Here is a 136,700-nt window from a genome sequence, read left to right as displayed (position 1 = left end):
AAATGGTTCAGGTCCTACCTGGCGAAAAGGAGTTATTTTGTAACCATTGGAAGTGTTTAATCTCATCGAATAGCAATGACCTATGGGGTCCCTCAAGGGTCAGTTCTTGGACCCCTCCTGTTCAGCCTGTATATGCTACCCTTGTGTCAAATTCTTCAGAACTTTCATTTTGGCTATCATACCTATGCACGTCTCCAGATGACTACAGTTCAATTGAGGTGTTGTGTCACTGTCTTAAACAGATCAAAAATGTTCTTCAATTAAACCACAACAAAACTGAGATAATTGTTTTTGGCAAAGAAAAAAAAAGATTGCTGTTAGTAAATACCTGGCATCACTCTCTTTAAAAACCAAAGAGCAAGTCTGAAACCTTGGTGTTCTGATAGATTCCGACATGACTTTCAACAGTCATCAAATCAATTACTAAAACTGCCTTCTACCATCTGAAGAACATATCCAGAGTGAAGGCTTGCATGTGCCAAGCAGACCAGGAGAAGCTCATCCATGCTTTATCTCAAGTAGACTTGACTATTGTGATGGTCTTCTGACTGGACTCCCTCAACAGAACATTAAACAGTTTCAGCTCATTCAGAAGTCTGCAGCTCGGGTTCTGACCAGAACACAGAGGTCAGAGCATATTACTCCAATTCTAAAGTATTTACAATGGCTCCCAGTCAGCTTTAGAATAGATTTTAAAGTTCTGCCACTGGTCTATAAATCATTAAATGGTTTAGGCCCTGAATACATGAAAGAAATGCTAATGGGGTATAAACCCAGTAGGGCTCTGAGATCGACAGACTCAGGTCAAATAGTGAAGCACAGAATCAGAATCCAAAGCAAACATGGTGAAGCAGCATTTAGCTGCTATGCTGCACAGAAATGGAATAAGTTGCCAACAGAAGTGACGTCAGCCCCAAGTGTTAAAACTCTTTTTATAAAGCATTTCCACTTTTAAATTAGATGTCTTGCACTGTATGCTGTTTTAATTGTACTTCAATTTTGTTTCTTTGTTTTTACATGCTTTTAATCATGTAAAGCACATTGAGTTACCTTGTGTATGAAATGTACTATATAAATAAATTTAGGATAGATTTTAAAGTTCTGCTAGTGGTTTATAAATCCCTAAATAGTTTCGATCCTGAATACATGCAAGAAATGCTAATGGTATATACAGTCCCCTCCAAAGGTATTGGAACGGCAAGGTCAATTCCTTTGTTTTTGTTTGACATTTGGGTTTCAGATCAAAAGATGAATAGAAGACAAAAGTTCCGAATTCCAGCTTTTTATTTAATGGTATTTACATCTAGATATGTTAAACAACTAAGGACAGAGCACCTTTTGTTTGAACCCACCCACTTTTCAAGTGAGCAAATGTATCGGAACATGTGACTCATGGGTGTTTTTAATTGCTCGGGTGTTGCCTTTTAGATTGATTGCTTAAACATTAGATAGTGCTTGTTTTTGGCTTTGGGTTTCAACTGTGAAAACTGTATTTGCTGTTAAGCAAACAAGAAGACCAGAGCGTTGTCTATGAGAGAAAAGCAAACCATTTTGAAGCTGAGAGAGAAGGGAAAATCGATCAGAGCTGTTGCACAAACATTGGGTGGGCATAGCCAGTACAACAATTTGGAATGTCCTGAAAAAGAAAAACTACTGGTGTACTGAGCAACATACATTAAACAGGTCGGTCAAGGGTATCAACAGCAGTTGATGACAAACATTCTGAGAGCTCTGAAGAAACACCCAAAGAACACAGTCAGTGACATCACTGGGCAGGGGTGAAGGGCTCACAATCCACCGTTCGAAGACGACTTTAAGAGAAGAAATATACAGACCATACCACAAGATCCACTCATTGTCAAAAAGATTCAGAAGGCCAGATTGTATTTTGCAAAAGAGTACAGAGATGAGCCACACAAGTTTTGGAAGATGATTTTATGGACTGAGGAGACAAAAATTAACCTCTACCAAAGTGATGGAAACACCCAAGTATGGAAAAAGAAAGCATCTGCTTATGATTAAAAACATTATTCCGGGCCTTAACTGCAGCCTCATCTGTGAAGCATGATGGAGGTCATGTCATGGCTTGGGCTTGGGCTTGAATGGCTGCTTCTGGAACGGGCTCACTAGTCTTTGTTGATGATGTAACTCATGATGGTAGCATCAGAATGAATTCTGAAGTCTACAACACTATTTTGTCTGGCAATTTACAGAAAAGTGCATCCAAACTAATCGGGAGAAGGTTCATCACGCAACAAGAAAATGACCCAAAACACACTCCTAACACAACAAAGGACTTAATCTTTTTGATCAAGTGGAAGGTCTTAGACTGGCCAAGTCAATCACCGGACCTTAACCCAACAAAGCATGCATTTTACCTCCTGAAGAGGAGACTGAAGGGAGAAACCCCCAGAAACAAACAAGAACTGAACGAGGCTGCAGTAATGGCCCGGAATAACATTTCAAATTAAGAATGCAACAGTCTGATGAAGTCAATGGGTCGCAGGCTTGATGCAGTTATTGCAAGTAAGGGTTATGCGACCAAATATTAAATGTGATTCACTTTAAGTTAATTTAATAATGTCTGTTCCAATACTTTTGCTCACTTGAAAAGTGGCTAGCTTCAAACAAAAGGTGCTCTGTCCTGAGATGTTTATGGATGTCCTGGATGTAAATACCATGAAATAAAAGCTGGAATTCTGAACCGTTGTCTCATATTCCTCTTTTGTTCTGAAACCAAAATGTCTCTAGTATACAACAAAAACAAAGGAATTGACGTTGCAGTTCCAGTACTTTTGGAGGGGACTGTAGTCCCAAAAAACATGATGAAGCAGCATTTAGCTGTTATGCTGCGCACAAAAGTTGTCAACAGAAGTGACATCAGCCCCAAGTGTGAATGTTTTTAAATCCAAGTTAAAAACACTTCTTTTTCTCATCCTTTTTCAATGTCCATGAAAACTGTCTTAACTTGTCCAACTGAATATTTTTTTAGCTGAACTTCCAATGGAAAGTTTCCAGAAAGTTGCTGCTCCAGCACCTTTTCAACTTCTTTTCAGAAGAAATTGATGTTTTTAAGCAAATGAAAAAACTGTGACAAAGTCCTGCCATATGCCAGGTCAGTTTCAAAGTTTTGAGTTTCAAAGAACAAAGCTCAAGAGGGAAAATTCCATGCACACTCACCATATTTCCTGAAGGAGAGAGGTCTCTGAAAGAGTAAACGGCAGTTTACAGTGAGAATCACATGATTAAATTCATTTATTCATAAAGTGCCCGAAATCTCACTGTTGGACTTGTTTATGGCCCTGCTGCCAAATAAATTCTTATAAAAACAAATCTTGGATGCAGTCAACAGTTGGGCAATCATCAAAGAGGTTACATTATGTATTAATTTAACTCGGGGATGAGTGGTCTAGAAAACAGATTGTTGGAAATGGACAAAAACGGTTTTTAGCGTGTGCTTCGTTTTTATTGTTAATATTAGGCCTGTCACGATAATGACTTTTTCAATTTGCCATTTGATAAATAAAATGATTGGTAAATTGATAAGAACAATTTAATTTATACGTCGGTTGCATACGAGCTCCGTCGGGAGCCGCCATATTTACACCCTGCGTAAACAATGGCGTCACCGTGCATTTACATCGAGATTAAGCATGAGCAGACAAAACTCTATACCCGATTATGGTATACATGGCGAAAATGTACTTCTGATCGGTTTGGCAAAACAAAAGTATTCGACCCCTGTGAAACCGATTGAAATTCCGCCTGTTTATTCGGACCGAGGAGTTTATATGGAGCATTTGCATTCGGTTTGGGCTTCTAAACTGATTATAATTGGAATAGAAGGCTCCATGCAAACCAGGCTAGTCTTGCAGCTCTTTATTCTTATTGTCAGACCCAGGAAGAGCCACATAACAGGGTAAAGAAAAACTATTTAATACATAAACAAGAAAGCCAGTTAGAATAAAAATAACAATACTGATTTTAAATCCAAATAATAAAATAAAGATTAAAAATTAGAGGACAGTTGGGCCTTATTTTTCATGATGTCAGAGGCATTAAAGTAAAACTATCGTTTATCGTGATATCGTCTTTAAAAAAAAAGTAGGTCTATTCAATATCAAAAACTTAAAAAAAACTTCCAATTGATGATCCATTCATCCATGTGTCTCGTTTTGACTTTGCATATCATTTTTAAACACACCAGCAAACAAAATTATGACAATTTTGTTTTAGAAAATCTACTGGATCTACTTTACTCATATTTTGGTTACCGTTTAGCTACCACATGAGTCATATTGGACACAGCATGTTGAATATTCGATTAGCGATGAGATTGTTTTATTTGGATTATTTATTTTATTTTTATTTATTTTTACAAAACCGTTTCATTTAACAACACGGTTTGAAAAAAAGCCAACAATGCCAAATATTGTCCAGCATAATTTCTACATTGGACTAATAATTCATTTTACCGATAACCAACTCCTGAGCAATCACACCGTGACTCTAAATACGTGATATGATTTGACTTACTTTGTACAAGAGCCGGAAACCCTCTTATGAACACACGCTGACTTTAAACAAAGAAGTTCCACGCGCACTCGTCTGTTGAACTTCGGAAGCGTATACAAGCACTAACGAAAAGATGCCATAAAAGAGACACACGTCAGAAAGGCTTTTTCGGCGAATGGCGTCATCATCGTGCGTTCTAACCGACAACACGTAAAACAATCGCAAAAAAAAAAAAAAAAAAAAAAAAGATTAAAAAAAAAAAAAAAAACACGTGTCGAAAGACATAAAGACTGACGGCGCTTGCGCTGTGACATTTATTATGTCAAATATTAAAAATCTATTAAATGTAATATTTATAAAATAATAATGCAATATTTTTAAGAAGGCCAATATTCCGACCTAATCTAAATTGTTGTCTAAGTGTTGATTTAAAAATATATATATAAAGTATTGAATACAAACATTTCTTGAGATCGTGAATTGGGGATATCTGTAAACTATAATCACAAAAATTAGAGTTAAAAAATTAAATGTCTCACTCTTTTTGTGGTGCATATATACGTGTTCATCATTATTGGGAACCCTTCATTTTTGCATAACCTGTATAACATCTTCAGAAATAATTGGAAATGTACCAAACTTATATCATAAGGATCTTTTAATTGGATGTCCAAAGTAATTTACCAAATAAAATTGTTTTTATTCAATTTACATATTGTAATTTCACAGAAAAAAAAAGAAAAAAAACAGCATACGCAGCAATATTGGCAGCCCTTCTTAATATTTGGTTTAAAATCAGTTTGCCCTCCAAACGTATCCATCGCTCAGCTTTTTTCACTTCTCAGGTGGTATTTTCTCCCACCCTTCCTTTGCAATTTGTTCAAGCTCTGGAAGATTTGCAGGGTTATTTTCCCCAGTGGCAGATTTCAGCCCCCCCCCCGCCCCAAAGATTGAAAATTGGATTGAGATCATGACTCATCGCTGGCCTTTTTAAGACTGTCTCTTTTTCGTTTTCAACCATTCCTGCACACTTTTGGATGTGTACGTTGGGTCTATGTCTTGCTGGAGGACCCAGGATCTTCACCTCAAACCAAGCTTTCTTACACTGGGTAAGACGTTTCTCTGTAAAACCTCTTGATCATTTTCTTAAAGTGCTCCATACAACACACTTTACTCAACACACTATGCATAAAATGGGGTTCTCTTCATCTAATATTTGCACACAATGCACTAAAAACCAGACACCTATTTTCATGCCATATGGGAATGCTCACCAATTCAATGCTTTTGGACTTTGGTTATGCAGAAACTCTTGTGTATTTTGAACTGCATGTGCCCAATTGCCCAAGATTGTGCATACTTAGTGACTTAGGCATAATCGAAATCCCAAATAAATATTCACAATCAATACTTTTTGCTTTAGCTGCCACTAAGAAAACAATTGCATTAAACTGTAAAAATAAACAAACTATTAATATTATTCACTGGTTAAATATATGGATAGCTGGTCACCCTTCTTCAACATGCTGAATCTAGATCTTTGATTCCTCTGCCTGGGTAGAATGCCATCTGACAATAACAATACTATATTGTAAATGGAAAAGTAAAATATTGTCTTCTGTATTCTTTGTTGTTGCTTTATTTTCATTTATGATTTTGTCTTATTTATTTATTTTCTTTTTCTTACACTTTAGACTGATTTGCATGATGAAAGGACAAATGCATGGATTGGGGATCTTCTCTTCTTGACCCTGCGCTTGTGGTCCCAGCGTCTGTGGGGCCGGGACTTTCTTTCTGACACCTAGAGCCCGCAGAGCAGCGGCCTTCTGCACCTGGACTGGCCTCTTTGAGTGGAACGTCATGCCGTTCGGACTCTGCAATGCTCCTTCAACGTTCCAATGGCTGATGGACCGCGTTCGGGCTGGCATGCAGTGGGAGACCTGCCTGGTCTACTTGGACGACATTGTGCTGGCCAGGGACGTGCCGGAGATGCTGCAGCGGTTGGGTCACATATTCGATCGACTCCAGCAAGCTAACTTGAAACTTAAACCTGCCAAATGCTGCCGATTTAAATACTTGGGACCACTGAATGAGACTGAGCACAGAAACCGATATGTGCTCGTGATACAGGATTATTTTACGAAGTGGACGGAGGCGTTTCTGATTCCCGCGCGAGCTGCGACTGTCGCTGAAGTTGTTGCATCTGAGTGGGTGTGCCGCTATGGGATACCTCAAGCTCTGCACAGTGATCAGGGTCGCAACTTCGAGTCTGAGGTATTCCAAGGGATGTGAAACCTGTTCGGCATCAACAAAACTCACACGCCATTCAGACCCCAGTCAGATGGCCAAGTTGAACGCTTCAACGAGTCCGAGTAGACCATGTTCCACGCCTCCATTGCTGAGGCGGCCGACTGGCGCTGTGGCCGTAAGGTGGTCGGTGCCTGTCGTGGGGGCAATCCTCGAACCCGTTGGTAGACACCAACGGTGAAGGATGCCGTCAAGCTGAAGAAGGAGTCCTATCGGGCTTTTTTGGCTGGTGGGACTCCTGAGGCAGCTGATGGGCCAAGCGGAATGCAGCTTTGGTGGTCGCTGAAGCAAAAACTCTGGTATGGGAGGAGTTTGGTGAGGCCATGGAGAAAGGCTTCCGGGCGGCTTCGAGGAAATTCTGGTCCACCGTCCGGCGTCTCAGGAGAGGAAAGCAGTGCACCACCAACACTGTACAGTGGGGATGGGGCGCTGCTGACCTCGACTCGGGACGTTGTGAGTTGGTGGGGAGAATACTTCGAAGGCCTCCTCAATTCCACGGACACGCCTTCCCATGAGGAAGCAGACTGTGGGTTCTCTGAGGCGGGCTCTCCTATCTCTGAGTTTGAGGTCACCGAGGTGGTTAAAAAGCTCCTCGGTGGCAAGGTCCCGGGGGTGGGTGAGATTCGCCCGGTGTTCCTCAAGGCTCTGGATGTTGTGGGGCTGTCCTGGTTGAAATGCCTCTGCAACATCGGGTGGACATCGGGGACAGTGCCTCTGGATTGGCAGACTGGGGTGGTGGTCCCCCTTCTTAAGAAGGCGGACCAGAGGGTGTGTTCCAACTACAGGGGGACCACACTCCTCAGCCTCCCTGGTAAGGTCTATTCTGGGGTGCTGGAGAGGAGGGTCCGTCGGGAAGTCGAATCTCAGATTCAGGAGGAGCAGTGTGGTTTTCGTCCTGGCCGTGGAACAGTGGACCAGCTCTACACCCTCGGCAGGGTCCTCGAGGCTGCATGGGAGTTTGCCCAACCAGTCTACATGTGTTTTGTGGACTTGGAGAAGGCATTCGACCGTGTCCTTCGGGGAGTCCTGTGGAGGGTGCTTCGGGAGTATGGGGTACCGAACCTCCTGATACGGGCTGTTCGGTCCCTGTACGACCGGAGTCAGAGTTTGGTCCGCATATCCGGCAGTTAGTCTGACTCGTTCCCGGTGAGGGTTGGACTCCGCCAAGGCTGCCCTTTGTCACCGATTCTGTTCATAACTTTTATGGACAGAATTTCAAGGCGCAGCCGAGCCGTAGAGGGGGTCCGGTTTGGTGGCCTCAGTATTGCATCTCTGCTTTTTGCAGATGGTGTGGTTCTGTTGGTTTCATCAAGCCGTGACCTTCAACTCTCACTGGAGCAGTTCGCAGCCGAGTGTGAAGCGGCTGGGATGAGAATCAGCACGTCCAAATCTGAGACCATGGTCCTCAGTCGGAAAAGGGTGGCGTGCCCTCTCTGGGTCGGGGATGAGATCCTTCCCCAAGTGGAGGAGTTCAAGTATCTTGGGGTCTTGTTCACGAGTGAGGGAAGAATGGAATGGGAGATCGGTGCAGCGTCTGCAGTGATACGGAGTTTGTATCGGTCGGTTGTGGTAAAGAAGGAGCTAAACTGAAAAGTGACTCTCTCAATTTACCGGTCCATCTACATTCCTACCCTCACCTATGGTCACGAGATGTGGGTCGTGACCGAAAGAACAAGATCCCGGATACAAGCGGCCGACATGAGTTTCCTCCGCAGAGTGTCCGGGCTCTCCCTTAGAGATAGAGTGAGAAGCTCGGCCATCCGGCAGGATCTCAGTAGAGTCGCTCCTCCTCCACATCGAGAGGAGCCAGATGAGGTGGCTGGGGCATCTGATTCGGATGCCTCCCAGACGCCTCCCTTGTGAGGTGTTCCAGGCACGTCCCACCGGGAGGAGACCCCGGGGACGCCCTCCGTTGTGTTGCCGCACGCAACCCTTCCTCCTGGAGTTTATTCCTCCCGTGGATTGAGTACGCCCACAACTCCCTCACCAGTTCCGCTACCAGTATGTCCCCATTCATGGCTTGCTATGGTTACCAACCACCATTGTTCAAGGAGCAGGAGCGGTCAGTGGCAGTCCCCGCAGTCAAGGATCATCTCCAGTGGATCCAGGCTGTATGGAATGACGTCCGTGCGGCATTGACAAGGTGGGCCAATCTGTATGGCTTTCTTACGACCTCCCACTTCAGACTGAATCCCGTAAACTCAATCCCCGTTTCATTGGTCCTTTCCCGATTACCAAAATCATCAATCCCACTTCTGTCCGGTTGAAGCTTCCACTGTCCTTGAAAATTCACCCAACCTTCCATGCCTCGTTGCTTAAGCCTGTCTCCACCTTCACCCTGAGCCCTCCGGCCGAACCCCATCCACCCCCCCGGATCATTGACGACCATCCGGCGTTCACTGTGTCGAGCATCCTCAACGTGAGGCCTAGGGGGAGGGGGTTCCAGTACCTAGTCGACTGGAACGGGTATGGGCCGGAGGAGCGGTCGTGGATTTCCTGGAAACTAATACTCGATCATCCCCTTTTAGACGACTTCTACGCGGCTCACCCGGGGAAGCCTGGCAGGACGCCTGGAGGCGTCCGTTGAGAGGGGGGTACTGTCATATACTGCCTGCAGTTCCATTATTGTAGCCGGGAGGGCGCTTTGCGTTCTCTCTCTCTCCCCTACCTTCTCTGTTTTCAGCACCTGTCTCGAATCAGCCTTATCACCACCAGTTACTTTCAGTGGTACCACGGTCCCTTTTACCTCACGTAAGTCACCCTATTCCTCGTTCCCTTTTTGACTCCTGTGTCTCCTTGTTCCAGTGTGTTTCCCCCCCATGTTCCTGATCCACATAATTCCTGCCGCCAAGCCAGCCGCCTGTCCTCACCACTGCCTGCCAACTGTCCACACCGCCGCCTGCCAACCCACCTAGGACCGCCGCCATTACCTTTCATCAATAAACTATTCATCCTTTCACATCTGCCACCAACTGCTGTTGGATCTCTCTATTTGTGTTATGAGGAATATGAATCACGGTCATCATTTAAGTCGTCATTGCCATCCAAGCAGTCAAATTGAGGGAAATGGTCAGTAAAACGTTCATTAGAGAGTGAATTGTGAAATTGTGAATACTGGCTATGACACCTGTATCACCAGCGTTGTCAGAAATGTATGTGCAACAGGTTTGGTTCAAGACAGTACAAACACCACCCTGAGAAGCCAATAGTAGATCAAGTGTCATGCGGTTTTGGAGGGCTACTACACGAATTGCATCAATTTACACACGTGAAGCCTCAATAATGGGCAGGGTAGTGTTAACAAAACTAGAAAAGTGATAACTTAGAGTTTCATATCGTAACATCAATTTGCCCACTCCAATTTGAGGAAATTGTGAATATAATATCTTGGTAACTGTTCTCCAAACCTAATGATCTGCCTCAGCATTTTTTGTCCAAAGTATGCCAATGACACAGTCAATTATCCATAATTACTGATCCACGACCTCCAATAATTTGTCATGCCCAAAACGTATCTGTTTCATTATTAGATTTTTCGTCTGAAGGTTGTGGGGTTTGAAATTTAGAAATGTAGTTTTTCAGACGACCGTTAAAATGTATCTTTGCTGACTGTATCCCCGTATCAGCTAAGAATTTCAGTCAGGCCCCTCGTTAAAATGTATCTTTGCTGACTGTATCCCCGTATCGACTAAGAATTTCAGTCAGGCCCCTTTGTTCCTTTTTCAACCTATAGTCTACATGTCTTATAATTTGTGTAATTTGTCATATGTATACCGCATGTGGAAAGCCACTATATCATACCATGTTGACCTAATGACAAATGTGCACAATTTAGTCTATATCGCTTGATATGTCAACCCAAATAGGTGAATGTTCCATATGAGTTCAAAATTATCGACATTAAATGTTTGTAGAATAATCATCATATGTATCATGATGATAATGCCAACATTGGTGCTGTTTGCAGCCTGCTGAATCAATTATGTGTCAAACATAATAATGCAAAGTGTGATGAGACTTGTGCTGCTCAGCACAAAAATAAAACATTCTACTGCCTTTGTACTCCAGAGCACAAAACAAGACAAAACTAAAAACGAAACCAACAAAACAAAAAGAAAATAAAAACAAACAACTCCAGACCAAGCCAAAACCAACAAAACAAAAAGAAGAGACCAAAACAAAAATGACGAGGGCCAAATGCTCCATCTAGCAGATCTCTCCTGTGGTTTACAGGGCAATATAGCCTCTGGGTAACAAGGACTGCCATTGTACTATCAAAGAGAACAATGGCATGTAATACTGGAAAGGCAACTTTGAGGCACCAAATGGAATTTGCAGGGCGTACAGTTGATTCAATGACAAGAGCTACCTGGTGGATGAAAGTGTCACAAACTATAGGTAAGAGGAAGTAGCCTTTTAATTCAAACCTCAGTGAACAAATCAGGCTTGAGGGCGGCACTCAAGAGTACGCCCACTGATGCGAGAATTGATAAGCTTGTGACTGAGCTTTTAGGGGGGGCTCATAGCAAATCTGACCATGAAAACAGCTGTTAAGACACAAAGGCTTGTTCGATAAACCTGATTTAGCCCAACCGCCTATGTCTCGGAGTATTCTTTGCTTCCACTCGACGTGACCGCTTTCTCTGACACGGAAATTCTCACGAGGTTTCGCAAGCCACGTCGCATCAAGCCATATAACTAGTATAGTATTTAAATCATCACATATTGTGTTTTATATCAATAGTTTTCTTGTATTTATAATGTAAAATGTATCTATGGATGAAAAAGCAAACGCACGTACACACTGGGTGTGTTCAAATAAATGGAACCAGCAAGCCTCCTTTCAAATATCCATACTCTTTGCTTTTATTCTTACCAACACCTTCTCTCTTTAGCGACCTGCTTCTTCCTTAACTATTAATCCATCTTTTTATGGTCTAAGGAATGTGATAAAATACAAGATGCCATGATACTAATCTTATCAGTTTAAGATTGGACCCAAAAGCAGAATGAAGCGGAGGGAGTAGGTTTCAATAAACCATTAGAATGGTTTATTGAAGGTTGGATATCCAAGGCGAGATAGTGGACCGTTGGGACAAGGAGTGAGCAGCAAGTGGGGACGTGAGCAGGTTGAATAGCTTGGCGGTGTGGCTGGAGCGGACAGCGAGGCGGGGGGCACAGAAGGAGCACTGGGGACTGCAGGAGACAACCCCCCTCAACGGACGGCTCCCGGCGTCGTCCCAGGCTTGTCAGGTTGCGTCTCATAAAAGTCTCTAATAAGAGAGTCATCCAAAATAAGCTTGCACGAGATCCAGGAATGTTATTCTGGGCCATACCCCTCCCAAGTAACCAAAAACTGGAAGCCCCTGCCCCGGATGGGCGACACCGTAAAGGCAGGGTGATCGTCGATGACATGGGGGAGTGGAGGGGGTACAGACGGAGGGCTAAGGGCACTGGTGGGGACAGGCTTAAGCAGGGAAACATGAAATGTCGGGTGGATCTTAAGAGATAGGGGAAGTTTTAACTGTCAGAGGTGGCGTTGATGATTTTGGTGATAGCGAAGGGACCAATGAAATGTGCAGTGAGCTTACGGGATTCAGTGTGAAGAGGGAGGTCACGGGAGGGGAGCCAAACCATCTGACCCACCTTGTATTCTGGCGGGGGAAAGCGATGGACATCCGCCAGCCGCTTGTTCCTCTCAGCAGAACGAGTATGAGCAGCTCTGACGTCCTTCCATACGGTTAGGACCCATAGTAGGTGTTCCCTCACCACGGGAACAGCCACCGTATGATCCTGTTCCTTAAATAATGGAGGTTGGAAACCGTAACGGGCCATAAATGGAGACATACCTGTGGAGGAGCTGTTGAGGGAGTTATGGGCATATTCCACCCATGGAAGGAAGGTGCTCCAGGAGGCAGGATTGCGAGCGGCACCCCGTAAAGAGCAGGCTCTGGTTCGTCCACTCCATCCGGCTGTTGGATTGGAGGTGGTAGCTGGAAGACAGACTGGCTGCTGCCCCCACCGCCTTGCAAAACTCCTTCCGGACCTGGGAGGAGAACTGAGGACCTCGGTCTGAGACGATGTCTATTGGAATGCCATGAAGTCTGAATACTTGGAGGACTAAGAGGTTAGCAGTTTCCAAAGCAGAGGGCAACTTGGGAAGGGGTACATAATGGACACACTTGGAGAAACAATCTATGATGATGAGATGACAGGGTTACCTTCAGAGGGGGGAAGGCCAGTCCAGGGAAATGTGGGACCAAGGGTGGCTCGGAATGGGGAAAGGGCGCAACAGACCAGCTGGGGGTTAATGTGAGGCTTTACCTCGGGCACAGACGGAGCAGGCTCGGACGAACTCACGGGTGTCTTTGACCAGGCTGGGCCACCAGAAGTGTTGTTGAATGAAGTTAATGGTTCGGGTGATTCTTTGGAGTTATGGACCCATTGAAGTATTTCTGAGCGGGCGGAGTCGGGCACGAGTCAGGGGGTCCGGTTTTGGGCTCAGGATGGGTTCTCTGAGCTTTCTTAACCGTTTGTTTGATCTTCCAAGAGGCAAAGAGGCAACCCGCAACGAAGCAAGAGGTCATGGTGGTCTCTGGTCATAGTGGGCCCGGTCTTTTTGGTTTGAGGGGGCAGGTGGGAATGAAGTGATCTGGCTGTCCACAATAAATAAAGTAACATGGCGCTGAAGTTCCAGGGGGTCTAAACGGGTCTTGCCTCGTTGCATGGGCTCCTCAGGTCTGGTGGATGGTGAAGAGGAGGCAACGGGGGGTTCAGGGTGCGGCGGAGTGGTTGGAGGCATTGTACCCGTGGACGGTGGTCTACTGCGCGTGCTAATTCCTCGCTCTCTCCCGTAACCGATTACCCAACTTAATGGCCAACGAGATCAATTCCGATAGTGAGGTGGGTTCATCCCTGGTTGCAAGCTCGTCTTTAAGTGGCTCTGATAATCATTTAAGAAAAATCCCACTTAACATGGTGTTGTCCCAACCACATTCCCTCGCGAGTATTCGAAAGTCTATGGAGTACGACGCCACTGAACTTGCGCCGAGTGGCTTCGCTACCTATCCATCCATCCATTTTCTGTACAGCTTATCCTCACAAGGGTCGCGGGCGTGCTGGAGCCTATCCTAGCAATCTTCGGGCGAAAGGCAAACAAACAACTATTCGTACTCACATGCACACCTACGGGCAATTTAGAGTCTTCAATTAACCTACCATGCATGTTTTTGGGATTTGGGAGGAAACTGGAGTGCCCGGAGAAAACCCACGCAGACACGGGGAGAACATGCAAACTCCACACAGATGGGCCTGCGATACGAACCCCAGTCCTCAGAACTGTGAGGCTAACCAGTCGCTCACCGTTCCACAGCGTCCATATATACAATCACTATTTGGGATGGACATCTTGTTACATCTGCGGAGCCAATCATGTTGAAGTGGGGCGGGGCTTGTCGAGAAAGGGCGTGGGACTTCCGGGTGTTTCGTCTTTTGTAATTTGTTTCGTCTTTTGTGAAAGTGTTTCTGCTTTTGTTTATGTTTTCTGCAATGTAAAAGCGTTTTGGTTTTTGTTAATTTGTTTTCTGAAAAATAATAGTGTTTCAGGTTTTGTTTATTTGTTTTTTGAAATGTAAAAGTGTTTTGGCTGTTATTAATTTGTTTTCTGAAATGTAAAAGTGTTTCGTTTTTTGTTAGTTTTCTGAAATGTAAAAGTGTTTTGGCTTTTGTTAATGTGTTTTCTCAAATGTAAAAGTGTTTCACAATGTGTTATATTGTTTTGCAGTTCCAGGCCACCGTACTTTAGGCTGCCTCAAGGTTGTCTTAGTTTTAATATGACATCCATGACACTTGAGATTTTCCAGGTGAATTTATCCAAATTTTCATCAACTGTGAGTTTGTGACACGAGCTGCTGGCTTGAGTGTGGGTTGGACTCTTCATATGTTGAGAGAGGTCAAATCTGGCCAGTAGAGCAGAGTTCTTTGGATTTTTTTCCCCCATGCGATTGTCAACATGAATGTTAAAGTCTCCCATTATGACAAAATAGTTGTCATCCGTACAGATCACTCACGCCAGTTCTGAAAATTCCGCCATAAAGTTTCCATTGTACCTTAGAGGTCTATAAATTACTAAAACAATAAGCTTTGGATCACTTTTTACTAAAAAAACTAAATCAACCAGCAAAATTTCTTTACTGTGAAATAATGATTCAGAAATTGCTCCGTCTTTTTTTCCCTGACACTTTTTCATAAAATCTAAATTTACTGGTGTTGCCTTATTTAGAATGGTATTACAGCTGCTTTCTGTTAATGTTTTATTTTAGTCGTAAAAAAGACTAGATCATTGGTCGTAATGATGGTATATAACGGTGTTTTATTGGAATTAAGGTATATTAAAAAAAAAAAAAAATGTTAAACTCTGGAACAAGTCAGGTATTTTACCAACCTGTGTGTTTGACGCCGTGTTGTCGTTAACCTTGGGTTTTAAAAATCGCAAGGTAAATTTTAAAGTGTAAGGAGTAGAAAGTACAGATATTTGTGTTAAAAAGTAAGCAGTTAAAGTGAAGAAAAATACTCAATATACCTGAGAAATCTACCTCAGTAACGCAGTTACTTGACACCTCTGGAACATTATTTCAACATATATTCCTTGACAAAGATTGAACGTACTTAGTAAGCACACCTCCAACTGATGAACCTTTTGGATGTTGTATGCAGTGGCAAAATAACAATATATTTAAGACCTTAGCAGTTGGTTTTCATTAAATTGTAATTTTATTATACCGATGGGAAAACACACAACCATCCAACATAGAAATCATGGGTTATGTAGGGTCATTAAGCTCAACGGCCTTCTTGGCTTTTACATATCTTTTCCAGAAACTAATGACTCATTGATTTAAGAATGTTGCCCATTAGCCATGCTAGTGAATGTGGGTGTGGTTAGGTTGGAGGACACATTGTATGTGCATAACACTCATGATGCTATCGCCATGTCAACTTTAACCAAATACTTCATGGGTAACGTGACCTCTACAAAAAGAAATGCAGATGACATATCCAGTCTAAATGGATAGCAAGTGCATGATGTGTGATCCTTGTACAGACTGGCAAGGCCTCTGGTGAGAGATGGACAATAAGGCAAATGCGGCAGTGCACATACAGTGTAAGACATGGACAATAAGGCAAATGCAGCAGTGCGCACACAGCGTAAAACACGCAACACACAGGGGCAGGATTTACATGTAAAATCAAGTTGCGTGGCCCTGTCCTTTGCTACACAGGAGATATTTGGTAAACCTTGAGTACTTTATTTGGAGATATATGAAGAGAATTGTCAAAAACCCAACTGCCGCCATCTACCACACTCCATTACTGTATAAAACATGCATTCAAATGATGAATGTATGATGTGAACTGCCACACTCACAATGTGGGTAACACAACAAAGCAGGGACTAGAGAACGCTTCCAAGTGTCCTGCAACCTTTTTGAAAACAATTACAGTAAAAGAAACCTCATCACACTAACAATCCTTTTACACAGGCCGGGCTGGGCAGTCTGACTTGTTTGACTGGTCTGAGATGAGACTAAGCGAGTCGGTGGCAAAGATTACAACATTACAGTATGTGCCAACAATGCCATGAACAGTTGGCAAACTCCAGGAAAACAATATTCAATTTTAACATATCATACCAATAAAATGGAAATGTTAAAATAGTGAACAAAAGCAAGATTAAGTCAAAATTTCTATATATATAGCTTCAGAATATCATATTTATAAAACCCTAGCCGACACTCTTCCTGTTTGAGGGGGAGGGGGAAAAAAACCACCAAGATTTCAAGTGTGAGTGAGCAATCCCAACCTCACTGATACCCATATTCAAACTATATGAGGTAAGAATAAATGTTTTCTTTTATATATGTATATAAATTCAGAGCCTAGAGGATGTTCTATTTTCTGTAGTCATCTGTACCCAGGCTACGATGCCAGCCTGTCTTTGTTCAAAGACTTAAGTCTTCTTCTTCAGCTCCTCAAAGCGACGTGTTAAGTCGTCAAAGTCGATGTCTTCTGAAGTGGTGGTATTCCTGCCGAAGGGGGTTGCCGGGAGTGTGTCTGGAACCGAAGGAAGTTCTGGGAGAGAGTTGTTGTCATATATTTGTGACGAGGGGCCTGCAGCAGAATTAGCAGAATAAAATGTTTCCATATTATTTTGAACAAACTGACAAAACATGTCACTATTGTGTTAAATCTGGGACACATGAAAAGTCAAATGTTGCAACATTGCCCATAGAATACAACACCTTTTCACTGGTCCAGCAAGTTTAACATTACTCATCCGTTCATTTTTTTATACTGTTTGTGTTGGGACTCGTGGGTGAGCTGGAGCCTATCCCCGCTGACATTGGACGAGGCGGGGCCCAGCTTGACTACATTGGGTATGGAAAGTATTCAGACCCCTTAGATTTTTCACTCTGTTATGTTGCAGCCATTTTTCTCCCCTCATTAATGTACACATAGCACCCCATATTGACAGAAAAAAACATAATTGTTGAAATTTTTGCAGATTTATTAAAAAAGAAAAACTGAAATGTCACACATCCATAAGTATTCAGACCCTTTGCTGTGACACTCATTTAACTCGGGTGCTGTCCATTTCTTCTGATCATCCTTGAGATGTTCTTCTTCATTGTTGTTCAGTTGTGTTTTGATTATACTGATTGGACTTGATTAGGAAAGCCACACACCTGTCTATATAAGACCTTACAGCTCACAGTGCATGTCAGAGCAAATGAGAATAATGAGGTCAAAGGAACTGCCTGAAGAGCTCAGAGACAGAATTGTGGCAAAGCACAGATCTGGCAAAGGTTACAAAAAAATGTCTGCTGCACTTAAGGTTCCTAAGTGCACAGTGGCCTCCATAATCCTTTAATAGAAGACATTCGGGACGACCAGAACCCTTCCTAAAGATGGCCGTCTGGCCAAACTGAGCAATCGGGGGAGAAGAGCATTGGTGAGAGAGGTAAAGAAGAACCCAAAGATCACTGTGGCTGAGCTCCAGAGATGCAGTCGGGAGATGAGAGAAAGCTCTAGAAAGTCACCCATCACCGCAACCCTCCACCAGTTGGTGCTTTATGGCAGAGTGACCCGACGGAAGCCTCTCCTCAGTGCAAGACATGAAAGCCAGCATGGAGTTTGCTAATAAAAAACACCTGAAGGACTCCAAGATGGTGAGAAATACGATACCCTGGTCTGATGAGACCAAGATAGAAATTGTTGGCCTTAATTCTAAGCGATGTGTGTGGAGAAAATCAGGCACTGCTCATCACCTGTCCAATACAGTCCCAACAGTGAAGCATGGTGGTGGCAGCATCATGCTGTGGGGGTGTTTTTCAGCTGCAGGGACAGGACAACTGTTTGCAATCGAAGGAAAGATGAATGCGGCCAAGTCCAGGGATATCCTGGACGAAAGCCTTCTCCAGAGTGTTCAGGACCTCAGACTGGGCCGAAGGTTCACCTTCCAACAAGACAATGACTAAGCACACACCTAAAATCACAAAGGAGTGGCTTCAGAACAACTCTGTGACTGTTCTTCAATGGCGTAGCCAGAACTCTGACTTAAACCCAATTGAGGAGGATCTGCAAGGAGGAATGGCAGAGGATCCCCGATTACAGTTGTGAAAACTTGTTGCATCATTCCCAAAAAGACTCATGGCTGTATTACCTCAAAAGGGTGCTTCTACTAAAGGGTCTGAATGCTTATGGGTGTATGATTTTAGCAAATGGCTGCAATATAATGAGTAAAAAATGAAGGGGGTCTGAATACTTTCCATACCCACTGTGAATACAAAATACAGATAGCCATGGTATTGCTGATTTTGGTCTGTAAAATTATTTCTATAGAAGTGTATAAAAGGACGCTAATACCTTTCAAGTTGTACTTTGTTCGACCTCAGAGGGCCGACTTCATATACAGGTACATCTTAATAAATTAGAATATCGTGGCAAACATATTTCAGTTTGGTAGTTCAACTCAAAAAGTAAAACCCATAAAACAGTGTGCAAGATTTCATTATTTGACTTGTTGATTTTGATTATTAGACTTTACGCACAACATTTTTTAATTGGCTTTTTATTCACAAATCTTTCAAAGCTGAGGTTATCCGTGTTGTTTGTGAATTTCTTACCACGCTTTTTTATTCCACTCAAGCTTGCATTAATGTGTTTGGATACAGAAGTCTAACTCTAGCCTGCTTGTTGAAGCTTTTGTGGCTTGTCTTCCTTGTGGAGAATGTCAATGACCATCTTCTGGGCAATATCAAGTCAGTAGTCTTTCTCATAATTGTGGAGGCTACTGAAGAGGACTTAGAGAACAAGTAAAAGGCTCAAGAAGTCCATCCATCCATTCTCAATCCCGCTTATCCTGTTCAGGGTCACGTATCCCAGCTGACTTTGGGCGAAAGGTGGACTACACCCTGAACTGGTCGGCAGTCAGTCACAGGGCACATATCGGACAACCACTCGCGCTCACATTCACACAGTCACTGAGTGGGAACTGAACCCACGCTGCCTGCACCCAAGTCAGGTGAATGCACCACTACACCATCAGTGACTAGCTCAAGAAGCCTTGGCGGGTATTTCTAGTAATCAGACAGAATGCGCCACCAGAAGTTTAAAATGTTGACATTTTTTTCCCAATATTCAAATTTTATGAGATACGGACTTTGGGTGTTGCGCTTTCCATTAAATTCAAATGAAAAGAGATGCACCTGTAGCATCAAAGCCCATACTTAAACTGTGTATAATAGTTGTTTGGACTTACCTGTGGCCTGGGAAGGAAGAGAATTTTTTATGTCATCAATCTGAAAGAGAAAAAGGGTGATTTTGACAGCATCTACTTATATTAGAGTACAGTATATGTTATGTTGTGTTAGTGCTTAAAGTAAGAAAAGAAAGGCAAAATGCTTGTGGGCCTCAATGAGAAAACCATCACCTTTAGTGTGCATCAGACTTGAGGCTTTCTTTCAATTTCCCATTCGTGGGACTAATAAAGGTTATCATTTCTTATCTTGACTCTGCACTGCCGCACTCTTCTCAGTCCAATCTAATCCCAGGTCTGTTAGTGGGACCACTGAGTTGTTAGTGCTCACAATATGTACAAGCCATGCGTGCTGCCTACTTTTGAGCACAGTGCACACAAAGAAAAAAACTTAGCCTACTCAGGCAAAAGGGCAGAAATGCAGAGGTAATAGCAGAAGCTAAGTGAACAACTCTTCCCTGAGTGATGCCCTGCCCTGTCCGTCTGTCCATCTGTGAGAACAGGGAGGGGTCATGGATGGGAGGAGTTTGCTCACTTACAGACTCGTATGTGGGGGGAGAAGTGGGCAGCTGAGGGGGCTGCCCTCCGCCTACGCTGTGCGGGAAGCTGTTGTAAGATCCAATAGCTGGATTGAACGGTTCCTGGAGGGAAACAACATGAACACGAGTGCACTGATCAAACATGCTTGCTCTCCAACCATGGCACACCAAAGTGGGGGTAGAAATCACAAAGTGGCCTGTAACCGGCAGATTTTGCCAAAATATAACGATATCATGACACATTTACAATATTTTTTTTTACCTTTTAGATTCGTAATGATTAAATATTGACAATTTAGTATCATTCGTGGAACTATATTTGTACAACCTTCACCATCTTGTATGTGTGCATTTAATGTATAACAATAGACAATAGCTTGCAAAGATTTTTTTTTTAACAAAACTGCATTGCCTATATTGTTTTACAGTCAAACTAAAATAATTCATAGATAAATGGCGCATTTACCGACCCGATTTTCACTTCATGAGCATTAATCAGCCTAAGTTTGGAAAAAAATAAGAAATTACACCTTTACAAAAACCTAATTACATTCATTATCCAAGCTTGTCAGCACTTGGTTCATGAAACTAACGCTGATCAGCTCAATTTGTTGAGGTGTCAGGACTCTTTCCGAGTAGTAGAGCAACCAAATGTTAAGTGTGACGTAGTAAAATATATTCTTACTGGTTGCTTAAATACACCATGTCGACAGTCCATGGCATACAGGGAGTTTTAAATCATAAAAAGTCAAAATGGTCGTTTAGTGCGGAACTGGCCATACTTGGATATTGGCCAGCAACAGTATCATTATTTGTTTATTATTATATAAACTAACAACTCTCATGCATATGACTTGCATCTAAAGAAAGTTTTGAAAATAATCAGCTTACTACTTTGGGAGCTGGATAGTTGAATGGTGTAGGCATATGCATCGGCATCGGCATCGGCATGGGCATGACAGGAGCAGTGAAACCTCCGCCTCCTCCACCTCCTCCTGACTTCTTGTCATTGTTTACGTCAATCAGGTCTGCTTCTCCGTGACTCACCTCAGGCTGTCAGTGGTAAATAAATAAATACATAAAAATTTCAAAAAGTTTTGACAGTAACTACACAACACGACAACATCCTGATTAGCACATTTTTCTCTGCTTACCCGGACCATTGCATCAGGTTCATACGGCACGTTATAGTTCTTGGCTATCTCAATCAAGTAGCGCTCCACCAAGATCTTGGGGGGAGCCTCCACACTCAGTTTGTGCATAAGCTGCAAAAATATCATACGTTTTAGATGAACTGCTGGAATATTTCTTGGTTGAACAGAGTCGAGGCAGTCACACAGAATAATGAAAAATGCAAACCCTTTCATTGACCGTTCCAATCTGGTTTGTCCTGCATAGTTTGCCATACTCCTTGCTATATTTTGCACACAGCTGGTCTGACACCTGTAAGAATTAGGAGGTAAAAATGTCATGAGTAGATAAAACTAGAGAACATTGATAAACAGCACAGTTGAAACCAGATGTTTACAAACATAAAAAGAAATGCTCTTTTTTTCCCCTCACATCATGACATGAAATCTTGACTACATTTTTCCTGTTTTAGGTAAATTAGGACAACCAAAATTATTTTTGTTAAATCCCAGCATAATGAGGACTTTTTTTCAGCCTATTTTCCATTACTTTCAAAGTCAGAAGTTTACATACAGTGAAATTACTATGCCTTTAAACAATTTAGGAAAATCCAGACGATGATGCCATGTCTTTACAAGTTTCTGATTGGTTTAATGACAACATTAAGTTAATTAGTGACGCATCTGTGGATGTATTTGAAGGCACACCTGAAATACACACTGCTTCTTTGTGTAACATCATGGGAAAGTAAAAAATAAAATCTTCCAAGATATCAAGAGGAGAAATGTCTTATATATATATATATATATATATATAGAGTGTATGTAAACTTCTGATTTCAACTGTATGTTCTTTTAAAAGTGTACTTACAAGTTTTAATTCCGTCACCTCTGACTGGAGACGAGGAGCTGCCCAGATAAGAGTGGAGACCGCCTCTTGTAATCCTGGATCCAACTCCCTGAAATCATGAAACAATAGATAGTCGTTTACCAGAAAAGTTCACCAACACAGTCACTGCCATTGACGGCTTTAGAAGTCAAATATCCAAATTAACTGGGAAGGCTGGCAGTGAATGAGTTAAAGCATTACTGATTTTGATGTGTAAGGCCAAAGTTGTGACATACTTCATCGACTGAATTAGGCCGAAGCGTGTCAGGAGCAAATCACAGTAAAGCTCCAAGATCTCCATGGCTTCAACCATGTAGTCCTCTCTGATGATATGCTCCACACGGATGCGCGCCCGCTCATCTTTTCCCGAGGACAGGTAATCTGAGATCTCCTTCCGAGCCTTTTGAGCAAGCTCGGCTTCATTTGAAATCGTTGAAGGAAATACAAGCATAACGTGACATAAGACTTAAGACCAAAATCAACGTTTGTGTTGATATCAGAACTCACTTTTCTTTTTCTCGAGGAGTTTGAGTCGGTTGATGACAAGCCGGAGGTTGACTCTTAACCTCTCTGCTTTGAAGCCTCCTCCCAGCATCTCTGATCTGTGGTTAAAAGGACAAGTGACCTCCTCTTCTTCCGGAACTGACCGTCCACCTTACCCACCTCCCTCCGCTTACGTGAGCCACGCAATCATGTGAGCGTGACCAAGGCATCGCAGCACGATCGCAACGCCAGATAAAACCGCAAAACACACACTCACCGAGAGGAAAAGCCGAGTCGGGTAGTACACAAAACAGTTAGCAGCACTACCATTAGCCCGACACGGTGTCTAAACGCCGTGCGTCTCCAAACCGATACCATAATGCTCACTTTTTGAAAGTACACCCTACTTTTATTAACACTTGTGGGTGCTACCAAAGCTGGCTACGAGCAAATATTGGTTTGTTAGCGGTCTTCCTTGTTGACATTTGGCTAGCCAAGCTGCCAAGCTCTCGCTCCGTGCTAAAGACGACCCAACAAACTGAGACACATTATAGTGGTTTAAACAACATGAATAAGTCCAAAAGATACACATAGACAATTTAGCCACGCAGAATTCAGTGTCAGTAACGTACCTGTCTGTAGCAGTCACGTACACGACAACTTAATGGTGTCTTGTGTTCCGTCGCCTCGTTCACTTCCGTGATGATCTTATGTGACGTCACGGGGGGTTTTCGATTTAGGGGGCGGACTCTGCGGTGTGGACCGTGGAACGCAAACTCAGGCGGTGGCATATACGACCCGCGGAACTATGCAAGTGATTAATGCAGGATGTTTACGATGACGCGACAGATTTGGAAAAGCAACACGTTCCCGACCCATGGCCTTATTTAAGACAATTGTCGGATGCTGTTGGCTCCAAGAAAGAAATAGTGGTGAATCTGTCTTGTGCCATCTTAAAAACCACCAGCTTCTGGTCTCAAGCAGGAGGGCAGAGTAACAAGCATGCCGTTGTTTCCTTTACACTACCCCCGTTTCTTCAACCGCGAACAAAAGATGACCTTCGATAATAACTGGTCTTTCTTCATTTTGGGGGGTTTCAAATAGCCCTTCAAGCATTTCAAGTACACTGCCAAATTTAGTTTCTGTACCTGACACTGAAATTTACAAATGAGGTCACATGCCATACTTTGTTAAGTCGCAATCCTCTTGGCGGTGCTACATGTACTTACTGTATTTCAAATTTAACAAAGATTAACTGACTCAATTGTACAGAGTTCAGATATCAAGCTTTGTGTTTTTGTATCCCTCCATAAATATAAGATGCAGACACTATATTATTTGCCAATGAAAAATAAAGCAATTGAATATCGTTTTATTTTCATAAAATCAAACATATCAATTCAAAGATATCAGTTATGGTAATAAAATGGACTGTACAATAAAATAATCCGCCACAACTTTGTATCAGTCGCTATAACTTGAGTTTGCTGGCAGAAACTTCTTTGTGCTTCTTTTTTGCAGGCTGCCCTTTGGCACTTTTGATCTGACTTTTCACTTGATCCTGCAGCTGAGAGAAGAAGGATTGAGAAGATCGCAGTGCTTTGTCCTTTCCGTCATTCTGAAACAAAGAAGCCAAAACATTAGTCATCCAGCCATCCCATCCATTTTCTACCGCTTATCCGAGGGCGGGTCACGGGGGCAGTAGCTTTAGCAGGGATGCCCAGACTTCCCTCTCCCCAGCCACTTCATCCAGCTCTTAGTCATGTTTGTCTCATATAGGACTGCAACTACTGAGTATTTTTTTTAATTGATGTATTATTAAAAATAAAACATAAAAAAACTAAATGTTTAGGTCAAATTGCTTTAAAATTGGCCATTGACCACCCGCAGAAAAACATACAAATGTATATTGCTTTAAAATCTTCAGTCAGCGACGGCGACCCCCAACCTAGGAAAAACTTATTGGATCTACATGATTCACGTAAATGGCCTATTTTTAGTTAAAAAAGGTGAATTTCACAGAAAGGCGACTGATTTGCATCTATAGCTAGATGAGCCAAAATTTTCTTCAATTAAACCACAAGAAAACTGAGATAATTGTTTTTGGCAATAAAGAAAAGAGGATTGCTGTTAGTAAATACCTGGAGTCACTCTCTAAAAAGCAAAGCCCAAGTCTGAAACCTTGGTGAACTGATAGATTCCAACCTGACTTTCAACAGTCATATCAAATCAATTACTAAAACCGCCGTCTACCATCTAAAGAACATATCCAGAGTGAAGGCTTGTATGTGCCAAAGAGACCAGGAGAAGCTCATCCATGCTTTTATCTCAAGTAGACTTGACTATTGTGATGGTCTTCTGACTGGACTCCCTCAAAGGAGCATGAAACAGCTTCAGCTCACTCAGAAGCCTGCAGTTCGGGTTCTGACCAGAACAAAGAGGTCAGAGCATATTACTCCAATTCTAAAGTCTTTACACTGTCTCCCAGTCAGCTTTAGAATAGATTTTAAAGTTGTGCCACTGGTCTATAAATCACTTAATGGTTTAGGTCCTGAATACATGAAATAAATGCTAATGGTATATACAACCAGTAGGGCTCTGAGATCGACAGACTCAGGTCAAATATTGGAGCACAGAATCCAAAGCAAACATGATGAGGCATCATTTAGATATTTTGCTGCACACAAATTGAATAAGTTGCCAACAGAAGTGACGTCAGCCCCAAGTGTGAATGTTTTTAAGTCCAGGTTCCATCCATCCATCCATTTTCTACTGCTTATCTGGGTCGGGTCGTGGGGGCAGTAGCTTTAGCAGGGACGCCCAGACTTCCTCTCCCCAGCCACTTCATCCAGCTCTTCCAGGGGGATCCCAAGGCGTTCCCAGGCCAGCCGAAGGACGTAGTCTCTCCAGCGTGTCCTGGGTCGTCCCCGGGGTCTCCTCCCGGTGGGACGTGCCCGGAACACCTCACCAGGGAGGCGTCCGGGAGGCATCTGAATCAGATCCCCCAGCCACCTCATCTGGCTCCTCTCAATGCGGAGGAGCAGCGGCTCTACTCTGAGATCCTCCCGGATGACCGAGCTTCTCACCCTATCTCTAAGGAAGAGCCCGGTCCAGACGGCGACGGCTCAAGGAGGGGTAAGTCCAGGTTAAAAAAAAAAAATTCCTCATGCTTTTTAGAGCATTTCCACTTTTAAATTATATTTTTTTCACTGTACGCTTTTTTAATTGTACTTTGATTTTTTTTCTCTTTGTTTTAAATGTTTACATGCAGTTTTTCTTTGTTTTTATATACTTTTAATCATGTAAAGCACATTGCGTTACCTTTTGTATGAAATGCGCTGTACAAATACATTTTCTTATCTTAGAAAGAGTTACTCGCTTCAATTGACACAAATTTATGCGCTGACCAACAGCCACATCGACGATGAGGTGGAAAGCCGGGAATGCTTGTGGCCTGGATACAATTTCTGTTGAAATGCTTAAAGCAGGAAGCAACAAACTTAAGATCCTTGTAAAACTATTTAAATGATGCTTGGACTTGCAAGAAGTACCGGCAACATGGAGAGAAGCAGAAATCCTTTTGCTATATAAATCAGGCGATAAAAGGACAAACTCCGACTGCAACGGACAATCAAAACTGCTGAAAGGATTGTCGGTACCCTCCTACCCACCCTTGAGGACTTGCACGCTGCCAGAACTAAGACATGAGTGTGCAAAATCCTCTCGGACCCTCCACATCCCGGTCACCAGCTTCCAGCTCCTTCAATCAGGTAGGCGCTACCGATCAATTCAAACTAGAACAAGCAGACATTCCAACAGCTTCTTCCGTCTTGCAATCAACTTCTTAAACACCTAACCTACAATTCCATTACAACATGCTGGCAATTTTTTGACTTGAGTTTGTTGTCACATTTCTGTGGGGCCAATTATACATTACTCGTGCACTCACTGTAGTAGTTTCGCCACGCTGCACTATTTGCATATCTGTTGTTGACCAATACTGGCCACTCATGGCAGAGTAGCATCTGCTCCATTTGCACACTGATTGAGGAGTATCTGCAACATTTGCACAATCAACATTGTCCCAGATTATCGCACTACTCGCTTGAAGTCTCGGCGCCCTTTGCACAATGGTCATTGCACCAGACGAATGCTCTATTAGTCTTTCAAACTGCTCTAAGTGCTAGAGGACTCTGCATCTTTTTGCACAATTGTAAAAATAAATAAATAAATAAAATTAAATTACAAAATGTACCGGCATTACCAGATAACTAGCAACCCTTTATTTCTCAGTGACTGTTTTTTGTCAATGTCTTTATGTCCCAAAAGTGTTCTCTGTCATTTGACTATCTGTTGTCGTACTAGAGAAGCTCCAACTACCGGAGACAAATTCCTTGTGTGTTCTTTGGAGATACTTGGCAAATAAAGATGATTCTGATTCTGATAAAATGGACTGAAGAAATGATCGCCCAATAAGCCTCCTCTCAACAATTTATGAAGTCTTTGCAAAGATATTGGACAAACAAATTGGAATCAAACTCAAGGAAGCACACCCGATAGAACAAACGGGTTTTTGTAGCGGTTTTAATACTTTGGACCACATACAGACATTTCAACAAATAATCGAATGACACGAGTACGAAATGCCTCTGTGTGTAGCCTTCATCAACGATGAAAAGGTGTTTGACCACTTCGATGCTACAAGTGTTGGTAAATCAAGAGCCGACCTATATCAACATTCTACACTCAATATACAACGATCCTTCTGGTTCAATATGACTTGATGATGAAAGAGTGCAAATAAGTCTAGGAAAAGGCATCAGGTAAGGCGACACACCGTCTCCAAAGCTATTTATAGCTTAACTTGAAAAAATATTTAAAAAGCTCAATTGGGAAAAAGGACTAAAAATTAATGGCGCTTATTTGAGCCATCTTCGTTTTGCAGACAACATAATTTTATTCTCCTATGATGCTGAACTACATCAGCGTAGTCAGGAATTAAGACTTCGAAAGCCGTCACTCAGGTTTCAAAATGAAAAAAAACAAAACGAACATCATGTTCAATTGTTCCTATCCACAAAAAGATGTCAAAGTGGACAACTATGTCCTAGACGCCGTCGACAACTACATCTATTTAGGCCAACTTAAAACAATGGATAGAAATTCAAGCACTGAAGTTGAACGCCGCATAAAGCTTGCCTGGCAGGCTTAGGGAAGGCTTAGTGTTATATTCAAGAACAATCTTCCCATTTCCTTGAAAAGAAAAACATTTTCAAATTTCAAAAATGTAAACATTTCTTCCATCCTCCCTCACGGTAGTGAAACTTGGAGTATGAATGCCAAAGTTATACAAATGTTGAAAATAAGCATTCGCGACAAGAAAAGATGCACCTGGATAAGACAGCAGACGCGAGTTACCAACGTCATTCAAAAAATAAAAAGCCTTAAATGGAAATGGGCTGGCCATCTTGCCCGAAGAGCTGACAAAAGGTAGACCACAGAAACTATCAACTGCATACCACTGGGCACAAAGCGGCCACAGCGCAGACCTAAAAGTAGATGCATAGATGAAATTATTAAACACACCGGAATACACTGGCAACAAATTTCAAACTGCCGTAGTAGTTGTGAAGAAGAGGCCTTCATCCTGCAGTGGATAGAAAATGGCTGATAATGATGATATTCATGTTGACGAAAGCCACATACTGAGTAAAAACATCCGAGTAAAAATCAACATTTCAAAATGTACCGCTTATGTCATCATGCTACTCATTTCTGAATTCAAAGAGTCAGTCAAGTTCAGATAACTCTTCATTTACCAAATATTCAAGGAAGTCTTCTCATTGTATGCACGACAAGAACATTCTGTAAAAAAATCTATAAATTAAAAATGTTACTCATGAATGAATAAATGGTGACATCATACTTTACCTATGAAACGTACAACCCCAATTCCAATGAAGTTGGGACGTTGTGTTAAACAAAAACAGAATACAATGATTTGCAAATCATGTTCAACCTATATTTAATTGAATACACTATAAAGACAAGATAGTTAATGTTCAAACTTATAAACTTTATTGTTTTTAGCAAATATTCATTAACTTAGAATTTTATGGCTGCAACACGTTCCAAAAAAGCTGGGACAGGGTCATGTTTACCACTGTGTTACATCACCTTTTCTTTTAACAACATTCAATAAACGTTTGGGAACTGAGGACACTAATTGTTGAAGCTTTGTAAGGTGGAATTCTTTCCCATTCTTGCTTGATGTTCAGCTTCAGCTGTTCAACAGTCCGGGGTCTCCGTTGTCATATTTTACGCTTCATAATGCGCCACACATTTTCAATGGGAGACAGGTCTGGACTGCAGGCAGGCCAGTCTAGTACCCGCACTCTTTTACTACGAAGCCATGCTGTTGTAACACGTGCAGAATGTGGTTTGGCATTGTGTTGCTGAAATAAGCAGGGGCGTCCATGAAAAAGACGTTGCTTGGATGGCAGCATATGTTTTTCCGAAACCTGTATGTACCTTTCATCATTAATGGTGCCTTCACAGATGTGTAAGTTACCCATGGCATTGTCACTAACACAGCCCCATACCATCACAGATGCTGGCTTTTGAACTTTGCGTCCATAACAGTTCGGATGGTTCTTTTCCTCTTTGGCCCGGAGGACACGACGTCCACAATTTCCAAAAAACAATTTTAAATGTGGACTCGTCAGACATCAGAACACTTTTCCACTTTGCATCAGTCAATCTTAGATGAGCTTGGGCCCAGAGAAGCCGGCGGCGTTTCTGGGTGTTGTTGATAAATGGCTTTTGCGTTGCATAGTAGAGTTTCAAGTTGCACTTACGGCTGTAGCGTCGAACTGTATTTCATTGGTATTTCTGAAGTGTTCCTGAGCCCATGTGGTGATATCCTTTACACATTGATGTCGGTTTTTGATGCACAAAGAGGTGAACCTTGCCCCATCTTTGCTTGTGAATGATTGAGCAATTCAGGGAAACTCATTTTATACCCAATCATGGCACCCACCTGTCAGTATCTGGTGTGACCACCATTTGCCTCGCACAGTGCAACAACATGTCCTTCGCATAGCATAGAGTTGATCAGGTTGTTGATTGTGGCCTGTGGAATGTTGGTCCACTCCTCTTCAATGGCTGTGCGAAGTTCCTGGATATTGGCAGGAACTGGAACATGCTGACGTATACACCGATCCAGAGCATCCCAAACATGCTCAATGGGTGACGTGTCCGGGGAGTATTCTGGCCATGCAAGAACTGGGATGTTTTCAGCTTCCAGGAATTGTGCACAGATCCTTGCAATGCCGAGCCGAGCATTATTATGCTGCAACATGAGGTGATCGTTGTGGATGAATGGCACAACAATGGGCATCAGGATCCCACCACGGTATCTCTGTGCATTCAAAATGCCATCAATAAAATGCACTTCTGTTCGTTGCCCATAACATACGCCTGCCCAAACCTTAACCCCACCGCCACCATGGGCCACTCGATCCATGTTGACATCAGCAAACCGCTCACCCACATGACGCCACACACGCTGTCTGGCATCTGGCCTGAACAGTGAAAACTGGGATTTATCGGTGAAGAGAACACCTCTCCAATGTGCCAGACGCCATCGAATGTGAGCATTCGCCCACTCAAGTCAGTTACGACGACGAACTGCAGTCAGGTCGAGACCCCAATGAGGACGACAAGCATGCAGATGAGCCTCTCTGAGACGGTTTCTGACAGTTTGTGCAGAATTTCTTTGGTTATGCAAACCGATTGTTGCAGCAGCTGTCCGGGTGGCTGGTCTCAGACGATCTTGGAGGTGAACATCCTGGACGTGGAGGTCCTGGGCTGGTGTGGTAACATGTGGTCTGCGGTTGTGAGGCCGGTTGGATTACTGCCAAACTGTTTGAAACGCCTTTGGAGACGGCTTATGGTAGAGAAATTAACATTCAATTCACGGGCAACAGCTCTGGTGGACATTCCTGCAGTCAGCATGCCAATTGCACGCTCCCTCAGAACTTGCGACATCTGTGGCATTGTGCTGTCTGATAAAACTGCACATTTCAGAGTGGCATTTGTGGCCGGGCTATAGCACACCTGTGCAATAATGGTCACTAACACAGATTTAGACAGATTTTTGAATAATATTTGAGGGAAAGGGCCTTTTGTGTATGTAGAAAAAGTTTTAGATCTTGGATTCCAGCTCACGAAAAATGGGAGCAAAAAAAAAAGTGTTGCGTTTATATTTTTGTTCATTGTACATTGGGGAAACCAAGCAACCACTGAGCAGACGGATGGCACGACACAGGCAGGCAGATTTTTCAGCTCAAGACTCACCTGTCTACCTGCGCCTTCAAGAGAAACAGCACTTTTTTGAAGACAAAAATATGTATATTCTGGACAGGGAAGAGAGATGGTTTAAAAGAGCGGTGAGGGAGGCCATATACACAAAGGTGGAAAAACCATCACTTGACAAAGGAGTGGGCTTACGACATCACCTACTTACAATGCCGTCCTTTCGTCCATTCCAAAGAAAGAATAATTCTGCCTCCAACAAACAGCATGGCCTCCTTGAACGTTAGGTAACTCCACGACCACTTTAAAACTGAATGGAATATCAGTGAGGGAGTTTTCACCCGACTCTGGTGGACTGACAATGGCCTCTTGGCCAGGCATCTTAATGGCTCTCCCCTATTTCGCATTCCAAAAGAACCATTCCATACGTGGTGTGGGGTATGCCGCAAAATTGGAGCATAAATAGTTGAGTCTTCCACACAAAGACTGGCTAGTGCAAGCCTTGTTGCATGAACTGATGAAGCCTGCTCGGATGAGAGGCCAAACGTCTTCTAAGACAAACAGAACAGTCCAGTAGCAATCGATTCAATGCCCTGAGAATTGTCATTTTTTGTATCAGATTATGTCCCTTTGTGGCACTTTTTAATTGCATTACTGTCAAGTAGTCCAACGGGCACTCACCTTGAGTATAGTAGTTTTGCCTCCTTTAGCGAGTTTCCTCAGGTCTTCTGTGGCTTGAGCCTTTGACGGCCTTTTGTTCTCTGCAGCTTTACTTGCTTCTCTGAGCTTCTGTTTCTTTTCTTTCTCCTTGATTTTGAAATGTTTCACCTTCTTCTTATGTCGTCGCTCACGCTTCTTGTCTGTTGATGTCTTTTCCTTGTCACCCACAATATCACCGGCTTTGGTTTTCTCCTTTGAATGGAAGGAAGAAATTTTAGACATTTTGTTCCATAGTTTACGCAAAAAATCTATTTCAAACCTTGATTTCCTCTGGAGCAAGCAGTGTAGCATCACTGGCAGTTACTGGAGCCACTTCTTCCATTGTGATAGACGGCAGGTTAGAAACCACCTGCACCTCAGGCGCAGACTAGAAACACAAAGGAACGATGAGCAAGTGGTCAAGCAGCAAAATCTAAGGGCCACCACACACTGAGCGACGTGACTGAAGCCGACTGAACTCTCGCGCAGTGTGTGGGATTCAGCAGCTAGTTTTCAAGAGTGGCCGACGGTCTGCCACTGGTTTTGCTGTGAATCAAAATTCCAATTGCTGGTTAACGGCCTCGCCCCGTCACAGATATAAAAGCCAATCAAAAATGCACGAGATTTCACCAAAAAAAAAAAAAGTTTCCAAGTTTTAAGTTTAAGTGAGAACAAGCCATCCTGCAGCCACTGCATCATCACTCAAAGAGAGTAAGTATACAGTGTATATATTGTATTTACAACAATACTTTATCATTTCATATGTAAAGGCACCTGTAGCTAGTAAGCAAAGCAGAGAAAGTATTTTCGCCAAAATGCACAAGCGTAGTCTGTGAATGGGGCGATCAATCATTTGCCAACAGCCTCTCAAAATATCTTTTCTCTCCTTTCAACTTGCCAGTTTCCAGTCTTTATGTCAATCCGCTTCTTCCCAGACAATCATGCCATGCTTTTGTGGTCCAATAAAAAAATAATACAGTATGGTATACTGTAGCCCAGTGAAGTAAAACGTACGGCCCGCAGACCAGAACCGGCCTGTCAGTGGGTCAAATCCGGCCCGCAGGCATTGTTCTGCCCGTCGGGCAAAATTTAGTTTATTTATACATATAGACTATTATTTTTAAACTCAGGATTTTATTTGTGATACAAGCACCGTAGAACTGGAAGTGATGTGACTCATGTGACGTGACATGCACGAAGCTGAGAGAGAGATACCGCTTGGGCCTAGTATTTCAAAGAAAAGTAATCTGGATCAAAATGATCTGGATTTCATAAAGGCTTTTTTTTGCACTCCCAGATCAAATTGATCTTGTAATGTTTGTCTTTCTTTTCCCCCTTTCTCCAAAGAATCTTTATGTAGGATCAATCTGATCCAGCTAAAACAAGGTAAGAATTACAGAATACATATTTAAAGTTTTCGGATGGGCCAACTATTTTTTTCCCTTCGCCTGTTTAATTTTAATTCTGCTATTCTTCAAAAAACCTTCAGCAAGAGATTATTTCTTAGTAACCTGTTTTAGACAAAATGCAGTTATGACTTTGTTGTAAAAGCAATTCAAAGTCATAAGTGTCAAGTCAAACTGAAGGTAAACAGATTCAACTTTCAAAGCACTACAAAAATGGCAGATGAACTACAATAAAACGGAAGGACAAATCACAGCGTACGTCGTAGGTGTAACTAATTAAAATCAAGCAGAAGACAGTGACGGGCAGAAAGAAGTCTGAATACTGAAACCCATGCAAAACAAATGCCAGAGAGGCAGCCGGTAAGAAACTGTGATCAGAGACTATCAGTTAAAATGTTACTTGTGTTAGCGCTACCGTAGCAACGAGATAGGCAACACCAAAGAGTTCCCATTGAGTTCCCATGTGTGCTAATTGTTTGTTAACGTTCCTGATTTATTGAAATGTGGTGAAATGATTATATGTAAAATATGTGATTAGATTGTCCTTGTATGTTGAGCACATCTGTGACGTTTTTAGTTTGCGTTTTGTCTTTTTAGAAATTATGAAATTAATATTTATTGTGTAATCACAGGGTAAATTAAGCAATGTAAAAATATATAACATAACATTTCATAACTCAATGCAAATGTAGTATTTTTGAATATTCACAAGTCATAATTTGTGTACACATTTCACTTCATTAAATTCTTACCAATAAAAAGGCTAATTAATGGCTTGTTGAGATGTCCTAAAACTGCACACAAATAAAAGGAAGAAAAGGAAAGCTGCCTGGTCATTGGAGTGAATTCCAAGGAGAACCTCTGGGTAGAAGATTCCATCCCTTTCAAGTCAGGATATTGCATGGTAAATTTTGAGGACCTTGACATTCGCTTCAATTAAAATTTCTGGTGAAAATGTTTACACTCTGACTGACTTGGGTTTATCCAAATATTAAAAGAAAATAATGACTTACATAGTCTATTGTCAAGGATGGGGATGTTTAAGTTTACCTTAACAATAATATTTTGTGAGATGATTTTGAGTTAAATATCCTTCCTTCTAGCCTGACGGTCACTGTTAGTGGACCGACCGTACAATGTATTAATGTGTCCCATCACCTCTCAATAGCCACCTTGAATCCTTGCTGAAACCACCTTTTCAGTAGGACAAAGTAATCCTGAACTTTAGGATCAAAACTATCCTAATCTCCAATTTGGAATTGTGAAATACCGAAGAACAGCATTTGATCGGGATTCTAGGTAGGGTCGGATTACCTAATCCACATCCCAATTTTACCATGGTCAAGTATGATCACGTACCCTCGTTTAGAATACTAAATTTTGAGATGAGGCTAAAGGTTTTGAAATACCGGGCCTTGGTGAGCAGCGAAGAATCACAAACTGTAATTTTTTTCGTGATGGCCCACTTGAGTCACGTTCTGCTGCGGCACTATGTGTGCAGCGGGCCTAAGAGCTATATGCCCATTTCTGTTGTTTTATGTTCTAAATTGAAACTACAATTGTGGATATTTGAATCCTTTTCAAAATCTTCCCATTTTAATATTTTTACATCGCTAACTGGTTTCGGACATCACATTCTAAAACCCATGCCAATTAGTTAAGGCCTCACAAAATGCCTTTAACTTTGTATATGGTCTTTAAAAAAAAAAACTTACTCGTTTAGGTGTAAAGTGGAAGTTGGAGAGGGCATCCAGCTTTAAGAAGAGTGCGTCCATCAGTTTTTGTATTTCTACATGGGCTGGGTTCTCCTCCTCTTCTGTCTTTTGCTGAAATTATTATGAAGACATCAAAAATATAAAAAATGACAAACATGTATTTACAAAAGTGAAAATGAGACAAAAATGTAACCTGTGTCTGCTTGACGTATTCCTGCTCATAAATTTCTGCTAGACTCTGCTTGCTCTTCTCGTGGTCTAACGTCAATCTCTTCTTGTACTCAAACACCTCCTCTTTGGGCTTCTCCTTGCGTACCACGTCATCAAATGCCTTGAGAGACCAAAGTCAAAAAGTACTGTTATATATAAGCAGGCAAGTAGTTTAAAATAGTAAAACAATTTATTGTGATGTGCACACAAACCTGGTCTTTAATTCTTTGTTTAATTATGTCCTCAAGATGTAGTGTGGTTTCCTCTGTGATAGCAGGAGCTGACAGAGAACAGATACATTTTATGATCAGAGGCATTAAAATTATTTCACCCTTTTTTTTTTTTTTTTGCATCAGGGTGTGTATGATCAGAGGCATTAAAATTATTTCACACTTTTTTTTTTTTGCATCAGGGTGCGAAGTACTTCATCAGAAGAGACTACATACCATACCACTGAGGTTTGAGTTTATTGTTAGCCAGTCAACAACAATAAACATTGCATACAATTACACAATAACAAACGAACAACGCGGAGCAAATGTCTTTGCAGAGCCGATCATTGACGTCATTGATCGGCGAATGACGACAAAGTCGATCAGCTTAAAATGAGAATTATCGGCCGATACCGATCAAATCGGTGTAAAGTCTAGTTTGATGACCAAAATAAACGCTAAAAACAATCAGGGCAAGAGTGCAACCCACCGTTCAACTTGTTAAGTGCCTCAATGTTGGGATAGACGTATTTTGTTTCACTCACACAATTCACTTGACTGAAGTTCCACGCGGTGTAGGCTGAGGCTCGGAGCGGGAGGGAGCGCGTCAGACTTCTACACATCCTGAAAGCCTCCTTTGCAAAATATAATCTTAATCCAAGTGCTGCACTGAGGTGACTGGTCATTTATTTTAACATAATTAAGACACACTTTTATTCGCCGCTACTGTTGGGCACAAGTACGCCTGTGCGCGTTCTTCTTCGTTGGTTTTCGCCACTTAAGCATCGAATTTGGTAACCGAAATTTTTTTATTTGAACGATTCCGGGAGAACCGTAATGTTTGCCCCGGTTCCAATCGATTCTTGATGCCCAACCCTAGTCACTACAGGAGATTCTTGCACTCTTTGTTGAACCTGTTGTTTGGAATATTCAGAGACTTTCTTGTAGTTCTTGGGCTGAGAAGTAGGAATCGTATGAAACGCTATCTCACTTTTGTAAAAAAAATCCCGACCAGAAACACCCACAAGTCCAAGGCAGGCTTTTTAATTTGTTCAGTGGGATATCCTCTATCGCCATCCAGTGTATTATTTTCAAGAGAGCTGTTATGGCCATATCTAATTTTCCCTGGACTGAACTATCACACTTCTTCAAAGTTTTGGTATTTGAAGAGCATGTTGGTGTGCAGGCAACTTAGCATGACGTTTGAGCGTGGTATGCTGGAAATTCCTATTATGCTAATTTCTGTTCATTCCAGTTTTCATATTGTTCGTTGTGTACGGTAAACAGTACATAAAATCGTCACCATTTCCTCAAGCTTCGTATCGTAACCACGTGCAGTTGCAGCCACTGCGTCTGAAATGTGCGTATTTTCCGTGGCAGCTTCTTTTCCGATGCAGTGTTACTTCCTATTTCCTCTTCATCATGACTTATCTCACTTTCTTACTATGCGTTCCCCAAAAAAGGTGTTCGACTGTATGTTGATTTCTATCACACTCTCTTTTTCAGAGGCATAATCAAAACGATTGCGTAAGTAGACGATGTTGTGATTTCAAAAGACAGAGACTTACAAAGCAAACAATGAGTTTCTGTGTTTGCTGTGTGCGTAGCAGCGACAGCAGAAAGCTCCTCTAATTGGAGTGGCTGGCGGAATGATTTCTGAGTCCTATTTTGGCGGACTTGTACTGTAAACGGCAAGGGGGAAAATGGAGGAAGGCAGAATTGCGGTGTCCAACTATCCCAAACTTTGGGCTAATAGAAAAATTACATAGAGGCGTCTCACATAGAAGCGCTCTTTTCACGATCAATCTCACGAACGAGCTTAAATTTAGAGATCCTGCCATGAAACTATTATGGGATAGACCGTTTCCCCTTTTTTTTGCTGCTACGTCACCTCCTTCTTAAAATAAGCAACGCCAGGGCTTTCTTTTGCAACGACAAATACATATTGCCGAGGTGCTCCACTCTGCAGGGAAAGCCTCTCGACTTCCTTGTAGGCTTACATCACAACTTCCAAATATGGGCATCGTCCGCCATTGTCTGCAAGCAAGTGCAGTGTGAAAAGGCATTCAAGGGTATTTTTCTCTGCGTCCATAGACGCAGATTGATGAATCTTTATGCATCCCTGCAAATGTTTGTGCGTCTCTGACGAGGGACGCACATCAAACGAGATCCCTGTATATAAATATAACACATAAAACACCCAGGTCTATATTAGACTTCACAAAACTCAAAATAGCCTCTAGTGACACGTTTTACTGGAGAAAGTGAACGGTAAATAAGAAAGGCCGACTGACTTTAATACGAAGTCCATGTTAGAGAGTCACTCTATGGAGGTCTAAATAGCTAAAATATGGGACCTTTAAGATGCCCATATGTTTACAGTGCCGTTTTCCTCTGCGTTATGTTGATATAATATCCCTATTAACATAGTTGATGCAGTTATCACTGTTCCACCTACACACCAATGTCCTGGGGAGCTACCTACCCTTCCTAGACGCCTGCTCAAAGTCCAAATCTTCTTCAAGCATGCTGTTTTCTGGGCGGGTTTGCGCTGTCACCTCTCCAGACAGCTGCCATGACTTTGAAGCAAGGGAGGCTTTCTCCAATTCCATGATCTTCTCTGACATCTGCACACAACAAGTGGAAAATTATATCAATTGATACAAACTAAAGGTAGCAATGTGATGAGTGGTTTGCGATATTGCCTGACTCGGTCTGTTGACCACTGTAAGGTGATGGATCTTGTGTAATAGATTAGTGATTCCCAACCATCGTGCCCAGAGAAATTACCCACTTTCACTTAAGTGGTCAAAACATTTTTATTTATTTACTACAAATAATGTATCGTTGCTCATCTATATATGCTGGAACATAGTGACAGGCAGAGCAATTAAATGCTATTCCACTAGATGGCAGAAGGTACAATTAACCTGTGTGTCCACCAGTTGCGCATCATACAACAGGTTAATAGTTGTGTTCAACTAAATGGGCCCAGATTTCACAATGAATAAATTGTAAATTAAGACAAGATCACTTTATTTCTGTTTAAATACTTTGTGTTGGGTGGTGTGCTTTTACATTTTTACACCCTGAACTGGTTGCCAGCCAATCGCAGGGCACATATAAACAAACAACCATTTGCACTCACATTCACACCTACGGGCAATTTAGAGCTGTCAATTAACCTACCATGCATGTTTTTGGGATGCGCGAGGTAACCGGAGTGCCCGGAGAAAACCCACGCAGCCGCGGGGAGAGCATGCAAACTCCACACAGGCGGGGCCGGGGATTGAACCCCGTTCCTCAGAACTGTGAGGCAGCCGCTCTAACCAGTCGTCCACCGTGCCGCCCTTATGTAATACCAATCACCAAATAAATATATTCTGTTCTGTTTATTCAAACACTTAATTCTTGACCTTGTGGGCAGCATTGTCTAAATGCAACTACGTTACAAGATAACCTTTATTAGTCCCACAATTGGGACACTTGCAGAGTGTTTTTAACTTTTTGCAGCACAAAATTAAGATAATTTTTTTAAACTACTTTACCTTTTCTTGATTTTTTTCATAAGATGACTTGGTTTGAGATTTTTTTGAGCTTGGGCTTTTTCCTCCAAAAATGTCCTCAAGGTCCTCCCCTTCACTGTCTTCATCTCCAGAAAGGTTAAATGTCACCTTTTTTTGAGAGGCTTTTGCCTGGCTCACATCTCTGCTCCTTGTATACGGAAAATAACAAATATATTGTGACTGTTTTGACACTTTAAATTTTAAATGTCCAGAAGAAAAAATAAACACATCAGTCTTACTCATTGTCAAAGTCCTCTCCAAAATCATCGTCATTATCTACTTCTTCCTCTCCATCTTCCTCCTCATGCACGCAGTCATCCTCACTATCCAACTGCTCGTCTGCATCAGCCCCTTCCACAGCACTAAAGTAGTCGTTGTACTTAAGATCTCTGGAGCTCTTCTCCTGTTAAGATAAATGATAATTTCAGAAAATAATATTTCATGAGACCCAAATCATAATGCACACATGCGACAACACCTACAGTGTTTTTCTTTGGCTTTTTCCTTGAAATCATTTCAAGGTCAAAATTGGCATCATCATCAGAGGGCAGGTCCTGAAAGTAATCGACATCAGATTCATCCTCATCCTCCTTCCTTTCTTGCTTGTCCATGTCATCAAGAAATGACTCCATTTCTGACAACTTAAAGAACTTATCATCAACCTCCGAGGGAAGGCCCTTCATTTTGGAAAGTTTCTCTGTGGGTTTCCTCTTCTGTTTCTCTCGCTTCTCCAGAGCATCCACATCAAAATCTAAATCAGAGTCCTCTTCTGTGTAATCTTCTGCTCCATGGTCAGCCATTTTCTTAAACCTACCTCGTGGCTTCTCTTCTGCATCTTCCTCTTTATTTTCATCGGGCTCTCCTTCTTCCTCATCCCCAGTACCTTCAACCATCTCTTCTTCCTCCTCCAGTACTGCTAACGTCTCATCGGACAAAGCCTCATCAACTGCATTTGCAAAGTGTTTTAGTACAGCAGAGTTCTGCAGCTCCAGCTCCTGCCAGATTTGCTCTTCATCAAAGTTTTCCACAATCAGCTGAACCAACGGGCTGCCATTATATTCTGTTGGCTCCTGGGCTTTGTGGAGGTCATAAAGGTTTTTGGTGAGAGATGTAAAATCTGTTGCCACGGCATCTTGAAGGCTGCAACAATAAAAACACAGAGCATGTTACTAGCGTTGGATGTTGTTTTGTTAATCGTCACACAAACTGAAATTCAAATTCACACAAATAACCAATTACTTTTGCACTGCACCAGAACACAAAAAGCCTTTTTTTTTTTTTTTTTTTTTGCTGTGGCTAAAGCTGGTGATTTTCACTCTACAGTTACAGGTTTTGAATTTCTTAAATAATTAACCTTATACTTCCAAGCAAAGTATCACGTTACCAAGTAGAGACCACGTCTTATTAGTGATCTAAGTGATTCAAGAACACACCTTATTAGCTTAGCAATACGTGAAAGGTATTTATTACGTTACATATCTGATTGGTATTGCATGATTACATTTATATTTTGTGACAATATAAATACACCTCCCAGTAAGCACCACCTCCTTAGCTACAATTACTTACTGTGTTGTATTATTTATTCGACAATATTAATGTATTGTTGAATCAATACAGCACAAGAGTCACTGTAAAGCTATTTGCATGATAGTTAGCTTAGTCGAACAGAGTTAGCCAGGTCGCTAGACCACAACCATGCAACGTTGATAAACGTTTTATAATGAAAGCACAACGCGTAAAAAAATAACACTTGCCTCAGAAAATTATCTGGATGCTGAGTGTTGACGGTAAGTTTGATTAAACATTCTTCCAATGTGATCCTTTCGTCTGTTTTATCCATCGTTTCTTACACATGGGAGAAGCTCAGAATCTCTGTGTTGCACATAAATAGGCTCTGTGAGAAACATTTTGGTTTATTTTCGTTCCGGCATTGGCGTTCAAACATGGCTTCCACTTTTCTCAAGGTTGCAGGTTGGTATTTACAGCTAACATTAAACCTATAAGCAATGTTTTCTTATATCACAATTGAACGGATGTCTGCGCTATATGGTATGCCTCAAATTGGTTTGAACAAAATCGAATAACCCAATTTGCGAGCTAAACACTGACGCAAATTGGGAATACTATAAATATTAAGTGTTTCACTGTCAGACACAAAAAAAAAATTAACATTTAACTAGTTTCCACCTTGCTGTTCAACGTTTTCAGCAAATCAATCATCAGTCAATCAATAATCGTAATTTGCTTGCTGCTAACTTGCTAACTAATGAAGCTGCTGCAAAGAGACGTCAACAAGGTTCCTGCAGTGAAGCTTTACCATGTCAAGTACGACAAAGGAATCCGCTCCATTTTTGTCATGTTCATTGTTTTCTTTAGGAAATATACTTTTAGTGGTATCAGGCATTAAAATGAAAAAACATGAAGAAACAATTGTTATATATATATTCCCCCCGCCCCCCCATGACTAAATGTTTACTGATATCAGAGTCCATATTTTAACTTCAATAGACAAACCAATATTGTATTAATCTCAGCCTTTCTATTCTGGTGTTCTTTAAGTTTCCGGTCTTTCAAGATGTTGTCGTCTCACACTCCTGAGAGCCCATTCGACAACAGCATCCCTTCATCGGGGCATCCCTGGGTCACTGTGGAACCTAGGCAAGCTGAACCATATTGCCATTGCTGTCCCAGACATGGACAAGGCCACAGCCCTGTATCGAGATGTCCTTGGGGCCACAGTGAGTGAAAAATTACCTCTACCAGAGCACGGTGTCTACACGGTGTTTGTGGAGCTGGCCAACACAAAGCTGGAGCTTCTCCATCCTCTTGGGGAGAAGAGCCCAATTTCTGGATTCTTGCAGAAGAACAAGGCTGGCGGAATGCACCATATTTGTATTGAGGTATGCACAAGAACGAGGGTATTTTGTCATACTTTCTTTGAGACTTAAAGCATGTTATCACAGCAGGACACTGTTGTATTTATTACTCAAGTTAGATGTGCTATGATGATGCTCACAATATACACTACTCAGAAAAAGTCAGGGATATTCGGCTTTTGGGTGAAATTTTAGGATGATCCTAAAATGCAGTATAACCTTTTATAGAGGAACTTAAATTGACCTAAATTTTTGAATGAACGTCCACTTATTCAATATTTCATTACTTTCAACTATTCTCTAACAAACAGATGTTTGACTCCTGAATCAACCAATACATTTCCAAGGACGTCCACTTCTATGCCTTTTTGTGACTCTTCCTGTCTCGCTGTATCGCTCAGTTGCAAACTGCTGATGACACTGACACTATAAGCTCAGTGGACTTCTCCCTCTGAGAACATCCTATTTGAAGCTTCACAGTGGTGAGGTACTGTAGAATTGCAAGGTGCCACTATGATCTTGTAATGTCAAAATGTGAACAGTGTGATGAAGAGGACTGTTTTAAAGAACAATTCTCACTGAGCCAGGAAAGGTATTGGTCAATTCATGGTTCAAACACCTGTTGTGAATTTTGCCATTGACCTCCTTGGTATAGAACAGCAAGTTGTTCAAAAAGTACTGAAAATGTAAACCGTTGTACAAATGTTTAGAAAAGGCCAAATTAAAGCCATGTCTGATTCTGTGAACATTGGCACTTATTCCATAGAATAATTTAGAAATGATATCTGCAGAAACCCCACGCCACCCTCCAAAATATAGACTCTGTATTAATTTTAGGCTTGTTTTCTGATTAAATGTTTTGATTTTCAGCCAGATTATGGCCTGCCCACTTCCTCCTTCTCATTGAGCTACCACATATTTTGCTGTGTAATGTTTGCCTATCATGAAAGTCTGGCTGTTTTTATTTTATTTTTTGTATTTAAATTAATTAATTAATTAATTTTTTTTTTTTAAGACAATCAGTGAAAATAGTGAAGGTGAAACATTTTAATAGGCTTGTTTTTTTGTCAACGTTGATCGTTGAAATGCCTCCTTGAGGAAAGAAGACAGCCATGTCATTCCACATGAGGTAAGTGCTTGCAGATTCATTTCTGTATCTATATCAGCTCAATTTTCTATTGAGTGCATCACACATGCGTCTAAGATGTCTGAAAAGTTCTGATGGCTGACCGGCGTTTTCTGTAGGTTGCATGATGGGATTGTATGACACAGGCAGATTTAGATGTGCACTGCTGGCTGTCACGGCGGGCAACTTCCATCACGGCACCATATTTGTACGTTCATCCGGCTTAAAAGTTTAATAAAATAGTTTTGGACGTTGACGTTAAACAGGCGTTTGATTTTGCCACATTAAAGGTTTTTTGTGTGGTCACAGGGCTCAGCTGACAGCGGACTTTGATCGGCACACGTGCCTGATGAGCTCCCAGCCAATAGCGCAACGTCGCTTAAATATGAGAAAACTATCGTCAATCATCACCAAAAGTTATGTGGACATCTCTATTTATGCCCACTTACACCTAATCAGAAGAATTGACCCGATATTTTTAATTTTTTGGACTTTGTTTTCCTCTCCATAGACTCATACGAGAGGAAAAAGGAACACTCTTTACGTCCATACAATCCATAATACTTGGGCTATTGTTCTGATATATTCAGAGGTGAAAGTGTGTAGAGAGAGCCACATAAATCTTTGGTGATAATTTTCTTACATTAAGCGATGAGCTTTTTTACGCTTCCATTAAGCGATTTAGACTGACCCTGCGGCCACAGTGTTTACCAGTTTAATTAGTGACACCCTAATAAAGTAGCGTTTTTTCAGCATATTAGCTATTGAACACCCAAAAATTATTTAGGGTGTTATAGCTGTTTTCATGTCAGAGTGGAAAGCAATGGTATATGATTGTTTGTGTTCTTGAGGCTTGCAAGGATGTGCGTCACTCACTGTTTATTTTTGCGCATTATAAAAGACTTTTTTACAGATATTAAATATTAGGAAAACCCTTATCAACCAGAGATTGTCACTTACACTAGTGGAATATTCTGTTGCAGGTCGATGACATCAACGCTGCGATCAAAGACCTGAAAGTAAAGAATATCAGAACTCTTTCAGCAGAGCCGCGAATAGGAGCGCATGGGAAACCAGTGATGTTTCTTCATCCCAAAGACTGTGATGGCGTACTAGTGGAGCTCGAGGAAGCGTGAAGCAGATCAAACACTTTATATGCCGATCCTTTAATTCCAGAGAGATTCAACTGAGTTGACCTTGCAATGGCCATGAAATTTCACTGTGGTTTGTTTTGACACTTTCTATAAAGTTGTGTTGAATTAACGTCCCTTTGCGTATAAATGATGACGGCCTTATATAGGAAGTAACTTGATATTCAGGATTGTGTGTGTGCCTGTCTCTGGTATTTATTTTGTGTGCATGTAAATATTGAGCTGTACTTATGGATGAACAAGGGTAAAAATACATTCCTGCATAAAATTATTTTATCATTGGAATACATATTAACTGGCCAAACCTTGTGGGTCTTTTATAATTTAGACTTGTGTAACTAAATGTCAACAAAACCTCAGGAATAATGAAGTAATGTGATGAAACACAATAGTAAACTTAAACTGATATTATTAACAGCCTGACCGTTAATCGAAACTGAGCATTATTATTATTGTAAAGACTATTTTTGAAGAAGTTCCTGTTTTATATCATGTAAAATGCTTAGGCTGTGTTGTGTATACTACTCACCACTAGAGGGAGGCACACAAACCTCAAAGCTACTGCTAGAAAAAAATTAAATAAAAATCGCTCGCAGTAAACATATCCCATAATGCTTTGTCCGATACTGGGAGGAGCTTAACTGTCAAAATAAGTAGTTTTTACTTATTTGAACGTTCCATGGCATGGCCCAATATGGATATTTTTGCTGTACTTTGGTGCTTTATGCTCTTCACAAATGAGTGGTTTTCCATAAATCAGATCAGACTGATGAATTTGATGCAGTCTTGACCAGAAAAGGTTGATTTCAATTACACTAAATGTGTAACAACATTCAACAAATATTCACCAGGATCTAGGTTCAGCATTCCCTTTACTTTCTTGAGCAGCATAGAGTATTTCATTATGCAAGGTGTATGATGACACCATTAAACAATCATTGCTGTAAATTCCCTGGGTTATTTAAAATGGCATATCAGAAAAAATTAAGATTGCTGACCCCAAGCTTATTTTGTGCAGTTGCAAAATGTTACCCCTTATTACAGCAGAATGCCAATGATAAAGAAACTTACTATTCTAAGACAATGTTAGATTTAAATTAGCTTTCTTTGATAAGGGAAAACTACTGTACAGCTAGCACTAAGTTGGGTTTCTGGCTAACTTTCTCTTTACAGACAACAAACAAGACAAATATTTCAGGTGGTTTGATTTATTTGGTCTCACCGACAGCGCATGGTGTTAAAGCAAACATGGTAATACCCAAAAGGGGAGGTGGGGTGCAGGATACAGTAAGCTTTGTCACAGCTCATCACTGAAAGCACAAGTTCACTTAAGTGTAATGTGGGAGGATGAGTAACCAAATTACTAACATACTGGCCTGTAGGCATAAAGATGGCTTCACATTTTCAAACACAAAGCAAGATTTAGATGAATCGGGAGATATTTAGCTGCTTTCCTTGCCAAGTGTATGTTTGTCAAACAAGTACTCTGCCATGCCATTCTGTGGGGCACCCATGCGGCGCAGGTTGGTCACCCAGTCTGCCAGCTCCTTGATGGACTTCACCTGTTCGTCCAGGTAATGGGTCTCGATGAAGTCACACAGCTGAAACAAAGCATGGTTAAAACAACTAAGAAACAGTATGTGTTTCTGCTATCCATCAAACAGCCCACATTCAACTGAAATGTTCACATCTTTAGGAACAGAAGTTTGCATTGTGTTAACCTAAGGAAAGAAACAGGACTTGTCCCAACATGTAGGGCCAAAGCATTTTTAAAGCACCTGCCTTGTTTGTCATTTTTAATATTACTCACATGTGGGTCATTGTGATCAGAGCACAGTGCGTGCAAGTCCAGAAGAGACTGGTTGACACTTTTTTCAAGCTGCAGTGCACATTCAAGAGCCTCGACACCACTGCCCCACTCATCCCGCTCAGGCTTCTGCAACAGAAAGCAGGAGAAAGAAACAAATGATGCACTTCTTAAGGAGAGGCCACTGACCAGACAGCAAGTACATGGTTTAGTCAAGTAGGTTAACTAAGTTTGCAGTTTTGAGTTTACTTCAGCCTTGGGGCTTGTTTGTGAGTATACAAGATAAGCGGCACAACACACACACACCCTCAGTATCTTCATTTGCACCGTGCTGCCCTCCCAACTTGGGTGTGATAAGTGTTGAATTAAGTGAAAACAACTTTTTTTTTTTTTTTTTTTAAATGAGTCAATACCCTGACATCCTGAAGGAAGATCCTCCCTCCACGCTGGTTCTGAACTTTCATGAGCTTCTCTGCATGCTCGTGCTCCTCGTGCGATTGGTTACGAAAGAACTTGGCAAAATTGTGTAAAGCCTGGTCATCTCGGTCAAAGTAGTAACTCTGTGAACAGAAAAATAATTTTGGTTTGAGTTATTTATTAACCAAAGGTGAAATGGTTGGCTGAAACAAACATGTACTTTGCTGTTAGTATTAAACCCAGGAAACAAAATAAGAAGTGAAAGACTTAGAGTCTCAGGAGTCAGTTTTGTTGCCAATTATTTTTAGATCTTGATAGTGACTTAAAGTGATGTTACTTATATGAAACACCACATTACTCTTGCAAATTGATAGCCTACAGGGCTTTGTGTTCTAAGGGCAGGCAACAAACCCTAACCTTATCTTACATGTACTTCAACCTTTGTTAACTTGCGTGACCACAAAAGAAATGCCTCAATTTGCACATGTTGCCTGACACAAAGAGTGTGTTAATGTTCAAGTATGTTATTGCTCCATCCAAACTCCTTCACCAAATCAAGCATCATTTGCTGATCTGAAAAGAGGTCATTTGAAGCTGGAGGGACAGACACAGACTCACCATGGACAGGTAGACGTAGGAGGCATACAGCTCCAGGTTGATCTGCCTGTTGATTGCAGCCTCACAGTCCTGATGGAAGTTTTGTCTCACCTGGGAAGTCATTGTTCTGAAACACCCCAGAAATTATTTTAATGAACACAAGCCATAAATGTGAACCAGGAATCGATCTACACTGTGTAAAGAAATATATTATACTAGCCCAACCAAAACTAAGGATTATTAGAGTTTGTAAAACCTGACTTTTAATCTCATATTGTGGAAGTGTATTGAAAGATGTGGCCATTGTGTATTTTGTGTCGTGTTTTCAACAGTAAACACACAGAAAATTTGTGTATTACATAACCCCAAAGCTAGATTTAATTACAGGCAGACATGTAAAGCGTCCAAATCGATGTAAACGAACATCATTGTTCCCTGTGAAAAAATATAGGTTCATATGCCATTTTGTTTTACATTGTGAGAGTTAATTTTTTTTTTTTTTTTTAAACCGTCGACAAGAGGCGGAAGCTGTTTAAACAACCAAGCTAGCAGCACGGCACAGACTGCGTAGTAGCTTACTGCACCAAGGCCACACTGACGACGAAAACAACCCACTTATCCAAGACGTTGGCCTGTCGGAAACACACTCATGCAAATTACGAAATGAAGTAAAAGTGTTCTTACCTTAATGCAGAAGCGGACTTTGTTTGCGAAAAGGCCGAAACTAAGAGGTAGCTGGCAAAACGAGCAGGTTAGCTTGCGACAGAAAGTGATTTGAATTATAAAGTTAACCACGACAGTTTTTTTCTCCCCTTTGGTCAACTGTTGTCCTTTAGGTCTGGGTAATGAATTTTAGACAGTTAAAAGGTTGCCGTTCAAGCACTGTTGAAGCAGGTAACCTTCACTGTCCGCTGCCGAGACGTGACTGAAGAACTGGCTTTTGTGCTCTCGCGAGCCAAGAGGGGCGCGCAGCATGACGTCACTGACCCGCCTCATTAAGGGTGTGACGCCGTTCCAAAGCTGGCGTCATGCCGCTCTTCTACTTTCGCGACCTGCGAGTGTGTTGACGTTTGTGCTTGCTGCTGGCTTTTAAGACACAATATTTGCAGCGGTGGTGAAAGTATTCACACTCGTCGGCACTTGCAGTTAGTACAAAACGCTGTAGAGTCTTTTGACAAGGACTAACCAGGAACCAGACTTGATCATATTCCAGTACTGGCCAACTTGCATTATTGGCTCCCGGTCCTCTTGAGATGCGATTTGAAGGTTTTGTTACTTACTGCTTACGCTCGCTGACTTGGTACCTACCGTATGTTCCTTCCCGAAGCCTACGTTTGTAATATGCCGGACTTTTGGTAACTCTTGAGTGCCATTAAGAAGTCTGCAGGCTCTAGAGCATTTTCTATTCGGGCGCCGGTATAAACGGGTATACCCATACTGTATATGCACAAGCAACTTACGCATTCGGAAAAACGGGTGTAAACATTTTGTTCCGGCACAGGTAAATGGCAGAACACTATAGCAGGAGACCGGCACATAACACCCGTAGGAACTTCTAATGTCTACAACAATTTTTTTTTTTAACATGAGATGTTACCACAGAAACAATATACGATGTTTAGGCTTTGTTCCTGTTTGCATAGTTAATGTAATATTTGTATATATAAATAATATACATGTATGTAACTTTTGTCCCAAAACACCAACCATTAAGATTTTTATTATTATTATTATTTTTTTATAATAGCAAATTCGGTTTCAAACCATTATGTCACCAATCCGTAATTATGCTTGTTAGCACAACACAGACAGCAAGTCCGCTAGACTGTTTTCTGGGGTTGGTCATGAGATGTAACAGGTTGTGGACAGTGTGAAAACTGTTTTTCACCATTTCAGTTTTCTTGATTATTTTTTCTTTGGAGCGTGGCTAAAACGGCGCCCAGTGACGCACTTGGGCGTCCAGCATGACTCAACACTCCCCACTATATAAGAACAGAATGATTTTGTTTGCATCAGTGGCTATCCTGCTCAATTGCTAGTTACTTACTTGGCCTATTTCTACTACTACAGTGTGCAGTTAGCGAGCTAGCTATGCCTACACCCTGAAAAATGCATCAAAAATGCACAGTTTACAGAGCAGCATCATTATTTAAATCCTCAAGTGCTATGAAGTTTATGTTAATCTGTCTACCGTAATATGTTGAGGCGTAAAACACTGGGTATATGACTAGAATATACATGTGCCGACGACGTGTTAAATAAATGAATAACTGTTCCTAAAGTGTCTGTTATGTGGACCTACACACCAACACAAAACAAAGCGAGGCGCAGGGGCGAAGCTAAGGGGTGCCTGCGGCCACCTTAGTGTGGAGGTCGGCCACCACAATGGCGGCTCCCCTTGTATATGTTTTTCTCGCAAATGTTTGTTTTGTTCCTAAAAAGCAACAAGTCAGCAAGGAATAACGTGAACAATTACGTTCACAATTCAAACAATTCCTCCACCCCGAGGGGCATCAACAAAACCTTGGGCACTTCGCTGAATATTTTTGGGTTGCACCACTGCCGAGGCGCTGATGTTTTGGACAAGCCTGCCGCCCGTCTGTGGTATCCAGAAGCCTGTTAGCCCGCAAGCTAGCTGGTGGTCTCTCATACCAGAGTGAAAAAGCCGCAGGAATGAGCCACCAGAAGCTTTGAGCAAATATATTTTTGTGGCTAAAACCTACAGTATATGGATGTGTAGGAATAAGGAAGATGCTAGATGTAAGAGGATGTTTGATTGACAGATGACAGTTGAGCGGGGGCATGGTTTCACCGCATTCAGCTGATACACAGCGTTTGAGAGCTGAGTGAATGGCTCGATTTTTTGTTTTGTTTTGCTGAGCCTCAGTTTATGTACTGGGTAAGTAAGAAGTTGTCAGAAAAATAAACACTTAAGTACAGACACTGAATCTACAGTTTAAACCAGAAATGTACATACTGTACACTTTATAAAAATACAAAAAATGTTCAGGTCATTGTTCATTTGGAAGACCCATTTCCCCATTTCCATCCAAGCTTTAATTCCTGGCTGATGTCTTGAAATGTTGCTGCAGTATTTCCACATAATGTTATTTCCTCATGATGCCATTAATTTTGTCAAGCGCACCAGTCCCTGCTTTAATAAACCACCCTACAACATGATGCTGCCACCCATGTATTTCACAGTTGGGATGGTGTTCTCAGGCAAGACAAGGCAAGGCAATTTTATTTATAAAGTGCATTTAATAACTAACTCATTTTGGTTTATCTGATTAAAAGCATTTTAAAACAGTGCAAAAAAACATTTAAAAAACAAAGTCCAGACGACTAAAAAACATTAAAAAAGAGACTAACATTACTAAAAACGTACAGGCTTGCAAGCTTCCGCTTTTTCCTTCAAACAATGCTCATTATAGCCACACAGTTCATCCAACAATCCATTTTCCGTACCGCTGATCCTCACTAGGATCGCGGGCGTGCTGGAGCCTATCCCAGCTATATTTGGGCAAGAGACGGGGTACACCCTGAACTGGTCACCAGCCAATAGCATGGCACAAATAAACAACCATTCACACTCACATTCACACTTACGGGCAATTTAGAGTCAACAATTACCCTACCATGCATGTTTTTGAGATATGGGAGGAAACCGGAGTACCCGTAGTAAATCCACGCAGGCACGGGGAGAACATCCAAACTCCACACAGAGGAGGCCGGATTTGAACCCGGTTCCTCAGAACTGTGAGGCAGACGCTCTAACCAGTCGTTCACCGTGCCAAACATTGCACAATCAAGTGAAGAAAAATGAAGGGTACGCCCCAACTTAACCATACTGTATTCGTCTTCTATGAACACCAAATCCTCATACTGAAGGGAGTCCAAATTAGCTGTCACGTTGTAAGGTCACAGAGGATAAAGTATACAGCATAATTGACAAGTAAAGGTTTTGTTGAAGAGCGTTTCACAACTTCTGTAAAGTCTACTGACTCAGCGCTGTGTGTTTTCCCAGTGATATCACAGTGCAGCATGAAGAAACAGTATTTATGACTCACCACCAGGACATGACTAGTTGTCATTCATATCTCTTGGAAAATACAGTGGGTACGGAAAGTTTTCTGACCCCCTTACATTTTTCACTCTTTGTTATATTGCAGCCATTTGTTAAAATCATTTAAGTTCATTTTTCCCCATTAACGTACACATAGCACCCAATATTGACAGAAAAAAACACAATTGTTGTAATTTTTGCTGATTTATTAAAAAAGAAAAACTCAAATATCACTCAGCCATAAGTTGTCATGGTCTGCGTTTTGGTTTGGGTTGTGTTTAGTTTTGTTCCATGTTTTCCTGTGTTCCATGTTTGTCGTGTGCTCATTGTGGTTGTTGTGTCCACCTGTTCTCGTCTACTTTGTGTCGACCAATCAGCTCTCTCCAACCACTCGTGTCTTGTCCAGGTGTTCCTCGTTGTCTCGTCAATTAGTTTGTATTTAGTTCCCTGGTTTCTTTCAGTTCCTGTCGGTTCATTGTCATTGTCACATGTCTTTGCCATGTCATAGTCGCCAGTTGTCTTTATCATTGTGGTATGTCATTGTCAGGTGTCATTTTCCCTATCTATTCCACGTCTTACTCACAGGTCATAGTTTGTTTCCAGTTTTAGATATTCAAGTGTTTCTTTGTTACTTTGGTTTGGTTATCTGTTGTGGGACTTCGTTCAGTTTTTCTTTACCCAATATCCTTGTTTTCCCTTTTTGAAGGATAAATATTATTTTGAAATTCCCGCACTCCTGCCTTGCCTCACTGCTTTCCTGCAATTGGGTCCACCATGTTCTTTCCTTGCGTTCCTCGCCTTCGCCCTAACCACGTACGTGACTGAATGAAACGACCAGAATAGGACCCAGCGGGAAGAACATGGCGTCACCCTGGACACCACCAAACTGCCTCCCACCGTCCTCAGCCTGCCATGCATACCTACCCTCCTCCAGTAAGCCCTATCGTTCAGTCTTTTCTGTCCTTTTCATCGGGTCCCCTCCACTTGTCCTAGTTATTCACCATGCCCTACTATTTTACATCCACATGTTTCTTTAGATTCAGATTTTTCTGATTGTGAAGGTGGCCCCGATTTAGTTAACCTCCTGTCTGATTCTGACTCTGACACAGACTTAGATTTTTCTGGTTCCTTCCCAAGTTTATCCCGTCCTTGTCAGTTTTTGTAATGTCTCCCCATTTTGCGTCCAAATCCTTTCCCTCGGATCTTTTGTTGGGCACCCGTTTGGCCATCTACCCGGGACCGCCGCGTGGTGGCCAACGGAGGCGCCCAAGTAAAGGTAAAATTTTGCCCCCTCGTTTTTTTTCCCCCTGTTCACAAGTCACTTAATTTTTCACCTGTTCCCACACGGTGTTCCACGGCTCCAATTAAGTCACGTCTAGTCAAACCTGCCACCATGTTCAGTACCAGCCATTTTTCCTACTTCACCTTCCCGAGACCTTGTGCACTCTGCAACTCCCGTACCCTCTACTCCCAAACCTTAATGGCGGCAGGCTGAGGAAGCGACTGCAGGCTCCCGTTCCTGCTCCGAGGCGGCTGCGGCAGGCTCCCCCCGTTCCTGCTGCGGCAGGCTCCCCCCGTTCCTGCTCCGAGGCGGCTGCGGCAGGCTCCCCCCGCTCCTGCTCTGAGGCGGCTGCGGCAGGCTCCCCCCGCTCCTGCTCCGAGGCGGCTGCGGCAGGCTCCCCCCGCTCCTGCTCCGAGGCGGCTGCGGCAGGCTCCCCCCGCTCCTGCTCCGAGGCGGCTGCGGCAGGCTCCCCCCGTTCCGGCTGCGGCAGGCTCCCCCCGAGGCGGCTCCGGCAGGCTCCCCCCATTCCGGCTCCGAGGCGGCTGCGGCGGCAGGCTCCCGACCCCGGCTCCGAGGCTGCGGCAGGCTCCGTGGCCGTCCGCCTGAATGGCCCTGTAAAGACCCTGGTGCTTGGTGTCCTGGACGACCTCCTGAACCGCTCAGCCAAGCACCTCACCTCGGGTGGCCTGGATGGCCACCAGACTGACCTGAGGGGTGGACTCTGTACCCTCCTCCAGGCCCCCTTCAGCCCACCCTGGGTTGGTGACTTTTTGGTTGTTGTTTGGGGAACGTCTGGGATCCGTTCCTTTAGAGGGGGGGGGGGTACTGTCATGGTCTGTGTTTTGGTTTGGGTTGTGTTTAGTTTTGTTCAATGTTTTCCTGTGTTCCATGTTTGTTGTGCTCATTAGGTTGTAGTGTCCACCTGTTCTCGTCTACTTTGTGTCGACCAATCAGCTCTCTCTAGCCACTCGTGTCTTGTCCATGTGTTCCTCGTTGTCTCGTCAATTAGTTTGTATTTAGTTCCCTGGTTTCTTTCAGTTCTTGTCGGTTCATTGTCACATGTCATAGTCGCCAGTTGTCTTTGTCATTGTCAGGTGTCATTTTCCCTATCTATTCCACGTCTTACTCACAGGTCATAGTTTGTTTCCAGTTTTAGATATTCAAGTGTTTCTTTGTTACTTTGGTTTGGTTATCTGTTGTGGGACTTCGTTCAATTTTGCTTTTCCCTTTTTGAAGAACAAATATTTTGAGATTCCCGCACTGCTTCCCTGCAATTGGGTCTACCATGTTCTTGCCTTGCGTTCCTCGCCTTCGCCCTAACCACGTACATGACACAGATATCCAGACCCTTTGCTGTGACACGCATATATTTAACTTGGGTGCTGTCCATTTCTTATGATCAGCCTTGAGATGGTTCTACAGCTATGCTAGATTGTACTGATTGGACTTAATTAGGAAAGCCACAACTGTGAGCTGTAAGGAAAGCCTTACAGCTCACAGTTCATGTCAGAGAAAATTAGAATCATGAGGTCAAAGGAACTGCCTGAAGAGCTCAGACAGAATTGTGGCCAGGCACAGATCTGGCCAAGGTTACAAAAAAATGTTCTGCTACACTTAAGGTTCCTAAAAGCACAGTGGCCCCCATAATCCTTAAATGGAAGATGTTTGGGACCATCAGAACCCTTCCTAGAGCTGGCTGTCCGGCCAAATTGAGCAATTGGGGGAGAAGAGCCTTGGTGAGAGAGGTAAAGAAGAACCCAAAGATCACAGTGGCTGAGCTCCAGAGATGCAGTTGGGAGAAGGGAGAAAGTTCTACAAAGTCAATCATCACTGCAGCCCTCCACCAGTCAGGGCTTTATGCCAGAGTGGCCTGACGGAAGCCTCTCCTCAGTGCAAGACACACGAAAGCCATGCATGGAGTTTGCTAAAAAAAAAAAAACCTGAAGGACTCCAAGACGGTGAGAAATAAGATTCTCTGGTCTGATGAGACCAGGAAATTGTTGGCCTTAATCCTAAGTGCTATGTGTGGAGAAAACCAGACACTTATTCATCTACAGTATTTGTTGTAAATATGCAATAATATGAGATGATTAACCATTTATATGGTTTCACAGTCATAATGGCCCTCTGAGGGAAATCGTAACCACGTGGCCCCCGACAAAAATGAGTTTGACAGGCCTGAGCTTGCGCCTTCACGCAACTTACATGTCGGTTATTCGTCTGTTGGGGAAAACTCAGAGAAATGGATAACTGCCGAGAGTCTCATAGTTGCTGTTTCCTGCCACGAAAGTGTTGGAGGTAAAAAGAAAGACCGCGGACCAGGTTTAGCCTGTCGACCGTTCGAACCTCTACTACCCGGTTCTTTTATTCCTGTTGAGGTGATTCTTCAATTATCAGGCCGGATGAAACGTTGAACAATTTATTATAAAATACAGAGTCAAACAATAAGGTCGGTGAATGTTCAGCGCTGAGGTCTTCTACATGCAGCTCAAACAGCTTCGGGCGGAAAAAGACCACGGAAGTTCTTTGTCATAGTCTCTTATAGTCGAAAGACTGCTTCCTGTCGTGACGTCATCCAGTCTTGGACTAATCCTAGCTTCTCCTCGGTGTCTGGGTACGTTTGGAAATTCACTCCGACGCTCTCACCGTGCCTCGAGATTGCGGCACTCAAAAGAGACAGAGCGTGCTCCATTTTCTATAAATGTACTAATAAATGTGTTGGCCATTGGCAGGGATACGTCAGTACGGCTGCCGTATTGAATGTGTCAGTTCTGCCTGTACCGAACGGCACACTCCAACGATGCCCCAAATATTCGAACGTTCAAAGAGCGCGCCTGCAGTGAACTTCCCAACGTACCCTCTGTTGATATATTGTGCGGGTGTTGGATTTGTGCGACTTAAGTGTAATGCAGCTATATGTTTAAGAGCTGGGTATGTATCTTTAATGGGATGTATGAAACAAAACGTGTATGGAGTGTTGCGTAAGCGTGCAGCCAGTAATTTCTATCAGAAGGCCACTTGGCTTGGCCTCCTCTTTGAATTTCCCCCCTGACAAAATGGGTAGGTTTTGGCCAGACTATGTTCGATCTGCACCCCCTCACCGTTGACACAATGGCGAGGATGTGACCTTAATAGTTGAAAGGAGGCGGTCCATCAACAAGCTCTTCAATATTATATTCATATATCCATTTATATTCATTGGTCACTCTCGGCAGTAATCAGAATGAAATAAGATAACGAATTTAGGTGTCTGCACTCTGGTCAACTGTCTCCCACACAGTCATGCCTCAAAGAACGCCAGAAATTATAGTACGCGTGTTTCACCGATTTGCTGAATTGATCATTTCCGTTCTTCAACTCGTCACTTCTCAAGTTTGAACTACAGTGGTCGACAAAATATAATTGACCCTGACGTGATTTGAACACGCAACCTTCTGATCTGGAGTCAGACGCGCTACCGTTGCGCCACAGAGTCATGTAGAAACCCATGGTCCAGTATAGATAAGTGTTTGTTTTTCGAAAATATTTTTTTTTTTAAAAATAACGTTTGTGACATTCGCGAAGTGTTGCGCAGTGTCGTAGAGGTGCGTTTAATGCAGTCTTCAGGAAATAAAGCGCAGCACTTCGAAATACAGTGACGCTGGTGCTCAAGTTAAGGCCGCTGGAATGACGTTTTCCAATTCAACTTAACCTACAGCTAGCTTTTAAAAGGACATTACAAAAAAATTATTATAAAAGTTCAAGCATGTTTTACCACCACCTTCTGGACAGAGGAATACGTGGTCCATGAGCACATCTGCCTCACAGCTCAGGGGTTGGTACTGAGGTCATTAAATCTCCAAGGATGTTTTACGCAATGGCAGATACCCTAATATTCTCAAATTATAAAATATGTGATCACACGTGAGCTCACGAAACCAAAGAACAAACAGTTACAGATGTGCTGATGTCTCCCGAACGCTGCCTTAGGTTTGTAAAATGGCGTTATCCTCAAAAACGACTTGTTTTGGAAAATACTTCTTGCCGCCTGGAGAACCCATTTTTATCCAAAAAATAACTAAGACATGCTTGTTGTTATTTATGGTCTTTTCCTTTTCTTGAGTCAAGGCGCTTCTTGATTGGCTATATTCTGTTTCATGTCACAATTCCCAGCATTGTGACTCTGGAGAAGTCAGCTCTCCCTCACAAACGAAGACTTTTGGTTGTAAATATTGAACATGTTAATTATTTAAGATTGTTGGCCTCAACCTGTTTTGGACCCTAAACTCGGGATGAATCCCCTCTTAAGACACCTCTGACCTAAAGACAATCTTGTGATTCAAGATTGTCTGGCATTTGATGTGCTTGGTCGGGAAGGGACAAAATCTGCCCGATTGCCTTTGTGTACCGGGCATATTTTTGGATTGTGGGATGAAGACGTAGTGCCCACAGAAAGCACCAGGAAAAACTTGAACCCCCACAAGAAAGGCCTGAGCAAAGGTTCAAATCCAGGACGTTTCGATTGTACACCAACAAACTGCTTCTTTACTGTTTTTTTTGGGTAGCAAACTAATTTATCCCACAATTTTGACAGCAGATGGTTTAAATGAGAGAACCATTGAACAGCCCTACCAAGCTAATAAATTATCCTTAACGATTGTTAACTATATTGCAGCAGTGGAGTTTGCACACTTAGTGCAGTACAATTTTAAGCAACACATTTTATGCAAGGATCTTTTTGAGATGCACTTCTACACTACTATAAGAAATTTTTTTAAACAAATGTTTTATTCCATACAAAGAGCTTAGTCAAAAAGACCGAAACCCATGTCATCATCAGATTCTTCAGACTCTTCCTTCTTCTCTTCCTTCTTTTCTTCAGCTGGAAAAGCAAAACAAGGAAATTGGTGAGTAATAGAATTTCAAATTAACATTGTGATTATGCGCGCCACCTAGGAACTAGTGAATAGATCGGGCAGATAGCAAACTTGCTCATAATAACCAAGGAGAAAGCAGAAACTGAGTGCCAAACAAGGTAGTAAATCTTTTGACGCTCACCTGCAGCAGGGGCAGCTGCTCTTCCTGAGCTAACAGCTGCAGAACTGGCAACTGCTACAGCACCGCCAGCCGGCATGCTGGCCAGTTTTCCCATACCTGAGGAGACATGATGGTGGACGTCAAGGACAGGCTGTTACAGTTGAGGTCACAAAGAGGATATCATTTACATATTGTGATACAGACATCTTAGTCGTGATGACAAAGCCCAATAATTACCTCATTTGTGGTCCTGAGTCTGCTTGTTTGCATCCACTACAGATATTTACAAAACCAGTTATGTAGGTGGAGACCCGGAATTTTGTTGTAATACATTATTATGGAAACTCCCCCTCTCCACAGAAGGCTTGCCTTTCACTTCATTTGAACGTCAGTTAAACAATTTCTTCCAGTTGTACATTACAGCCATCTACAGTTCAGGAGAGGAACTGCATTGTTTGCAATTAGGAAACGAATACATAACATTTTAAATTAAACCCTATAAAACGAATTAGCAATCTACCTCTATAGCACGATTTTTTAAAAGTGATCGTTTATAGGTTTTTATTGTACACATACAAGTCCGAATTTAAAGTTGCGTGCCTTCAGTGTAATAACCATCATGCATCGTGGCAGGCAGCACTGCTTTCTATTGGAAGAGATGCAGATGTAATTGACAGCAAGCCGACGCAGCGGTCTTCAACTACTGTTAACTCTTGTAATAATCATTTCCACAGATAATACATGCCCGTGAATATTGTTTTACGCGATGTTTGTATGTTTTGTTCCTGTGTGTGCTAATGTAGCAGTTTGAAGGTTTATAATTAATCCCTTTTTGCACTAAATTCTATCAGAGATTCGTTTGACAAAATCATGGTTTGGTTCAACATGGTTGGTATTTAAAATCAGTCACTTTCCTGAAATAATGGCCCAAGTAAAAAACAAAAATAATAATAAAAACAAAAATAGAAAAACAACTGAACTAAATGCTGACTCTATTATATATATATTTTATATCATTTCATTTCAGGGTAAAAATAGCATGATCTGTTAAACTGAGGAAATAGGCGATTTAAACAGTGGTTGGCAGCATCATGACATAAAAAAGAAATTGTCAAATAATGTCAAATGGCATTACTGTTGGAAGGTGACCATATACAATGTTTAAATGTATTTTGTTTAATTTGTCAGTTTAACTGTAAACAGAGGGTGACAAACAGACAGGTGCTAAGGAAGACTTACAAAAAAGCGTTTTCATCCGTTTAAGTAGACTTTACACAGATTCGATCAATTTGATCGGTATCGGCTGATAATTAGCATTTCATGCTGATCGGCTTTAATGTCATAATTCTCCGATCCGATCAATGCGCCGCAAGAAATTTACTCCACGTCACTGTCGTGTACAGTATATTCAAATCCCAAAGCTAATTTCTTTTTAGCCTTTTGACGTAGTACTGTAAATATCTGCCCACCAATAAAGTTATTTAAAAAATAATAATAATAATTGTCAGTGGTGTGGGACAGACAACACGTAACCGGATCAGACTACAAGACAAATTTGGTCTCTCTCGATTGCACTATGTCAGACTACTGCAATAAAATCTTGTATTCCGATACCACCGCGTAACGCAGCCCTATGGGAGGCACAAGCCAGTGCAAACTGTAGGTCGGTCCCAAGCCCGGATATATGCAGAGGGGTGCGTCAGCTAGGGCATCCGGCTTAAAACATTGCCAAACAAATATGAGCGTTCATCCAAAGAATTCCGTACCGGACCTGTCGTGGCTCGGGTTAACGACGTCCGCCACCGGCGCCGTCAACCTGCAGGCCACCGGTGGAAATTCAGCTACTGTGGGTCGAAGAAGAGGTGGAAAGCGGGTTCTTCGGCAGAAAGAGAAGAGAAAAGCACAGTCTAGAACTGAATGTGGGGACTTTGAATGTTGGGACGATGACAGGAAAATCTCGGGAGTTGGTTGACATGATGATTAGGAGAAAGGTTGGTAAATTGTGTGTCCAGGAGACCACGTGGAAAGGCAGTAAGACTAGAAGTTTAGGGGCAGGGTTTAAATTATTTTACCATGGTGTAAAGGGGAAGAGAAATTGAGTCAGGGTTATTTTAAAAAAAGAGTTGGCTAAGAATGTCTTGGAAGTGAAAAGAGTATCAGATCAAGTGATGAGGCTGAAACTTGAAATTAAGAGTGTTGTGTATAATGTGATTAGTGGCTATGCCCCACAGGTAGGATGTGACCTAGAGGTGAAAGAGAAATTCTGGAAGGAGTTAGACGAAGTAGTTCTGAGCATCCAAGACACAGAGAAAGTCTTGATTGGTGCAGATTGTAATGGACATGTTGGTGAAGGAAATAGGGATGATGAAGAAGTGATGGGTAAGTACAGCATCCAGGAAAGGAACTTGGAGGGACAGATGGTGGTAGACTTCGCAAAAAGGATGCAAATGGCAGTAGTGAACACTTTTTTTCCCAGAAGAGGCAGGAACATAGGGTGACCTAAAGAGCGGAGGTAAAAGCACGCAGGTGGATGACATCTTGTGCAGACGATGTAATCTGAAGGAGGTTACCGACTGTAAAATAGTGGTAGGGGAGAGTGTGGCTAGACAGCATAGGATGGTGGTATGTAAGATGACTCTGGTGGTGGGGAGGAAGATTAGGAAGACAAAGGCAGAGCAGAGAGCCATGTGGTGGAAGCTTAGACAGGACGAGTGTTGTGCATCTTTTCGGGAAGAGGTGAGACAGGCTCCCGTGGATGGGAGGAGCTTCCAGAAGACTGGACCACTACAGCCAAGGTGATCAGAGAGACAGGCAGGAGAGTACTTTGTATATCTTCTGGCAGGAAAGGAGAGAAGGAGACTTGGTGGTGGAACCTCACAGTACAGGAAATCATACAAGGAAAAAGGTTAGCTAAGAAGAAGTGGGACACTGAGAGGACAGAGGAGAGGCGAAAGGAATACATTGAGATGCGACATAGCGTAAAGGTAGAGGTGGCAAAGGCCAAACAAGAGGCATATGATGACATGTATGCCAGGTTGGACACTAAAGAAGGAGAAAAATATCTATACAGGTTGGCCAGACAAAGGGATAGAGATGGGAATGATGTGCAGCAGGTTAGGGTGATTAAGGATAGAGATGGAAATATGTTGACTGGTGCCAGTAGTGTGCTAGATAGATGGAAATAATACTCCGAGAAGTTGATGAATGAGGAAAATGAGAGAGAAGGGAGAGGAGAAGAGGCAAGTGTGGTGGACCAGGAAGTGGCAATGATTAGTAAGGGGGAAGTTAGAAAGGCATTAAAGAGGATGAAAAATGGAAAGGCAGTTGACATTCCTGTGGAGGAATGGAAGCATTTAGGAGAGGTGGCTGTGGAGTTTTTGACAAGCTTGTTCAATAGAATTCTAGCGTGTGAGAATATGCCTGAGGAATGGAGGAAAGGGTGCCCATTTTTAAGAACAAGGGTGATGTGCAGAGCTGTGGGAACTATAGAGGAATAAAGTTGATGAGCCACACAACGAAGTTATGGGAAAGAGTAGTGGAGGCTAGACTCAGGACAGAAGTAAGTATTTGCGAGCAACAGTATGGTTTCATGCATAGAAAGAGTACCACAGATGAATTATTTGCTTTGAGGATGTCGATGGAAAAGTAAAGAGAAGATCAGAAAGGAGCTACATTGTGTCTTTGTAGATCTAGAGAAAGCCTATGACAGAGTACCCAGAGAGGAACTGTGGTACTCCATGCGGAAGTCTGGAGTGGCAGAGAAGTATGTTAGAATAATACAGGACATGTACGAGGGCAGCAGACCAGTGGTGAGGTGTGCTGTAGGTGTGAAAGTCGAATTTAAGGTGGAGGTGGGACTGCATCAGGGATCAGCCCTGAGCCCAGTGGTGCAGTGGTGATGGATAGGCTGACAGATGAGGTAAGACTGGACACTGTGGACCATGATGTTTCCAGATGACATTGTGATCTGCAGTGAAAGCAGGGAGCAGGTAGAGGAACAGTTAGAAAGATGGAGGCATGCACTGGAAAGCAGAGGAATGAAGATTAGCTAAAGTAAGACAGAATATATGTGCATGAATGTGGGGGGTGGTGGGGGAAGATTGAGGCTACAGGGAGATGAGATAGCAAGGGTGGAGGACTTTAAATACAACCCCAATTCCAATGAAGTTGGGATATGGGGTTAAACATAAATAAAAACAGAATACAATGATTTGCAAATCATGTTCAACCTATATTTAATAGAATACACTACAAAGACAAGATATTTAATGTTCAAACTGATAAACTTTGTTTTTAGCAAACTAATCATTCTCTTTTAATTTTATGGCTGCAACACGTTCCAAAAAAAGCTGGGACAGGGTCATGTTTACCACTGTTACATTTACTTTTTCTTTAAACAACATTCAATAAACGTTTGGGAACTGAGGACACTAATTGTTGAAGCTTTGTAGGTGGAATTCTTTCCCATTCTTGCTTAATGTACAGGTTCAGCTGTTCAACAGTCCAGGGTCTCCGTTGTCGTATTTTATGTTTGATAATGTGCCACACATTTTCAACGGGAGACAGGTCTGGACTGCAGGCAGGCCAGTCTAGTACCCACTACTATGAAGCCACGCTGTTGTAACACATGCAGAATGTGGTTTGGCATTGTCTTGCTGAAATAAACACGGTCGTCTATGAAAAAGACGTTGCTTGGACGGCAGCATATGTTTCTCCAAAACCTGTATTTGCCTTTCAGCATTAATGGTGCCTTCACAGATGTGAAAGTTACCCATGACACAGCCCCATACCATCACAGATGCTGGGTTTTGAACTTTGCATCTATAACAGTCCGGATGGTTCTTTTCCTCTTTGACCCGGAGTACACGACATCCACAATTTCCAAAAGCAATTTAAAATGTGCACTTGTCAGACCACAGAACACTTTTCCACTTTGCATCAGTCCATCTTAGATTAGCTCGGGCAAAGAGAAGCTGGCGGCATTTCTGGGTGTTGTTGATAAATGGCTTTTGCCTTGCATTGTAGAGTTTCAAGTTGCACTTACGGATGTAGTGCCAAACTGTATTTACTGACATTGGTTTTCTGAAGTGTTCCTGAGCCCATGTGGTGATATCCTTTACACGTTGATGTTGGATTTTGATGCCGTGCCACCTGAGGGATCGAAGTTCACGGGTATTCAATGTTGGTTTTCGACCTTGCCGCTTACATGCAGTGATTTCTCCAGATTCTCTGAACCTTTTGATGATATTATGGGCCGTACGTTGTATTGTACGTTGAGGAACATTGTCCTTAAACTGTTTGACTATTTTCTCACGCACTTGTTCACAAAGAGGTGAACCTTGCCCCAGCTTTGCTTGTGAATGAATTCAGGGAAGCTCCTTTTATACCCAATCATGGCACCCACCTGTTCCCAATTAGCCTGTTCACCTATGGGATGTTCCAAACAGGTGTTTGATGAGCATTCCTCAACTTTCTCAGCCTTTTTTGCCACCTGTCCCAGCTTTTTTGGAATGTGTTGCAGCCATAAAATTCTAAGTTAATGATTATTTGCTAAAAAACAATAAAGTTAATCAGTTTGAACATTAAATACCTGGTCTTTGTATTCAATTAAATATAGATTGAACATGATTTGCAAATAATTGTATTCTGTTTTTATCTGTTTAACACAACATCCCAACTTCATTGGAATTGGAGTTGTACTTGGGGTCAACTGTCCAGAGCAATGGTGAGTGTGATCAGGAAGTGAAGAAATGTGTCAAAACAGGCTGGAATGGGAGGAGGAAGGTGTCGGTGTGTTATGTGACAGCAGAGTCTCTGCTAGGATGAAGGGCAGTTTATAAAACAGCGGTGAGGCCAGCCATGATGTACGGATTAGAGACAGTGGGACTGAAGAGACAACAGGAAGCAGAGGTGGAGGCGGCGGAAATGAAGATGTTGAGGTTCGCTCTCGGAGTGACCAGGTTGGATAAAATTAGAAATGAGCTCATCAGAGGAACAGCTAAGGTTCAATGTTTTGGAGACAAAGTTAGAGAGAGCAGACTTCGATAGTTTGGACACGCCCAGAGGAGAAATAGTCAGTATATTGGTAGAAGGATGAGGAGGATGGAGCTGCCAGGCAAGAGACCTAGAGGAAGACCAAAGAGAAGGTTGATGGATGTCGTGAGGGAAGACATAAGGGCAGTTGGTGTTCGAGAGGAGGATGCAGGAGATAGGCTTACATGGAAAAGGATGACGCGCTGTGGCGACAAGCCGAAAGGAAAAGAAGAACATTACGATACCACCGCGTCCAGTCTTTTACGATCACTAGTCTTCATCTTGTCAACTCAAAGACGACCGGATACACTTGTTACCATGGCAACGACAACAATAATGGATCGTGCTGTGTTTGTAAGAAAAAAATGGGGGAAAACGCGTGCGGTTGGTCATCGATGCTCGCTTGCTTGAGGTATATTCATGTAGCAAGATATGGCTTGCAAGCAGGCAACAAAACGTTAATTACAGAAAGTTAGCACCCATTCCTTCTGTCATGTTGGTTTGACCTGACTGATTAGAATACACAATATGACTACAGCAGTGATTTCCAACCTTTATGGAGCCAAGGGACATATTTTATAATTGAAAAATTTCACACCACACCAACAAACAAAAATGTCACAAAATATGTACTTTCTGCCATCTAATAGAAGACCATTAATTTGTTTTGTCCTACACTATGCCTCACTGGCATAAGATCAAGATACATTATTTATTGTAAATATATATTTTTTGAGCAATTAAGTACACAAGTATATACAGTAAATGAATAAGTCATTTAACTCGACACACTGCTCCATCTTGTGATCGGATATCGTTTTGTTTAAACTCTGTGATCGACCCAAAAATCCTGATTGTGTTAAGCCTAGTTTTAAGTGTGTTTTAATATGATTAAATGTGCTTAAGCGTGTGGGAGGGGTAAAAAAAAATTTTTTTTTTTTAATGGGTTTATTTGGTCTCACCATAACACAGATTTTCACTTATTGTGTGTGGGTCTGGAATTTATTCCCTGCGATAAGGGGAACCCCTTATTGCACAAAGGCTGCCTTCAACTCGAGAACTCTATCCCATTGCAATGTTTTCACAGCTATTGCTGCATGTAAAAGTTACGACATGGAACAGTGACACCCACCAGCAGCAATCACGTCATTCACTTTCTTGCCTTTGAGCTCAGACAGGACCTGTTGAATAAAATGACATTTGTGACTGCCACTCAAGTATAAGTGCAGTTTAAATATACTAAGGAAGTTGTACGATACAAGTACCTTCTCTAAACGAGTGTCGTCAGCCTCAATACCAACACTTTCCAGGATCTTCTTGATGTGTTTAGCATCTGGATTATCATTGCCACCAAGGGCAGATAGTAGGTAAGCAGCAACGTAACGCATTCTGTAACAAGTTGTTATGGAAACAAATATTAGGGCCACTGTTAACATGTAAAGCGACTCTGATAGTAAGTACACATTTGAGTGACAAGTTATAATCACACCCAAAAACGAATTTTAGAATATTTGTTGGCTGTCAAGCAGTTTCGGGTGAGTATTTGAAATGCTTTTCTAATTTTCCTCAACGTAGTAAAGCCACATCACCATTTATTTCACCTCATCAACAATGGCAACTACTACTACACACTGTGACGATGCACATTTCTAGCAGTAGGCTACCATGTGGCGATTCCCTTCGGTACAAGTTTCAAATCTTCATTTAACCAAAACACGTTCCACTTAACCAGACTCTTCTTAGTCGGGTATTTATGGAGCCGCTAGGTTCATTTGGCCACTTAAATAAAGCAATTAAAATGCCTTTAGAAGGCCACTCACTTGAGCAAGAAAGGCGAGCGCGTGTTCACTGGGAGTTTAGCGCAGACGGAAAGGAAATGACGCCACACAACCAAAACGGACGCGCACTCATTTTCTTCTTTGTTTTCAATAAATGTTGAGTTACACGTTATGCGCCACCTGGTGTACTATCCAACCATGTGTACAGCTTTGAGAGTATTTTTTTTTTATTGAATTAAAACTGTAAAGCCTACGCATCACAAAAACATTCTTGAAAAGGTTGCACAGGCAGTTTTTTCCCCCACTAAATATACTGCTCATATTCTATATATGTACACACATGGAATGCTGCAGGTGGTAATGTTTCTTTTCATCATTCTACTGTACAAAACTGTGTTACTCCTGATTTTTGCTTTACATGACCCGTCAACTACCAGGGATTGTGGGCAAATCTTTTGGAAACAGCTATGTCATTGTGTGTTGGAATCCTAGTACAAACGTGACACACAAGATTACATTTCTTTTATTTATTTAACTTTCACTTTTATTACTACATTTTACATTCCACATGAACAGCACACACAGTCAATAAGAAAAAGAAATAACACAAACAACACAATATACAGGTAAACAACCTTAATAAGCACAACTAAAGTATTTCAAAACATTATCAAATGCTTCACATATGCTGGAAATGTCTTAGAATTGAGAGAGCACAAAGACCAGTCGAGATCTCAGAAGGGTGCGTTGAAGTCGGCCAGTTTATCTACAGAGTCCTGACATCCAAATGCTGCCCGATAACAGCCCTGCTACACACTCAGCACAGACAGACTCACAATGTCCTTAGATTTTTTTAATTAGCAAAAACACTTACAAAAATTCAGAAAAATATCAAAAGAAAGCCATTATAAAAAATACTCTTTTGACCGTCCCAATAGGAAGATTGCATCAAATGGCTAGAGTTAAGTTGATTAACAACATCTTGCAACATCAGGTGATGGACAGTGACATTCAGTGTGTGTTAAAACTGCGTGTGAGCAGGAAATCTAACATGCTGCTGTAGGATAAACCAATAAAAACTAAACATATACTATAATATTCCACCAACTATGTACACGAGATGGTGTGTCACCGAAACAAAAGGAACTGTAGCTAACAACTGAATGGTAGAGGTTTGAAGCCCCTGACATTCTCCCAAAATTTTGTTACTCAAATGTATTTGTGCTCGTTGAATGTATGCTTCATATTCAACATTGCACAGTTCTTGGACACATTCTAGATTTACATTCTACATTAAAACACTATTTTGCAGCAATTGAGGATAATTATCCCCCATTTTGTAAATACTTTGCATAGATTGGTGTGCACATTCCGATTTCGTTTTTGTGAGCTAGCCTTTCATACTTACGATTTTTCCAAATAAGCGTCAGAATTATTTGTACTACATAGGAAAATCCAACGTAAAATCTTTCAACTTTTTAAAATAATTTTCTTTTATTGTAAAAAGAAGACAGTGTTTTGAAATAATTACTGTTTTACATTCCACTAGTAATTTAGAAAACAACTGTTTCGTTGAAACGGTACACTAGGTCATCGTGGTAGCGCTAAATCAATAGCTAATAACATGACAGGTCATGAAAGAATTATCTGAGAATGATATGAAACTACAGATTTTGCATTTGTACTCATGATAGTGTACTACAGACGTTGATTATTCACTAGATGGCTAAAATACTAAACGCCAAAATCATGACTCTGAGTGGGACTGTGTTATGATGCAAAGCGTTGGCCGATTGTTTAGATACGTTTTTCTTTTGCAAAGCTTCTTATAGTTATTCCTTTTCAAGAATGCTGTGTTATAAAATAAGTGTAAATAAATAAGCTAATATTCTGCAGACACTGCAGTGGCTGCATACAGTGTGTGATCATGAGCATATTTGTTGCTTGATTAAGGTCGTACAGTATCATTTTAGCTTATAAATTCAGATGAATAAGGAGACATTCATCACAACCTTTGATGAGTTTGTTGTAGCAGGCACACCAAACCTTAAAATCAATGCATGCTACAAAACCTTTTCTTAGTCTTCACTAATAAAGATCTGCTTCTTTCATTTTGCACATTTACATTTCTCTTTAAATAGGTTAACAGTTATTACCTCTAAACTGCAGAAAGCGCTGTAATGAACAATCAGTAGAAACAAAGGAGGAAAAAAAACACACAGTGAACTCTTATTCACTTGATAGCAGCTTCAGCATTGAAAAGCTTTCTTGTTAAAGCTGTTGTGAAAGTACCATTTAAACTGCCAATTGCAAAAGTAATGCACAAGGTGTTAGTGAGTTAAGCTGACAATCGTGAGCTGGAGCAGAAACCTTCCAAAATGAACACAGGAGACGTTCCAATTATGAGCCCAATAAGTTTTTCCACCACTTCTGCACCACGAGCAGGTAAACACACGGCAGCTGGAATACTGGACAACTCAGGTGGTGGAAACAAAGTGTTTCTGAAACTTTATTTTGGACAAAGTCAGACGTTTTGAATGGATGTGCATCCATAGAGGTTTTCTATTACACGACCAATGTAGTACAAAATACAAGCCTGAATCTATTGCCCAGTTACGGAGATGGCCTTGGCTGTGTGTCCAGGACAGTAACCATGGGTGAATATTTAAAATGCTGCAGAAAGTACACCATATATACTTTTGTGTCAATCAACTAAAACTGTGTGTATGTAGGTTAAAATGTTTTTGAGTTTAAATATAAGAAAGAGACCAGAACAGATGGCCTGAAGGCTGGAAGGGGAGAGCCATAAGAACTGGCGTCGACATGAAACAACCCTACTGGGGATAGTTGTTCTGTTGCCGACGTTTCGCCGACCTCATTTTCTCAAAACGTGACTCCATCTCTTCGAGGACTTTGGGAGTGTACCGCACTACCAGCTTCACTGTGCCCTGAGCTGCTTTGAGTAGTTCCACAGCTTTCTCGTGGTGCTCACCTTCCACGCTCTGGAAAAAGAACCGTTAAACTGTTAGGATGCACACTAAACTGGTGTTCTAGGCAGTCCTTGCCTCTTTGAAGCAGCCAATCGCATTGCAGCGAGACATGTCCTGCATAGAACGCAAGTGGGTTTTATAATAACGTGTTAACTACTCTGAGCTCATCAGTATGGCACTAGTGATGTTGTTTTACGCAAATGACAAAGAGTATATGACTGTGACAACTGTTATACTATGTATCTACATGTTGGTACTGAACCATTTGGTTTAGTAATGTGACAAGTGGCCACCATCTTGGTGGAATTAAAAAAAAATTACACCTTGAACTGATCGCCAGCCAATCGCCGGGCACATTAAAACAAACAACCATTCGCACTCACATTCAAAGTGAAAGTGTCCTTTTCAAATCTGCAGTAGAAGGTGTTCAAGCTGTCAGCAAGTCCTTTATTGTTCTCTGCTTGGGGGTGGTGGTGGGAGGGGGGGGTCGCTTGTAGTTGGTTAGCGATTGTAATCCACGGCAGACTGATTTAAAGTCATTAGCGGTAAACTGTTTTTCTACCTTTACTGCATAATTTTTCTTTGCGATGTTAATTTCTTTAGTCAGCTGCTTTCTAGCGCAACTATACAGGTCTCTATCCCCACTTTGATAGGAGTCCTCTTTAGCCTGGTGAAGTTGCTTCGGTTTGGCAGTGAACCACGGCTTGTTAGTTATTGAACGTGTTAAATGACTTTGTTGGTACACACACATATTTAGAGAAACTGATGTAAGATGTAACAGTGTCCATATATTCAACCAGGCTGCCAGTTGACGTTTCAAAGACACTCTAGTCTGTGCAGTCTAAACAGCTTTGAAGTTGTAGCTTTGCTTTATTGGTCCACCTCCTCACTGTTTTTAGCATAGGCTTCGCACATTTAAGTTTCTGCTTGTATGTTGTTATTAAGTGAATTAAGCAGTGATCCGACATGATATATTCTACTGCCCACACTGCTCATTTGACTAAGAATGTTCAATTTAGGCGCGATTTAGGTCGAGTAGTGACACAAAAACGTCACAGTAAATTTTAGGAGGTCAGTTTAGAGAACACTGGAATTTTGGCATGTATGAGCTTAATAGTAGGCTTTACACGATCAAGATTTTTGGGGCCGATCAGCGAGTTTAAAAAAAGATAACCAATCACCGATCTGATCACAAGATGGAGGAATGTGTCTATTTAAATGACCTGTTCATTTACTGTATATACTATTTACTGTATATAATATAAAGGGTGTTCCATCGGGTTGAGATCAGGACTCTGTGCAGGCCAGTCAAGTTCATCCATACCAAATTCTCTCATCCATGTCTTTATGGACCTTGCGCTGTACACCGGTGCACAGACGTTGGAACAGGAAGGGGTAATGTTAGACTGTCCAAAATCTCTTGGTATGCTGAAGCATTCAGAGTTCCATTCACCGGAGCTCAGGGGCTAAAATTTTTTAAATTTCTTACATTGTGGGAATAGTTTGGAGATGCCCCCTTCCTGTTCCAACATTTATGTGCACCATTGCACAAAGCAAAGTCCATAAAGACACGGATGAGAGAGTTTGGTGTGGATGAACTTGACTGGCCTGCACAGAGTCCTGATCTCAACCCGAATAGAACACCATTAATTAGAGTGCAGACTTAGAGCCATGCCTTCTCATCCAACATCAGTGTGTAACCTCACAAATGCGCTTCTGGAAGAATGGTCTTAAATTCCCATAAACACACTCCCAAAATTTGTGGAAAACCTTCCCAGAAGAGTTTGAGATGTTATAATTGCAGAGGGTGGACGGATGTCATATTAAACCCTATGGATTAAGAATGGGATGTCACTTAAATTCATATCTGATTCAAGGCAGGTGAGTGAATACTTTTGGTAATATACAGTTGTGCTCATACGTTTACATACCCTGGCAGAATTTATGATTTCTTGGGCATTTTTCAGAGAATATGAATAACACAAAAACTTCTCTTTCACTCATGGTTAGTGCTTGAGTGCAGCCATTTATTATCAAACAACTGTGTTGACTCTTTAAGTCATAATGAAATCAGAAACTTCACAAATGACCCTGATCAAGAGTTTACACCCCAGTTTTTAATACCGTGTATTGCCCCCTTTCAATTCTATGACAGCTTGGAGTCTTTTGTGTACTTGTGGATGAGGCTCTTTATTTTCTCTGATGGTAAAGCTGCCCATTCTTCTTGGCAAAAGGCCTCCAGTTTCTGTAAATTCTTAGGCTGTCTTGTATGAACTGCACGCTTGAGATCTCTCCAGAGTGGCTCAATGATATTGAGGTCAGGAGACTGAGATGGCCACTCCAGAACTGTCACTTTATTCTGCTGCAGCCAATGACAGGTCGACTTGGCTTTGTGTTTTGGATCATTATCATGTTGAAATATCCAAGGACGTCCCATGCGCAGCTTCCGGGCTGATGAGTGTAAATTTTAGTATTTAGTAGTATTTATTTAGTAGTATTGTAGTATTTATCTAGTATTTTGTGATAACATGCTGCATTCATCTTGCAATCAATTTTGACTAAGTTTCCCATCCCTTTGTAGCTCACACATCCCCAAAACATCAGTGATCCACCTCCATGTTTCATCAGAATCAGAATCAGAATCATCTTTATTTGCCAAGTATGTCCAAAACACACAAGGAATTTGTCTCCGGTAGTTGGAGCCGCTCTAGTACAACAAACAGTCAATTTACAGAACACTTTGGGGACATAAAGACATTGACAAAAACAATTGTGCAAAAAGATGCAGAGTCCTCTAGCACTTAGAGCAGTTCGAACGACTAATATTGCAATAGTCCGGTGCAATGACCATTGTGCAAAGGGCGCTGAGACTTCAAGGAGTGTATGCGGTTTAAAGTGACGAGTAGTGCGATCATCTGGGACAATGTTGGTTGTGCAAATGTTACAGATACTCCTCAATCAGTGTGCAAATGGAGCAGATGCTACTCTGGCATGAGTGGCCAGTATATGCAAATAGTGCAGCATGGCGAGACAACTATAGTGAGTGCACAAGTAATACATAATTGGCCCCACAGAAATGTGACAACGAACTCAAGTCAAAAAATTGCCAGCTTGTTGTAATGGAATTATAGGTTAGGTGTTTAAGAAGTTGATCGCAAGAGGGAAGAAGCTGTTGGAATGTCTACTAGTTCTAGTTTGCGTTGATCGGTAGCGCCTACCTGAGGGAAGGAGCTGGAAGAGCTGGTGACCGGGGTGCAGACGGTCCGAGAGGATTTTGCACGCCCTTGTCTTAGTTCTGGCAGCGTGCAAGTCCTCAATGGTGGGTAGGGGGGTACCGACAATCCTTTCAGCAGTTTTGATTGTCCGTTGCAGTCGGAGTTTGTCCTTTTTTGTAGCAGCACCAAACCAGACTGTGATGGAAGAACACAGGACCGATTCGATGACCGCTGTGTAGAACTGTCTCAGCAGCTCCGGTGGCAGGCCGTGCTTTCTCAGAAGCCGCAGGAAGTACATCCTCTGCTGGGCCTTTTTGAGGACGGAGTTGATGTTGTTCGCCCACTTCAGGTCCTGAGAGATTGTAATTCCCAGGAACTTGAAGGTCTCGACGGTTGACACAAGGCAGCTGGACAACGTGAGGGGCAGCTGTGGCGAAGGATGCCTCCTGAAGTCCACGATCATCTCTACCGTCTTGAGCGTGTTCAGCTCCAGGTTGTGTCGCCCGCACCACAGCTCCAGCCGCTCCGCCTTCCTGTCGATATGCAGACTCGTCACCGTCCTTGATGAGGCCGATGACAGTGGTGTCATCTGCAAACTTCAGGAGCTTGACAGTCGGGTTCGCTGAGGTGCAGTCGTTCGTGTAGAGAGAGAAGAGCAGCGGAGAGAGGACACAACCTTGGGGCGCCCCAGTGCTGATGCTGCGTGTGGATGAGGTGGCCTCCCCCAGCCTGACCTGCTGTGTCCTGCCCGTCAGAAAGCTGTAAATCCACTGGCAGATGGCAGGTGAGACGCTGAGCTGGAGAAAGCTTGGTTGAAAGGAGTTCAGGGATGATGGTGTTGAACGCTGAGCTGAAGTCCACGAACAGGATCCTCGCGTAGGTCCCTGCACTGTCGAGGTGTTCTAGGATGAAGTGCAGTCCCATGTTGACTGCATCATCCGCAGACCTGTTCGCTTGGTAGGCAAACTGCAGGGGGTCCAGCAGGGGACCTGTGACACTCTTGAGGTGGTCCAGCACGAGACGTTCAAAGGACTTCATGACCACAGATGTCAAAGCGACAGGCCTGTAGTCATTCAGACCAGAGATTGCAGGTTTCTTGGGGACTGGAATGATGGTGGAGCGTTTGAAGCAGGATGGAACTTCGCACATTTCCAAAGATCTGTTAAAGATCTGAGTGAAGACTGGAGCGAGCTGGTCCGCGCAGACTTTGAGGCAGGATGGGGACACATGGTCCGGTCCTGTTGCTTTGTTAATCTTCTGTTGTTTGAAGATGCGTCTCACATCCTGTTCATGGATGGTTAACGCAGAAGTCAGAGGTGTGGTTGTGGTCGCGGGTGCGGCCGGGTGGGTGTGTGGAGTGAAACTGTCCTTTTCAAATAGAAGGTATTCAAGTCGTTGGCTAGTGTGCTATTGTTCTCAGCTTGGGGGGATCGTCGCTTGTAATTAGTCAGCGATTGGAATGCACGCCAGACTGATTTCGAGTCGTTCGCGCTAAACTGTTTTTCCAACTTTGCTGCATAGATCCTCTTTGCAATGTTCATTTCTTTAGTAAGCTGGTTTCTAGCTCGATTATACAGGGCCCTGTCCCCGCTCTGATATGCATCTTCCTTAGCTTGGCGAAGCTGCTTAAGTTTAGCAGTGAACCACGGCTTGTTGTTGTTGAATGTCCGAAATGATTTTGTTGGTACACAAACCTCTTCACAGAAACTGATATAGGATGTGACAGTGTCCGTATATTCATCCAGGCTGCCAGCTGAATTTTCAAAGACACTCCAGTCTGTGCAGTCTGAACAGCTTTGAAGTTCCATCTTTGCTTCATTGGTCCACTTTTTGACTGTTTTCACTGTAGGCTTCGCACATTTAAGTTCTTGCTTGTACGTCGGTATTAAGTGAATTAAGCAGTGATCAGACGAGCCCAGGACTGCACGAGGTATAGCACGGTATGCGTTTTTTACCGTAGTGTAGCAGTGGTCTAAAGTATTATTTTCCCTGGTAGGACAGTCGATGTGCTGCTTGTATTTAGGGAGTTCGTGGTTCATAGTCGGAATGGTGCACCTTTAATCGTAGGCTTTGTTGACTCCTCTCCAAATGTAACGTTTATGGTTGTGGCCAAAAAGTTAGATTTTGGTCTCATCACTCCAAATGATTTTGTTCCAGAAGATTTGAGGCTTGTCTCTGTGCTGTTTGGCATATTGTAAGCGTAATTGTTTTGTGGCATTGCCGAAGTAATGGCTTTCTTCTGGGGACTGGACCATGCAGCCCATTTTACTTCAAGTGCCTCCTTTATTGTGCATGTTGAAACATCCACACCACATTTTTTTCCAGAGAGTCCTGTATTTCAGCTGAAGTCATCTGTGGGTTTTTCTTTGCATCTCGAACAATTTTCCTGGCCGTTGTGGCAGAAAGTTTTGTTGGTCGACCTGATCGTGGTTTGGTTTCAACTGAATCTCTCATTTTCCACTTCTTAATTAGAGTTTGAACACTGCTAATTGGCATTCTCAGTTCCTTGGATATCTTCTTATATCCCTTTCCTGTTTTATACAGTTCAATTACCTTTTCCCGCAGATCTTTTGACAATTATTGTTTTCCACATGACTCAGAATCCAGTGATGTCAGTGCAAGGGTCTGTCAGGAGCCCAGAAACTCACTGAACCTTTATACACACACACTGTTTACAAGCAGACAGATCACAAGTGTGGATGGTTACCGTTAGTAGCCATTCAAACCCCTTTGTGGCAAAAGGTTTTTGTGTCATTCATATTTTCTGAAAAATGGCCAACAAATCATAAACTCTGCCAGGGTATGTAAACTTATGAGCACAATTGTAGTGTATATCCACATAGGAAAGAGGCCTGGGTTGGATATGAAAGAATTGTACTGTTCACACTGATGAAGAAAATCAGATGTGATTTGATAAAAAACAAAAAATAATCCATCCATCCATCCATTTTCCGAGCCGCTTCTCCTCACGAGGGTCGCGGGCGTGTTGGAGGCTATCCCAGCCATCATCGGGCAGGAGACGGGGTACACCCTGAACTGGTTGCCAGCCAATCACAGGGCACATACAAACAAACAACCATTCACACTCACATTCACACCTATAAGCAATTTAGAGTTTTCAATTAATGTGCATGTTTTTGGGATGTGAGAGGAAACCGCAGTGCCCGGAAAGTGCTTAACTTAAAAAAAATAAGTTTCACCTTTTCTGTTTGGCATCTAACAGCCAAGTCTCAAACAATTGTACATATTTTAAGGAATCTTAACAACTGAGCCGTTTTAGGTGTTTTGTCTGTTCAAAATCTTTGTTTTGTTTCATAAGGGCATTTCTCCAACTCACTCACACGCTTAAGGCTTCTTTGTACTCGGGCGGGCGGCGACCACGCTGAGGTCACTGCGGCTATCCCGCGCGCAGTTTGCCTTTATACTCGAGCGCAACCCACCAGTTTTTAAAATGTATTGCAGTTCTCCTCCAAGTCGTGGGTGTTGCTATGGCTGATATTGGCTCGGACACCACATGGTGCAGTTTCCTCTGCATTTTTTTTGGCCATTTCCGGTAGCCGTTTTTACTTTCTGTACCAAGGAACAAAGCAACAACAATGGCGACCGTGGAACAGTATCTGCTAGAACAAATGGCTAGATGACCAGATAATACGTTTAATTATGCTGCAAAATCGATCAAGAGGGCGGCAGCGTAGATTGTATGTAGAACCAAGGGGCACGCTGAGTACGTCATCACCTGCATGTGACTAAAATGGACCGTGTGCGCGTCAAGTGACGCATAGGGGCCGGGTGGGCCAATGCGTCGGTCACGTGATGTAATTCGGGCATTGTCGGCCGCGAGAGCGTGGGAGTATAAAGAGGCCTTTAGTCTCTTTCCTGCTAAGTTTCTACTCACCTCTGTCTGGGCTGCGGGCAGTCAGTGATCACTGCCTGAGATCTGATTTGATTGGCTGAAGGGGGTGGCTGAACTCTTGTGATTGGTCGGTACAGTTTGCCACTACCGTAAAGCCTGTAATGCTGTGCAGCTTAAAATAGAAGCCCCCTGTACAGTAGGTACAGAAAGTATTCAGACCCCCTTACATTTTTCACTCTTTGTTATTTGCAGCCATTTGCTAAAATCATTTAAATTAATTCCCCCCCCCCTCAACATACAGCACCCCATTGTGACAGAAAAAAAATTAATTGTTGAAATTTTTGCAGATTTATAAAGAAAAACTGAAATATCACACAGCCATAAGTATTCAGACCCTTTGCTCAGTATTTAATAGAAGCACCCTTTTGAGCTAATAAAGCACTGAGTTTTTCACACCTGGAGATCCTCTGCCTTTCCTCCTCGCAGATCCTCTCCAGTTCTGTTGGGTTGGATGGTGAACGTTGGTGGACAGCCATTTTCAGCCATTCAAGAACAGTCACGGAGATGTTCTGAAGCCACTCTTTTGTTATTTTAGCTGTGTGCTTAGGGTCATTGTCTTGTTGGAAGGTAAACCTTCGGCCCAGTCTGAGGTCCTGAGCACTCTGAAGAAGGTTTTTGTCCAGGATATCTCCGTATTTGGCCACATCCGTCTTTCCTTCAATTGCAACCAGACAGGCGGCATGGCGGACAACTGGTTAGAGCGTCTGCCTCACACTTCTGAGGACCTGGGTTCAATCCCTGGCCCGCCTGTGTGGAGTTGGCATGTTCTCCCTGTGCCTGCGTGGGTTTTCTCCAGGCACTCTGGTTTCCTCCCACATCCCAAAAACATGCATGGTAGGTTAATTGACGACTCTAAATTGCCCGTAGGTGTGAATGTGAGTGTGAATGGTTGTTTGTTTGTATGTTCCCTGCGATTGGCTGGCAACCAGTTCAGGGTGTACCCCGCCTCCTGCCCGATGATAGCTGGGATAGGCTCCAGCACGCCCGTGACCCTACTGAGGAGAAGCGGCTCAGAAAATGGATGGATGCAACCAGACGTCCTGTCCCTGCAGCTGAAAAACACCCCCACAGCATGATGCTGCCACCACCATGCTTCACTGTTGGGACTGTAGTGGATAGATGATCAGTAGTGCCTGGTTTTCTCCACACATACCGCTTAGACTTGGCTAGATCTGTACCTTGCCACAATTCTGTCTCTGAGCTCTTCAGGCAGTTCCTTTGACCTCATGATTCTCATTTGCTCTGACATGCACTGTGAGCTGTAAGGTCTTATATAGACAGGTGTGTGGCTTTCCTAATCAAGTCCCATCAGTATAACCAAACACAGCTGGACTCCAATGAAGGTGTAGAACCATCTTAAGGATGATCAGAAGAAATGGACAGCGCCCCAGTTAAATATATGAGTGTCACAGCAAAGGGTCTGAAGACTTATGGCTGTGTGATATTTCAGTTTTTCTTTTTTAATAAATCTGCAAAGATTTCAACAATTCAATTTTTTCTGTCAATATAGGGTGCTGTGTGTACATTGAGGAAAAAAATGAACAAATGATTTTGGCAAAGGGCTACAATATATCAAAGAGTGAAAAATTTAATGGGGTCTGAATACTTTCCGTACCCACTGTATGTCTTCAATCATAACCTCTCTTTTTTTGGCTATGGGGTGGGTCCGTATAGGACTGCTTCTGGAGCCGGACCTGGACCGCGGTCTGCCATTTAGTGACCACTGCCCTATGGGCTCAACTCGCGATTTGCAAAGGAACTCTGTTGTGGTTTGGTTCACACTTGAGCTGAAGTGTGAACGTTGCATGGACAAAGAGAAGAGGCCAACATTAAATGATAATGGAAAGCACTGGAAAATTGCAAAGATCGCAGAATTGCCCTCCCTTTTACGGCACCTCTTCGTGTCTGTAGATGTGTGCAGAGAAAATAAATACTAAAAAAGACGGGATTTCTGGTGAACATAACCAACCTTTGAACTGGAAACAAAAGATGTGTAGGTTACATTTAATATCGTATCACAGTCTGACTGCACTAGCTGCTAAACTGTTGTTGTATTAGATCAAACGTAACAAAATAAAGAATAAGGCTGAGCAAAAAAAATGGAGACCTTCTTGAAAGAAGTGAACTTACCACCCCATTGACAGAGAGAAGCTGATCACCTCTCTTCAGGCCACCGTGTCGGTCGGCAATGCCTGCTGGGATGATCCGTGAGATGTAAATGGGAGAGTTCTGCTCCTTTCCGCCCATTATGTTGAATCCCAAGCCTTCTTCTGTTTTAGGAAGTTCCACCACACGTGGGTGTGAGTGTCCCTCACTTGCTGCAAAAGCTGCTACGGTTGCCTACACAATTAGTGTTTCTATGTTATTATTTGTAATATACTGTAACATGGGGACTGTACGATTGTACCTTTGCTGTAGCATTTGCTCTGACTTCAGGACTGCTGTTTATGTCCACTGTCTCATACACATGCTCATAAACCTGTGGAAACAAATTTACCAAAGGTCAAGAAATACTACACTAAATATAGTGGCCCCTCCAAAGTCAAATGCCCCAAAAGTGGTACAATCTGGTGATCAACTAAAAATGTCTGGAAAATATGCTTTAAAAAATTCAAATCATCATCATGATATACAAGACAAAGGTGGCTTCAATTAGTATTTTTACTTGTATGACTGTTTACAATGTACAAAGCTACTTAAAACATTTCCCGTATAATTAATAAAGGTTTTGTGATGGCAACAGTTTGAACCTGGAACAAATGTATTTTTCATTAGTTCCCGTGGAAAAAAAAATTCACTTCAACCCTTGTCACGAAACAAACTGAGGCGGTCCCACTGTAATCAACACGCAGAGGAACAAGGCAAGTGAACTGAAACCACACCAACTGAATTATTCAAAACAATTACACTCCAAGCCTCTTACTTCTCTGACAGCATTGCAGAATTCACTCTGTAGGACCCTCTGCAGGGCCTGCAACTTCTGAGGAGGAACTTCCCCTGTCCTTTGAAGCTTGTCAAGCAGTTCAATGGCACGGTTAATATCTGTCAACAAACAAAGAACAGATACAAAAATAAAAAAAGGCAGTTTGGAAAATGCAAACTCAAGGACCATAAACATTTAGAGGAAACTAGCTAAGTCTTACAGTGTTTGCAGCAATGTTAAAAAAAAAAGTACAAAACATTTATAATCATTTGACAAAACCGAATGATCAACCTACAGTATACATGAATTGTGTGAAAAATTCCATCTTTACAATAATACTGTGGTAACTTTTGCGACTGCACTGCAAAAGAAGCTGCATATGTTCCAATCAACAATTAGAAACCTATTGTTAACGCCTCTCTGAGCGTGTCAATCAAAACTGACTAAATTATTAGGTCCAGTGGTGTGAAAAAGTATTTCCCCCTTCCTGATTTTTTGTTTGTAACACTTCATTAAAAAAAAGTGATTGCCCCCCCCCCCCCCCTGTTAAAACATAACTGTTTATCATACCCGAGTTAAATTTCTCTAGCCACACCCAGGTCTGATACTGCCACACCTGTTCTCAATGAAGAAATTGCTTCAATAGGACCTGCCTGGCAAAGTTAAGTAGACCAAAAGATCCTCAAACGCTAGACATCATGCTGAGATCTAAAGAAATTCAAGAACAAATGAGAAAGAAAATAATTGAGATCTATCATTGTGGACAAGGCTCTAAAGCCATTTCTAAAGCTTTGGGACTCTACCGAACCACAGTGAGAGCCATTATCCACAAATGGCGAAAACAGAGAACAGTGGTGAACCTTCCCAAGAGTGGCCGGTCGACCAAAAATCACCCCAAGAGCGCAGCGATCACTCATCCAAGAGGTCACAAAACACCCCACAACAACATCCAAAGAACCACTTTGGGAAGTGGAAAACTTGCCTCAGCATTCATGACTCTACCATAAGAAAGAGACTGGGCAAAAATGGCCTGCATGGCAGATTTCCAAGACGAAAACCACTGCTGAGCAAAAATAACATTAAGGCGTCTTAATTTTACCAGAAGACATCTTGATTTCCCAAAGACTGTTGGGAAAACTCTGTGGTCTGATGAGACAAAAGTTGAACCTTTTGGAAGGGAACAATAAGTCCCTGCAACTTATCACGGAGTACAGATACCGTAATACTCTGCTATATGACAGTTGTTGCTTTGCGGTCTCGCTATATTGCAGATTTTTATTTGTACAATTTGTACATTATTTTTGTGTTATCCATTACTCTTGCTCTCTCTCTCTCTCAATGTATTGTTTCAGCCTGCCACAATAGAGAATTTTTTAGAACGCTATATTTTCCTAAACACTACCCCGATAAACGTATAATTTTTTTATGCCACCGATATAATGACGTTATAGAGCATAATTCAAGTACATCCTTTTTAAGAACAAATAACTTTCAATTGTAAAGAACATTGAACTGTACAACAATAAATAGATAAATAAAATGGATAAATAAATCAGACTCAGGCTCTGCAAAAATTGCACTTAATATCAATCATTTGACACATAGGTATAGAGTCATTATCCACTAAAAAGACCCAAAAAATGTCAAAGCCTGCCAAATTTGAATGAATTAAAAAATAATAATAAATTAAAAAACACACCATGTATGAACTCGAAAGCATTTGGGCTCTGTCACTGTTTTTAAATCAGATGCCATACATTTTAATATCACAAATTTTTTTAGTCTTTATTTTTATATATTGAATGAATGTCGCGTCATGTACTGCATAATTTCTGCTCCCTCATTGCTTTTTAAAAATATTTGATCTCTCAATAAGCTTTAACCAGGTTAAATAAAGAATGAATAAAATGTCAAATAAGGCCCGCCCTCAAGCTGCTGGACTATGATGTGAGACCTTCACCTGTCAATTAATGATGCTGAAAATGGGTTCGCTGAAGTCAACTACTGCCTGAATATTGGTAACGTGTGCTGCTGTGGTTATGGTTTATAAACAGTTAACTTTCCCATGTGTGCATATTATGTGGGAAACACAATTCCGAGCTGACATTTTAACGATATCGCCGTGGTCTAGTGAGCTTTTTAGCTCACTAGCTTGCCAGCTAGTGAATGTAATAAACAGTTGACTTTTCCTTAAGCGTCCCAGTTTTGTGCATCTACGAAGCAAACGCAGTTCTGCCTGCAGCTTGCTGTGTGAGGGGGGCACGGCGGGTGTCACCACAACAATGAAAACGTAGAGTCCAGAAAAAACTCCCGTCTCCATTATATGGAAAGATAACTCGCCCAATTCAACCTGATTGGCTAGCACCAAGAAAGGATTTGTACTTTTCAACATCAACACACCTGGGCCTGATCCCGCCCCCCTGGGCCTCGATTGATTGGGTGGGGTCCTCAGCCGCCGCGGTGCGGCCACAGCAATTACAGTCGGTCTTTGTGCATGTAAAACGGTATCAATTCACTTTTATGTTTCCACAGGCCCACACCCCTTACTGCAACAAATAACTAATGAATATGGAAAACACTTGTGTATCCCCTCACTTATACTCTCGTCCTGTACACTTAATACACATCATTTACATAACTAATGCCACCACACTTCAGTTGTACAGTCGGGTTCAAGACCCTGGTCCTGCATGCGTCTTCTCCTGTCCTTGGCCTGTTCTATCTTGTCCTGTCCTTCCCTCACACAGTGTAGCACTACAGCCCAATGCAACACTCATATTTAACGCTTCATTGTTGTAGATAATGTAATGATTTACGTCACTCATCCTGTTTACAATTAGTGCTTTGTCTTTGTTTCTTTCTCCCTTCTAGAAACTTTGTTCTGTTCGACTGATCAAGTCTGATTCCAAATAAAGATCAATTATAATACCATAGCGGAAGCTTAAAAACTCCACTGTGACACAGTAAAACTGTTTTGGCATAAAACGGATACAGATTTTCCATTCTGCTTGACTTAACAGCCGAACAGCACAAAAAAAACTTTAAAAAAAATCGACACACACATTGGGCAGGTCTTAAACCATGCGTCTTCCGACGCAGAATGAATATGCTTCATTTGTCCCTGCTAATTTTTGTGCGTCTCAGACGCAGGGCGCACGTCAAACGAGATCCCTGCCAACAGTAAAATATGGTGGTGGTAGGGTGATGTTCTGGGGCTGTTTTGCTATTTCAGGGCCTGGAAGACTTGATAAAAGGAACCATGAATTTGGCTGTCTACCCATAAAAATAATAAATAAATGAATAAATAAAATAAAAATACAAAAATTAAAAATAAATCCTGAAGGTAAATATTTGGCCATCTGTTCGTGAACCTCAAGCTGAAACAAACTTGAGTTCTGCAACAAGACAATGATCCAAAACACACCAGCGAGTCCACTTCTGAATGGCTGAAGAAAAACAAAATGAAGACTTTGGAGTGGCCTCCTCAAAGTCCTGTCTCGATTGTGCATTTTGAGTGACGATGGAATCGCTGTTTTCCTTGTTTCACTGTGTTCGCGTTATTCACCTTACTACTATATAAACAATTACTGATGAGGTAGAACACGTGTCCTGGTTTTAATCATGACTTCGAAATTTCTAGAAAGAACAAGTATAATACTCTGACAACATTTCACAAATATATAGTTGACAAACCCCCTCAAAGAATTCTAGGTGAGTAAGGCCATTTTTCAAATCCATAAGCGCATCTTTATAATATTTTTCTATGCCTTTTACAATTTTTTGGGCGTACCGCTAGCCAGGTCCCTTGAAGTGACATTACTCTGACCAGCTGCCATGATGATAAATAATTTCCTGTCCGTCGTTTCCAACGCCAATTTCAATTTCAATTTTAGCTACTACAAATGCTTCTTAACTGTTTTCTATTTATTCTTTAGTATGCATGTTCACAACTTGTGGAGTGTTTGTTCATTTTCGACTCTAATTTTCTATGCTTGTTTGAGTGTCAAATTAAACCAACCTGACTGTCATCTGCAAACTGTTTGGCCCTTGACCATTATATTTTAAACCTGGACCCTTGGTTTTCTATAACTATTCAAGATCATTATTATATGTCATCTGTTTCTGTGTTTAGCCAGCTTTCCAATGATGCCAACCTTTTGAAAATGGGATAAAGATTAAGAAAGTTATGGACGTTTAACACTCAGATTCAACACCTAAAATCTCAACCCACATTGACTTTGCGTTAAGACCAGACATGCAAACACCAAAGGCATGAAAAAGGTGACAAAAAAACCCCAAAAACATTTTAGGTGGGGTCTGGGGGACCCCACACAGATAATTTTATTTATTTTAACATAAATTAAGCAATCGGGAAGACTCTGAAGAGTACAATAAGGCAAAAACAAAAACACATTTTCTTCATGCAGAACTTTTTTTATTTACAGAGCTCAAGTACATGTTTATGTACAAATTTAAGAATAAAATTAAATTTTCCTCATTTCTTTGCTTTTTTGTTTTGGGCTCTAAATTGAGCCAGGCCCATCTCCACCTGCACCTGATGCCTGCTTCAAGCTGCGCCACTCTTATTCTGGAAAATAATTGACTAAAATCAGTCTGTTTCACTTCATTTTTCACTATGGCCAATTTCAAAGGCTAATCCCAAATGCATCCTCCAGGAAAATATTAAGTACACAATGTTTCAGTTTTTATTGGCCATTTCTGAATTTGAAGTTAGTTCATTCTGTGTTGTGACATAATCCTTAACATCGCTCCGTCGTTTAATACATTCAACATTAACATCCGTAAACTAATTAGATAATTGTAGCTAGGCTTTACACGATCAGGATTTTTGGGGCCGATAACCGATCAGCGAGTTTAAAAAACCGATAACATGATAGAGGAATGTGTCTATTTAAATTACCTGTTCATTTACTGTACATACTTGTGTACCTAATTGCTCAAAAAATTATATTTACAAAAAATTATGTATTTTTGTTCTTCTATTAATGTCAGTGAGGCATAGTGACAGACAGGACAAATGAATGGTCTTCTATTAGATGGCAGGAAGTAAATACAGTAATTAATGTATCCACTTTTTGTGACATTTTTGTTTGTTGGTGTGCCGTGTGATTTTTCAATTGTAAAATATGTTCCTTAGCTCCATAAGGTTGTAAATCACTGCTCTAGTCAGATGGTGTATTCTAATCAGTCAGGTCAAACCAACATTACAACATGACAGAAATATGGGTCCTAACTTACTGTAATTAAATTACTTTATTTTTAATTAAATTACTTCACCCAGACCAAAACTTTAGAGCATGATTCGACAGAACGGCAGCATGTTTACGTCCAACCGTTCATGCTAGCAGTAGCTTGCTAGGCTACATAATGTTTTGTTCCCTGCTTGCGAGCCGTATCATATTAAAAGTACGGGATCATACCTCAAGCAAGCCTTAAACGAACGTCCTCTCGGATCAGCCCGGATCAGACTACAAGACAAATTTGCTCTGTCAAGATTGCACAATGTCAGACTACTGCAATAAAATCTTGTATTCCGATACCACCGCATCCCGTTTTTTTACAATCATTGGGCTTTATCTTGTCAACTCAAATGCGACCGGATACACTCGTAACTGTGACGACGACAAGAAGAGTGGATCGCGCCGACTATATTATGACGACAAAATGGGGAAAAACATGTGTTGGTGGTCACCGGTGCTCAGGACAAGATGTTTGTTTAAGGCTTGCTTGAGGTATGTTCATGTACTTTTAATACGATACGGCTCGCAAGCAGGCAACAAAAACGATATGTAGCCTAGCAACCGAGTGGTAGCACGAACGGTTGGACGTAAACATGCCGCCATTCTGTCGAATCATGCTCTAAAGTTTCGGTGAGGGTGAAGTAATTTAATTACAATAAAGTAATTTAATTACAGTAAGTTAGCACCCATTATTTCTGTCATGTTGTAATTCTGGCTTGACCTGGCTGATTAGAATACACGATCTGACTAGAGCAGTGATTTGCAACATTTATGGAGCCAAGGAACATATTTTACAATTGAAAAATCTCATGGCACACCAACAAACAAAAATGTCACAAAAAGTGGATACATTAATTATTGTATTTACTTCCTGCCATCTAATAGAAGGGCATTTCTTTGTTCTGTCTGTCACTATGCCTCACTGGCATAAATAGAGGAACAAAGATATATTATTTATTGTAAATATATTTTTTTGCGCAATTAAGTTTCACAAGTATATACAGTAAATGAACAGGTCACTTAAATAGACACATTCCTCCATCTTGTGATCGGATTGGTGATCTTTTTTTTTAACTGGCTTATCGGTCCCAAAAATCCTGATTGCTGTAAAGCCTAATTGCTTAGGAATTTTATGTACCGGTATAAATTTATGTGCAGGTACACTAAGTCTACCAATGATATAATAAGGTCTCTGACTGACCTCACCCCAAGTGAGGCAATATATTCCTCCCGTTTTTGGAATCACTGGCATGTTTGTATGTACATTGAGCACACATCTGTATTTATGTGTATTTTGTTTTTTATGGTTGTCTGTATATTGTGCGTGTCTTTTTACCTGGACCTTCAGTCTGTCAATAAAGATAACATATATAATATTTGTCAGGGTACCTTTCGCCCCCGTTGTCCCACGTCGCTAAGGTTGTGGTCAGTGACTGTGTTACTTGTGATCATAATTACTAGTTATCAAAGTACCAACATTTTATTGTATCTTCCAGCTTTAAATAATAGTCATGAAAATATGCTGATACAAACTCAAAACTAGATACGGCAAAGGGCGAGACTAACATGTTTACTAATAATGTGCGTCCCTCAAGCATAGTAACACGACCTAACAGCGGCTGAAGTCGGCTTTTCGTGGCTAGCAAGACACACAAGGTCCTCTTCTTTCAGTCTTCTTGTTGGAATTCATCCTAACCATCTTTAATTTCATTACTGCAAAACGTAAAATTATTGTCATTTCAAATAAACGGGACAGGCACTTCCCCTGACGTTTGCTAATTAGCAACGATACAATGTAACATGGCGTTTATCGCAAAACTTGGGCAGCATTCTCAGCTTTCAAATCAGATACACAACAAACTGATAACATACGCCCACTACAAAGTACAGTTCTATCATGACTACCTCGGCGTGCATTTAGTATTAGCATATGTACTTGGCTAACGCTAGTTTTAGGCTAAAACATTCCCCTCGACACAAACATTTCGAAGCTATACTAGCTAGCCAATTACTTTACCTCTCTCCAGACGTACTGGCTCCCCAAGCGACGCCATTTTCCTACCGAGACGCTGTTTGATGTTACGCTAAACGATAAATATGGGAAACTAAAATTGGTAAACCTCGCTGACGTTACGTGCTCTCAACCAAGACGATGAATCAGATTAGCTAAATTAGCAGGCTAGCTAGCGGCCCAGTGTCATGGTGCGTTCAGGGAGCGCTGGAAAACAAACAAGTTTGGCTTCTTAAAATCTAAATTGAAGTGATGTTACAAAAAGGATACAATTGGTTAAATGGCAATAACTTTGTTTATTTAGCAGTATATGTAATATTAGGATTCATTGATAACCTGTTTTGTTACTTTTCTTCTTAATGTGAAGTACCACATCAGTTGATAAATGCCCCAATCCTAGGTTTTGAAAATACAGTACATCATTAAATGAAACTCTGGCCTAAGAACCCGCCCCTATATATATAGAGAGGTCGGGTCACGGGGGCAGCAGCCTCAGCAGGGAAGCCCAGACTTCCCTCTCCCCAGCCACTTCCTCCAGCTCTTCTGAGGGAATCCCAAGGCGTTACCAGGCCAGCCAAGAGACATAGTCTCTCCAGCGTGTCCTGGGTCATCCCCGGGGTCTCCTGTATATGCATGGATATTATTATTATCCATCCATCCATTTTCCAAGCCGCTTATCCTCACAAGGGTCGCAGGCGTGCTGGAGCCTATCCCAGCTATCTTTGGGCTGGAGGCGGGGTACACCCTGAACTGGTTGCCAGCCAATCGCAGGGCACACATAAACAAACAACCATTTGCACTCACATTCACACCGATAGGCAATTTAGAGTCTTCAATCAACCTACCACACATGTTTTTGGGATGTGGGAGGAAACCGGAGTACCCGGAGAAAACCCACCCAGGCACGGGGAGAACATGCAAACTCTGCACAGGCGGGGTCGGGATTTGAACCCCAGTCCCCAGAACCATGAGGAAGATGTGCTAACCAGTCGCCCGCCGTAATTATTATTATTATTATTATTATTATTATTATTATTATATAGCTCAGTTACACAGTGACAAATATTAGAGCATGAAAACATCCACCGACAGACAACACTAAACTATGCCATCGATCGGTACCTTTATGTCTCAATTTTGCTCTGCAGACAACATTAAAGCACACCAAGTCAGGTTAGCAGTAGTATGTTAGCAAACTTACCTTAAAAATTGCAGAGGTACAATGCGATGTAAAACTTGAAACCTTTTCAAGCCTATTCTGAAGAGTTGCACTGCGGTGCTGGACAATTCTTCGGTAATTTCAATATTTCCAGCGGAAAGCGCCTACCAGACGTTCACATGCCACTGAACACCGAATGCGGAGGTGCCGACTGCTTAGAGCCCGTTCAGCTCTGGGCACAGGACTTCTGTGCCCCAAATTTTTGCACCCCAGACCGGAAATATGTCACGAAACACCACATATGAACGAAACAATTGTTCTCATAATTCTTGCATTAATATTTATCTTACTCATCTAGAAATAGATAACATATGTATCCAAATATTTTTATTTGATTATTTTCGTTTCATGCAATTTTTTCACGTGTTCTTGGTGAATCGTGGGGTGGCTCCCCAGTGCCCTGTATTGGCCAGGTGCCATAGCAATGCCATGGATTGAGCACTGATTTTGCTCAGTCTTCAAGACGGGGTATGCAGGCAATTTAGCTGCTGTATTATAAGAATTTTTCTTGTTTTTAATATTGAGAAGAACTGCCTTTTATTAGATGGTAAACCCTTCTGTCATGGTCTGGTTTACTTAAACGGGAAACATTACAATAATTAAACAGCAAAGTATCATGGTCAATTTTTATGGATTCATTTAAAATCTGTGCTGAGCCTCTCGGTGCTTTTGTTCAAGGGATTATTGGACTACATCCTGTGTGGGGGGGACTTGATGCTTTTAAGGCTTTGGCTGACAAATCCGTACTGTCCCTCAGGGATTTGTATCATTGAAGTTTTGCATTGTAGTGCTAACATTCACTGGTGTATCTTAAAAACTGCTCTTGCAGCAATGCTTTACAGCATCTCCTTACGACTGTATTACTGTATGTGTTGTAGGACATTCATCTAAAAGGGGTTATCATCATAAACTCAAACCTTTAGAACAACGGTGTGAATCCTTCCTCACATTTGGTGTCACAGTAAAGAGAGGAGGAAGCATCGTTTGTCTGGTCAGCGACATTTTCTCCAGCAGCTTGCTTCCCAAATTTCAAAAAGCAGGTTCCAATCCTCTTCTGGGATCAAACTTACCTTCAAGCAGGTGGCGATGATGGAAATTGAGGTGGGAGTATTGCATGCAATATGCACAACTGGTCTAACGTGTGCATTTTATTTAATTTTTTTCCCCCTTGTCTAAATTGTGGGAAATGTATCAGTTTGAATGTACCAAGTAGTGTTAGAAAGAGGTGAAAGAAAATGGCTTTTTTTTAATCAACTGTTCAAGGGAAAGTGTCAAACGTTTATCTCATAAAGCAGACGAGTCGGGTTTCCTTCAGATCTTTGTGATTGTACAGCTCAATGAATGGGCTGATGACTGATCTTTTGTTCAAGACATCATGATGGGATTCACTAATATTGAACTGTTGGTTTTAATGTGCACAGGTGTATGGGTGGGTGAAGCCTTCAAGCATGTGTCAAGAGCACCCAGAGCCTACTTCCACAAGTCGAAACTTGAACGTGCAGACACTTTTGTCATGAAAGTGAGTAATATTTCCCTGCTTATGGGTTGGTGGTGTAGGTTGAGTGACCATAAAGACTGCACTTGTGAACAGTATGACACCGCTGTTTTGTAATTCAACAATTTCTCTAAAACACTGAATAAACCCCAAAGCTGCAAGTACCTTTCTGATTCTGACATGTTTCATCAGTACACTTGTATCCATTGTGAGTCCCAATTTGAAATACTGTAAACAAAATCTAATCTGAATCATTGGTTATACAGTAAGTTAACTTACTGGTCAATTTGGCAGCTGATTGATGTGTCTTGTGTGCTTCAGCATTTGTGCATGTAACTAAAAGTGGAAGGTTGAAACTTTATCGACATTGGTTTTGTTTTTCAGTTGCCTATATTCATTTTTATTTCTTCAAATATTTCAGTTTAATATTGCAAACAACTTCACAACATACAAAATGAATAATAGTAACCCAGAAACATGTCTCATATATATATATATATATATATATATATATATATATATATATATATATATATATATAATATATATATATATAATATATATATATATACTTTTTTCTAATATATATCTTTCTCTGGTGGGAATAAAAAAATAAACAGCAAAGCTTTGACAACAGCACCTTGACATAGTATGTAATCCCAACATTATACCTTGAGAAGTTTAGAACAGTAAACAGATAAATTACTTGAGAGGAAAGTTGTTTTCCGCCGAGTATGCAAACGGAAAGTTTTTTTTGGTCAGCCTCATCTTTTTTTTTTGTCAGTGGAGAATTTCTTAATTCACAATTGAAGCAGCATGCAAGCTTTTGAAGATGGAATTGTCCTCTCTCATTCCTTGCCTGTTTTTTTTCCACTTCATTTTGTAAATCTTGGCAACATAAACAAATCACAATGTCTTGAGGAATGTGATATAGTAATTTAAAGTGGGAGCAAATGACTGATCAGATTTTTTTAATCGTTTACAAGGTCATGAATATGTTCAATAAATAGACTTATATCACTTTTACTGTATAAACTTCATCTTTTTTTTACATGCAGTCCATAAAATTTTCATTTGACGGAATAATTTACCCTGTTATGTATATATACAAATAGATATTTTCTCTGTATTCTCTTTTTTAAACTCTTCAATAAAATCTATACATTTTTATACACTATCTCCCTTTTTTAATGGTCAATGTGCATACACAGGAAGTGTCTATCCTTATAAACCGCCAGCCAATCTTCTTTTTGCTATCCATGGTGAGAGCTCGCACGTAGGACTGGGTTGTCCTGCATTGGGAATTATAATGCCGCTTGTCTATTCCTCTGCAGCCGTCCTTTGTGTACCCCATGGGGTTGCATTTGGTCTCGTAAAAGTATTGCTTCAGTTGGCCATTGGGGACAGGAACCTTTTCCATGACGGTAACTGTGTGCCCCGACATGTCTATTGCCGTCTTTTTATCCACCGCTGTCACCCACTGGCTAATACTGTCACACACGCTGAGCTCTCCACGTCGTGAGGGGTCAGAGTGCCGCCGCACCCTCATGGACATATTAGCAGCATCCAGATAGTTTTTGTATTCCTCCAGAAGAAAGAGCAACGGCGGCTCCAAAGGCACTTGGTTGCTGATCATCAACCGCGAGTCGTACATGTCGACATCCTTGGTTTCTGTGGCGACGACTGACGTGAGACCCCCACCTCCCTGGCTCTTATCTGCCCCCTGTCCCATCTGTGCCGCCTCCGCCTCCCCCTCCACCTCCAGCAGCTCCTCTATCACCTGCTCAAAGGTGTCTGTGAGCGAGGGCATCCCGCGCTGGCCTGGCCCGCCACCATTCTGTGGAGTCCCCCGACCTCTTGCGACCGTCGCAGCGGCGGCGGCACCCAGGTAGCCTTCCGTCCGATGGCCCTGCATGCCCGGGGCGTCTCTCAGGGGCGCAGCTCTCATGCAACTGAAGTATGAAATAACCATAGTAAGGAACAGGATGGTCATCACTCTTCTAACCTGGTGGAACTGGAGGGACAAAGAAAGACAAGAGGGGAAAAGGGGGAGACCGAGCTAGTTAGTTGAGAGCATTTTGAATGAAGTTAGCTCATATTGAGTGATATTTGAACGTTCAAAAGAGAGCTACATAAACTGATATTAATCAGAATCAGAATCAGAATCATCTTTATTTGCCAAGTATGTCCAAAACACACAAGGAATTTGTCTCCGGTAGTTGGAGCCGCTCTAGTACAACAGACAGTCAATTTACAGAACACTTTGGAGACATAAAGACATTGACAAAAAACAATTGTGCAAAAAGATGCAGATTCCTCTAGTGTTCTCTCAGTGTTTTCTTAGCATGAGTAAACTGTGATCATCCTTTTCATAGGTGAGGTTTGTCTTTGATTCTTATTTGTTGGCATCAATTCACCAGAGCTGTGCTGAAAATCAGAGGGCGCCGTTATACCAAAGATAGTGAGTGACGGCAGGTAAGCTCTTCGTGTGTCATATTTGTACTGTACTATTGAGAACTCTCTGAGGCAATCACAGGCGGAAGCAGTTCTTGCTGTATCTTTTGGCGAAAAGTATCCTTTTTAACACCTGTTGCTTTGATTGCAAACAGGATTACCAAAGAACGACACAACGTTTTGGAGTTGTGGCACATCAGCAGCTCAAGAACTTAATTTCGTTGCAAATCCTGAAGCTGTCTTTCGTCATGCTTCCGGAACCACAAAGTAGCCTACGAAGTAACACAGGGCCCGACAAACAAAAATGAGGCGCTCCACGATTTTTCTTTCTTGAAACTGTTTGGCTCATTCTGGAAGTGTTCCCCCTGCACCAGGTGCAAAAAAGGTATGGTCCCGTGATCTTATGTCATCCTTTGTGTAAGATGATTTGTCTTGCCGAGACTTTTGACATTTGAGTGTGGCTTCACAATAGATGCTATTTAGATGCTATTTATGAACATCTACTACGACTACCTTGTTATTGTTAGGGAACACGCTGCTGATGGCAGAAACTGCCACACACTGCAATGAGGTTGGGCAAATACAAATACAAAACTTTTTCCACTTTTGTCAACAATTACGCGAGACGAACAATTACGCGAGACGAAGTGTCGTGCTTGGTGTTGAAACCTACGCATGACGGTTGAATTTGGGATAAAAGTGACAGACATGGACTAGCATAATGTATAGCGTTATCATGCGTTGATGTAAGAATATGATTCTGTTTGTTGTGTGTGTTTGATGACGCGACAATACACACGGAACCTCCAAGACGGATGACTTCCTGAAAACTTGGGAGTGTGGTATTTAACTAGCTCTGGAAAGAAAATTATTATCATAAGTGGGGAGAACTTTGCTAAGAGCAGGTGGATGACTCCAGAACTCTCGAGGCTGAACCCAGCAGGACATGAATGAGTCAAAAAAGGTGTCATCTTCGCTACCCTGGAAGGTGCCAAACTTTACACTGACATGATGATTAAACCCTGCTATCTGTCACTCCGACACTGTGCATACGCTAATGATCGAAGAACAGAATAATCCTTACACTCTTAAGAAGTACCCGACAACCTGCATTTCAAATGGGGTCAGTTCGAAAAAAAATATATATGGGAAAAAAAAGAAGAAAAAAACAGTGGCTGTGACTGCACTGTGCAGTAAAACAGTGAACAAAGACACACACCCCTGCCTCCCCGCAGAGTGGACACAAGGACCTTTACGGTAAAGTAGGAGCATTTGTTTCGTTCTCAATTGGTGTCTGGGGCTGCAATTAAGCAACATCGGCGACTGCCATAGGGATATCTGCTCTAAAAATAGATGTGCTGGGAGTCTCCCAGTCTATTCAGAATATCACAACCTTCTTCTTAATGAGCCACTCATTCCCCCAAACTCAGGGACACGCTCCTCCACAATGTGTGCGCGCTGGAAGGAGGATGTATAGGTAGGGGTCGTCTTGTATGGAGATTGGGGGTATTTTTCCTTTTCGCCAATTAAAACAACAATGAGGACAAAGAATAGTGTAAAGAGCAAATCCATACTTATGAAATGTAATTAATTATATGCAAAACCACACAGATTAAGCACTCATTATTGTTTGGATTCCAATCAGGAGATGTATATGGGCCTTCCCAGCACAGAAAATCATGTTGGTTTACGGGACGGATGCCAGTCACGAGCTTTACGTGTAGGATGCATTTAGGCTAGGCTGATATTATTCAGCCTAGCCTAAATGCATCCTACACAAATGGTTCCGCTTCCACATCAAGGAAATGAAGGGAGAGGGCTGATTACTGTTAGGCGTCAAACTTCATGCTGGAAATGGTGCAGACAAAGTGCTGCATCTTCCGTAACAGACCACAGGGGTAATATTGCAGCAGCAGGGGGTGGAGAGAGTTGCAGCGTCATTTCGCAGCATAACAACCACAGATGACGTCTCTTCCAGGTCTCCACAGGGGAGAGAATGGAGAGGAGGAGGTTGCTGGGGGGTAATGCCACTCAACAGCGCGCAATTGCATGCAATTCCCCCAGGTATCCTCACACCGGGAACAACAAATGATTGTATTTATATCTCTGTGATTTCCTGTTTCCATCAGGACGATCAATATGGCTTATGTTCTCAATCAACATCCTGTTAAAATGCAATAAAGCCAATGAATCATTTAATTGCTGTGGGGCTGGCTGAGAATTATACAAGCAGCGAAGGAAGATGTTACGCGCACTGCAGGATTTTCACAGTGAATAAAAGCATGTGTTTGTGTGTTGAGCACAACAAGCAAGGAAGGATCCAAATCTTCTGGTTCGCAATTCATTGTTCTATCACATATGTGATATTGTATCTCATAATTTCGGGTTTTGCTTGACGTACCTTGATTCAAATGAAAAGGGTATTGATTTGTGTCTGATAATTAAGTCTTAGTCATCACAGTGATTCCCAACTACTGTGCACATCGGTGTGCCCCGTGAAATTGTTCAATTACCAGTCACTATGTCCTGATCCTTACACTGCTGGTCTTTTAAAGACTCTGAGAGCTGAAATTAAAAAAAGAAAAAGGCAGCAGGTTCTAGCGCATTCTCTATTCAGGCTCTAGTACTCTGGAGTGCCGTACCAGTGGAAATACTCTCGTAAAAGTTTAAATCTCGATTTAAGACTCATTTCTACAGTCTCACATTTGGACCACACCTAGTATACAAATAGTCTCTTGCAGTGCCTCACCCCCTGACATTTGGATTTTGGTCTGTTTTACTGCTGCTTCTCCTCCATTTTTCTTTGGTTGTGTGCCATGAGATTTCACTCATGTAAAATATGTGCCTTGGCTTAATAAAGGTTGGGAAACACTGGCATTGTTTCCATCCATCCATCCACCCATCTCCATCTCAACAGATGACATAGAGCGGAGGGACACAAAGGCCTCAGTAACCACTGCTCAAACACGCTTTTATCCGCGGTGACACACCTCTAAGCATGAAGCACACAGAACAATGCAAGAACTTCGACGTCCGCACACACACCAAATGACCACCTGTTCATCTGCTTTGAGGGCATGGCCCATATGGCTGCCATACGGAACTCAGTCTCACATGTATTCTTTGCGCCAGGTGGGGATTACAGGACTAAATACCTCATATGACGGATGATGAAAAGTTTGTGTAACACATGAAAGGATTAGCATTCCTTGTCTTTATTATTCAGGCACTAATGTACCTTCAGTTTACTTTATAGCAACATCTACCGCCATTGGAAAACTTCAATATGAGAGATAAACATTGGATTGGACTGTATAGAAACATTTGTTATCTGCCATCTTGCTTGTTTTGTGCACACTTTGTTCAATTCCTCAACAACCTTGCCAAGTGGAAGTGTACACCAAGCAGCATGTTTGGTCACGTCCAACGCGCACAGAACTCAATGCCAAATGTTCAGCTATAATAACAGTGGATAAACATGCGCACATGATAGTACATTTAGGACACCCCTTTTGTTCCATAATACGGCACAGTAAAAAAGCAAATCAAGCTGTCAATGGTAATGGCTGACACATGTGGAAGACATGAGATCTGGTTTTAATCTAACACAATTTGAGAGCATATTCAGTAATATACTGTATGGGCACCACCAGGGGATTACACCTGGCACACTGAAGCCAAGCGTACAAACAGCTGCAGTCTGAGCTGTGCGATCCAAAGGTATTGCTTCCCTCCCACACACCATGCAGCAGTGGGTAGTGATTCTGAGCATTCACCGCCATCTTTATAACCAATATCAGATCTTATTCAAATTATGTCCTATAACGTGTTCATTTTACCCATGAATCACCACATCACAGGAGAATGCTGCACTATTTTTTTTAAAAATGAGGGCACTGCAGCAGTTTACATTTTCTTACACTAGGTGGCGCCAGAGACCGTGGAATATTGGCAGGTTTTAGTTTTACGGTCATCTCCCGTCTGCCACAGAAGACGAGACAGAGAAGTATAGATAGATAGATAGATAGATAGATAGATAGATAGATAGATAGATAGATAGATAGATAGATAGATAGATAGATAGATAGATAGATAGATAGATAGATAGATAGATAGATAGATAGATAGATAGATAGATAGATAGACAGACAGACAGACATAGAAAGATAGATCGATCGATCGATAGATAGAGAGAGAGAGAGATAGAGAGATAGATAGATAGATAGATAGATAGATAGATTAGATAGATAGATCAGTTAGTCAGTCCGTAATTTGAAGACACCCAATGCAAACACAACACCACGAAGAAGTGGACCAAAGTGGCCGGTGTAGCTTTGGTCTCAGGTTTCCCATAAAGTCTTAATGAGTGATGAGTCCATCAAAGTTTTTTTGTTTTTTGTTTTCTTTTCTCGGAACTTGTTTGTTTTTGTCTTTTTTTTTACTTTGGTGAATAAAGATGGCCTTTTGGGGGAGTGTGTGAGGGGGGGGGGGGTTCTGATACTCCTAAAAACTTGTAGTTGCAGTGTAGGTGTTCAAATGTGATTGTTTTGCTACAGAAGCACGCTGAACTGTTGACATTCAAGATAAATAATATCCAGCCCAACTGCTTCTTACTGTACAGCGGTGAAACAAGCGTGTTACTTATGTGTTAGATTACATATAGTTGTAGGTATAGTATAGTGTATAGTTGTTGTTCTACTTCGGAAACTCAGTCAACATGATAACTCCGGTTGTTGTTTTTTTTTTTTTTTTTAAATTAATGAACGGCATGATAAGATTTCACATACCCCCTCTGGGGCCGCGTTGCTGTCTGTCCACAGGATAACGAGACTTGATGAGGCTATTTTAGATCCAACACACAAACCACCAACTTTTTTGATATTATTATTTGACTTTTTTATTGTAATTTTTTTTTTTTTTTTTGTTTTTGTTTTTTTTTTTAGAAGAGCAGCATCCAACAAAGCTACAAGAAGTTGCGAGAGAAACATACCTTGTGCTGCCCAGTCGTAAAAACAGACCATTCAACAGGACAGTGTCATCTGGGCTGTCCTGGCCAACTCCCTGAGTAATTTCGACTTTTTCCTCTCTTCCTGACAAGCTTCGGGATATCTCTTCAGGTTTGGAGCAAATACGTTAAATTATTGATGGTGGAAATTGCATGGATGAGGTCACGCACTCCCATGGCTGGACGGCTCCGGTGGAGATGGTGTGTGAAAGCCGAGTTGTCGCCTGCATGTCGCCGCAGCAGCAGCAGCGGCAGCCGAGGAGGAGGAGCGAGCAAGTGTCGGGATGAAGACAAGAGAGCCGTGGAGCTCGGAATGGGGAGCCTGCGTGGAAGTCGAGCAACTTTACTACACGATGACGCTGCAACATGTGACCAGCGGCTGGCTGGCTCACTGCTCGCCTTCAACTCCCGTTTCAACACCCCGAGGCGGAACTATTAGTGCGCCCTCACTGCGCATCTTGTCTTTTTTCGTTCACACAGCACACCCACACCATTATGTCTGACTAGATATATTTTCTATAGTATATTTTGAGCTCACACACGCGTGCGCGAAGCCTCATTGCTTCCGTGTTTAGCCCACCAAACATGGTGGCATATTTCTTGAGGGTTGTGCGTCAGCGTGCAAGTCGTGACCCAACGCGGAGACGCACCAGAATCAACCTATAGTCTGCATTTAAATCATTTATTCATGAGCGTCACTATCCTTAGTCATATTTGCGTGGACAGTCAAAAAAAAAAAAAAATGTTTTTGGCTCACTGCATCTTACAGTGAATCGAAACCAAATAGGATGATTGTTCAATGCCAACAGACACTGAGGGCTAATCAAAAGATGAACTTACTGAAAGAAAAGCCTTGCTTTAAAAATAAAAATAAAAATCTAAGCCATCTCTACAACAAATGGATGGGTCCTTTAAATGGATATACTATATGCAGTATAATACAACTATTAACAAAATAGGTGAAGGGAGGCTACGGTGGATATAAAAAGTCAGCACACCCCTGTTTAAATTTCAAATGGCGGGGGGAAAGGTGGGAGCATATGTACAGTTCTCCTAAGGACTCAAATAAATTCCCATCAGATTTCAAATCAATGCACACAATTGATCGGAAAGGGTGAATAAAAAAAATATGAATAAAGAAATAATGGGCTGCAAAAAAAGGGTACATTATTCATCCAGAGCAAAAAAAAAAAAAAAAAATAGTAGGGACGGGTGCTTGAGCACCACCTAGTGGCTGTGTGCACGTGCCTGGTCATTTTGCAAAGTCATAATCAGCTTTCAGGCACACAAACATATTTGAATGACAGTACCAAAGCTAGCACATGTTTATTAACAATGTACTATGTCCCCTTCCCAAAGAGCAGTTCAAGCCTTTGAGTGGATGTTGAACATTTTGAAACTGATGGATATTATTGGAAAGGAGCATCTCATCATCGTTTGTGACGACAGTGCAAAGACGAAAAGTGATTTGTTTGCTCTATGACCATCATAATTCTTCCCCGCATAGGCTCATGTGCTGGGGAGCTCCCGTTTGGCATGCAGCAATATCGGAGTGGATGCTCACACCTGCCTAATGAGTCAGCCCCACCTCCAACACACCCGGTGACATGCCAAGACAGATATAGCCATAGCCCTCCCCGAAGGCCCACAGGAGGTGAGGACAAACTCTGGATGACAAAGACTTGCACCAGCAATCACTGAGGGACATGACTCCAGTGAGGACAAAAAAAAATGCACACATGCACAAGGGGTCTGTTGCAAACAAGTAATTCATAAATAAATCATTTGCTATCTCATTAGAGTCACAAAAACAACAACACAGTCTCTCTCGCTCATTTGTGCAAATGCAGCACAACTGAAGCCAATGTAGCAAGTGGAGCCTTTTGGCTTGCGTGCAGCGTCAGAGGCTTTAGGGACTAGTTTTCTCAATGAATTCAAAATAACGTGTGATAAATGGATGCAACAAAGTGCTCCAAGCTCAGAGGGATGTGTGAGGCCTGCCTGTGTTAAAGCAACCTGTAGTCCTTCTGAAAACTAAGCCACTATTTCATCCGCACCGTGGTGTTCGATTTCTGCAGGTTTAAGATTTCTCAGGAACAATGACTTCAAACTGTCTGAGGCGTATAGATGAACATCTTTTGTCTTTGAGGCAGGGGTGGGGGGGTGGTTGGTGGGGGGGGTATACATGGATCATGTTTTAATCGAGCCATGTAACAAACGTGATTTGCATTTACACTTCTCTCTTCCTTAACGTCTTCCCTGTTTGAAGAAGAAACGTGTATAACCTTTCTTATACGGTTTCTGCTGCCATGCAGATAGAGAGAGAGAGAGAGAGAGAGAGAGAGAGAGAGAGAGAGAGAGAGAGAGAGAGAGAGACGGGCAGTCTGCACTGCTGATGGCTTCATTCATTCAGCAGCTTGCTTGCTTGCTTGTGCAAGACAGGAACTGCGTAACATGGGGAAGGGGGAAATGACATTTGGCGAAATTGTCATTTTCACTCGGGATAAAGAAAGTAGATGAGGGCACTTGGATCAAAGTGGGAGTGCATCCCTCCTCGAGCAAACACTTTGTATAAGGTTAGATGACGTCAAACGGCGAGGGTGGGCTGCGGAGCACTCGGGACGCCTTTGAAATGGGTAAACTCGGGTCCTTTAATCGAATGAGACACTAGGATGAGGAGTTAAGGCAGTCCTTCCTGTGATGACAATACCTTTATTCAAATAATGAGCGAGAGGCAGCAGTCATTTCAACTACTTCTTTGTGTTTTTTAATGGCACAGAATGCAATTCACACTGAAACCTATTAAGGCTCTCGGTGTGTCTCTCTTTGCTTGGCATATGCCTTCAGCGCCCCCCCCCCCCCCCCCCCCCCACCCCCCGACATACAAATCCGATGTCAGCACAGCATCAATAACCTTTGCATGGTTCACTGCCGAAGGAAAAGCGCATATATTACGCCTTGAAATTGACTCCAAAACATTCAAATATACGTGCTGCGGATCCATTGGTTTAAGAGGGAACTTAATAATAAAATAATAATGATCGTATCCGCGTTCTAAAGTATCCAAAGCCTCGCCCCCTGACAGAACTCGTTTAAACAAGCCTGTTAATTGGATGAAGGTGATGGTGATGAAGATGATGACGGTGGTGACTAAAAGCGGCAGCGGTGGCGGTGGGGCGATGGAGCCTTCATTGCCATGATTAAGATGATTATTCCTTGCTCTAAATATATCATGACGTCCGCCTGCTGCTGCTGCTGTGTGGAGATTTCCGCCATCTATAGCCCTAAAATAATCGATAGCACATTTCTAATTTATATCGTGTACACTGGCGAGCCGACAGTTTGTTATCATAAATGAATGAGAAACAGACCGGAAAGGACGCGATGTGGTGTCGGAAAAGGGGGGCATTTTGTCATTATAAATATTAGAAGATACAAAAAATAATAATAATAATAATAATTTGAACAAATCCGTTTAAAGCGCACGAATTGATCTAAATAAGACAAAGGCCAACGCAAACATACGCGGGTCAGCTAAAGGAATTATTAATCATAAAAATGAGACGTGAACGTTGCCTTTTTCTCTCTCGAAATTAATAAAGCCAAGCGAAACAATTTGATGTGAATTTTGACGCCCACCACAACTCTGCAGAGAGAGAGAGAGAGAGAGAGAGAGAGAGAGAGAGAGAGAGAGAGAGAGATTCTCAGTGAAGATAACGCGCTCGTCCACGTGGGCGCGCAGACGCACGCCCGCACACGCGCGCGCGCAGCCCCATTTATGGACTGATCCGCTGACGTACATTGCAGAAAAAGTGCTATAAAAAAACCTTCATACATACAAAGTGTGTCGTGCCACCCCACAGACCCCTCCTAACCCGCCTCCGCTCATCCCTCCTCCTCCACCCAACACGCCCACGCCCACACTATAATCCCACATCTCAATCGGGGGGGGGGGGGATAATATATATATATATATATATATATATATATATATATATATATATATGTATATATATATATATATATACATATATATATATTGCAACATGTCCAGAAATATTTTTTCTTAATGTAATTCAATCGTTGACCTATACAAAATATGCAACAATACGACAAAAAATGACAAAAACACGGATTAAAATTTCACTATTTGTGACTCTAAATAATAATAGTAATTTAAAAAAATAAAGAAATCACCTTTCAGCTTCGTGTAATTTTTATTATTATTATTATTTTTTTATTTCAAAAAAAGGTTTGCTTATAAATTAAGCCGAAATGTTACTGCTGCGACGTGGTAGTTTAGAAGCGACGTATTATAAACGTTATAACTAATTAAATGTTTTTTTTTCTGGACGTAATCAACAGAATATGATAAGCGCACTTTCGCCAGCGAATAAAACGTACGAGGACGTTCCCGTCATTCAAACGCGATTAGAGAAACGTGAGGACAAATTCGTTTATTGGAAAAGATGCCGCGTGAAAGATGAGTGTTGCAGATTAAAACAGGACTGAATGTGGGCGTTGGGGCTTTTCTCTTCTCGTTTTGCAGTTAGTTCCTTCGTCTTGGATCCGAACATCTCAAATCTTTGACGGGAGGAGAAGGAGGGAAAGAAAAGGCAAGAGGTGGAGAGAGGGAGTGAAAGGAAGATGGGGAGTGGAAATGGACAATATCCAAAGCTTCTCGAGTGATTTTTTTTTTTTTTTTTTTTGGGTGGGTGAGAGAATGAAGCACTTTAAAGTGACAATCGTATAAATCTGTGAAACCTCGAGTGCCCGTTGATATGAAGTCCTTATTTTTTAAGCGCGGGGGGGGGGGGGGGGGGGGGGATGCGCACAAGTGCATGTGAAGACATGATGTCTCTCATCACATCTGCCGGTAACGGGCTCGGGCCACGCCCATATTCTTATTCTTATTATTCTTATTCTTATTTTTTTAATACAAATTTCACACGAAACAAATTCTTTGCAATAAACCATTTGCTTTTGGCATATTCCACGAGGACGCACTGATTACCACGGATGTATTTTTAAGAGTGTTATTCCTGTGCAGCCTGTGGTTGTGGCATGCACGCCCCCCGCCCCAAAAAAAAACACACACAAAAAAACGAGGGGGTATAGTAAGGGGAGCAGGTGAAGCGAAACGCACCTTATGAATGAAACCGTGGAGCGGTCGTAGTAAAAACACAAGTGATTTGATGGCGATGACGGGAGGGGTGGCGGGCTGGCGGGCTGGGGGGCTGGGGGAGGAGAGGAGGAGGGGGTAAAGCGTAGGGCTATATTTGGACCGATAACAGAATCCACAGACATCAAGACAAAACATGAATGTAGCAAAGAAAGCACGGATAAATAAGCACGTAGGAGGGGGGGGATGGAAGATGGCAGCTTTTGTTTTCCCGTACATGTGTTATCACGACTATCACTCCATTATTGATGTACGCCCAGCCAAGGACCAGTCCTCCGGTTGTGGAGCAGGATCACTGCAGCGTCTTACTTCCCATATTGGGAGCATGATTAGGCATAACGCAACCATTACGCACATTGTTGCAGCAAGGTAGCTCCGGAAACTCTAAAGCGTCTCACACACACACACACACACATACAAAAAAAAAAAAAAAAAAAAAAAAGCAAAGAAAAGAAAAATGAAAAGCCCGTTTGAATGAATTAGAATCTAGAATTCTCAATAGAGACATTTGACAAGACTTCCGTGCGAACCTTTATTCTTGCCTCATGCATTCTTTCACGTTCGTTACTAAAAAGCAGCCATTTAATCGGCCGGGGTTATTTCCGTGACCGACGCCGACAATGCAGACGAGGATGCAAGGCTGCATGCCGTGCTTAAAAAGCTCAAGTTCGTTGGAGAAAAGCCCGAAAGGACGACAGCAACAAAAGAGTGAGATGAAAACAATGCATTGGGCTCTTACCTTTACAAGGGCTGACAACCACTACGTGCGTGGTTAGATCTCCGCGACCAACGCGTGCATGTCCCAAAGTTTAAACGCAGTGTGGGGGGGCTTCAAGGTACTGACAATGTGCGGTGCAAAGAAAGAAACAAGAAAAAAAGAAAAAGAAAAAAACCACACCAGACACTCTAACGTTACAACTTTGACAAGGCTCTAGCGAAAAGAAGCACACGCGCTTTTCTTCCCACTGCACTCCTCTCTCGTTCGCATTTTGTTTTTTTCTTAATCTCGTTTAAAAGACAACAGGCTCCCTGAGAATAATCTTACCAAAAGTTGGAAAAACAATCCCAGGTTTGGCAAAGAGGGGGGAAGCGAGCGAGTTGGCGTCCACCGTGTGCGTGTTTGGTCCATGCACGGCTCCGGTGCCTCTGTCCAATGTGCTGAAAGCATCACACAGCCTGGGGAACTACAGTATAAGGGGCCACGGAAATATTTGGATACTTCTGTTGAGTGCCCACTTAAAAAAAAAAAAAAAAAAAAAAAAAAAAAAAAAAAAACAACTGCTGCTCTTGTCACGTGTATTTCCCCTCTCTTGCAAAACCGACTGTGTTAATACGCGATCACGTGTCGGTTGGACATTTCCTTCCAGATAACGACTCCTATTTATGAAAACAAACAAACAAACAAAAGCCAGTCCGGTCGCCCTTGTTAAAATCCGCCTTAAATGATACCCGCTGAGCCAGAGCTCCAAGTGTGTCACTTAAGTGGCACGTGTTGCTTTCAAAGAACATACATGCATGTATGCGTGCACGAGCCTCCTGGAAGTCTCAGCATACGCGCACGCAGAGCCGCTGGCATGTATTCCGCGGTTGCCTTACCTGCTTCGGTGTAGTCCCAAACCGTCACACAATCTTTACCCCCCCCCCAACACCCACCCCCCCGCACCACCACCACCACCACCCCAACCCCCCCACCCGCACAAGCTTGGTCAACATGAGCCTTCAACACACAACGAAGTCTCGCTATACTGTAGTGACTTTTGTCAAGTCGAAGCCCTCCGAGCCTGCCGGCGATGCAGCGCTTAAACACCAAGCACGACTATTTGCCGAGAACGCCGCGTTTCCAGAGGTTTACTTACCATTTTTTCCCCCCCCCTACGCTGTCCCGGAGATAGAAGTGTCTTAATATCCACTCACTCCAACAGATGCTGGTAGGTAATGTGTCTTGTTTGAAGTCATCATCTGAGAAGTTCTGCTGTGCTCAGTAGATCGCCCACCACTTCGCTGACTTATGAATCTAATAACCCTTCGCAATATCGCCGTGCTTAAACTCTCTTAGGCAAAAAAAAAAAAAAAAAAAGAAGAGAAGAAGAAGAAGAAGAAGATGATGATGAAGAAGAAAACCTTGGTGGCTCTACGGGAAAGACAAATAACCAACAAGCCCGACTTGTCAGAGAGATGCTTGCACGCACACACTCGCCCGGACAACGCCATTATAGGGGCAGCAGGCAACTTTAGGACGGGGACTCGGTCCTGACTGGTTGGGGGGGTGGGGGGTGGGGGTGGGGGGGCTCCTTGACTGCCTCACAGCTTTTCAGGCGCAGTCGAGGCGTACCTAACTTTTATTCCACAATTAACATCGACATTACATCGATAGCGCCCATTCCTGTCCGCATAACTTGTTGCTCAATCATACTTACGTTGCCTCTCACACAGATGTGCTCGAAATCCACCGCCCCCCCCCCCAAAAAAAAAAAAAAAAAAACCTGCAGAAGAGTTCTACTCCGAGCGTTTGAAAGCCCGTAACGCTACTTTTGGATGAGGATTACGGGGAAGTTCAAAGGCGAAATCTCTTTTGAGTAAAATTCCATCAGTTGCGGTGCCAACACCGAGCCATCTGATTGTTATGCAGTGACGAGGCGCTGTGCTTGCAAGCCATGCCCCAAATGTACTGAACAACATGAGTAATAGGTGAGATTCGCCTGGGTCCGTGCCAGCATGCCAAACTTTCTTAAAAGTGTTTATGTCATTCGTGTGGTTTAAATGACTTTATTTGTTGTTGTTTGTTTTCCCGTGTGTGTGTGGGAGGGATGGGGGTGGGGGGAGGGGGGGGGGGGGGGTACGGGACATCCTTCCTAGTCGGAGGAAATCACACTGCATGCACGGGTGGTGCTTTATCCTGGAACCTGTAGGTGTATGGAAGAGACAATGGCAGCAATGTGACAACTCATTGGACACTTGTGTCACAAACAAGAAAGCTGTGACTCAAGCTCCAACGAACGCACGAATCCAGTAAAGCATCTTAAAATCATCATGTGATGATGATGATGATGATGAGGCCCATGATATTTTACTTACAAACGACTGAGCCCATTAAAACTCTCACTGGATAGTGGCAAACTTGTACGTTTTGGAGACATGCATAAAAATGTATCATTAAATATAACAAAAGAAAAGTCAATTATACTGATGTGACCGGGCATGTGCACACACAGACTCCCAGTGGTGCTCAAGCACCCGCCCCTAACAAAGTGCCCCATTTTTCTTCATTCGGCAATATTTAGGAAATAAAAATATTGCAAATTACACTCGATGACATTAATTCCACCCAAAGTGGTTCGATATTTGTGGGGCATTTATTTGAGTCCTTGGGAGGAATGTACATATGCTCGAACCTTAATATGTTTGGCGTTAATCAGAGGTACTTTGAATGGTGGGAGGTGTCACCAACCACCGAAAATAAGTAAAAAGGTATCATTAAATATAACGAATGAATAGTCAATTTTATTGATGTGAACAGCCATGTGCACACATAGATTACAAGTGGTGCTCAACAACCTGCTCTTTTGCCTTGGATGACAAAAAAGTGCTGTATTTTTCTTCATTCATCAATAATATAATAACAATAATACAAATTACCCTTTGAGGCGGCACGGTGGACGACTGGTTAGAGCGTCTGCCTCAGAGTTCTGGAGTCCGGGGTTCAATCCCCAGCCCCGCCTGTGTGGAGTGTGCATGTTCTCCCCGTGCCTGCGTGGGTTTTCTCCGGGCACGCCGGTTTCCACACATCCCAAACACATGCGTGGTAGGTTAATTGACGACTCTAAATTTCCCGAATGTGAGTGCGAATGGTTGTTTGTTTCTATGTGCCCTGCGATTGGCTGGCAACCAGTCCAGGGTCTACCCCGCCTCCTGGCCGATGATAGCTGGGATAGGCTCCAGCACGCCCGCGACCCCTGTGAGGATGAGCGACTCAGAAAATGGATGGATTACTCTTTGTGACATCAATTCCACCTGAAGTGTTTTGATATTTCAGGTCATTTGTTTTGAGTCCATGGGAGCAATGTACATATGCTCCCACCTTAATGTATTTGGGGTTAATCAGAGGCGCTACAGTTATTTATTTTTACTTCCCCTCTGAGTAGTGAAAAAAAGTTTTCCAAATATTTATCTTCGTCTTATTTTTGTATATCACAAAAACCTGCCGTTTGAGACTTGTTACAGTCATTGCAGCTTCCCTTCATCTCCTTTGTTAATTGTAGACTGTGTTGATTTTGTTAACAGAAATAAATATATAAGATGTACTAGGTTTTTTCCCCTTCATTTTATGACTGATTTTGGTAATGGGTGCCCTGTTTTTGGGGGGCTTGAGCCCCCGCCCCATATGTCTGTGCACCTGCCTGTAACCCAATGTCTTCCCAATATTTTTTAAATCAAGATTTACAATTGAAATATGCTTTCACCACAGAAACCTACAAAAATGGGTCATATACCACTATAACATTTGCATACACTGTGTATACTGTAAATGGATGATAAAGAACACTACAGACACTTTATTACAATCAACAATAACAAGAAAGCCACAGAATTGATGATCACTAAGATAACTATGTACAAAATCCACCCTTGTGCACTTTTGTTTCCTGCCACTAAGTAGGGAAAGGCTGCCATACTTTAATGAAGTTTGAATGTTTTGTAGGTGAGAAAAGCAACAAGTGCTGTACCACAGACTCTCCGATAGGTAGCTCATGCACAGCTTATTCCTTCCTACAGTTTTCTATTACATTCTCAATGTAGAGGCTCTACACATGCGGACAACGGGTTATTCAAATAAGGGCGTGACGTAAAGAGGGCGAGAAGAAACACACCACCTCGCCTGAGACCACATGCTGCGGATGAACAATCCACCTTGTCGGCTGCACATGATTTAATGATAAGGATGTATGTGTCCCATCAACTCCAAGCACTCCCACCACCAACACTGCCATCCTCCTCCTCCTCCTCCTCCTCCTCCCTCTCCTCCTCCTCCTCCTCCTCCTCCTCCTCCTCCTCTCAGTCCTTTCTGCTTCCTGACGTGGTAACATGAATGGCTCCTACTTGTGATGTTGTTAACACTTCCTCTGCTCCCACAGCTCCTCGCAGACTTGCTGCCTGACTCATGCTCGTCCCTTTTCCCACTCGCCGAGCCTTCGCCACTGCTCTTCACCACCATACATCTTATGGCTTGGCCTGAGGTCACGGATTAAACACTCACACGCCCTGGGTCGTGTTGTTTTGCTCTGTGGTCAGCCGAGATGCTCACTCTTTCAAATTTGAAGTGCCTAAGTGAAATAAAATGTGCTGCTTATGCTTGAAGCCAACAGGCAGCCAGATATGGAGATTAATGTGTGCAATTATACATTTTTGTACTCTCTTTAAAGAAATATATTGTGGTGCAGATATTAAGACATAAGATCAAGTATTATCACTGTTTAATAGCGGGCTCATTTTAACACTTCACCTCTACTTAGGGAATTTGCTCCACTTCCAAAGCTGCAATCTTCCTTTAAGATGTGATCTCATTCTATTTAATCCAATCTTTGGTGAGGTGTGCAGGGAGTCGACAATAATATGAGCTTGAAAAGCAATCCCAGCTCCGCCTTCAGCGAATGATACGAAATTAATCGCCAGAAAGGTATTGTTGAAGCACCGCATTAACACTGCAAGTCATCAAACCTCCGTGTTTACATCTGCTAATTGCTTTTGGACCTCGTCTGGTCTCCAGAATCATTACGAAAATGTTGAGTGCAAGCCTAAAATTTTGTGTCAATCAGCACTTTCTTATCCTTCGCCACAATGACAACTATTAAGTCTTGGCTGCATTATAATTACTGTTACAATATTGATAACAGGTTCCCCTTATCATGTGTTCTTATAAGGGTGTTCCGTTATAGACAGAAGCTCTGCCCCTCAACCTTTCCAGGGGTGTCAAACTCATTTTCATTGGGGGCCACATCGTAGTTGTGGTTTCTCTTGCAGAGGTGTCAGCATTGTAAAAATCCATCCATCCATCCATTTTCTGAGCCGCTTCTAGGGGTCGCGGGCGTGCTGCAGCCTATCCCAGCTATCATCGGGCAGGAGGCGGGGTACACCCTGAACTGGTTGCCAGCCAATCGCAGGACACATACAAACAAACAACCATTCGCACTCACAGTCACACGTACGGGCAATTTAGAGTCTCCAATTAATGGAGAAATTAATAATTTTTTTTTGGGATGTGGGAGGAAACCGGAGTGCCCGGAGAAAACCCACGCAGGCACGGGGAGAACATGCAAACTCCACACAGGCGGGGCCGGGGATTGAACCCCGGTCCTCAGAACTGTGAGGCTGACGCTCTAACCAGTCGCCCACCGTGCCGCCGCATTGTAAAATCATACAATGTAAATGTATAATCACCTCATTATATCACATATACACATTTCCCCTTGCATTTCATTGTGATAAATATATACAGTGCCATGAAAAAGTATTTGCCCCCATCTAAAATTCGGACCTTTTCTTTTGCATAGTTTCCCCACTTTAATGTTGAAGATCATCAAACGAAGTTCAGACAAAGATAACCTAAGTCAACACAAAACACATTTTTGTACATGATTATTTTATTTATTAAGGGGGAATTCAAAGCTACCTCGCCCTGTGTGAAAAAGGAATTGCTCCCTTGTTAAATCACGAATTAAGTGTGGCTCATCACATTTTTGGGAAATCTGAGTTCATTTTCACTGACCACCCCCAAGTCCGATTACCTCCAGACCTGTTCAATCAAGAAATCACTGAAATAGAACCTGTCATCCAAAAGAGCTCAAAAGGTTGCAACAAAATGCCACAATCCAAATAAATTCAAGAAGAGTTTGTTTTCTATGTCATAAGAAAAAAATATATATACATATAATTTTTTAAAAAGTTTTTCCACAATTTGTGTTGAGTGCCTTTTAACAGCGCAAGAGGACATTGTATAATTGACTAAAAATAAGGAGTGTAAGGTCGGTTAGTCAATGAGCAACATTATGTTAAAATTTGATTTGTTTCTCTCATTAATTTTAATTGTTTGGTATTTCTGTGTCTTGTCACCCCGTGAGGGCTGGGCTCGTCTGTTTTATGGCCGGATGGAATGAAAATATAAAATTTTAACAACAGATTGAATTTGAAATCAGAAATCATGGAAAATAGTGACAACCAAGTAGTAAGTAGTAAGTAGTTCAATTCATGTAAAGAAGGTTTTTTTTTTTTTTTTGAAGGAAATGCTTGTAATACCTGTAAAAGTGAAAAAAAAAATGTGTACAGATTTTGTGCTAAAATGAAATGAAATCTAGCAAGAAACATGCAGTAGACATAATTAGAATGATGTGGCAGGCTGGATCTAGCCCCCGGGCCGTGAGTTTGACACCTACGGGGTAGGACATTTGGGACCCACAAAGAGGAGGAAGAACACAACAAATTTTGTGATAATTAAACTACTCAAGCCACTATTATGAAACATATGAGGTTGTGATTGCTTTAAATGGCGTGTATACAAAATAGTTGGGGTCAAATCACAGTGGAAGCCTGTTGATAATGTGCTTCACATTAGCTCTAAAATATCACTGAAAAGGGTGGAAATTAATTACCAGGCTTGGCCAGTGACTCACAGCTCAGGTCGTATGGAAGTAATGCAGCCTGTAAATGATCGCCCTGCTGCCACCATACTTCAAACTGGTGCCAAGTGCTGCATTTGTGCTAATTTGGCTGTTGTGAGTACAGTGTGACGGACAGTGTCAGGATGGATGGTTGTTTGGCTTGCTCCAGTGGCTCCACAGGCTGAAATAGAACCGAAGGAGACGGTTTCTGCATGGATTTGCAGTGTTATCATCTAACTTTGAACTGCCAGCTGAACACCAGGAGAGTGTGTCAACTGTATTTACCACCTTCAGAGGGAAATCTGGAGCTTTCGGTGTGCTATAAGTGCACTGATCTCTTAAATCTGACTAACCTGACAGCGGTCAAGGCAGCATCTACTTCTGCTGTGTAAGCGAAGTGGAATGGTACCTGAATGATTCTCTTTAATACCATTTTCAAATTAGACACCATGACTTCCAGATCATCACTGATGGTGTTGTGGTACACTCGCCTGACTTTGGTGCGGGCAGCGTGGGTTCAGTGCCCACTCAGTGACGGTGTGAATGTGAGTGCGAATGGTTGTCCGTGTCTATATGTGCCCTGTGACTGACTGGCGACCCGTTCAGGTTGTAGTCCGCCTTTCGCCCAAAGTCAGCTGGGATAGGCTCCAGGTGCCCCGCGACCCTCACCAGGATAAGCGGTGTTGAAAATGGATGGGCTTCCAGATCATAATTGAATTAAACTTCCTGGGTGACATCGTGGAATCATTATATTCTAGAAGTGGAATAGGGCTCAAGCTCTTTTGTATCAATCTGAAAACCATGACAATATCAGTCATTTATGCAGATTTTGGAGGGCTTTCATCTTCAAATTCTCATCTGATTTGAACTAAACTTTCTGGGTGACATTGTGTGTTGATCATGTATGATAGTGGAACGGTTTACTGGTAACAGAGGGATTGTTTTTAATATCAGTCTGAAATCAGAGACCATTGTGTCATCCTGTTAAGTATAAACGGGCACTGAAAATGAAAATGAGGCCTTGCTTGAATTTGTTTTTTCAAGTGGAGGCTGGGTTGACCTCAGTCTAACACGTATCTGCTGGAGTGGAATATACTGCTTGTCTGCCAGTAGTTTTATGGCTGCCCTGCTCAGGTAAGTAATCTCAACCTGTCACCAGACTGAGAAGCGGCCGAAGCAGACAAGGTCCGAAGATTGTCTTTGTTTGGTCTGATTTTGCAGGTGAAACTCAGCAAGACCAATCCCAATGCACCTACAAGTATAACTCAGCTCAGGAGGGTGACATTTTAATGGCGCATGCATGTGAATGAATGTATTCATCGTGCAGCATGGTGCATGGAGCATGATGCTCTGCTCTGTTTTTTTTCATTTTATTTAATTAATTTTTTTTTTTTTTAGCTCGAATGTGTATTGAGATGTGTAAATTTGGATAAAGGTATTTGCATGTTATAGCAAGGTCAAAGCCACACTTGGCTTTCAGTGGAAGTGACTTGAAATTTTGCATACGACTCTGTGAATGGCAGCCACTTCATAATGTGCAAAATAATACACGTTGCAAGTATGATGCACTGACCTTTAATGCAGCACACGTGGAACATCTGTTGACAAAGATGTCCACATTTCATGATTTGGCCCCTCCTGGTTTTAAAACATTAAAACATTATTTCCTTACTATCCTATTGGTATACTAAACTGCTTACAAACGCGTATACAGTCAGACACAATGGAATGTAACTCAAAAGACAACTAGAGAAGAAATTGATGAGTGGGGCGGGGTGTTGAGGGAAGTTTTTCCCTACTAATGCGTAACGCCCCTTCTGGCCAAATATTGTGCGTGAAAAGAATGCTGTAATCATTTTTAAACCAGTTTCTAAAGTCAGTTTGCCGCACTACTCGGTTTGTCTCACACATTTATAAATCTGACTCTTAAACGTCAGTGTCTCACCAGCCATGAACCTCACCGAACGTCACTGTGTGTTCAACACTGTACATGACTATAAGTCAAGTTTAAAGTAGAAGTAAGGAACAATTGGTTCAGACAAGCTGCAGAGGACAAATGACGAGATACGGTAATATAGTAAATATCTCTAGATTCCCACTCAAGGTGCTTGGCACACCAGCGTGCCATGAGAAATCATCAGGGGTGCTGTGGGAAATTATGCAATTTCACTTTATTTGTCAGAAAATTATTATTAATTCATTACAAACAGATATTTAGCTGCATGGTGGTTAGCACATCTGCCTCACAGTTCTGAGGACCGGGGTTCAAATCCCGGCCTCGCCTGTGTGGAGTTTGCATGTTCTCCCCGTGCCTGCGTGGGTTTTCTCCGGGTACTCTGGTTTCCTCCCACATCGCAAAAACACGCGCGCTAGGTTGATTGAAGACTCTAAATTTCCCGTAGTTGTGAATGTGAATGCGAATGTGAATGGTTGTTTGTTTAAATGTGCCCTGCGATTGACTGGCGACCAGTTTAGGGTGTGCCCCGCCTCTTGCCCGAAGATAGCTGGGATAGGCTCCAGCAGGCCCGCAACCCTAGTCAGGATAAGCGGTACAGAAAATTGATGGATGGATAGATATTTGTTCATCGAGCCACGACAGCGACATCTAGGGACAAGCAGAATAATTCAATGTTGTTTCATTTGGTGGCTGAGGGGACAATAAAGCTGTTTATCCACCTGTTGCCATTCTTACAACAGAATAAGTCATGGCTTCCTGTGAGTGCACCAGCTTTGTGTTCAACTAAACGGGCCCACATTTCACACTGGTGAGTAAATTCAGTTGAGATCATCATTCTTTCAGTATTTATACTTTTTGTGACATTTTTGTTCGGTGGTGTGTCATCAGATTATTCTAATGTAAAATGGGTGCCTCGGCACAATTAAAGCTTGGGAAACACCGGTCAAGACTTTTTCTTTTTTTCCACTTTGTTATGCAGTTTAGCATTGGCTGAGGTCTGAACTGTACTTGGGGTAGTTTGGTTATTGATAAAACATCAAACGCAATCACAAGTACTGTTGGTCTTAGAAAATAAGTTAAAGGGCTCTATTTTCATAGACAGTGCAGCTGTCCTAGGGCGAAAATGCCAGCGGATCCTGATTTTCGTGCTAGTCTTCGCCACTTTGGCAGACTAGTCTACATCAAGCTCGGTGTTCCGGCACAGCAAGGGAGTGTCCTTGAACATGCGCCTGGCGGAGTGACAATTTGGTGGCAGAAAGTAGATAAAAATGTGCACCTGCTAAGACCACATCCAAATACTGGCACAAGGTAGACCGCTGGTGTAACGCGATTTTGGTGACTACAGTTGACAGCAGGCACACAGTGTGAAGTAATGGAAATGAAAGCTTTCCAGTGAATGGGGAGAGGATTGTTAAGGCAAATACAATTAGAGTGGGATTTCTCATGTGCGGGATATCCAGGCCAAAGTTTCTCTATACATCAAAGGGCCGTTGCAAATAAAAGCACACTTGTCAGGAACGAACAAACTGCCTCCTTTGTGGCATCGAGCAGCCAAATTCATGCAGACAAAGCCTTTGGATGTACAACACTGCAAAGCGCACACACCATTCAGACGACATGCTTTGCTCTCCAGTAGTTTGCTGGATGCTTTTGTCTGCTGTGACCATGACAGAGAATATCTCTGGATCAAAATCCTTTCAAGACCTTTTACTCACTGTTAAACGACTCCCGTTACACCCTCTCCCCTTTACACTGCACTATTCTTTCTTTTCTTAAACAAAGCAAACTTGATGCAAGCAGATAACACTGGCCCCGGGCCTGATGAAAAAATGTGTCTCAAGTTCGTTTGTTTTTAAGCTAAGAGCCCTGTAGAATAAATGGACAGACAGATTGAATACAGTTCACTGTCGCATGAGGCTGTGAGCTGTAAGCGTGTTCTACACACTTCCAACAAGTGTCCCCTGCATCTTTTACATGCGGGTGAAATACTGTAAATCACCAAAAGACATACAGTAAACACAGGTCGTACAAGGCACCTGACACATGCCGATCCAAATAACACCTTCAATTTCTGCATTATTGAAGGCATAATGCAGGTCATCAATTATTTTAGGAAGCCTCATAAACTGGTGCAACATTTTTAGGACTTGCTCCAGTTTCACAAAACGTTTTTTTCTTTTGTTTCTTGAAGGAAGAAGACAGTGTTCACACCTTCAGGCGAACCTGTTGCACGTTCTGCGCGCATAAGAGGCTTAATGAACAAGACACAGTGCCCTTGAAAAAAAATTAATGCACATTTACCCCTGACGCCAGTCCTAATTGTGTTAACACACCATAACACAAACACTATATCAACATCTATCTTTCTCTTTGTCTGTCAGCTTACCTACCTACATGGGCCAGTCCACCAAATCAGTGCCACTGCTAACCCAGGAGCTGGCCTGCCAGCTGTCCAGACATGTGTCCCATTGAAAACGTGTGGCGCGTTATGAAGCCCAAAATACGACAACAGAGACTCCGGACTGTTGAGCAATTTAAGTTGTACATCAAGCAAGAATGGGAAAGAATTCCACCTACAAAGCTTCAGCATTTAGTGTCCTCAGTTCCCAAACACTTATTGAGTGTTGTTAAAAGGAAAGGTGATATAAAACAATGATAAACATGCCCCTCTCCCAGCTTTCAGGGAATGTGTTGTAGGCATCAAATTCAAAATGAGTGAATATTTGCAAAAAAACAAAAACAAAACAAAAAACAATAAGGTTTATCAGTTTGAACAATAAATATCTCATTTTTGTAGTGTATACAATTGAATATAGCTTGAAAAGGATTTGCAAATCATTGCATTCTGTTTTTATTTACGTTTTACACAATGTATTTATTGTATATAGTGTTCATATACACAACTCTATAAAGCACACACATACACATTTATTCATATAAAAATGTACACACACACACACACACACACAGACTCACACACACACATACACACACATGCCTTTCGCTCAAAGTCAGCTGGGATAGGCTCCAGCGCTCTGCGATCCTAACCATGATGAGCGGTGTTGAAAATGGATGGATGGATATATATACACTATATACAGCACATTATGTGCACGTGTAATGCAAATGTGATTTATATAATAGGCATTTTGTTCCTATGGGCTCAATAATAGGTGTAATTTCCTGTCATTTGCCATAAAAGGCTTGTGCTTGTCAGCAGTGGTGTGTGCGATTCTCCCTGCACATGCCGTCGTGGGAGCGTCACTCCAAAGTGGGGGAAGACATGGTGAGTGGGCCTGATGGCTCACACTTTGTTACAGTTGGATATTTTTTCACTCTCTCAACTTGGGAGCATATGTTTGCATTTTTAAAATGAAGATTAAGGTGGGTGGAGGAAAAGTGATCTGTGGTTACCCAGCCCACATATACCAACTTTAAATTCAGTCCGTATTTTTTCTGGCGGTGTGTACAGCGGGTATTTACATGACCCTGGCAAGTCAACTGACTGTGACTACAGTTTGATGAAGGTTAAAGTTCATCATCTTCTAGTTCATTTTATCATGTGTCGTTAAAAGGCAAAAAAGTGATTGTGATTGTTTACCTGTGTGTGTGTGTATGTGTGAGAGAGAGAGAGCAAGGCATCATGCCAGAGTATGTCCCACAGACACCTACATGAGCAGGAAGTACCACAGAGGCAGTGCTAAACATTTGGCAGGCTTTTGATTGTCTGTGGCCACATGCTGCCAAAACTGTGTGCAGTCCAAACAAGGACATAGCAGAAGTAGTAGGTAGTGCTTCGGACCACGTTACCAAGCCTTTTAGATAACGACATCTCTCAACGAGTGGATGAGCAACAGGAAGTAATCAAGCACAACTATGAAAAAATGCCCTTCAAAATAAAATATAATGTTTTTTTCAGAAACCGAGCAATTAAAAAAAATATCTTATCCAATATATGAATGCAGACTCAAGCTGCATCATAAACGATCATGTAGCCGGCCAGAGTTAGTATTGTTACATATATTTGACCAGCTCTTGCTTGAAATGATTGATTTTATGATCACTAATTACTCAGTCAATATCTTTTGGGATGCTTGAGACACAAAAATGTATGAGGAGTATTATTGGGCCGTGTCAGAACAGATTATTATTAGCCAATTTACAATACTACAGTATACCAATTTACGACAGTATATACAGTAGTTATGTGAATTGAGGGCTGCCTGCTATTAGAATGGAAATTGTTTTTATATGGGCTTGTATTTAGGCCAAGTGGAACTTTTGTTGTTGTTGTTGTTGCATGTACCCTTTGTGTGTCCGTAACTTATTAATGCTTCTTATTTGTGTTATTGATTGTGCCAATATGGCACAATATTTAAAAAAAAAAAAAAAAAAAAGTTTTCTTCTCAGCAGAGTTTCATGAAGCGGTACAGTAAATGGATGGAAGGATGGATGGATATTCTTATATTACAAAACAAAATCTATTCCATATTATGATCGTACAGTGTTTTAACTATATATATATATATATATATATATATATATATATATATATAAAATAATAAATAATATTTTTCCTAGTAATCAATTTTTACAATTTCATACTGTATTCCAAAAGAACACATTCACTCCCATTTACACAGTGTTCCTGAAAGCTCCTCGCGCACTCACACAGCTGCGAAGTGCCTGCCTAATGTAAACAAGAATGGCGGCCGCACTGAATCGGCTACCAAATACGCTGTTTATCCCCCAAAGCTCATCTATCCATCCATCCATTTTCTGAGCCGCTTCTCCTCACATAGGTCGCGGGCGTGCTGGAGCCTATCCCAGCTGTCATCGGGCAGGAGGCAGGGTACACCCTGAACTGGTTGCCAGCCAATCGCAGGGCACATAAAAACAAACAACCATTCGCACTCACAGTCATGCCTACGGGCAATTTAGAGTCTCCAATTAATGCATGTTTTTGGGATGTGGGAGGAAACCGGAGTGCCCGGAGAAAACCCACGCAGGCACGAGGAGAACATGCAAACTCCACACAGGCGTGGCCGGGGATTGAACCCGGGTCCTCAGAACTGTGAGGCTGACGCTCTAACCAGTCATCACCGTGCCCCCCAATGCTCATATATACTGTAATATGTTCAGATGGGTTTTGTCCCGGAAGTGAATGAAAATGAACTGTCGTTCAAAAACCGTTCACAGACATCAGAATGTACGCTTTCTTCATGTTTATCAGGCAGAAATTAAGTTCAATTCACGTTCACCCAAAATATGAACTCGTTCATGAATTTTCATTCATTGAACTTATTCAGGTACAACACTGTACACCATAATTTTAATTGACAAACACAAGAGAACTAACACCAACAAAAAACACACCATAGTCAGACAAGAACCAAATAATAGTAAACATAAATCCATCCATCCATCCATTTTCTGAGCCGCTTCTCCTCACTAGGGTCGCGGGCGTGCTGGAGCCTAGCCCAGCTGTCATAGGGTAGGAGGCGGGGTACACCCTGAACTGGTTGCCAGCCAATCGCAGGGCACATACAAACAAACAACCATGCGCACTCACATTCACACCTACGGGCAATTTAGAGTCTCCAATTAATGCATGTTTTTGGGATGTGGGAGGAAACCGGAGTGCCCGGAAAAAACCCACACAGGCACGGGGAGAACATGCAAACTCCATACAGGCGGGGGCGGGGATTGAACCCGGGTCCTCAGAACTGTGAGGCTGACACTCTAACCAGTCGTCCACCGTGCCGCCGTAAACATAAATATATAAATCAATTATCCTTAGTAAGTAACACTGCTGTAAGCATCTAGTAACTATCACTCCCCCATTTCATCCCTGTATCATGTGAAAGTGAAAATTCTATATATAGTTTAAAAGGTCCCATATTTTGGCTATTTAGGAATTGTGTACAGATCCTTGCAAGATGGGGCCGTGTATTATCATGCTGCAACATGAGGTGACGGTCGTGGATGAATGGCACAACATCAGTGTCGCTGAATGCTCTGAAAATCCCAGCTTCACAGACATTCACAGATGCCTTCACGGACATCTTTAACACCTCCTTGAGTCAGGGTGTTGTCCCCACGTGCTTCAAAGCCACCACCATCATCCCGGTCCCGAAGAGGTCGTCTCCCTCCTGCCTCGACGACTACCGTCCGGTAGCGCTCGCTCCCATCCTGATGAAGTGCTTCGAGCAGCTAGTCATGCACCACATCAAGTCCTCCCTCCCCCCCTCCTTGGACCCCTTCCAGTTTGCATATCGGTCCAACCGGTCAACCGATGACGCCGTCTCCACCGACCTCCACTCTGCCCTCACACACCTGGACTCTAAGGACTCATATGTCAGACTGCTGTTCATAGACTATAGCTCAGCATTCAATACCATCATACCTCAACAACTGATCTACAAATTGGACCAGCTGGGGCTCAACACTTGGATGTGGAACTGGCTGCTGGACTTTCTGACAGGGAGACCGCAGGCAGTACAGCTCGGCAGCAACACAACCAGCACCATCACTGTGAACACGGGGGCGCCTCAAGGTTGTCTGTTGAGCCCCATCCTCTTCATCCAGATAACCTATGACTGCACACCGACATACATCGCCAACCTCTTCATCAAGTTTGGAGACGACACAACTGTGGTGGGTCTCATCAGCAACGGGGACGAGACAGACTACAGGAGTGAGGTGAGCTGCCTGGCCGGGTGGTGCATGGACAATAATCTCTCCCTGAATGTGGAAAAAAACAAGGAGATTGTTGTGGACTTCAGGAGAGCGCATTCCCACATCAACGGTGCTGCGGCGGAGAGAGTAAACTTCCTGGGAGTGCATATAACCGAGGACCCCTTCTGGACCAGCAACACCTCATCACTGGCCAACAAAGCTCACCAGTGTCTCTACTTCCTGCGCAAGCTGAGAAGAGCCAGAGCCCCGACCCCCATCATGTGCTCGTTCTACAGAGGGACCATAGAGAGCATCCTGACCAACTGCATCACTGTGTGGTACGGAGCCTGCACCGCATCCTGCTGCAAGACTCTCCCCCGCCAAGTTAGGGCAGCTGAGAAGATCATCGGAACCTCTCTTCCCTTCCTGCAGGACATTTACAGCAGCTGTCAATCAAAGACTTCCTCCTATGCGGGCAGAGAAGTGGCTGCTGACGGCTGCACTTTGGCGGCCACAGACGGATTATTTTTCCCGCCCCTCCTCCTCATCGCCCCGCGACTGACATAAATACCGTTGTGCCGGTTGCTTCCCAAACCACTGGCAAACTGGCAAGGGGTCGTGGGGGAGCAGATCTCGTCCAGTTCGCTGCTGGCTCACAATGCAACGCGCGTGGGGCCAGACGGCAGAAACAGTGTAGCCCAAATAACACAAAAGACATTACACTTCAGGGGAGATGTATTTATCGAGTTGTGGGCATAGTTTTATGGACAGTTGCACACTATATACAATAGTAATAGGTTCAGGCTAAAAGGAATGAGGAAGTGGCAATTCTGCCGAATGGCCACTGGATGAAATAAGGGCACTTGGTGTTTATATAGTGGGGAAGGGCCTCATGCCAGAAAGTGTACGCACAAAGCTCTTGACGTCACGAGGATAGTTCTCAGCCCCGCCCATATAAAAGGTGAGTTTTAATCCATATCTCAACAATTCCTATTTTGTTCTCAGTCTTTGCACGTTTTCAGCGCTTATCTTACATACATACTTAATGTATTTAGAAAACAAAACAAGGATATGAGTAACTTCAAAATTAACAAAATTTTTACAAAAAGGAAAATCTTTATATTTAATTCTGTGGGGTGAGACTAGGTAAGGCATTTCGGTGTTAAACTCAAGGCCCGGGGGCCTTATCTGGCCCGCCACATTTAATAAGGCCTGTGAAAACTAATCATGTGATTAATGTTTGTTTCTTGCTAAAATACCACAATTGATTGAGAATTGCAAGCATTTTTGTGACCAGTCTATAAAATTTTTAAGAGTTGAACAGTTTTCGTTAACTTCTGATTTCAAAACAGGTTATCCATCAGTTTGTTGTGTATTTGTAATAATATGAGCCGATTATACATTTCTATGGTTTCACAGTCATAACTGCCCTCTGAGAGAATCCGTAGCTACAATGTGGTCCGCGCCAGAAATTAGTTTGACACCCCTGACTTAAGGGCTTAACAGTGTACAAACGTAAATCCATTTAAAGGTCCCATATTTTACCAAAACAACTTTTTCTAGGACTATTGTCTCTGTGGTGCTTCAATAAATGTGAAATCTTAATTCAAATCGTCCACCTGAGCTTCAGACGTTTTTCTGCCGACAGGCCTGAAATCCGGTCATTTGAATTTCTCGAGCTTATCTACATCACTAGCGAAGATCTCTCTCCCAGTTTTCACTGTTCAGGGGTTATGGCAGACAGCGTGTGTGGCGTCGTGTGCGTGAGTGGTTTGCTGATGTCAACGTTGTGGATTGAGTGGCCCATGGTGGCGGCGGGGTTATGGTATGGGCAGGCGTATGTTATGGGCAACGAACACAGGTGCATTTTATTGATGGGATTTTGAATGCACAGCCAAAGCTGTGAGAAATGCAAAGTTACTGTGTACAGATACTGTGTTGTGTGTTTTTGTTTGCAAAACAACGGTCCTGTGGCAGAGAGAGTAAACCAACCGGTCTGCATCTCGAAGATGTAAGGTTTGATAACATCAGTGCCACACTCCTCTGCGTTGTCTCCACTGGTCAACCGCACCTCATGGTGCCTACTGGCTGGTGTCATTGCGTTTTCGACAGCATCCACGGCCTTTCCCACCCGGGTGTGAAGGCCTCCACTAGGCTAGTGGGGGCCAAGTTTGTCTGGCTGGGCCTCACGTGGCACATCAGGACGTGGGGTGGCTCCTCTGTGGAATGAGAGCGTGCCAAGGTACAAAGCCATAGCAGGGCCCCTTTTCAAGTGCTGGAAAGGCGTTTCAACCATGTGAAGCTAGACCTGGTGGGACCCGTGCCTCCCTCTCGGGGGTCCATTTACCTCCTTACCATCAGGACCATCAGGTGGCCAGAAGTTCTCCTTTCGTCTACTACCTAAGCAGAGGTGGCCTGGGTGTTCATCGTATCCTGGGTTGCACAGTTCGGCATGCTAACTGACCTCACCTCCGTCAGGGGCCCACAGTTCACATCATAGTTCTGGACGACAGTTGCTGAAAGTCTGGGAGTGAAGATTCACTGCACTACAGTGTACAACCTTGGCTGTCTCTCATCGGGCTGTGTCCAGGGGGGGTTGTCGTCCCCATCCCGACATCTCACCACTGCCTCCCCAATTCCTATGTGCTCGCTGACCTACTGTCAGCCAAGTATGTCTTCATCTCCCCTGACGACCATCGGACACCGCTGCAGCCCCCCTACGAGGGGCCCTTCCATGTTGTGGAGGCGGGGCTAAGAACTTTGTGGTGGACATGGGAGGTAAACTAGAGTGCATCACGGGGGATGTGCCGCTGAAGCTGGCCCTGCTCCATCGGCATGGACGCCTGCCTGCTCCGGTCTCCAGCGCGGCCCTGGTCCAGGCTATGGACCCACCCTTTTCCCCTGACCTCCTCCTGCGATGCAAAGCCATTTTGGCCACTTGATCTACCCCCCATCGGTTTCTGGGTTCAAAGAGGTGGGCTGTCTGTTGTTGTTGTACTGTTAGTTAGTTTGATGTGGAGAGTAAAGAGACACGACCTGCTTTCGTTGCCGTCTAATTATCTATTGCACCTCCACACCATTCTCAATCTCAATTGTTCAAACAATGTTTTCTGGTAACATTGTAAACTTTGGAATTACTGTAATAATAGTATTAGATTAGAAGTTAGCACATCTGTCCCACAGTTGAGAGGTTCTGGATTCCAATCTTGGCTCAGGCCTTCTTGTTTGGAGAAAAATTGTAAATTGCGTATGTGAGTGTGAATGGTTATTTGTTTAAATGTGCCCTGCGATTGGGTGGAGACCAGTCTCGGGTGAACCTGATAGGTTCCAGATCACCTGTTGTGACCTAAATGAAGATATGCAATAAAATTTTATTACATACAACAGTATAGTGTAGAGTATGTACAGTTTGCACATTTTAAACAACAGATTCTTACTGGACACATTGGAAAAGGTAGTTGAGAATTTGATTATTTTATTTATTGAATTTTATTATTCTGTTTTGATTATTTGTTATTTGTCATACTCAAAACATTGAATTACAATATTGAGTGTTGGTGGAAGGTCTTTTTTTTTCAAAGCAGTTAATGCAACAAAACAGGAAAATACGGGAGATGTGAATCGATGAGCGACTGCTGACACCCACGCAGTACTGAGAGGTTTCATCAGACAGTTAAAACACCTGCAAACTGGGTGTGAACTTGATTTAAACATGGGCTGTGTTCTGAAACATTGACTTTACTTTGACCTTACTCACTGTACAGGATTTGTCTGTAGTGGATTACTACAGTATATTGTTGACACATCAATAAAATAAAAATAGTTTTTGAACACTTCTTCTTCACTGTTAATTACTTCATGACTGTTGCAAAATTACAACATACTGGCTCAACATCAGCTAGTTTACCTCCAGCTATTCTAGTTGGTCTATTCAACCCGGCATTTGAGACGGTTGAATTTCTCATTAATATTTCATATGTAAATAAGCTGTGCTCTGATTGGATCACTGATATTTCTATTTTAAATATGCAAAACAGCGTTGCTATGATTGGTCTTTGGCAGCTTCACGGTAGCCAAGCTTTCATAGCGACGTCGCATGATACCCTTGAACATCAATCCTGTAAAGGCTATTGTGCTTTCTTCCTTTTATTAAACCATGAAGATAGAGAGACATAGAATAGCAATAAAGGTAGGAGCGAATTCCTACAGAGGACGGAACGGAAAAAACAAGAGAGGGCATACTGCACAGAAGCTTCAGCTCGGCTCATTCAAAACCATGTAACTTGCGCGAGACGTTCTTTGCTCGCGCACATTTTGGTGACAGTAAGTGCAAAAGCTTCACTATTTAATTCAGAGTTACATTATAAATTATAAACATAGTATAAGTATTGTTGTAAAACACAACACATATGCCTATTCTGTACTGTATTTGCATGGCTTGGCGGGTGTTGCCACTCACCCCAAACCCCGAAATGCACTTCCCAGCAGTGTGTGAAACAAAGTTATCCTCCATGAAATGGACCCAAACATAGCACAATTCTGGTTGCGAAATGATTTTCGAAAGGCTTTCTCCCAAAAGAAATTTACAGTGGGTACGGAAAGTTTTCAGACCCCCTTAAATTTTTCACTCTTCGCTATATTGCAGACATTTGTTAAAATCATTTAAGTTCATTCTTTTCCTCATTAATGTACACACAGCACCCCATATTGACAGAAAAAAACCTAATTGTTGAAATATTTGCTGCTTTATGAAAAAAGAAAAACCGAAATATCACACAGCCATACATATTCAGACCCTTTACTGTGACACTCAGATATTGAACTCAGGTGCTGTCCATTTCTTCTAATCGTGCTTAAAATGGTTCTACACCTTCATTGGAGTCCAGCTGTGTTTGAGTATACTGATTGGATTTGATTAGGAAAGCCACACACCTGTCTATAAAAGACCTTACAGCTCACAGTGCATGTCAGAGCAAATGAGAATCATGAGGTCAAAGGAGCTGCCTGAAGAGCTCAGAGACAGAATTGTGGCAAGGCAATGATCTGGCCAAGGTTACAAAAAAATTTCTGCTGCACTTAAGGTTCCTAAGAGCACAGTGGCCTCCATAATCCTTAAATGGAAGACGTTTGGGATGATCAGAACCCTTCATAGAGCTGGCCTTCCAGCCAAACTGAGCAATTGGGGGAGAAGAGCCTTGGTGAGAGAGGTAAAGAAGAACCCAAAGATCACTGTGGCTGAGCTCCAGAGATGCAGTCGGGAGATGGGAGAAAGTAAACCATCACTGCAGCCCTCCGCCAGTCGGGGCTTTATGGCACAGTGGCCCGACGGAAGCCTCTCCACAGTGCAAGACACACACAAAAAAAAAAAACACTTGAAGAACTCCAAGATAGTGAGAAATAAGATTATCTAGTCTGATGAGACCAAGATAGAAATTGTTGGCCTTAATTTTAAGAGGCATGTGTGGAGAAAACCAGGCACTGCTCATCACCTGCTCAATACAGTCCCAACAGTAAGGCATGGTGGTGGCAGCATCATGCTGTGGGTGTGTTTTCCAGCTGGTTGCAATCGAACAAAATATGAATGCGGCCAAGTACAGGGATATCCTGGACGAAAACCTTCTCCAGAGTGCTCAGAACCTCAGACTGGGCCAAGGTTCACCTTAAAAAAAGACAATGACCCTAAACACACAGCTAAAATACCAAAGGAGTGGCTTCAGAACAACTCTGTGACTGTTTTTGAATGGCCCAGTCAGAGCCCTGACTCAAACCCAATTGAGGCTCTATGGAAAGACCTGAAAAATGGCTGTCCACCAACATTCACCATCCAACCTGACAGAACTGGAGAGGATCTGCAAGGAGGAATGACAGAGCCCCAAATTCAGGTGTGATTAACTTGTTGCATCATTCCCAAAAAGCCACATGGCTGTATTAGCTCAAAAGGGTGCTTCTACTAAATACTGAGCAAAGGGTCTGAATACAGATGGATGTGTGATCTTTCAGTTTATCTTTTTTCATAAATCTGCAAACATTTCAACAATAAAAAAATTTTCTGTCAATACGGGGTGCTGTGTGTACATTAATGTGGAAAGAAATTAAATTAACTTAAATGATTTTAGCAAATGGCTGAAAATAAAAAAGTGAAAAATTGAAGGGGGTCTGAATACTTTTCGTACCCACTGTAACCCATTTATTCCTCAACTCCTTTGAGGTTAGTAGCTAATGCAAAGCTTTGCACAATGATGCAGCCGTGTTGTCGCTCAGCCATTCTTCCTGAGATGAGTGGATGTGTTGCAACCACAAAGTGGACAGGTACTTCAATATTCAGTAACGATCTGATCAGGTCATTTTGCAAGCCGTAGGAGTCAAGGTTTCGGTCACGACATTTTATTTAGTTGTGGACCCCTTATATAGGAGTATGTACAGTCCCTCTCTAAAATTATTGGAATGGCAAGGTCAGTTCTTTTGTTTTTGTTGTATACTGAAGACATTTGGGTTTCAGATCAAAAGATGAATATGAGATAAAAGTAGTTCAGAATTCCAGCTTTTATTTCATGGTATTTAAATTTAGATGTGTTAAACAACTCAGGACAGAGCACCTTTTGTTTGAAGCCACCCACTTTTCAAGTGCCTGTGATGCATTGACTTAGGAACCTTAAGTGCATTGACTTAACCAGACTGTTGCATTCTTCATTCGAAATGCTTTTCCAAGCCTTTACTGCAGCCTCTTTCAATTCTTGTTTGTTTCTGGGGGTTTCTCCCTTCAGTCTTCTTAAGGAGGGATAATGCATGCTCTATTGGGTTAAGGTCTGGTGATTGACTTGGCCAGTCTAAGACATTGTCTTGTTGCATTAGGAAGCTTCTCCCGATTAGTTTGGATGCATTTTTCTGTAAATTGCCAGACAAAATGGTTTTGTAGACTTCAGAATTCATTCTGCTGCTACCATCATGAGTTACATCATCAATAAAGACTAGTGAGCCCGTTCCAGAAGCAGCCATGCAAGCCCAAGCCATGATATAACCCACACCATGCTTCAAAGGTGAGCATGTGTGTCTTGGATCATCAGCGGATCATTTCAGTTCTCTATAATTTGGCCTTTCCATCAGGCCAAATTCTCATCAGCAATAAAACTTTGTTCCAAAACTTTTGTAGCTTATTGCTGTACTTCTTTACAAAATCCAATCTGGGCTTCCGATTCTTTTTGTTGATGAGTGATTTGCATCTTGTGATATGGCCTTGTATATGTCTTCTCTCCAGTTCTCCAAACAGTGGATTGGGATACCTTCACCCCTGCCTTGTGGAGGTTGGCAGTGACTGTTGTCTTTGGGTGTTTCTTCACAGCTTTCACAATGTTGATACCCTTGGCCAACCTGTTCGATGTCTGTTGCTCAGTACACTAGTTGTTTCTTTCTTTTTCATGACATTGAAAATAGTTGTAATGGCTATATGCCCAATGTTTGTGTAACAGCGAAATAGTTTGCTGTTCTCCCATAGGCAGCTCTCTGGTCTTCATGTTTGCTTAACAGCAAATGCAGTTTTCACAGGTGAAACCCAAAGCCAAAAACAAGCAGCAATCATCAATTTTCTGTCATCAACTGCTGTTGATACCCTTGGCCAACCTGTTCGATGTCTGTTGCTCAGTACACCAGTAGTTCCTTTCTTTTTCAGGAGATTCCAAAATGTTGTATTGGCTATGCCAAATGTTGGTGCAATAGCTGTGATCAATTTTCTCCTCTTCTCTCAGCTTCAAAATGGTTTTCATGTTTCCTTAACAGCAAATGCAGTTTTAACAGGTGAAACCCAAATCCAAAGACAAGCACGATCTAATATTTAAGCAATCAATCTAAAAGGCAACACCTGAGCAACTAGAAACACACATCAGCCACATTTTCCAGTACTTTTGCTCACTTGAAAAGTCGTTGGCTTCAAACAAAAGGTGCTCTGTCCTGAGTTAAGACATCTAGATGTAAATACCATGAAATAGAAGCTGGAATTATGAACCTTTTGCCTCATAGTGATCTTTTGATCTGTAACACAAATGTATTCAGCATACAACAAGAACAAAGTAATTGACCTTGACGTTCCAATACATTTGGAGGGTAATGTATCCTCACTACAAATTTTAACACCACCACAAAATGGCAAACTCACACTATCCCTAGCCCTGAGAGACATTTTGGACATTTTTTGGACTTGGATGTTTTCCATCAAAGACAAATCAGTTAAAAAAAAGGATAGAGGGCTGAAATTTGTCCGCAGAGTTTTGAACAACTTAAACTTTAACATGGCACCCTCACCCAATTTCCAAGTCAATAGAAATAGAAGGTATATATTGACTACCCACCGATACCACTAGTCCATTTTTGTCACCATTTACACCCATTATAAATCAGATTTTTCATTATCCTTTAAACCCAATGTGTTATAATATTTTTGCAATGATTACGGAATGTAGCCAAGAATTAGCATGTGAAAAAGGCAGCAAAAATATGTTTTGGTTGTAATCACACCCCTAAACCACCAGGTGGCACAGTGAACTGAGACCGTATCATAATTTTCGGCCCTCAGTCCTGTTGCAGGTAAGACTTTATATGTCATTTATTTAAAAAATATATGCCATAAAAATTATGTTGGTGATCTAGGATTGTTGTATGAGTTGTGTGTGTCTGTGTTGAAGGGCACCATTATGACAGAATGTCTTTTTTTTTACGTCACTGCTACGTTTTGTTTCATGAAAACATTTACTTATCAAATCTTAGTGTGCAGATGTTATTATATTAATATATTATATGATATATTTTATTTGTGTGTGCCTTTGTGAAATTCGTGTGAATGCACACGCGCGTATTTGCAATGACGTCATCAGATGACAAAACGGGTGTTTTTTTATGATGTAAGTATTTTGGTGAAATATAACTTTGTAGTTGTCATTCACAAGTAAGTAGCTAAACTTAATTCAAGAAAGAAGCGAAGAGTTTCAAATACGTTTGGCGAATCGCTTTAAAGCTCTTTAAAGCTCTGAATATATTTTGTGTGGATAAAAATATATTGCATGGATTGTATTTACACCCCGACACCATTAGCTAGTGCCAGAGAGCCTGTCTTCATCGATTGGTGGAAAACGATGGGTATTCGTTTGAATTTCTTTGTCGCCGTCGTGCGAGGGAGTTTGTTTCATCATTGATAAACGTATATCGAATTACGTTACCTGTGTCAAAAGTATTTCCGACAGAATTGCCACATGTATCATCTCTATTAGAAAGCGTGACTCGTTTCAATTGATAAACATTTTTGCGCTGACCATCAGCCACACCGACGATGAGGTGGAGGCATTTGACAAAGATTTATCCCGTCTTTATAGTCAATCGAAGCACAAATTTTGAATAGTCACGGGTGACTTTACTGCCAGGATTGGCCATAACTCTGGCGAGAAATCAATTCGATCCTATGGAATTGGATCAAGGGACGAAAGGGGAGAATGATTAATTCAATTTGCTGAAGAAGAAGGATTGTACTTTATTAATTCATTCTTTAACAAGAAATGCACGAAAAGGTAACACTAGCATCATAGGCTACGTCCAACGACAAAGGGATATTTACGGATTGTACCGCCCTAAACAAACTTGACATTGGAAGTGACCACAGATTGGTTCAGGTCAAAGAGCAAATACAGTGCCAACTTGAACTAAAGAAACTTCTAGAGAGCAAGCTTACCGAGCTAAACTTAATTCAAGAAAGAAGCGAAGAGTTTCAAATACGTTTGGCGAATCGCTTTAAAGCTCTTCTAACGCTGGAAGACACAGACTAGTCAACACACAATGACAAAATTGTAAACGGGATTATTCAAACTCCACCCAAAGTAGGGCCATCAACGAGAAAGACGACAACATCCAGAATAGTTTAAGCTATATTTAACTTAATGAAAAAGTGACAAGATATGAAGAAAAGGGACAGCATTATCAACAAAATTTAATATGTTGAATTGTGCATGACAAAACGCAAAAAGATACGAGAAGAATTGAGAACTTACAACGTTCGGCTTGTTCAGAAAACGTTTGAAGCTGGACTTAGAATAAAAAACGTTAAACGCGCATTCATTCGCCATAAGAAAATAATTTTTGGTTTGAAAATGGCAGATGGAACAATATGTCACAGCTGCCAAGAAATCATACGAGTTTAGGAATTTTATACAAACCTATAACATTGACACTCAACAAATGATTACTGGAAAGCTAGAAGCAGACCAAGTTCCATGAAACCTGAATGAAGAGGTTGAAAACGCTATTAGTTCACTTTAGGCCGGAAAAGCTTGTGGTCTGGATAAATGCTTAAAGCAGGAGGCAACAAACTTAATAAAATCCTTGTCAAAATATTTCAACGCTGCTTGGACTTTTTATTTTATTTTCAGAATTACCAGCGACATGCAAAGACGTAGAAATCATTTTGCTCCATAAATCAGGCGATAAAATGGACCTAAGAAATGATCGCCCAATAAGCCTACTCTCAACGATCTATAAAGATATTGGACAAACGAATTGGTATCAAACTCAAGGAAGCACAGCCGATAAAACAAGTGGGTTTTCGTAGCAGTTTTAATACTATGGACCACATACAGACAGTTCAACAAATAATCGAATGACACAATGAGTACGAAATGCCTCTGTGTGTAGCCTTCATCAACTATGAAAAAGCATTTGACTCAGTCACCACCACTTCGATACTGCAAGCACTCGCAAAGCAACGGGTAGAGCCGACCAATATCAACATTCTACAAACAATATACAATGATTCCTCTGGTTCAATACGAATTGATGATGAAAGAGTGCAAATAAGTCTCGAAAAGGCGTCAGGCAAGGCGCCACACCGTCACCGAAGCTATTTACTGCTTGCCTTGAAGAAATATTTAAAAAGCTCAATTGGGAAAAATGACTAAAAATTAACGGCCCTTATTATTATTTGAGCCATCTTCGTTTTGCAGACGACATCATTTAATTCTTCTATGAAGCTACAGTGTCGTATTCAGGAGTTACACTTAAAACGCCGTTGCTCCGGTCTGAACAAATTAACAAAAACAAAATAAGATGAAATGAACAAAAAAAAAAAAAAGGTCATGTTCAATTGTTACTGTCCACAAAAAAGATGTCAAAATGGACGACTATGTCCGAGACGCCGTAGACAACTCCATCTATTTAGGCAAACTTGTAACAAGGGATGGAAATACAAGCACTGAAGTTGAACGCCGCATAGTTTGCCTGACAGGCTTATGGAAGGCTTAGTGTTATATTCAAGAACAATCTTCCTATTTGCTTGAAAAGAAAAGTTTTCGATCAATGTATTTTACCATTCCTCACATACGGTAGTGAAACTTGGACTACGAATGCCAACGTTATCAAAGGCTCTGTGTAACCCAAAGGAAGATGGAACGCCAAATGTTGATAAGTATTCGTAACAAAAAAAGATGCAGTTGGAAAAGACAGCAGACGCGAGTTACCGACGTCATTCAAAAAATAAAAAGCCTTAAATGGAAATGGGCTGGCCACGTTGCCCGACGAGCTGACAAAAGGTGGACCACAAAAACAAAAACACCACTGGGTACAAAGCGGCCACATTGAAGACGTTAAAGTAGATGGATAGATATTAACACACCGGAATACACTGGCAACAAATTGCAAACTCTTACAGTAGTTGGAAATGTGAAGAAGACTCCTTCATCCTGCAGTGGATAGAAAATGGCTGTTCACAGTTCTGAGTACCGGGGTTCAATCCCCGACCCCGCCTGTGTGGAGTTTGCATGTTCTCCCCGTGCCTGCGTGGGTTTTCTCCGGACACTCCGGTTTCCTCCCACATCCCAAAAACATGCATGCTAGGTTAATTGACGACTCTAAATTGCCCGTAGGTGTGAATGGTTGTTTGTTTGTATGTGCCCTCCGATTGGCTGGCAACCAGTTCAGGGTGTACCCCGCCTCCTGCCCGATGTTAGCTGGGATAGGCTGCAGCATGCCCGCGACCCTAGTGAGGAGAAGCGGCTTGGTAAATGGATGTGTGTGTGTGTGTGTATATATATATATATATATATATATATATATATATATATATGACTTATAACACTTAAGAGTCTGTCCATTTTGTGTTTAGGAACTTAAGAAAAATTTCTAAAAAGCAGCCTTTGCTCCAAAACGCATTAAAAAAAAAAATTTTTTTCTGACTTATTAACTTATTCAAGGCTCTAATTACCTCATGTCAAATATTCCACTTTGAATTTTTTGGGAAAATATTATATTTGAGTTTTTTTTCATAAAATTATTCTGCTTTTATTGTCAAAAATAGCATACACAATTTAAAAAAATATTTAAAACTTTATATCTATGGATAGGTCTGAAGCGGCTGAATTTGTTTGAGGGGATGGAAGTTAAAAAAAATAATAATAAAAAAATAAAAATCCTGTCACTTATAAGACTATCAAGAGCCTGTCCATTTTTTGGATGAAGACAACTAAAATACACACAATGTAAGGGTCACTGCTCTAGACCTGCTCCAAAAACCTTTGCAGTCCTCTGCCCACCCGTAGTATATTCGGATAATATAGACCAAAACTGCAGTTACATATGTACGTTTTTCTCCAAATATCACCAAATCGTTCTTAATTAATGCATGATAAGATTTCTGGTTTGTTTAAATCAGCATAAAAGCTGAATAAATTTGCGAGGCTTTTTTCTGATTTCTGTTTAGTATTGTTAAGGGCTGCGTGGTTGCTAAGCATTTTAACGTTGCCGCCTCCACAATGAAAGGATACAGAGGTCAAGACAGAGGCTTGTTGGTTCTTGTTTGGTGTCTCTCCCTTCTGTGACCTGTGGTCACAATATGACTTGGAGGGGAAAAGCTGAAGTCACGCCATTGCACCCACACAAAATTATTTTCATTTGTTACGTTGATGTACTGTATATAAATATTTTTTCAAGGAAAAGGAAGGAAGGAAAAGCATCTTAGAAATCAGTGTTTCTGCATGTCTATCATGGTAAAGAAACTAGGGATTAGCATGATAAACATATTACAACATGGATTGGTCAATGAGAATTTGTTAAATTGTGTTTAATTGTTTATTAATTGGTCTTAAAGGTCCCATATTTTACCAAAACAAGTTTTTCTCGGCGGCACAGTGGGTGACTGGTTAGAGCGTCAGCCTCACAGTTCTGAGGACCCGGGGTTCAATCCCCGGCCCCGCCTGTGTGGAGTTTGCATGTTCTCCCCGTGCCTGGGTGGGTTTTCTCCGGGCACTCCGGTTTCCTCCCACATCCCAAAAACATGCATGAATTGGAGACTCTAAATTGCCCCTAGGTGTGAATGTGAGTGCGAATGGTTGTTTGTTTGTATGTGCTCAGAAAATGGATGGATGGAAGTTTTTCTCGTATTTGGAATGTTTGATTGGCTCTATGGTGCCTCATTAAACATGTGAAATATGAATTCAAATTGTCCACGTATCCTTGAGTTAAAGATGTTTTTCGGCTGTCAGGCCTAAAATCAATTCATTCGAATTTCTCGAGCTTATCTGCGTCACGAGCAAAGATCTCCGCCTACCCCTCCCCCCCGAGCCAGCGCTGTCAACATAACAAACGTGTGCTCTTTTTAGAAATGATATCTGACTTATATACTAAGTCCATGTTAGAGAGTCACTCTATGGAGGTCTAAATAGCCAAAATATGGGACCTTTAAAGGAATTGAGGAAAAATGGAGTGCAGTACTGCCTGTCACCAGTAGCAATGCTATTGATTCATTCGCTTTTGTGGCATGAAGAACATCAGTCAAGGCAACATCCACACAGACATTGAATATGACTCAACTTCTCAGGACTGCATTATTCTTTTCAAATTGACACTGACAAAGAAACAGGAGTTCAGAACATTCAGACTGATTTTTCAATCGTGTTACGTGCGATTAATGTGAAGAGTTTTAGTTGTGCCCCATGCACTTACTTTTGTTTCGTCTACTTTCGTAGTTTTTTAAAAAAAACCATTACAAACATTTTAAAGAGATAAGTGTGTCAAACATTCAATCAAAAAGTGAATAGTGACCAAGAAAAGTTAAGTGATATTTGGAGTTTATGTACAGTAAACACAGTACAGTAGTTTTGATGGTTTGAAGCCTAACAGTAAAGGTGGAGTTTCCAGTTAAAAAAAAGAAACCTTTTGTCATATACAGAATATGTTAAAATTGTCTGCATGACCTCACATTAGAATATTATTAAAATAATCTTTTGAAAAATCATCCCTCTCTGGCCTAATCTTATGCATCTAATTTAATTTGAATTATTATATTAGAACTGGTCACAGTGCGACAAGAATAGCCAATCAGAGACTGTAGAGACAGGATGCGTGACCAAATAGTGTGTCAATCATTTGTCCACATGCAGTCTGTTGCAAAGGAGACAATTATAGTTTCTTGGCCACACTTTAACTCGGTTTAGCAACAAAAGTTAAAAAGAAGGAATTGGACAGCTCTCAAGACAAATCAATAAATGAGTATCTAATCGATCAATATACAATAGTGGTGTCCTACGAGGACGGCTGGGCTTGAAAATCCACTGCCAATGTTACCATTCTTCAGCAGGTCGTCAGGTAAGTTGATCACCTCGCTTACATTTCAAATTAATTGTATATTAAAAAAAACCACATCAAACCGGTAACATTTTGTGTTTGGCAATACTCCATCATGAATAAGTCAAGTGAGGAATGTAACAGCCATTCACGCGCTTTAGTGAGCTGGGTGCGTTTCTTTGGGCAGAGATGTGAGGGGACAGGGAGTGAAGTGAGGCTACAGTCAAATCTTCCTAACAGTTTGAAAACTGCATCTTGCACCTTGATGTCGGTGGTGCCTTATTGTATTTATTTTTCATGTAAAAATGCCAAAGAAACCATTCTATGGTGATCACCACAACACTTCAAATCTGATCTCAACATCTCTGTGATCCAAAGGCCTCCGCAAAGTTGCTCCAATAGGTGCCACACATAATTGAAATCATATTTCACGCAGAGTACAAATTCGTCAGGGCGATTTAAGCAGAACAGGTACGAAATGATGCTGAGAAACTATTTAAATGTGCGCATCTTCCCTGACTGCTGAAGAGGCGGAGTCACCCTTCACCCCACAGTGTGCAGCGCTTCTTGGAAGTAGCAGTAAAGGGTAATGAGCACACACCAATGCACAATAGTGATGTCTAATAGCGCTAGGTTTGGGACTCACCCTGTCTCCATGGCAATTGCTGCAATGATGACAAATTTGCTGTTTCAATAAAGAAAATACAATTCTGGAGGCTCAACTGATGCCTCACCATGGTACATGTCACTGATATTGTCATTACGTGTGCAACACAGTGGGGAAGCAGGAACACGAGGATTATATTTTGTTCTCGACTGAGTAAAGCAGTATCGGTGTGTCAGTTGGCATTTGCAGTGTGTGGGTTCAGATTTGAAGTCGTCGACTAACTGAAGGACTTCGGCAATTTGTGAAATGTTTACTTGCAACACTACCTGCACCGTACAGCTTATTCTCCCGAGGATGAGTCATCCACAGGCTAACATACAGTAGATCTTAGGTGGATTTTGGCTACGCTGCCTGAGGAGAATGGAGAGGGGCAACGCACACGGCTGAGCCATCACAGTAATTTCGATTTTCTGTCAAATTGTTTCACAACAGGAGCCAATACCTGCTAACGGAAACTAAATCTCTACCCCCACCCCCTTCCCACCTTGCTTTAACTACGACACATAGTCCTGCCAACAGGCCACAGAGTATTGATACAGTAAGTGGTGTCTGGTGTTTGCTTCACAAAATCCTTAACAGGAAGATTATCACCTTAAAACCTTACAATCTGTTGAGTAAAGATGCCAGGGACAGATAAAAGTCTTGCAGAAGTCATCATATATTAGTGATGTAGCAATCGTTTCGAGTCATACAGCTGTTTCAAATCAGCGTGACATTGTTCTGCACAACAGCATCAGCCAAACGTGCACATAATTCCATGAGCAGCGTCTTATTATTTGTATGACCTGTACAGTACTCAGCTTTGGGGTGTGGGAATACGACTGCCGGCCAATCAGGTGTAACTGGTAACCCTTTTCCATGCGCCGTCGACCCCCCCACCGACGATCGATCCCACGCAGGCACTGTGCCATGCATTGGGAGATGAGAACGCTGACCACTAGGCCACAAGCCCGGGTCGTCCGCTCAGGGGCCAGTCCCCTTTATAAGGATTGGACAGTGACGGTTCTTAACATACGTACGCAAAGCCTAGCTTGCTCCCGTTACACAGGTACCAGTTTCAAAGGAGCCACATTGCTACTTACGCATCTGCTCGTGCATTTTCCGTACCGCTTATCCTGACGAGGTTCGCGAGCGTGCTGGAGCCTATCCCAGCAATCTTCGGGAGATAGGCGGGGTACACCCCGAACTGGTCGCCAGCCAATCAGTACGAGTAACTGTGATTGCTAATTTTGGAAGCTCTGATTGAAGACGCATTGCCGAAGAACTCGAGGTTGTGTCAGCGCAAATCTGACTACAAAAAGTGCAAGTGACTGGGGTACGCCGACAGACCTCTTATTTGATCGGGGGCAATGTCATCTACAGGAATACTTTCAGATTTTTATGTGGTGAGTTTTTATTACGTTATCTACATTACGTTAGTTTTTAAGTTTGGACGATGGAAATACGCCTCGTGGTTGTTACAGCGCAAATCTGACGGCAAAATGTGTTTTCAGTGTCAAAAATCACACATTTATAGGATTCGGACACGAGAGAAAACTCTATGGACGTGATTATTATTATTATTGTTTTCTGCGAAGTTGTAAGTAAATCTGACTTTGCACTTGTTCTCAGTTTGACATGGAAAATGAGCTAGCTTGAGCGCATGGCGCCTTTGGATGTTGTTGAACGCTAGCTAGCTTAGTTAGCTTGGCGGAATCAGTCATAGTTACATTACAACCTAGTGCTGGCGATCATATTCTAAATTACTTTGGATATTGCCTGTTTTTTGTAGTATTTTGGTAAAATCTTCAATGACTGTCTCAAACAGCAGCCACTACCGACATCCCCATTAGCTTGCGCCGTAGCAGTTTGCTAATCTTCCTGGGGTCCACATAAAGTATAATCAAGAGTACAAATAATACATTAGTACAGCACATAGTGCATCAATAGTTACACGATTCTTTTGATAGTTACTCAAAATACATGTTAGAGTCGAACATGTAAACATTATTAACACAAAAGACACAAATTAATAATTTATTTAATCAAATACTGTTAAAACAAAACAAAAACAATATTTTAATGCTCAAGCAGGGCGGCACAGTGGATGACTGTTTCATGTGTTTATATGTGGCCTGCCATTGGCTGGCGACCAGTTCAGGGTGAACCCCTCGTCTCTCCCAGAGTCAGCTGGGATAGGCTTCAACACCTCTGCGACCCTAGTGAGGATAAACAGTACAGAAAATGGATGGTTGGATATTAAAACCAAATAGTAATGTTCACCTTTGGAATGTTCCAAACAGGTGTTTGTGAGCATTCCTCTTTTGTTGCACCTGTCCCTGCTTTCTTTGGAACGTGTTGCAGGCATCTAATTCAAAATGAGAGAATATATACAAAAAACAATAACGTTCATCAGTTGGAAGTTATTAAAAGTTATTCAATATCGTGTCTTTGTAGTGCATTCAGTTGAATATAGGTTGAAAAGGATTCGCAAATCATTGTATTCTGTTTTTATTTAACTTTTACACAACGTCCCACCTCCATTGGAATTGGGTTTGTACAATTACAAGACTTTGGCTGTACAAATACATTGGCACTGTTAAGATGATTTTTAAAAAATGTTTTTTTTTTTTAAAGCTAGCTGTACTTGGCGGCATGGTGGACGACTAGTTAGAGCATCAGCCTCACAGTCCTGAGGACCGGGATTCCATCCCCTGCCCCGCCTGTGTGTGGAGTTTGCATGTTCTCCCCGTGCCTGCGTGGGTTTTCTCCGGGCACTCCGGTTTCCTACCACATCCCACAAACATGCATGAATTGGAAACTCTAAATTGCCTACAGGTGTGAATGTGAAAACATTGACTTTGTTATCCATAAGCCATTTTGTAATGTGTTTGGGAGTATGCTTCAGGTCATTGTCAATTTGGAAGACCCATTTGCACTCAAACTTGAACTTTCTGGCTGCTGTCTTGAGCTATTGCTTTAGCATTTCCACATAATGTTCTTTCATCATGATGCCATTTACTTTGTGAAAGGCACCAGTCCCTCCTGCAGCAAAACAACTCCATAACATGATGCTGCCACCCCTGTATTTTAAAGTCGGGATGGTGTTTTCAGGCTTGCAAGCTTCCCCCGTTTTTCCTCCAAATATAACAACGCTCATTATGGCCCACCTATCCACTCATTTTATGTAACGCTTATCCTCACCAGGGTCATGGGTTTTTAGATATTACCCAACCATGGTCTGATTTAAGAAAATTGTTTGACGTTGTCGGCTACAAGAATGATTCGTGCCAAATGCGTTTCGTCTGTGCTAGCCTAAAAACCATCTCCATTCAAAAATCTAATCTGAAAGACCGCATACATGTAAGGTATACGTTTTCAGTTGGTATCATAAACCAATTTACAATTTTTTGTTTGTCAGTTCACAACATTAGCAAAGCTACGGGAACACGTTATTTTGATAGCATTAAACTCCAGCCAATGCGAGCTAGCTTTTGAATATGTAACTGTTGGATTTATCTCACCAAACATTATAATGAATAAACACAAAAGGAATGAAGACGTTGGTCATTTTACTCATGAGGAGGGCGCATGGGAGATTGTTCAGGTTACAGCCTCTCAACACGCTCTAAACAATCTTTCCCGTCGCTCCTGCATTTATTTGAAAATAGGGAGGTTTCTAAGTTTACAAGACATAACGTACTAAGCTACAAGACACAACACACTAAGGGTAGGGTTTCAAGGTGAAAACATGGCACCTGCCACGTCCCGGCCACGTCCTTCTCTCAGATGATTCCTGCTGAGTCATCTTCTTGAAGGCGAGACATCTTTCTTTCTAAACATTGTCCATAATACTAATGCAAGCTAAGCAAATAAATGATAACTTCTACAATATATCTAACAGTAACATAAGTGATTTTTTCTTCTTCTCCTCGCTATGAGCACTAAGATAGTAAAAGGTCAACTATTTTGCTGTGCCAAGTTATGAAAACAGATATTGTATATCATTGACAGTAAAAAATAATTTGTAATTTTGTACTTAGGTACTGTACATTCCAGATTCAGAATTATTATTCCAGAATCTTTAGACAAGTTTCAAGTATCAGTGGTTGAGTGTTTTTGCCTGCTGGCTGCCGATTACAATGTGCCTAAAGTGGCAAGAATGGAATATAGACTGCAAAATCGAGACTTTCTGTTGGATGTTTAAGTGAAGAGACTACTTAACAACAAAACAAACAAACAAACAAACAAAAAACAGTGCTCTTCCTCTTCCACGGTATCCATCACGTGTCTTAAGAGTTTTTATAGTTTTATGACAGCAGTTTTTGTTGTTTTGTTTAAAAGGGTCAAATTCAGCGGTCTTGCCTCCAGAAATAAACGAGTGAAAATAAATGCTTTCACAGATTGGAAGGTGCTTTACCTGTCCAGTATTAGTGAAACAAGCACTCAAAGTAGACCGGCACTCAGTAGAGTGCAGATTTCAGTCAAGGCTAAAAGAATCTCAGTTTGGATCAGTAGCAAACTGTACACATTCACACACAGCCAATATATACT

The 136,700-nt window shown here is 42.0% G+C and overlaps 8 protein-coding genes and 1 non-coding gene across 12 annotated transcripts in view; 1 reads left to right on the top strand and 8 right to left on the bottom strand.

The window, feature by feature from the left end:
• LOC133399202 (tubulin alpha-1C chain-like) overlaps nucleotides 1-4,712 on the bottom strand; it is an 8,002-nt gene extending 3,290 nt beyond the window's left edge. Inside the window, exons 1-2 of the mRNA XM_061670532.1 lie at nucleotides 4,537-4,712; nucleotides 3,181-3,205 (exon numbers count right to left, since the gene is read on the bottom strand). Coding sequence (XP_061526516.1) covers nucleotides 3,181-3,183 — 3 coding nt within the window. The 5' untranslated portion in view covers nucleotides 3,184-3,205; nucleotides 4,537-4,712. The remainder of the gene's footprint in view (nucleotides 1-3,180; nucleotides 3,206-4,536) is intronic.
• Nucleotides 4,713-15,575: 10,863 nt separating this feature from the next.
• ist1 (IST1 factor associated with ESCRT-III) lies at nucleotides 15,576-23,398 on the bottom strand. 2 transcript variants are annotated; one of them, XM_061670530.1, is made up of 10 exons: nucleotides 23,313-23,398; nucleotides 22,705-22,799; nucleotides 22,434-22,614; nucleotides 22,180-22,267; nucleotides 21,538-21,621; nucleotides 21,333-21,443; nucleotides 21,070-21,231; nucleotides 20,179-20,280; nucleotides 19,643-19,682; nucleotides 15,576-16,992 (listed from the first exon to the last, which is right to left on the bottom strand). In XM_061670530.1, exons 2-10 carry the CDS (start codon nucleotides 22,790-22,792, stop codon nucleotides 16,832-16,834), a joined length of 1,017 nt encoding a protein of 338 aa, XP_061526514.1. In that variant the 5' UTR covers nucleotides 22,793-22,799; nucleotides 23,313-23,398; the 3' UTR covers nucleotides 15,576-16,831. The 2 variants fall into 2 exon arrangements, with proteins under 2 accessions (XP_061526514.1, XP_061526515.1); XM_061670531.1 differs by lacking the exon at nucleotides 20,179-20,280.
• A 640-nt stretch (nucleotides 23,399-24,038) lies between these two features.
• Nucleotides 24,039-40,682, bottom strand: mphosph10 (M-phase phosphoprotein 10 (U3 small nucleolar ribonucleoprotein)). The gene is made up of 11 exons (XM_061670529.1): nucleotides 40,562-40,682; nucleotides 39,287-39,944; nucleotides 39,044-39,207; nucleotides 38,787-38,952; nucleotides 37,724-37,865; nucleotides 35,239-35,306; nucleotides 35,010-35,147; nucleotides 34,817-34,927; nucleotides 31,976-32,083; nucleotides 31,678-31,908; nucleotides 24,039-24,298 (listed from the first exon to the last, which is right to left on the bottom strand). Exons 1-11 carry the CDS (start codon nucleotides 40,645-40,647, stop codon nucleotides 24,152-24,154), a joined length of 2,019 nt encoding a protein of 672 aa, XP_061526513.1. The 5' UTR covers nucleotides 40,648-40,682; the 3' UTR covers nucleotides 24,039-24,151.
• Nucleotides 40,683-40,705: 23 nt separating this feature from the next.
• Nucleotides 40,706-44,076, top strand: mcee (methylmalonyl CoA epimerase). Its single transcript, XM_061670528.1, has 3 exons — nucleotides 40,706-40,778; nucleotides 41,367-41,707; nucleotides 43,793-44,076. Exons 1-3 carry the CDS (start codon nucleotides 40,751-40,753, stop codon nucleotides 43,943-43,945), a joined length of 522 nt encoding a protein of 173 aa, XP_061526512.1. The 5' UTR covers nucleotides 40,706-40,750; the 3' UTR covers nucleotides 43,946-44,076.
• Nucleotides 44,077-45,152: 1,076 nt separating this feature from the next.
• Nucleotides 45,153-47,720, bottom strand: fth1a (ferritin, heavy polypeptide 1a). The gene is made up of 5 exons (XM_061670527.1): nucleotides 47,466-47,720; nucleotides 46,803-46,908; nucleotides 46,181-46,327; nucleotides 45,771-45,896; nucleotides 45,153-45,561 (listed from the first exon to the last, which is right to left on the bottom strand). The coding sequence occupies exons 2-5, from the start codon at nucleotides 46,902-46,904 to the stop codon at nucleotides 45,403-45,405; spliced, it is 534 nt and encodes a 177-aa protein (XP_061526511.1). The 5' UTR covers nucleotides 46,905-46,908; nucleotides 47,466-47,720; the 3' UTR covers nucleotides 45,153-45,402.
• A 7,812-nt stretch (nucleotides 47,721-55,532) lies between these two features.
• On the bottom strand, nucleotides 55,533-55,604 carry trnaw-cca (transfer RNA tryptophan (anticodon CCA)). Its single transcript has one exon. It is a non-coding gene; the product is annotated as a tRNA-Trp (tRNA).
• A 1,082-nt stretch (nucleotides 55,605-56,686) lies between these two features.
• On the bottom strand, nucleotides 56,687-65,079 carry rplp2l (ribosomal protein, large P2, like). Its single transcript, XM_061670525.1, has 5 exons — nucleotides 64,999-65,079; nucleotides 64,444-64,567; nucleotides 64,311-64,359; nucleotides 57,167-57,262; nucleotides 56,687-56,990 (listed from the first exon to the last, which is right to left on the bottom strand). The coding sequence occupies exons 2-5, from the start codon at nucleotides 64,564-64,566 to the stop codon at nucleotides 56,914-56,916; spliced, it is 345 nt and encodes a 114-aa protein (XP_061526509.1). The 5' UTR covers nucleotide 64,567; nucleotides 64,999-65,079; the 3' UTR covers nucleotides 56,687-56,913.
• Nucleotides 65,080-67,452: 2,373 nt separating this feature from the next.
• lin7c (lin-7 homolog C (C. elegans)) lies at nucleotides 67,453-85,459 on the bottom strand. The gene is made up of 5 exons (XM_061670524.1): nucleotides 85,276-85,459; nucleotides 77,998-78,116; nucleotides 77,482-77,553; nucleotides 77,205-77,414; nucleotides 67,453-67,958 (listed from the first exon to the last, which is right to left on the bottom strand). Exons 1-5 carry the CDS (start codon nucleotides 85,310-85,312, stop codon nucleotides 67,791-67,793), a joined length of 606 nt encoding a protein of 201 aa, XP_061526508.1. The 5' UTR covers nucleotides 85,313-85,459; the 3' UTR covers nucleotides 67,453-67,790.
• Nucleotides 85,460-88,652: 3,193 nt separating this feature from the next.
• bdnf (brain-derived neurotrophic factor) lies at nucleotides 88,653-101,757 on the bottom strand. 3 transcript variants are annotated; one of them, XM_061703156.1, is made up of 2 exons: nucleotides 101,670-101,757; nucleotides 88,653-89,997 (listed from the first exon to the last, which is right to left on the bottom strand). In XM_061703156.1, exons 1-2 carry the CDS (start codon nucleotides 101,751-101,753, stop codon nucleotides 89,158-89,160), a joined length of 924 nt encoding a protein of 307 aa, XP_061559140.1. In that variant the 5' UTR covers nucleotides 101,754-101,757; the 3' UTR covers nucleotides 88,653-89,157. The 3 variants fall into 3 exon arrangements, with proteins under 3 accessions (XP_061559140.1, XP_061559158.1, XP_061559148.1); XM_061703174.1 differs by lacking the exon at nucleotides 101,670-101,757 and adding an exon at nucleotides 101,364-101,547; XM_061703164.1 differs by lacking the exon at nucleotides 101,670-101,757 and adding an exon at nucleotides 95,428-95,681.
• Between the last annotated feature and the right edge of the window lie 34,943 nt (nucleotides 101,758-136,700).

Source organism: Phycodurus eques, chromosome 2 (assembly GCF_024500275.1).
Source record: "Phycodurus eques isolate BA_2022a chromosome 2, UOR_Pequ_1.1, whole genome shotgun sequence".
Classification (NCBI taxonomy): Eukaryota; Metazoa; Chordata; class Actinopteri; order Syngnathiformes; family Syngnathidae; genus Phycodurus; species Phycodurus eques.
The sequence above is the reverse complement of the archived record's forward strand: the minus strand, read 5'-3'. Positions and strand labels throughout refer to the sequence as shown.

What these genes read in the sequence shown, in the direction of transcription:
- ist1 (XM_061670530.1), bottom strand. Translation starts at nt 22,792, where the DNA reads ATGCTGGGAGGAGGCTTCAAAGCAGAGAGGTTAAGAGTCAACCTCCGG. An exon ending in AACCTGATGCAATGGTCCGG is followed by an intron (nt 21,232 to 21,332) that starts GTAAGCAGAGAA and finishes TACCACTGACAG; the next exon opens with CCTGAGGTGAGTCACGGAGA. An exon ending in CTCCCCCCACATACGAGTCT is followed by an intron (nt 19,683 to 20,178) that starts GTAAGTGAGCAA and finishes TTTCTCTTTCAG; the next exon opens with ATTGATGACATAAAAAATTC.
- mphosph10 (XM_061670529.1), bottom strand. Translation starts at nt 40,647, where the DNA reads ATGGATAAAACAGACGAAAGGATCACATTGGAAGAATGTTTAATCAAA. An exon ending in ATGAAAAAAATCAAGAAAAG is followed by an intron (nt 37,866 to 38,786) that starts GTAAAGTAGTTT and finishes TGTTGTGTGCAG; the next exon opens with ATGTCAGAGAAGATCATGGA. An exon ending in TCCACTTTACACCTAAACGA is followed by an intron (nt 32,084 to 34,816) that starts GTAAGTTTTTTT and finishes TTGTGTTTCTAG; the next exon opens with TCTGCGCCTGAGGTGCAGGT.
- mcee (XM_061670528.1), top strand. Translation starts at nt 40,751, where the DNA reads ATGGCTTCCACTTTTCTCAAGGTTGCAG. An exon ending in CACTTTTCTCAAGGTTGCAG is followed by an intron (nt 40,779 to 41,366) that starts GTTGGTATTTAC and finishes GTGTTCTTTAAG; the next exon opens with TTTCCGGTCTTTCAAGATGT. An exon ending in TGCACCATATTTGTATTGAG is followed by an intron (nt 41,708 to 43,792) that starts GTATGCACAAGA and finishes ATTCTGTTGCAG; the next exon opens with GTCGATGACATCAACGCTGC.
- fth1a (XM_061670527.1), bottom strand. Translation starts at nt 46,904, where the DNA reads ATGACTTCCCAGGTGAGACAAAACTTCCATCAGGACTGTGAGGCTGCA. An exon ending in CCTACGTCTACCTGTCCATG is followed by an intron (nt 46,328 to 46,802) that starts GTGAGTCTGTGT and finishes TTCTGTTCACAG; the next exon opens with AGTTACTACTTTGACCGAGA. An exon ending in TCTTCCTTCAGGATGTCAGG is followed by an intron (nt 45,897 to 46,180) that starts GTATTGACTCAT and finishes TTTCTGTTGCAG; the next exon opens with AAGCCTGAGCGGGATGAGTG.
- rplp2l (XM_061670525.1), bottom strand. Translation starts at nt 64,566, where the DNA reads ATGCGTTACGTTGCTGCTTACCTACTATCTGCCCTTGGTGGCAATGAT. An exon ending in ACGACACTCGTTTAGAGAAG is followed by an intron (nt 64,360 to 64,443) that starts GTACTTGTATCG and finishes TTTATTCAACAG; the next exon opens with GTCCTGTCTGAGCTCAAAGG. An exon ending in AGCAGCTGCCCCTGCTGCAG is followed by an intron (nt 56,991 to 57,166) that starts GTGAGCGTCAAA and finishes TTGCTTTTCCAG; the next exon opens with CTGAAGAAAAGAAGGAAGAG.
- lin7c (XM_061670524.1), bottom strand. Translation starts at nt 85,312, where the DNA reads ATGGCGTCGCTTGGGGAGCCAGTACGTCTGGAGAGAG. An exon ending in GCCAGTACGTCTGGAGAGAG is followed by an intron (nt 78,117 to 85,275) that starts GTAAAGTAATTG and finishes GTTTGTTGACAG; the next exon opens with ATATTAACCGTGCCATTGAA. An exon ending in GAGCAAATGCTACAGCAAAG is followed by an intron (nt 77,415 to 77,481) that starts GTACAATCGTAC and finishes CTAATTGTGTAG; the next exon opens with GCAACCGTAGCAGCTTTTGC.
- bdnf (XM_061703156.1), bottom strand. Translation starts at nt 101,753, where the DNA reads ATGGACCAAACACGCACACGGTGGACGCCAACTCGCTCGCTTCCCCCC. An exon ending in GATTGTTTTTCCAACTTTTG is followed by an intron (nt 89,998 to 101,669) that starts GTAAGATTATTC and finishes TTGTCCCTCCAG; the next exon opens with TTCCACCAGGTTAGAAGAGT.